General features: G+C 44.9%; 1 protein-coding gene across 2 annotated transcripts; it reads right to left on the bottom strand.

The window, feature by feature from the left end:
* Positions 1–1,402: 1,402 nt before the first annotated feature.
* On the bottom strand, positions 1,403–77,854 carry slc1a7a (solute carrier family 1 member 7a). 2 transcript variants are annotated; one of them, XM_029646210.2, is made up of 11 exons: positions 77,309–77,854; positions 60,058–60,137; positions 26,965–27,180; positions 24,225–24,267; positions 23,299–23,533; positions 22,686–22,785; positions 22,239–22,472; positions 12,508–12,702; positions 7,085–7,219; positions 6,660–6,759; positions 1,403–5,852 (listed from the first exon to the last, which is right to left on the bottom strand). In XM_029646210.2, the coding sequence occupies exons 1-11, from the start codon at positions 77,447–77,449 to the stop codon at positions 5,604–5,606; spliced, it is 1,728 nt and encodes a 575-aa protein (XP_029502070.1). In that variant the 5' UTR covers positions 77,450–77,854; the 3' UTR covers positions 1,403–5,603. The 2 variants fall into 2 exon arrangements, with proteins under 2 accessions (XP_029502070.1, XP_064869810.1); XM_065013738.1 differs by lacking the exon at positions 77,309–77,854 and adding an exon at positions 64,263–64,443.
* Positions 77,855–143,317: the final 65,463 nt, after the last annotated feature.

Here is a 143,317-nt window from a genome sequence, read left to right on the forward strand (position 1 = left end):
GCACTACACAGGGAATAGAGTGCTATTTGGGATGTTCTAGTGGCCACAGTATGGAAAGTGTGTACACATAACACGTCGCCTGAGGTAAATGTTCTATTTTGAGACTGTAGCTCGTTCCTGGCTCACTCAGGAGAGCTCAGCAAGGTGTGTGTAGGAGCTTATCTTCTCTTCACCCTGTGAGTCTGTGGGCAATGTACATCAACACTAGTGAGCTTATCTTCCCTTCACCATGTGAGTCTGTGGGCAATGTACATCAACACTAGTGAGCTTATCTTCCCTTCACCATGTGAGTCTGTGGGCAATGTACATCAACACTAGTGAGCTTATCTTCCCTTCACCATGTGAGTCTGTGGGCAATGTACATCAACACTAGTGAGCTTATCTTCCCTTCACCCTGTGAGTCTGTGGGCAATGTACATCAACACTAGTGAGCTTATCTTCCCTTCACCATGTCACAACCTGTGAGTCTTCTTTTGTGGTCTGTGGGCAATGTACATCAACACTAGTGAGCTTATCTTCCCTTCACTCTGTGAGTCTGTGGGCAATGTACATCAACACTAGTGAGCTTATCTTCCCTTCACCATGTGAGTCTGTGGGCAATGTACATCAACACTAGTGAGCTTATCTTCCCTTCACCATGTGAGTCTGTGGGCAATGTACATCAACACTAGTGAGCTTATCTTCCCTTCACCATGTGAGTCTGTGGGCAATGTACATCAACACTAGTGAGCTTATCTTCCCTTCACCCTGTGAGTCTGTGGGCAATGTACATCAACACTAGTGAGCTTATCTTCCCTTCACCCTGTGAGTCTGTGGGCAATGTACATCAACACTAGTGAGCTTATCTTCCCTTCACCATGTGAGTATGTGGGCAATGTACATCAACACTAGTGAGCTTATCTTCCCTTCACTCTGTGAGTCTGTGGGCAATGTACATCAACACTAGTGAGCTTATCTTCTCTTCACTCTGTGAGTCTGTGGGCAATGTACATCAACACTAGTGAGCTTATCTTCTCTTCACTCTGTGAGTCTGTGGGCAATGTACATCAACACTAGTGAGCTTATCTTCCCTTCACTCTGTGAGGCTGTGGGCAATGTACATCAACGCTAAGCGGTTGCTATAGATTATGGTAACTATGACTTTGATGGAACGTTGGGTTCTTTGAGAGTCTATCCGTTTGGTTTTTGAACTTTTCTAACTGCCCTTTTTGAATGTTTGCCATGTCCCTTTTGTGTTGTTGGTCTTCTTTGAACTCTTAACATTGTCTTTCTTTTGGTTCCACATGATCAGGGCAGAAAGTGTATTTGCGATAGCAAGAAAATCCAACTCAGCTAACAATTCCAAACTACTGATTTCAAATAAGAACACCAAACAATCAGTTCATCAACAGAAGCAATACACAACAGTTCAATATGTGTATTTGTTTTTCCTTAGAATATATATATATATTTTGTTTGTTTGTTTGTTTTTTTACAGAAAAGGGGGTTACATTTTGTGCAATTGGACTAGAAGAAACAATGAATAATTATGTTAATTTCATGACAGAAATATAATGGCGCCTGTTGAATCATACTGTCTGTTTATACAAACTACAAATTCCTTTTCACTTTTGAAATAAATATATTTACAGCATATATTATCATAAACATAGTCAGAGTATGACCTGTGGTTATTTAGTTGTAGCTTGCTGCTCTTGCCTTGAATGTTTAGGGGTACCCCCATACTGTAAATTACTGTATTATCTCCAATGATGATTGTGAGAGTAACCTGCTGGGTATATAAGACTAACCAATGAGCCTAAAATGACCATAACCCCGTATGGGGGTTTTGAGGCAACATTACATTTGTTTGTGTGATGATGTTGTTCAGAAAAAGAACTGAATGATAAAAACATACAAAATTCAACAAGAAAAAAAAAACAATGCAAAATATAACATTTTCAATAACATTTCAGTAATATTTTCAAAAAAGAAATGAGTTCTTCCTATTTATCCATAGTCCACAAGCGTAATGAGAGTGTAGTCACATTCACCTCTCAGCTCAGCAGACAGAGAGACAGACTGACTGACACGTCCATTGTGAGGGGGTTGTTGATTAGCTAAGATGGAAGGCTAAGGCTCAAGCTTAGCTGTGCTGTCATTATCCACAGGTCCACAGATCCTCAATCCCGACTGAAGATTCCCACAGTTCTTCTTTATCTCTTATGTCATCGTATAAAATGTATGCTTCTCATGTATAGAATGTCTCCTCATCGTATAGAATATCTGCTTTTCATATAAAATGTCTCCTCATTGAATAGAATGTCTCCTCATCATATAGAACGGCTCCATATCATATATAGAATGTCTCCATATCATATATAGAATGTCTCCATATCATATATAGAATGTCTCCATATCATATAGAATGTCTCCATATCATATAGAATGTCTCCATATCATATATAGAATGTCTCCATATCATATAGAATGTCTCCATATCATATAGAATGTCTCCATATCATATATAGAATGTCTCCATATCATATAGGATGTCTCCATATCATTTATAGAATGTCTCCATATCATATAGAATGTCTCCATATCATATAGAATGTCTCCATATCATATAGAATGTCTCCATATCATATAGAATGTCTCCATATCATATATAGAATGTCTCCATATCATATAGGATGTCTCCATATCATTTATAGAATGTCTCCATATCATATAGAATGTCTCCATATCATATATAGAACGTCTCCTCATCATATAGAACGTCTCCTCATCATATAGAATGTCTCCTCATCATATAGAATGTCTCCATATAATATATAGAATGTCTCCATATCATATATAGAATGTTTCCATATCATATAGAATGTCTCCATATCATATAGAATGTCTCCATATCATATAGAATGTCTCCATATCATATATAGAATGTCTCCATATCATATAGAATGTCTCCATATTATATAGAATGTCTCCATATCATATAGAATGTCTCCATATCATATATAGAATGTCTCCATATCATATAGAATGTCTCCATATCATATATAGAATGTCTCCATATCATATATAGAATGTCTCCATATCATATATAGAATGTCTCCTCATTGTATAGAATGGGTGCTCGTCATGTAGAATGTCTGCTCTTCATATAGAATATCTCCTTGTCATATAGAATGTCTCCTCATTGTATAGAATATCTGCTTGTCATATAGAACGTCTCCTTGTCATATAGAACAACTCCTCATTGTATAGAATGTCTGCTCTTCACATACAATGTGTCCTTGTCATATAGAACGTCTCAATGTATAGAATGTCTGCTTTTCATAAAGAATGTCTGCTCTTCATATGAAAAGACTCCTTGTCATATAGAACGTCTCAATGTATAGAATGTCTGCTTTTCATAAAGAATGTCTGCTCTTCATATGAAATGACTCCTTGTCATATAGAACGTCTCAATGTATAGAATGTCTGCTTTTCATAAAGAATGTCTGCTCTTCATATGAAAAGACTCCTTGTCATATAGAATGTCTCCTAGGCATTTAAAATGTCTCCTCATCATATATAATGTCTCCTTGTCATATGGAATGTCTCCTCATTATATAGAATGTCTGCTCTTCATATAGAATGTCTCTTCATCCTATAGAATGTCAGCTCATCATATAGAATACCTCCTTGTCATTTAGAATGTCTCATCATCGTATAGAATGTCTGCTCATCGTATAGAATGTCTGCTTGCCATATAGAATGTCTCCTTGTCATTTAGAATGTCTCCTCATCATAGACTGTCTCCTTGTCATATATAATGTCTCATTGACACATGGAATGTTTCCTCAACATATAAAATATCTCCATGTCATTTAGAATGTCTCTTCATCCTATAGACTGTCTCCTTGTCATATAGAATGTCTTCTTGTCATATATAATGTCTCATTGACACATGGAACGTCTCCTCAACATATAAAATATATCCTTGTCATATAGAATGTCCCCTTGTCATATAGAATGTGTCTTTGTCAAAAATAATTTATCCTTGTCATATAGAATGTGTCATTGTCACATGGAATGTCTCCTCATAATTTAGAAGCTCTCCTTGTCATATAGAATGTCCCCTTGTCATATGGAATGTGTCATTGTCACCTGGAATGTCTCCTCATCATTTAGAAGCTCTCCTTGTCATATAGAATGTCCCCTTGTCATATGAAATGTGTCATTGTCAAATGGAATGTCTCCTCATCATATAGAATGTCTTCTCATCATATAGAATGTCTCCTCATCATATATAATGTCTTCTCATCATATAGAATGTCTCCTCATCATATAGAATGTATTCTCATCATATAGAATATCTCCTCATCATATAGAATGTCTCCTCATCATATAGAATGTCTTCTCATCATATAGAATGTCTCCTCATCATATAGAATGTCTCCTCATCATATAGAATGTCTCCTCATCATATAGAATGCCTGCTCCTCATATAGAATGTCTCCTCATCATACAGAATGTATTCTCATCATATAGAATGTCTTCTCATCATATAGAATGTCTCCTCATCATATAGAATGTATTCTCATCATATAGAATGCCTGCTCCTCATATAGAATGTCTCCTCATCATATAGAATGTCTCCTCATCATATAGAATGCCTGCTCCTCATATAGAATGTCTCCTCATCATATAGAATGTCTCCTCATCATATAGAATGTCTCCTCATCATATAGAATGCCTGCTCCTCATATAGAATGCCTCCTCATCATATAGAATGTCTCCTCATCATATAGAATGTCTTCTCATCATATAGAATGCCTGCTCCTCATATAGAATGTCTCCTCATCATACAGAATGTATTCTCATCATATAGAATGTCTTCTCATCATATAGAATGTCTCCTCATCATATAGAATGTATTCTCATCATATAGAATGCCTGCTCCTCATATAGAATGTCTCCTCATCATATAGAATGTCTCCTCATCATATAGAATGCCTGCTCCTCATATAGAATGTCTCCTCATCATATAGAATGTCTTCTCATCATATAGAATGTCTCCTCATCATATAGAATGTCTCCTCATCATATAGAATGTCTCCTCATCATATAGAATGCCTGCTCCTCATATAGAATGTCTCCTCATCATATAGAATGTCTTCTCATCATATAGAATGCCTGCTCCTCATATAGAATGTCTCCTCATCATATAGAATGTTTCTCTAAAATCATTCTGCTGGCGTGTAACAACTCTGATAAGTACATACACACACATGCACAATCATACTGGGTCATAATATAAATCATGTAGAAAATCATATTTTCTTGTTGGATCCTCATCCTGCATCTGTTGCAGTTGGTCAGTCAGTCCCCTCCTCTCGCCTGTAGCTATAATCTTGGCTGCATTCTGATTGTCCACCTTTTTCCAAAGTATGCACTTTCCCACTCCTTGTCATGGTGTTAAAAACATTGAACTGGTGTAACCATTGGCTGGAGGGAGTTGTTAGATCCACCACTGTTAGATCCGTGACGGAGAGTATGCATGTGCACACTTCTAGAGAAATGTGGAGAATCGGGACGCAGCCGGTTGCTGTGGTGCTGATGACTGGCTCCCTCTATACGTTAGTCTCCAGGCCATTCATGTCGATGGAGCAGTGGTCCTTGTCCTTGTGCTCCCTCTTGTGTTGGGGAGCGTGGGGGTTCCTCTTCCTCTGCTCCGGCCGTAACCCCTCCTCCAGCTGCATCAAACGAGCCACGTCCGGGCCCTCTGGTCCGCAGGGAGGGTGCTGGTACCCACCGTTCTTCTGGTACGTCATCATCTGCTGGATGCTGATCATGGGCTTGGTCTCACAGATCAGAGGCACCTGCAGGAGGGTACAAGAAGGAGCTAATACCTTAATTTGTTGCCAGAGCAATGTATTCCCCATGAAAAACAAATCGATGGCCTGATTATTGGATCAAAATACATTTTTCTGCATCCATAGAAATGATCAGAGGACACATCGGCGAATAAGAAACTAAAAATGAAAAGGCAGGCATTCACACGTGAATATAAGTTGCAATTGAAGCTTTGTTTTCATGTTCTTTAATCTCATAACATTTAATAATAGACCACACACAAATGTAGAAGAAAACAATCTGGGAATTTATGCCGAAACAAATCATTCCCTATGTTATTAAACAAATAGACGGCCCACGATCTCACTACAGGATCAGAGGTTTGTATTGCCTACAGAGAAATGAGGAAAATAATCAGGATTAAGTTGAGTGAGATAAATATAATTGAGAAGCTCATAAATATTAGAGTAAGAGGGTCAAAACCTAATGATCTCTGTGTGATTGTCTTTGAATATAATGGGAATGATAAACTTTCGGGTGTCTTTAGCAGAAAGAGTAAACGATAGGACTTTTAGTCAGATTTGTAATATCTGTATTCAACAGAGAGATTGGGTGATCGGAGGCAAATAAATGTTTGTCTCTTCTCGACCTCTGTAGACGTGTTCTACTGTGGTATGTACTACAGTGTAACATTCTCCAAGGTTCTGACCACTCACCTCTTCCTTTTCCAGCAGACAGTCAGTTCACTGTACACAACGGAAATCAAACTTCCGTGAATGGAAAGTTGAGAGTGTCTGGCAGGCATTGTGATGCCAGGTTAGGGTATTTCTCACCTGCTCTCCTTCCTTGACGAAGTCTTTTCTGCAGATGTGAGCCATGATCCCCGTGGCCAGGGCATCTCCCATCACGTTGACCATGGTCCTGAAACGGTCCCTGGAACACAAAATGGAGGTTCAGCTGCCTTGATGGTGTTGGGTGGCTCTGTGGGGAACTGGCACTGGAGCTGCAGTCCACACTAGTAGTCTTGTGAGACACAACACTATACAATTACAGTAGCAGGGTTTCTGTGGCATATTGACATCACTTTGTAATATATTTGAAGATCACCTTGTTGTCATAATGTCTCAGTAAAACATTAATAACATTTTACCCTGTAAAATACAACATCCTTTGTTTTGAAAATCAACACCTGAACCTTTATTTCTATATGTAAAAGCATTGATAAAAATAAACCTTGGAGAAGATAAACTATACTTACAACGCCCAATCTACAGCAATGATGAGAGTGATGTCATCAGTGGGCAGGCCCACCGACGTTAACACGATCACCATGGTGACCAATCCGGCCTGCGGGATTCCAGCTGCACCAATACTGGCAGCCGTAGCTGTGATACTGGAAACGAAAGAGGAAATGCTATTAGTGACTGACTGGATTATCAGATCTGTACTGTGTCCAGCACCTGCAAATGATGCCTCAGTACAACCCTCTAGTTGATTATATTGTAGGCTATTGATCATGGTAGTATCCCAAACAGCACACTATTCCCTATTTAGTGCACTACTGGGCTCTGGTCAAAAGTAGCAAACTGCATATGGAATAGGGTGCCATTTGGGACACAACCCATGAGGGACAGAAAAAGAGGAAGAGATAGTGAAGGAAGACAGGAGGAGAGAGTGAAGAAAGACAGAAAGAGCGAGTGGGGAAAGACCGAAAGATAGAGTGGGGAAAGACAGGAAAGATAGAGTGAAGAAAGACAGGAAGAGAGAGTGAAGAAGGACAGGAAGAGAGAGTGAAGAGAGAGTGAAGAAAGACAGGAAGAGAGAGTGAAGACAGGAAGAGAGAGTGAAGAAAGACAGGAAGAGAGAGTGAAGAGAGTGAAGAAAGACAGGAAGAGAGAGTGAAGATAGACAGGAAGAGAGAGAAGACAGACAGAAAGAGAGAGTGAAGGAAGACAGGAGGAGAGAGTGAAGAAAGACAGGAAGAGAGAGTGAAGAAAGACAGGAAGATAGAGTGAAGGAAGACAGTGAGGCTCTTAAATCATTGGTTCCTTGTTGTGTGATGTAATGATCGAATTTGACCAATAACCCTTGACCTGTGATTCTGACATACAGTACACAGCATATACTGCACCGTATGTTCCCCCACAAGGACACCGTATGTCCCCCCACAAGGACACAGCATATACTGCACCGTATGTTCCCCCACAAGGACACCGTATGTTCCCCCCACAAGGACACCGTATGTCCCCCACACAAGGACACCGTATGTTCCCCCACAAGGACACCGTATGTCCCCCACAAGGACACCGTATGTCCCCCCACAAGGACACCGTATGTTCCCCCACAAGGACACCGTATGTTCCCCCCACAAGGTCACCGTATGTTCCCCCACAAGGACACCGTATGTCCCCCACACAAGGACACCGTATGTCCCCCACAAGGACACTGTATGTCCCCCACAAGGACACCGTATGTCCCCCACAAGGACACCGTATGTTCCCCCACAAGGACACCGTATGTCCCCCCCACAAGGACACCGTATGTTCCCCCCACAAGGACACCGTATGTCCCCCACAAGGACACCGTATGTTCCCCCCACAAGGACACCGTATGTTCCCCCACAAGGACACCGTATGTCCCCCCACAAGGACACAGTACATCCCCCACAAGGACACCGTATGTCCCCCACACAAGGACACAGTACGTCCCCCACAAGGACACCGTATGTTCCCCCACAAGGACACCGTATGTTCCCCCACAAGGACACCGTATGTCCCCCACACAAGGACACAGTACATCCCCTCACACAAGGACACAGTACATCCCCTCACAAGGACACAGTACATCCCCCCACAAGGACACAGTACATCCCCTCACACAAGGACACAGTATATCCCCCCACAAGGACACCGTATATCCCCCACACAAGGACACAGTACATCCCCTCACACAAGGACACAGTACATCCCCCCACAAGGACACAGTACATCCCCCTACAAGGACACAGTACATCCCCCCACAAGGACACCGTACATCCCCTCACAAGGACACAGTACATCCCCTCACACAAGGACACAGTACATCCCCCACAAGGACACAGTACATCCCCCCACAAGGACACAGTACATCCCCCACACAAGGACACAGTACATCCCCCACAAGGACACCGTACATCCCCCACACAAGGACACAGTACATCCCCTCACACAAGGACACAGTACATCCCCCACAAGGACACCGTACTTCCCCTCACAAGGACACAGTCGCTCCCCCACAAGGACACTGTACTTTCTCTCACAAGGACACAGTACCTCCCCCACAAGGACACTGTACTTTCTCTCACAAGGACACAGTACCTCCCCACAAGGACACTGTACTTTCTCTCACAAGGACACAGTACCTCCCCCACAAGGACACCGTACTTCCCCTCACAAGGACACAGTTCCTCCCCCCACAAGGACACAGTATGTCCCCCCACAAGGACACAGTTCTTCCCCCCACACGGACACAGTATGTCCCCCACAAAGACACAGTATGTCCCCCCACAAGGACACAGTACCTCCCCCACAAAGACACAGTATGTCCCCCCACAAGGACACCGTATCTCCCCCACAAGGACACTGTACGTCACCCACAAGGACACCGTACTTCCCCCACAAGGACACTGTACCTCCCCCCACAAGGACACCGTACTTCCCCTCACAAGGACACCGTACTTCCCCGCACACGGACACTGTACGTCACCCACAAGGACACAGAGATACACAGGCTGTTTGACATTTGACATGACATGGGCTGTTACGGTGACCATATTACCGTCACACTGGTGGTCATGAGTCATGACCGCAGTCAAATTCATGCATTAATCGAATGGCACCCTGTTCCCTAAAGAGTGCACTACTTTTGACCAGAATGCAATGATCAGAATGTTCACTCTAAAGGGAACAGAATGCCATTTGGAACACACTCTCTGACACTGTCTCTAGGGAGGGGACGTCACAGATGGACTATCGTTCCAAACAGCCAAACGCCACGGGAATAGAGCAGGACGCTACAGAAGAATATTAAAAGCCCTCCTGATAATTCTGTCGTGACCAGAGAGCTGAGTTATACAGGTCATGTGGGTGTTACTGCCAGGAGATTACTGCCTGCCTGGCCAAAGTCGGTTCGTGTCCCAAACAGTACCCTATTCTCCATAAAGTGCACTACTTTTGACCAAAGCCCTATGGGCCTTGTTCAAAAGTAGGGCACTCTATAGGGAATAGGGTGCCGTTTGGAAAGCAGGAGTCTGTGACGAGTAGAGGAGGATAGGACTGCTTAATGTTATTACAGTTTAACATGTCATTAAATCAGGGGAGAGCAAGGCCATTTTACAGGGGGAGGAGCGTGTGTGTGTGTGTGTGTGTGTGTGTGTGTGTGACTGTCTCTGCTATGTAATAGCCACTGATTTAAGGATTTAGTTTACGGGGTAGATCACTGTGAGGTAAGCCGTAGTACAGTCACATGTCACATTTACGTTTATCTACGTGCTTGATTCAGTATAATCTCATAATATTCATTCATTCATCCTCAAAACTGTAACACTAGATTAATTTCTGTGCTTCACAAACCGCAAAGCTACAGATGTGTTGGACCCTTGCGCTATTTTGGTCAAAATAATTCCACAGGGAATATACATAAACGGATGATTTAGCAATCAATAATCAATATGATAATCAATGTGTTTCAATGCAGGAAGTTCCATTTCAGTAATTAGAGCTTTCACTACAACCACTTCCAGGTTTCTGACCAGGAAGTCCCCCACTGGGCACAGACGTCAGTTCAAAGTCTAGTTTTGATTTACAGTTGATTGAGTTGTCAACTAACGTGAATTCAACGTGAAATCAACAAAACATTTCACCCTGTCATTGGATTAAGGTTAAAAGTCGATGGGAAAAAAAATGAAATACCTTGCGGTGATGACTCTTTACAAATCCAATCGGATTTCCACATTGATTCAACACACAGAGGGGTATAAAACCTTTGACTCAACCTGTTGTTGCCCAGTGGGCAGGCTGTTTGTTGATGCCACGTGTTCTGATTAGGACTTCTTTCTACAGTGTTCAATAAGTCCGTTTGTAATTGGGGTGCCCCGTGCATCCCTTTTCATACTAAAGCTGGAGTTCAATCCTGTCGCGCTTGTAGCTAACGCAGCTTTTTAAAGGCAATGTTACCCGTCAGTGGAGAGCCAATTCAAGTTAATGCTGCAGATGTCGGATTTACTGTCCGGCGCAAACACAGTTCTGGATTGAATCCAGTTATTGAAACACTATTATGACCCCCTTTTCAAGTAAGTTGTTTACCTTCTAAGACTATGTAGGCTATATACCTGTATTATAAAGGCTATGTAGGCTACATACCTGTATTATAAAGGCTATGTAGGCTATATACCTGTATTATAAAGGCTATGTAGGCTACATACCTGTATTATAAAGGCTATGTAGGCTACATACCTGTATTATAAAGGCTATGTAGGCTATATACCTGTATTATAAAGGCTATGTAGGCTACATACCTACCTATAAAGGCTATAAATACCTACATAGGCTACATACCTGTATTATAAAGGCTATGTAGGCTACATACCTGTATTATAAAGCCTACATAGGCTACATACCTGTATTATAAAGCCTATGTAGGCTACATACCTGTATTATGAAGCCTATACCTGTATTATAAAGGCTATGTAGGCTATATACCTGTATTATAAAGGCTATGTAGGCTACATACCTGTATTATAAAGGCTATGTAGGCTACATACCTGTACTATAAAGGCTATGTAGGCTATATACCTGTATTATGAAGGCTATGTAGGCTACATACCTGTATTATAAAGGCTATGTAGGCTACATACCTGTACTATAAAGGCTATGTAGGCTATATACCTGTATTATAAAGGCTATGTAGGCTATATACCTGTATTATGAAGGCTATGTAGGCTACATACCTGTATTATGAAGCCTATGTAGGCTACATACCTGTGTTATAAAGGCTATGTAGGCTATATACCTGTACTATAAAGGCTATGTAGGCTACATACCTGTATTATAAAGGCTATGTAGGCTATATACCTGTATTATGTAGGCTACATACCTGTATTATGTAGGCTACATACCTGTATAATAAAGGCTATGTAGGCTACATACCTGTGTTATAAAGGCTAGGTAGGCTACATACCTGTATTATGAAGCCTATGTAGGTTACATACCTGTATTATAAAGGCTATGTAGGCTATATACCTGTACTATAAAGACTATGTAGGCTACATACCTGTATTATAAAGGCTATGTAGGCTACATACCTGTATTATGAAGGCTATGTAGGCTACATACCTGTATTATGAAGGATATGTAGGCTACATACCTGTACTAAAAAGGCTATGTAGGCTACATACCTGTACTAAAAAGGCTATATAAGCTACATACCTGTATTATAAAGGCTATGTAAGCTACATACCTGTACTAAAAAGGCTATGTAGGCTACATACCTGTACTAAAAAGGCTATATAAGCTACATAGCTTTAATATAAAGGCTATATAGGCTACATACCTGTACTAAAAAGGCTATATAAGCTACATAGCTTTAATATAAAGGCTATGTAGGCTACATAACTTTAATATAAAGGCTAAATAGGCGTTATACCTGATGGTTATGATCTGGCCGAAGTCTAGCTCGTAGTTGTTGACCTGGGCGATGAAGATGGCTGCCACGGCCTCGTAGAGCGCTGTCCCGTCCATGTTGATGGTGGCGCCCACAGGGAGCACGAAGCGGATGATGCGTCGGTCGATGTGGTTGTTCTCCAGGAGGCACTTGAAAGTGATGGGCAGCGTGGCCGAGCTGGGGAGTAAATGAGTAGATTAAACACTCAACTCTATTATCTCAGTAAGTAGTAAACGTCAGAGCGTAAGGGTACAAACAGAAGACCACCTTGTGACGCAGATCACTTGCAATAAAAAACTGTTCATCAATTTCTATTCATGACTTTCCTTGAAGTTATAATTTCACACCTCAAAAGATGACATTTCCACCACAGGTAGTCTGTGTTTACTGACAGACTCAGGCAAGAAGAAGAACGAGAACAAATGTTTATAAAAATCTTACAGCAAGGCGTTTGTCTAGTTGAAACTCAGTCTCCAAATTTGAATGAAATTTAGTCTGTGACACTTTGAAGGTAATGTAAACAATGTTTTCACGGAGGATAGTAATGAGGATATCAATGCCTTCCCTCGAAGCTAGAATCCTTAGTTGCTACATCCATTTTCTGACTTTTAAATGAGTGATATATAATCATTGATTCTGGAAGAATATAATATAGAAAGGCCTAATGAGCTTAGTTCAACTGTCGTAACCCATCAGAACCCCAAAATACAAGCTTGTTTAGCTCCAATGTTTATACGTAAATGTAAACAAGCACTGTATAGCCTCAAAACATGGTGAACACTATAATGTTGATGTCATGGATGGTCAGTCCTGTATAGCCTCAAAACATGGTGAACACTATAATGTTGATGTCATGGATGGTCGATCCTGTATAGCCTCAAAACATGGTGAACACTATAATGTTGATGTCATGGATGGTCGGTCCTGTATAGCCTCAAAACATGGTGAACACTATAATGTTGATGTCATGGATGGTCGGTCCTGTATAGCCTCAAAACATGGTGAACACTATAATGTTGATGTCATGGATGGTCGGTCCTGTATAGCCTCAAAACATGGTGAACACTATAATGTTGATGTCATGGATGGTCGATCCTGTATAGCCTCAAAACATGGTGAACACTATAATGTTGATGTCATGGATGGTCGGTCCTGTATAGCCTCAAAACATAATGAACACTATAATGTTGATGTCATGGATGGTCAGTCCTGTATAGCCTCAAAACATGGTGAACACTATAATGTTGATGTCATGGATGGTCAGTCCTGTATAGCCTCAAAACATGGTGAACACTATAATGTTGATGTCATGGATGGTCAGTCCTGTATAGCCTCAAAACATGGTGAACACTATAATGTTGATGTCATGGATGGTCAGTCCTGTATAGCCTCAAAACATGGTGAACACTAAATGTTGATGTCATGGATGGTTGGTCCTGTATAGCCTCAAAACTGTTGATGTCATGGATGGTTGGTCCTGTATAGCCTCAAAACATGGTGAACACTATAATGTTGATGTCATGGATGGTCGGTCCTGTATAGCCTCAAAACACGGTGAACACTATAATGTTGATGTCATCCTGGCCTCAAAACATGGTGAACACTATAATGTTGATGTCATGGATGGTCCTGTATAGCCTCAAAACATGGTGAACACTATAATGTTGATGTCATGGATGGTCGGTCCTGTATAGCCTCAAAACATGGTGAACACTATAATGTTGATGTCATGGATGGTCGGTCCTGTATAGCCTCAAAACATGGTGAACACTATAATGTTGATGTCATGGATGGTCGGTCCTGTATAGCCTCAAAACATGGTGAACACTATAATGTTGATGTCATGGATGGTCGGTCCTGTATAGCCTCAAAACATGGTGAACACTATAATGTTGGATGGTCATGGATGGTTAAAACTATAATGTTGATGTCATGGATGGTAGCCTCAAAACATGGTGAACACTATAATGTTGATGTCATGGATGGTCGGTCCTGTATAGCCTCAAAACATGGTGAACACTATAATGTTGATGTCATGGATGGTCGGTCCTGTATAGCCTCAAAACATGGTGAACACTATAATGTTGATGTCATGGATGGTCGGTCCTGTATAGCCTCAAAACATGGTGAACACTATAATGTTGATGTCATGGATGGTCGGTCCTGTATAGCCTCAAAACATGGTGAACACTATAATGTTGATGTCATGGATGGTCGGTCCTGTATAGCCTCAACATGGTTAAAACTATAATGTTGATGTCATGGATGGTCGGTCCTTGCATCCATTGTGCTGTCTGAGTTTGAGAGTGGTTATATTTCTCCAGCCTGTTGCTCAGCTTTTTATCGGTAACAGGGGCGGGAAGGTGCTTTGTTATATTTTAAATTAAGGATTCAAGCTTTAATGAGTAATAATGACAAGAGAGATGCAGTCAGTCGGAGGGCTAGTGATTCAACATCATATTTGTTCCATTTGAATTCAACTCTTATTTATTATTTCAATGACAATGATTCATACAACAACAGAGAGATTCATTGAAAGATACGTCATTGTCAATATATTCACACCACTCCTGCTGTCAACGTTTCATCATGGCTAGTCGAGGAACTAAAAGACACAGAAACAGCACTTCTGTGGGAGGATCTGTAAACCACTTTGTGACAACTGCTGAAGTAAAAACGGCTTTATAAAATATATTTCACTGATTAAGGACATCCTGACTGTAGATACTCGATCATTCTCAATTATGTCCTAATACGCGAGACAGAAACCCAAGTCTACTCTGACACAGTCCCGTCTGGTGAAACTAAATCTGTCTGTGCAACAGCCGGGGAGCTGAGGAGCAGAGACTAATGAAGAGGTAATATCACTCCATTACTCCATGGACTCCCGAGTGGCGCAGCAGTCTAGCACTGCATCTCAGTGCTAGAGGCGTCACTACAGTCCCTGGTTCTGAATCCAGGCTGTATCCCTTCTGGCTGTGATTGGGAGTCCCATAGGGAGACATTGGGGATATGTCCCAATATGTGACCATCGACTAGAGATGGAAAAAGAAGGAGAGGTGGAAGAAGAAGGAGAGGTGGAAGAGGAAGGAGAGATGGAAGAGGAAGGAGAGGTGGGAGAGGTGGAAGAGGAATGAGAAGTGGAAGAGAAAGGAGAGATGGAAGAGGAAGGAGAGGTGGGAGAGGTGGAAGAGGAATGAGAGGTGGGAGAGGTGGAAGAGGAAGGAGAGGTGGAAGGAATGAGAGGTGGGAGAGGTGGAAGAGGAATGAGAGGTGGGAGAGGTGGAAGAGGAAGGAGAAGTGGGAGAGGAAGGAGAGGTGGAAGAAGAAGGAGAGGTGGAAGAGGTGGGAGAGGAACAAGAGGTGGGAGAGGAAGGAGAGGTGGAAGAAGAAGGAGAGGTGGAAGAGGTGGGAGAGGAATGAGAGGTGGGAGAGGTGGAAGAGGAAGAAGAGGTGGAAGAGGAATGAGAAGTGGAAGAGAAAGGAGAGCTGGAAGAAGAGGAAGGAGAGGTGGAAGGAATGAGAGGTGGGAGAGGTGGAAGAGGAAGGAGAAGTAGAGGAAGGAGAGGTGGAAGAAGAAGGAGAGGTGGAAGAGGTGGGAGAGGTGGGAGAGGAAGGAGAGGTGGAAGAAGAAGGAGAGGTGGAAGAGGTGGGAGAGGAATGAGAGGTGGGAGAGGTGGAAGAGGAAGAAGAGGTGGAAGAGGAATGAGAAGTGGAAGAGAAAGGAGAGCTGGAAGAAGAGGAAGGAGAGGTGGAAGAGGAACGAGAAGTGGAAGAGGAAGGAGAAGTGGAAGAGGAAGGAGAGGTGGAAGAGGTGGAAGAGGAAGGAGAGGTGGAAGAGGAACGAGAAGTGGGAGAGGAAGGAGAGGTGGAAGAGGAAGGAGAGGTGAAAGCGGAGGAAAGGTGAAAGAGGAAGGAGAAGTGGAAGAGGAAGGAGAGTTGAAAGAGGAAGGAGAGGTGGAAGAGGAATGAGAGTTGAAAGAGGAAGGAGAGGAGGAAGAAGAGGAAGGAGAGGTGGAAGAAGAAGGAGAGGTGGAAGAAGAAAGAGAGGTGGAAGAGGAAGGAGAGGTGGAAGAGGAAGGAGAGTTGAAAGAGGAAGGAGTGGTGGAAGAGGAATGAGAGGTGGGAGAGGTGGAAGAAGTGTAAGAGGAATGAGAAGTGGGAGAGGAAGGAGAGGTGGGAGAGGAATGAGAGGTGGAAGAGGAAGGAGAGGTGGAAGAGGAAGGAGAGTTGAAAGAGGAAGGAGAGGTGGAAGAGGAATGAGAGGTGGGAGAGGTGGAAGAGGTGGAAGAGGAATGAGAAGTGGAAGAGGAAGGAGAGGTGGGAGAGGAATGAGAGGTGGAAGAGGAAGGAGAGGTGGAAGAGGAAGGAGAGTTGAAAGAGGAATGAGAGGTGGGAGAGGTGGAAGAGGTGGAAGAGGAATGAGAAGTGGAAGAGGAAGGAGAGGTGGAAGAAGAGGAAGGAGAGGTGGAAGAGGAACGAGAAGTGGGAGAGGAAGGAGAGGTGGGAGAGGAATGAGAGGTGGAAGAGGAATGAGAAGTGGAAGAGGAAGGAGAGGTGGAAGAAGAGGAAGGAGAGGTGGAAGAGGAACGAGAAGTGGGAGAGGAAGGAGAGGTGGGAGAGGAATGAGAGGTGGAAGAGGAAGGAGAGTTGAAAGAGGAAGGAGAGGTGGAAGAGGAATGAGAGGTGGGAGAGGTGGAAGAGGTGGAAGGGGAATGAGAAGTGGAAGAGGAAGGAGAGGTGGGAGAGGAAGGAGAGGTGAAAGAGGAAGGAGAGGTGAAAGAGGAAGGAGAGGTGAAAGCGGAGGAAAGGTGGAAGTCACATGAGCCGAATACACGTCTAGCCGAATACACGTCTAGCCGAATACACGTCTAGCCGAATACACGTCTACTGTACACAAAAGGTGTACAGTAGACCTAACTGTGAAATGTTTACTTACTAGCCCTTAACCAATACTCCAGAATTTAAAAAAAGTAAGTAAGAAAGTATTAGCCAAAAATATATACAAAATAATAATAAACTAAAGTTTTAAAAAACATGGCCTGCTGGTCCCATTATACATGTGATTTCTTTAGCCAAATCTTCTATCATTGAAGGATAGACGATGTTGAACGATAGAGTCACAGGAGGTTGGTGGCACCTTAATTGGGGGAGAATGGGCTTGTGGAAATGGCTGGAGTGGAATAAGTAGAATGGTCTCACATACATGAAACACCTGGTTTCCATGCGGTTGATGCCATTCCATTTGCTCCGTTCTGGCCATTGTTTTGAGCCGTTCTCCGTTCAGCAGCCTCCTGTGGATAGAGCTAACAACAGCACATAGGCTAAGTTCACGCACACGACCTGGCTAGTGAAAACATTCCTCTGTAACATGGCTACGCTACAGCAGGGGTTCACAAACCTTTTCACTCGGGCCCTCCTTCCACAATTGGGGAACATCCCGAGGCACAGATCTGGGGAAGGGTATTAAAAAAATCTGCAGCATTGAAGGTCCTCAAAAACACAGTGGCCTTCATCATTCTTAAATGGAATATGTTTGGAACCACCAAGACTCTTCCTAGCTGGCCACCCGGTCAAACTGAGCAATCGGTGTAAAGGGCCTTGGTCATGGAGGTGACCAAGAACCCGATGGTCACGCTGACAGAGATCTAGAGGTTCCTCTGTGGAGATGGGAGAATCTTCCAAAAGGTCAACCATCTCTGAAGCACTCCACCAATCAGGCCTTTATGGTAGAGCCACTCCTCAGTAAAAGGCACATGACAGCCCGCCTGGAGTTTGCCAAAAGGCACCTAATGACTCTCTGACCATGAGAAACAAGATTCTCTTGTCTGATGAAACCAAGATTGAACTCTTTTGCTTGAATGCCAAGCTTCGTGTCAGGAGGAAACCTGGCACCAACCCTACGGAGAAGCATGGTGGTGGCAGCATCATGCTGTAGGGATGATTTTCTGCGGCAGGGACAGGGAGACTAGTCAGGATCGAGGCGAAGATGAACGGATCAAAGTATAGAGTAATCCTTGCTGAAAACCTGCTCCAGAGCACTCAGGACCTCAGACTGAGTTGAAGGTTCACCTTCCAACAGGACAACGACCCTAACCACACTGCCAAGACAATGCCGGAGTGGCTCCGGGACAAGTCTCTGAATGTCCTTGAGTAGCCCAGCCAGAGCCCGGACTTGAACCCGATCTAACACTTCAATTCAATAGACTTTATTGACATGGCAAGTTAAATTACTTATATTGTCAAAGTATAGATATAACATCTCTAGAGAGACCTGAAAATAGCTGTGCAGCAATGCTCCCCATCCAACCTGACAGAGCTTGAGAGGATCTGCAGAGAAGAATGGGAGAAACTCCCCAAATACAGGTGTGTCAAGCTTGTAGCGTCATACCCAAAAAGACTCAAGGCTGTAATCGCTGCCAAAGGTGCTTCAGCGAAGTACTGAGTAAAGGGTCTGAATGCTTATGTAAATGTGATATTTCCATTATAATTTTTTTACATTTATAAATTAGCCACATTTTCTAAAAACCCATTTTTGCTTTGTCACTATGGGGTGTTGTATGTAGATTGATGAGGGGGGGGCACAATGTAATACATTTTCAATAAGGCTGTAACGTAACAACATTTGGAAAGAATCAAGGGGCCTGAATACTTCCCGAAGACACTATGTTTTACCTTAGCTAGGCCTATACTGTGTTTTACCTTAGCTAGGCCTATACTGTGTTTTACCTTAGCTAGGCCTATACTGTGTTTTACCTTAGCTAGGCCGATACTGTGTTTTACCTTAGCTAGGCCTATACTGTGTTTTACCTTAGCTAGGCCGATACTGTGTTTTACCTTAGCTAGGCCTATACTGTGTTTTACCTTAGCTAGGCCTATACTGTGTTTTACCTTAGCTAGGCCTATACTGTGTTTTACCTTAGCTAGGCCTACACTGTGTTTTACCTTAGCTAGGCCTATACTGTGTTTTACCTTAGCTAGGCCTATACTGTGTTTTACCTTAGCTAGGCCTATACTGTGTTTTACCTTAGCTAGGCCTATACTGTGTTTTACCTTAGCTAGGCCTATACTGTGTTTTACCTTAGCTAGGCCGATACTGTGTTTTACCTTAGCTAGGCCTATACTGTGTTTTACCTTAGCTAGGCCGATACTGTGTTTTACCTTAGCTAGGCCTTTACTGTGTTTTACCTTAGCTAGGCCTATACTGTGTTTTACCTTAGCTAGGCCTATACTGTGTTTTACCTTAGCTAGGCCTATACTGTGTTTTACCTTAGCTAGGCCTACACTGTGTTTTACCTTAGCTAGGCCTACACTGTGTTTTACCTTAGCTAGGCCTATACTGTGTTTTACCTTAGCTAGGCCTATACTGTGTTTTACCTTAGCTAGGCCTATACTGTGTTTTACCTTAGCTAGGCCTACACTGTGTTTTACCTTAGCTAGGCCTACACTGTGTTTTACCTTAGCTAGGCCTATACTGTGTTTTACCTTAGCTAGGTCTATACTGTGTTTTACCTTAGCTAGGCCTATACTGTGTTTTACATTAGCTAGGTCTATACTGTGTTTTACCTTAGCTAGGCCTATACTGTGTTTTACCTTAGCTAGGCCTATACTGTGTTTTACCTTAGCTAGGCCTATACTGTGTTTTACCTTAGCTAGGCCTATACTGTGTTTTACCTTAGCTAGGCCTATACTGTGGTTTACCTTAGCTAGGCCTATACTGTGTTTTACCTTAGCTAGGCCTACACTGTGTTTTACCTTAGCTAGGCCTATACTGTGTTTTACCTTAGCTAGGCCTATACTGTGTTTTACCTTAGCTAGGCCTATACTGTGTTTTACCTCTAGGCCTACACTGTGTTTTACCTTAGCTAGGCCTATACTGTGTTTTACCTTAGCTAGGCCTATACTGTGTTTTACCTTAGCTAGGTCTATACTGTGTTTTACCTTAGCTAGGCCTATACTGTGTTTTACATTAGCTAGGTCTATACTGTGTTTTACCTTAGCTAGGCCTATACTGTGTTTTACCTTAGCTAGGCCTATACTGTGTTTTACCTTAGCTAGGCCTACACTGTGTTTTACCTTAGCTAGGCCTATACTGTGTTTTACCTTAGCTAGGCCTATACTGTGTTTTACCTTAGCTAGGCCTATACTGTGTTTTACCTTAGCTAGGCCTATACTGTGTTTTACCTTAGCTAGGCCTATACTGTGTTTTACCTTAGCTAGGCCTACACTGTGTTTTACCTTAGCTAGGCCTATACTGTGTTTTACCTTAGCTAGGCCTATACTGTGTTTTACCTTAGCTAGGCCTACACTGTGTTTTACCTTAGCTAGGCCTATACTGTGTTTTACCTTAGCTAGGCCTATACTGTATTTTACCTTAGCTAGGCCTATACTGTGTTTTACCTTAGCTAGGCCTATACTGTATTTTACCTTAGCTAGGCCTATACTGTGTTTTACCTTAGCTAGGCCTATACTGTGTTTTACCTTAGCTAGGCCTATACTGTATTTTACCTTAGCTAGGCCTATATGTTTTTCCTTCCATCCGATATTTGCGAGATGCTCTTAACACACAACTGAACCATAATGAGTAAGGAACAATGAAAATAGTTTAAATAAACCCTAGTTAATTCAGGAAAAATGTTTGTCACAGAAAATAGATGATTTGCACTATGGATCAGCTAAGATGGTCATTACCACTAAATAAATGAATTGGGACATTTTAGATGTGTCACAGAATGTTTGAACCCATCAAGGTGAGCCATAGTTTAAAAAAAAGGTTGGAACCACTGGGCTAGACAATGGGTTAGGGTTGTGGCTGGAGCTACGATTAGGGTTACGGTTGTGGCTGGAGCTACGATTAGGGTTAGGGTTGTGGTTGGAGCTAGGGTTAGGGTTAAGGTTAGTGTTAAGGCTAGAGTTGAGGCTAGAGTTAGGGTTAAGGTAGGGTTAGAGTTAGGGTTAAGGTTAGTGTTAGGGTTAGAGTTGAGGCTAGAGTTAGGGTTAAGGTAGGGTTAGAGTTGATACTAGGGTTAGGGTTAAGGTAGGGTTAGAGTTGATACTAGGGTTAGGGTTAAGGTAGGGTTAGAGTTGAGTTTAGGGTTAAGGTTAGTGTTAAGGTTAGAGTTGAGGCTAGAGTTAGGGCTAGGGTAGGGTTAGAGTTGATACTAGGGTTAGGTTAAAGGTAGGGTTAGAGTTGAGTTTAGGGTTAGGGTTAAGATAGGGTTAGAGTTGAGGATAGGGTTAGGGTTAAGGTAGGGTTAGGGTTGAGGATAGGGTTAGGGTTAAGGTAGGGTTAGAGTTGAGGATAGGGTTAGGGTTAAGGTAGGGTTAGGGTTGAGGATAGGGTTAGGGTTAAGGTAGGGTTAGAGTTAGGGTTAAGGTTAAGGTTAGGGTTAAGGTTAGAGTTGAGGATAGGGTTAGGGTTAAGGTAGGGTTAGGGTTAAGGTAGGGTTAGAGTTGAGGATAGGGTTAGGGTTAAGGTAGGGTTAGGGTTGAGGATAGGGGTAGGGTTAAGGTAGGGTTAGAGTTGAGGATAGGGTTAGGGTTAAGGTAGGGTTAGAGTTGAGGATAGGGTTAGGGTTAAGGTAGGGTTAGGGTTGAGGATAGGGTTAGGGTTAAGGTAGGGTTAGAGTTGAGGATAGGGTTAGGGTTAAGGTAGGGTTAGGGTTAGGGTTAAGGTAGGGTTTAGAGTTAGATGTAGGGTTGTTGTTGTTTACCTGGAGGAGGTTGCCAGGGAGATGAGCAGGGCCTGCAGGATGCCCCTGATGTAGACGATGGGGCTCTTCTTGGTGATGAAGAAGTACATGGCCGGGAGGATGAAGAGACCATGGAGGATCAGGCCCATCACCACGGTGATGGCATAGAAACCCAGCTTCTTCCCCATGGCTGACGGGTCATCCATCTCTAGGATCTTACCGGCCACCAGGAACACGATGCCGAACGGGAAGTACCTGCAGTGGACCAGGAAGGTAGCGTTTTTTTGTTCTGGTTCTGGTCATGGGAGACAGGTTAGTTCTTGGACTGGCCCAGGTGATTGGCTGCAGTAGAATATAATAATTCTGTTGACACTCCCGCACATATGACTATCTCAGCATGTTGTCTAATACGATGTTATTGAGAGGACATGTCTTTGGGTTGCTCTTCCCGTAAGCTACAACTCTTACCAGATCACTATGGCGACAATCTTCAGGACAGCCTCGTTTAAACTCTGACAGAAGTTGACCAGGGCGCTGCCATTAGGCCCCATTCTACCCAGCATGATACCTAGACAACAACAACAACAACAACACATTGTGTTAGACTGAGACACCATGGGCCAGATTGATTTGCCAAAGGTTTGTGATCAACATTGAGGAGAGAAAAAAAAGGCTAAATTAAAAGTGAACTGTCACTCAGGCTGTGGCTGGAGGAACGATGGTTATACTGTCAACCTGAATGACACTACGAGATAGTGGGCCTTTGTGTGTGTGTGTGTGTGTGTCCGTGTGTGTGTGTGTCCGTGTGTGTGTTCGTGTGTGTGTCCGTGTGTGTGTGTCCGTGTGTGTGTCCGTGTGTGTGTGTGTCCGTGTGTGTGTCCGTGTGTGTGTGTCCGTGTGTGTGTCCGTGTGTGTGTCCGTGTGTATGTCCGTGTGTGTGTCCGTGGGTGTGTGCCCGTGTGTGTGTCCGTGTGTGTCCTTGTGTGTGTGTCTGTGTGTCCGTGGAACTGTCACTCATCCATAATGACATTACACGGTGTCTGGGGGGTTAGGGTTAGAGGTCAGTGGTGACGTCACTCACCCATTGTGGCGGAGAAGATGACGATCCCCAGGACGTTCATGCCGTCGCTGGTCCCGGGCAGCGTGCGCATCTGGACGTCTGGCGGGGGCGTCAGGTCCAGGGAGAAGTTCTGGACGTCTGTTCCGTTGTCGTCCTGGACACCGTAGATATAGACCCTCCGGGTGGTGCTCTCCATCAGGGGAGCTGTCACCGTGGGCGGAGGGGTCTTCATGATGGGGATACTCCTGGTACGGTACTACACAGACCAGAGACATACACTATATACTGAGTGGACAAAACATAAAGAACATCTGCTCTTTCCGTGACATAGACTGACCAGGTGAATCAAGGTGAAAGCTATGATCCCTTATTGATGTCACTAGTTAAATCCACTTCAAATCAGTGTAGATGAAGGGGAGGAAACAGGTTCAATAAGGATTTTTAAGCCTTGAGACGATTGAGACATGGGTTGTGTATGTGTGCCATTCAGAGGGTGAACGTGCAAGACCAGAGATGCCTTAGAACAGGGTATGGTAGTAGGTACCAGGCGCACCGCTTTGTGTGAAGAACTGCAACGCTGCTAAGCTGTATGTCATGGAAAGAGCAGGTGTTCATAATGTTTTGCATACTCGGTGTATGTACAGTATATACATTAATATCACTCTAACATGTCACGTATAGATATACAAGCTATGCATGGTGATGGTGCTGGTGTGAAACAGAGAGTTGGAATTTGTTAAAGAATCTGAATTGAATTCATTCCTGTCACTAACTGTCAGCCAAATGTTTGGTGAATTGGTTTGTCAAACATCCACAGACTTCGATTAAAATGATCTCATTATCTCATTCATATCCTTCTAATAAACATGTTGTGCTTCACCACTCCTCCGTAAACTCTTCAGAAACGGAAACATTTCCATTTGACATGATAATGTCCTACTGCTCACCTGTTGGAAAGTTGCCTGGACCAAGTTGGCTGGAAACATGTTGCTGGAAGGGAAGAATATAGGAAAGTGTTAATAAACTCTAGAGCCGGCTGACAGGTTTCAGAAATTAACTAAAAAAAGCATGATTCACAGTTACTGTGTCAGACTAGACAATGTCTCTCTGATTACACCTCAGGCAATGGACAGGGTCTCATACAGGTTCTGTGCAGCCAGCCACCCAAATACTAATTTTATCTCATCAGAGCCAATGTTGTGCTATCTTGCCATTCTAGGGCCTCATTGGTTAAGCCACTCTAGCCACGCTAGGCTCTCTCTCACACACACACACACACACACACACACACACACACACACACACACACACACACACACACACACACACACACACACACACACACACACACACACACACACACAGTACACACACAGTACACACACATCAAGTGGCAGGATAGGTGAGGGAAGGAAGTCTCTAAAAGAGTCTTAGGGTTCATCCTGACAGACGTGATCCCTCAGTCTGGCCTCATATACCATATTACCCTGTCTAGGTAGATAACAGACAGACAGACAGACAGACAGACAGACAGACAGACAGACAGACAGACAGACAGACAGGATCCCTCAGTCTGGCCTCATGTACCATATTACCCTGTCTAGGTAGATAACAGACAGACAGACAGACAGACAGACAGACAGACAGACAGACAGACAGACAGACAGACAGACAGACAGACAGACAGACAGACAGACAGACAGACAGACAGATCCCTCAGTCTGGCCTCATGTACCATATTACCCTGTCTAGGTAGATGACAGACAGACAGACAGACAGACAGACAGACAGACAGACAGACAGACAGACAGACAGACAGACAGACAGACAGACAGACAGACAGACAGACAGGATCCCTCAGTCTGGCCTCATGTACCATATTACCCTGTCTAGGTAGATGACAGACAGACAGACAGACAGACAGACAGACAGACAGACAGACAGACAGACAGACAGACAGACAGACAGACAGACAGACAGACAGACAGACAGACAAGATCCCTCAGTCTTGCCTCATGTACCATATTACCCTGTCTAGGTAGAAAACAGACAGACAGACAGACAGACAGACAGACAGACAGACAGGATCCCTCAGTCTGGCCTCATGTACCATATTACCCTGTCTAGGTAGAAAACAGACAGACAGACAGACAGACAGACAGACAGACAGACAGGATCCCTCAGTCTGGCCTCATATCAAATCAAATCAAATCAAATGTATTTATATAGCCCTTCGTACATCAGCTGTACAGAAACCCAGCCTACAACCCCAAACAGCAAGCAATGCAGGTGTAGAAGCACGGTGGCTAGGAAAAACTCACTAGAAAGGCCAAAACCTGGAGCGGTTTTGTCCCTCCACCCCTCCATCCCCATCCCCTCCACCCCTCCATCCCCATCCCCTCCACCCCCATCCCTCCACCCCTCCATCCCCATCCCTCCACCCCTCCACCCCCAACCCCTACACCCTCCATCCCCTCCACCTCTCCACCCCCATCCCTCCACCCTTCCACCCTCCATTCCCAGCCCCCACCCCTCCATCCCCATCCCCTCCACCCTCCATCTCCATCCCCTCCACCCTCCACCCTCCACCCCTATCCCCTCCAGCCCTCCACCCTCCATCCCCCATCCCCTCCACCCTTCCATCCCTCCGTCCCTCCATCCCCATCCCCTCCACCCCTCCATCCCCCCATCCCCTCCACCCTTCCATCCCTCCGTCCCTCCACCCCTCCATCCCCATCCCCTCCGTCCCTCCACCCCTCCATCCCCATCCCCTCCACCCCTCCATCCCCATCCCCTCCACCCCTCCATCCCCCCCATCCCCTCCACCCTTCCATCCCTCCGTCCCTCCACCCTCCATCCCCTCCACCCTCCATCCCCTCCACCCTCCACCCTCCATCCCCTCCATCCCTCCGTCCACCCTTCCATGGCAGAGCAACCAAGAAAGACCCTTTTAATAAAGCATTAGGGTATATTGAGGGCCATGGTTATTTGCTACATAGACAACATCCCAAATGACACCCTATTCCCTTTATAGTGCACTACTCTTGACCAGGGCCCATAGTGCACTATAGAGTGCAATTTGGAAAGCACAATGGTTATTATGAGGGTTGTTGTTGTTAAGAGATGAGGTGAAGCTAAGAGCAGGAAGCCCCGTTAGCTTCCTGTTACAATCTCACATGCAGGCAGACACACACACACACACACACACACACACACACACACACACACACACACACACACACACACACACACACACACACACACACACACACACACACACACACACACACACAGTCTTGTCCCCCAAAAATATTTTTCTAAAGCCTGCCTCAAACACAAAGGTCTCTTGATGGGAGTCTTATGAATCTGCAGTAGCCAGGTTAATGTGTAAGGCACTTGTAAACAAAATGTTGCTTTCATAAAAAAAAGTGCTATGTAAAATTACTTGATTGATTGAGCGGCAAAAGCCATTCAAAGGTCAACAGTCGTGGAGTACAGAGGCTTGATGAAAAAGTGATAAAGTCATATTCCTGTTTGAATATGTACTGAGGAAACAAATGTTGTGTTTATTGTAAACGTGAATAAGAAAAACCCTTGAACCTTCAATGTAGGCTGACATTAAAACAATCCAATTACATTGGACACAACAACAAAGGTCAAAGGTAAATTTAATTATCTGTCTCTTACCGAATCAAATCAAGCAGGGCATCAGCGGAGCTCATGATTGGCTTGCCGCTGTCCTCGTTGTCCTCCTTCTGGGCGGCGCCACCTGGGTGGATGATGGTAACCATGAGGATGCCCACCACCACCGCCACGAAGGTGGTCCACAGGTAGTAGGAGACGGTCATGATGCCGAGGCGGCTGGAACACTTGGCGTCCAGGGCTGCCAGCCCCGACATCAAACTAGAGAGAAGAACAGAACGGTTAGGAGGAAGGAGCCAGACTGGTAATCCCAGAGAGAATAAGAGAAACAATAATAAACAATAAGAATAAGAATCATAATAAAACCGTAGATAGCGAGCCGAAAGAGAGAGAGATGGGTCGAAACAGATTGGGTCAGGAAAGAGAGAGAGATGGGTGGAAACAGAATGGGTCAGGAAAGAGAGAGAGATGGGTGGAAACAGAATGGGTCAGGAAAGAGAGAGAGATGGGTTGAAACAGAATGGGTCAGGAAAGAGAGAGAGATGGGTGGAAACAGAATGGGTCAGGAAAGAGAGAGAGATGGATCGAAACAGAATGGATCAGGAAAGAGAGAAAGATGGGTGGAAACAGAATGGGTCAGGAAAGAGAGAGAGATGGGTCGAAACAGAATGGGTCAGGAAAGAGAGAGACATGGGTCGAAACAGAATGGGTCAGGAAAGAGAGAGAGATGGGTGGAAACAGAATGGGTCAGAAAAGAGAGAGAGATGGGTGGAAACAGAATGGGTCAGGAAAGAGAGAGAGATGGGTGGAAACAGAATGGATCAGGAAAGAGAGAGAGATGGGTGGAAACAGAATGGGTCAGGAAAGAGAGAGAGATAGGTCGAAACAGAATGGGTCAGGAAAGAGAGAGAGATGGGTGGAAACAGAATGTGTCAGGAAAGAGAGAGAGATGGGTCGAAACAGAATGGGTCAGGAAAGAGAGAGAGATGGGTCGAAACAGAATGGATCAGGAAAGAGAGAGAGATGGGTGGAAACAGAATGGATCAGGAAAGAGAGAGAGATGGGTCGAAACAGAATGGGTCAGGAAAGAGAGAGAGATGGGTCGAAACAGAATGGGTCAGGAAAGAGAGAGAGATGGGTGGAAACAGAATGTGTCAGGAAAGAGAGAGAGATGGGTCGAAACAGAATGGGTCAGGAAAGAGAGAGAGATGGGTCGAAACAGAATGGATCAGGAAAGAGAGAGAGATGGGTGGAAACAGAATGGGTCAGGAAAGAGAGAGAGATGGGTGGAAACAGAATGGGTCAGGAAAGAGAGAGAGATGGGTGGAAACAGAATGGATCAGGAAAGAGAGAGAGATGGGTGGAAACAGAATGGATCAGGAAAGAGAGAGAGATGGGTCGAAACAGAATGGGTCAGGAAAGAGAGAGAGATGGGTGGAAACAGAATGGGTCAGGAAAGAGAGAGAGATGGGTCGAAACAGAATGGGTCAGGAAAGAGAGAGAGATGGGTCGAAACAGAATGGGTCAGGAAAGAGAGAGAGATGGGTCGAAACAGAATGGATCAGGAAAGAGAGAGAGATGGGTGGAAACAGAATGGATCAGGAAAGAAAAAGAGAGATGGGTCGAAACAGAATGGGTCAGGATGGGTGGAAACAGAATGGGTCAGGAAAGAGAGAGAGATGGGTGGAAACAGAATGGGTCAGGAAAGAGAGAGAGATGGGTGGAAACAGAATGGATCAGGAAAGAAAAAGAGAGATGGGTCGAAACAGAATGGGTCAGGATGGGTGGAAACAGAATGGGTCAGGAAAGAGAGAGAGATGGGTGGAAACAGAATGGGTCAGGAAAGAGAGAGAGATGGGTGGAAACAGAATGGGTCAGGAAAGAGAGAGAGATGGGTGGAAACAGAATGGGTCAGGAAAGAGAGAGAGATGGGTGGAAACAGAATGGGTCAGGAAAGAGAGAGAGATGGGTGGAAACAGAATGGGTCAGGAAAGAGAGAGAGATGGGTCGAAACAGAATGGGTCAGGAAAGAGAGAGACATGGGTCGAAACAGAATGGGTCAGGAAAGAGAGAGAGATGGGTGGAAACAGAATGGGTCAGAAAAGAGAGAGAGATGGGTGGAAACAGAATGGGTCAGGAAAGAGAGAGAGATGGGTGGAAACAGAATGGATCAGGAAAGAGAGAGAGATGGGTGGAAACAGAATGGGTCAGGAAAGAGAGAGAGATGGGTCGAAACACAATGGGTCAGGAAAGAGAGAGAGATGGGTGGAAACAGAATGTGTCAGGAAAGAGAGAGAGATGGGTCGAAACAGAATGGGTCAGGAAAGAGAGAGAGATGGGTCGAAACAGAATGGATCAGGAAAGAGAGAGAGATGGGTGGAAACAGAATGGATCAGGAAAGAGAGAGAGATGGGTCGAAACAGAATGGGTCAGGAAAGAGAGAGAGAGATGGTCGAAACAGAATGGATCAGGAAAGAGAGAGAGATGGGTGGAAACAGAATGGGTCAGGAAAGAGAGAGAGATGGGTCGAAACAGAATGGGTCAGGAAAGAGAGAGAGATGGGTGGAAACAGAATGGATCAGGAAAGAGAGAGAGATGGGTGGAAACAGAATGGATCAGGAAAGAGAGAGAGATGGGTCGAAACAGAATGGGTCAGGAAAGAGAGAGAGATGGGTGGAAACAGAATGGGTCAGGAAAGAGAGAGAGATGGGTCGAAACAGAATGGGTCAGGAAAGAGAGAGAGATGGGTCGAAACAGAATGGGTCAGGAAAGAGAGAGAGATGGGTGGAAACAGAATGGATCAGGAAAGAAAGAGAGAGATGGGTCGAAACAGAATGGGTCAGGATGGGTGGAAACAGAATGGGTCAGGAAAGAGAGAGAGATGGGTGGAAACAGAATGGGTCAGGAAAGAGAGAGAAATGGGTGGAAACAGAATGGGTCAGGAAAGAGAGAGAGATGGGTGGAAACAGAATGGGTCAGGAAAGAGAGAGAGATGGGTGGAAACAGAATGGGTCAGGAAAGAGAGAGAGATGGGTGGAAACAGAATGGGTCAGGAAAGAGAGAGAGATGGGTCGAAACAGAATGGGTCAGGAAAGAGAGAGACATGGGTCGAAACAGAATGGGTCAGGAAAGAGAGAGAGATGGGTGGAAACAGAATGGGTCAGAAAAGAGAGAGAGATGGGTGGAAACAGAATGGATCAGGAAAGAGAGAGAGATGGGTGGGAAACAGAATGGGTCAGGAAAGAGAGAGAGATGGGTCGAAACAGAATGGGTCAGGAAAGAGAGAGAGATGGGTGGAAACAGAATGTGTCAGGAAAGAGAGAGAGATGGGTCAAAACAGAATGGGTCAGGAAAGAGAGAGAGATGGGTGGAAACAGAATGTGTCAGGAAAGAGAGAGAGATGGGTCGAAACAGAATGGGTCAGGAAAGAGAGAGAGATGGGTCGAAACAGAATGGATCAGGAAAGAGAGAGAGATGGGTGGAAACAGAATGGATCAGGAAAGAGAGAGAGATGGGTGGAAACAGAATGGGTCAGGAAAGAGAGAGAGATGGGTGGAAACAGAATGGATCAGGAAAGAGAGAGAGATGGGTGGGAAACAGAATGGGTCAGGAAAGAGAGAGAGATGGGTCGAAACAGAATGGGTCAGGAAAGAGAGAGAGATGGGTGGAAACAGAATGTGTCAGGAAAGAGAGAGAGATGGGTCAAAACAGAATGGGTCAGGAAAGAGAGAGAGATGGGTGGAAACAGAATGGGTCAGGAAAGAGAGAGAGATGGGTCGAAACAGAATGGGTCAGGAAAGAGAGAGAGATGGGTGGAAACAGAATGGATCAGGAAAGAGAGAGAGATGGGTGGAAACAGAATGGATCAGGAAAGAGAGAGAGATGGGTCGAAACAGAATGGGTCAGGAAAGAGAGAGAGATGGGTGGAAACAGAATGGGTCAGGAAAGAGAGAGAGATGGGTCGAAACAGAATGGGTCAGGAAAGAGAGAGAGATGGGTCGAAACAGAATGGGTCAGGAAAGAGAGAGAGATGGGTGGAAACAGAATGGATCAGGAAAGAGAGAGAGATGGGTCGAAACAGAATGGATCAGGAAAGAGAGAGAGATGGGTGGAAACAGACTGGGTCAGGAAAGAGAGAGAGATGGGTGGAAACAGAATGGATCAGGAAAGAAAGAGAGATGGATGGAAACAGAATGGGTCAGGAAAGAGAGAGAGATGGGTCGAAACAGAATGGGTCAGGAAAGAGAGAGAGATGGGTCGAAACAGAATGGATCAGGAAAGAGAGAGAGATGGGTGGAAACAGAATGGGTCAGGAAAGAGAGAGAGATGGGTCGAAACAGAATGGGTCAGGAAAGAGAGAGAGATGGGTGGAAACAGAATGGATCAGGAAAGAGAGAGAGATGGGTGGAAACAGAATGGATCAGGAAAGAGAGAGAGATGGGTCGAAACAGAATGGGTCAGGAAAGAGAGAGAGATGGGTGGAAACAGAATGGGTCAGGAAAGAGAGAGAGATGGGTCGAAACAGAATGGGTCAGGAAAGAGAGAGAGATGGGTCGAAACAGAATGGGTCAGGAAAGAGAGAGAGATGGGTGGAAACAGAATGGATCAGGAAAGAGAGAGAGATGGGTCGAAACAGAATGGATCAGGAAAGAGAGAGAGATGGGTGGAAACAGACTGGGTCAGGAAAGAGAGAGAGATGGGTGGAAACAGAATGGATCAGGAAAGAAAGAGAGATGGGTGGAAACAGAATGGGTCAGGAAAGAGAGAGAGATGGGTCGAAACAGAATGGATCAGGAAAGAGAGAGAGATGGGTGGAAACAGAATATTGTAATATTGAATATTGTAGCAACTCACTGGGTATAAAGACTGGGAATAACAAGATGGAGGCAGGCTTACAGTTCTCACCCAGTAGGTACGGAGGATGGAGGACAGGATAAGGACGTAACCCTGATTAACCCTGGTTAATACTGCTTTGTCTGGGCTGTGAACCCAGCACCTGCAGGATCCCATAAGGTGGTTCCCACATCTCAGACCAACCAACCGTGAGCAAAGTCCCTCTTAGTCAGAGTTATTGGACATATATTAGAACCACTCTCATTGGCTGGTTGAAACATCATCATGAATCATCATGAATCATCATAAATCCTCATGAATCATCATGAATATCATAAATTGTCATGAATCATCATAAATCGTCATGAATCATCACAAATCATCATAAATCATCACAAATCATCATGAATCATCACAAATAATCATGAATCATCATGAATCATCATAAATCATCACAAATCATCATGAATCATCACAAATCATCATAAATCATCACAAATCATCATGAATCATCACAAATCATCATAAATCATCATGAATCATCATGAATCCAACATAATTTTGCTCAACCAGCAGCCAGTTTCTCCATCTTTGATCAAATGACAACAACCAGGGTTTCTCAGCCACAATAATTCAAACAGCAACAATCATTAAAAAACATGATGTCAGAGGTCATTGAAAGAAAATGGCAGATTCTTGAAGTCAGTCTGTCAGTATCCTCAAGCAACCTGTTACTAAACCAGAGAGATAGAGAAAGACAGGAGCCTTTTATATAAGGAAAGGCCACAGATGTTTCTGAGCTGTGCGTGACTGTCTCCAGATATTCCCCATCAGAGCAGCCGGGTGGACAGTTAGAGCAGAGCAGTGGTGAATTAAACATGGCTTCCTCCCTTCCTCCCTTCCTCCTCTCCTCTCTCCTCCTCTCCTCCTCTCCTCTCTCCTCCTCTCCTCTCTCCTCCTCTCATCCTCTCCTAACCTCCTCTCCTGTCCTCCTATCCTCTCCCCTTCTCTGCTACTTTGTCCTCTCCTCCTCTCATCTTCCCTCCTCTACTCCCCCCCTCTCCTCCCCTTCCTCTCCTCCCATCCTCCTTTCCTCTCCTCCTCTCATCCTCTCCTAACCTCCTCTCCTGTCCTCCTATCCTCTCCCCTTCTCTGCTACTTTGTCCTCTCCTCCTCTCATCTTCCCTCCCTCTACTCCCCCCTCTGCTCCTCCTCTCCTCTCCTCCTTCTCCTCCTCCTCCCCTCCTCATCTACTCCTCCTCTACTTCTCTCCTCTCCTCCTCTCATTGTCCTTTCACACATAACATTAATCTGCCCCCAAAACAACCAGAGAAAAAGGGTTGCTGTTAAATCATGTCAAGAAAGGTCAGACTAAGTTCAGGAAAACAACAGACTATTTAGATATTTCCCATCAGAGCAGCCGGGTGGACAGTTAGAGCAGAGCAGTGGTGAATTAAACATGGCTTCCTCCCTTCCTCCCTTCCTCCTCTCCTCTCTCCTCCTCTCCTCTCTCCTCCTCTACTCCCCTTTCCTCTTCTCCCCTCCTCTCCTCTCTCCTCCTCTCCTCTCTCCTCCTCTCATCCTCTCCTCTCCTCCTCTCCTGTCCTCCTATCCTCTCCCCTTCTCTGCTACTTTGTCCTCTCCTCCTCTCATCTTCCCTCCTCTACTCCCCTCCTATGCTCCTCCTCTCCTCTCCTCTCCTCTCCTCTCCTCTCCTCTCCTCTTCTCCTCCTCCCCTTCTCATCTACTCCCCTCCTCTGCTCCTCCTCTCCTCTCCTCCTTTCCTCTCCTCTCCTCTTCTCCTCCTCCCCTTCTCATCTACTCCCCTCCTCTGCTCCTCCTCTACTTCTCTCCTCTCCTCCTCTCCTTGTCCTTTCACACATAACATTAATCTCCCCCCAAAACAACCAGAGAAAAAGGGTTGCTGTTAAATCATGTCAAGAAAGGTCAGACTAAGTTCAGGAAAACAACTGAGACTATTTAGATAGGATTTTATCGCAGTAAGACGGTCATTCAGATTTCATTTGATTCATGTCACCTTCCCCAGTCTATCACAGTAAGATGGTCATTCAGATTTCATTTGATTCATGTAGCCTTCCCCAGTCTATCGCAGTAAGACGGTCATTCAGATTTAATTTGATTCATGTCACCTTCCCCAGTCTATTGCAGTAAGACGGTCATTCAGATTTCATTTGATTCATGTTGCCTTCAAATCAAATCAAATTGAACTGATCCTCTCCTTCTCTCCTCTCCTCCACATGGTTAGCAGATGTTAATGCGAGTGTAGTGAAATGCTTGTGCTTCTAGTTCCTGCAGTCCAGTAATATCTAACAAGTAATCTAACAATTCCCAACAACTACCCAATACACACAAATCTAAAGGGGTGAATGAGAATATGTACATATAAATATATGGATGAGCGATGGCTGAGCAGCATAGGCAAGGTGCAACTAGACGGTATAAAATACAGTATATACATGTGAGATGAGTAATGTAAGATATGTAAACATTATTAAAGTGGCATTAATTAAAGTGTTACTGTTTAAAGTGACTAGTGATCCATTTATTAAAGTGGCCATTGATTGAGTCTCAATGAGGCAGCAGCCTCTCTGAGTTAGCCATGGCTGTTTAGCAGTCTGATGGCCTTGAGATAGATGCTATTCTTCAATCTCTCGGTCCCTGCTTGGATGCACCTGTACTGACCTCACCTTCTGGATGATAGCGGTGTGAACAGGCAGTGGCTCGGGTGGTTGTTGTCCTTGATGATCTTTTTGGCCTTCCTGTGACATCGGGTGCTGCAAGTGTCATGGAGGGCAGGTAGTTTGTCCACGGTGATGCGTTGTGCAGACCGCACTACCCTCTAGAGAGCCTTGCGGTTGAGGGTGGTGCAGTTGCCGTACCAGGCTGTGATACAGCCCGACAGGATGCTCTCGATTGTGCATCTGTAAAAGTTTGTCAGGGTTTTGGGTGACAAGCCGAATTTCTTCAGCCTCCTGAGTGGGTCTAGGGTGGCCGGTGAGGTGCAGGTGAAATTATCCTTGACTAGTCTCTCAAAGCACTTCACGATGACAGAAGTGAGTGCTACAGGGCGGTAGTCATCTAGTTCAGCTATCTTTGCCTTCTTGGGCACAGGAACAATGGTGGCCATCTTGAAGCATGTGGGAACAGCAGACTGAGATAGGGCGCAATTGAATATGTCTGTAAACACACCAGCCAGCTGGTCTGCGCGTGCTCTGAGGACGCGGCTAGGGATGACGTCTGGGCCACCAGCCTTGCGAGGGTTAACACGCTTAAATGTTTTACCACGGAGAAGGGGGGGTGTAGTCCTTGTTAGCGGGCTGCGACGGTGGCACTGTATTATCCTCAACGCGGGCAAAGAAGGTGTTTAGTTTGTCTCAAAGCGTGACATGGAAGGTTTTATTTTTGTAGTGTGTGATTTCCTGTAGATCCTGTAGATCCTGTAGATCCTGTAGATTCCTGTAGATTCCTGTAGATCCTGTAGATTCCTGTAGATTCCTGTAGATCCTGCCATATACATCTCGTGTCTGAGCCATTGAATTGCGACTCCACTTTGTCCCTGTACTGGCATTTTGCTTGTTTGATTGCCTTGCAGGGGGAACAAATACACTGTTTATATTCAACCATATTCCCAGACCTGTTTCCATGGTTAAATGTGATGGTTCGCGCTTTCAGTTTTGCGTGAATGCCGCCATCCATCCACTGTTTCTGGTTAGGGTAGGTTTTAATAGTCACAGTGGGTACAACATCTCCAATGCACTTCCTAATAAACTCAGTCACCGAGTCAGCGTATAGATCGATGTTGTTCTCTGAGGCTACCAGGAACATATCCCAGTCCACATGATCAAAACAATCTTGAAGGATGGATTCCGATTGGTCAGACCAGCGTTGAATGGTTCTAATCACTGGAACGTCCTGTTTGAGTTTCTGCCTATTAAACGGTAGGAGCAAGATGGTGCCGGGGTCGGATTTGCCAGAGGGGGGACGGGGGAGGGCTTTGTATGCATCGTGGAAGTTAGAGTAGCAGTGTTCTAGTGTATTACCCCCGCGTGTACTACAATCAATATGCTGATAGAATTTAGGTGGCCTTGTTCTCAAACTTGTTTTGTTAAAATCCACAGCTACAATAAATGCAGCATCAGGATATATGGTTTCCATTTTACATAGTCCATTGAAGTTCCTTGAGGGCTGTCGTGGTGTCTGCTTGAGGGGGAGTGTACACCGCTGTGACGATAACTGACTAGAATTCTCTTGTGAGGTAATATGGCCGACATTTGATTGTAATGAATTCTAGGTCGGGTGAGCAGAAGGACTTGAGTTCCTGTATGTTGTTATGATTACACCATGAGTCGTTAATCATGAAGCATACACCCCCGTCCTTCCTCTTCCCAGAGAGGTGTTTATCTCTGTCGGCGCGATGTATGGAGAAGCCCGTGGCTGAACCGGTTCCGACAACATATCCCGAGAGAGCCATGTTTCCGTGAAACAGAGAATGTTACAATCTCTGATGTCTCTCTGGAAGGCAGAGAGACATCAAAACCTTGCTCCAATTTAGAGACTGGACATTGGCGAGTAGTATACTCGGGAGCTGTGGGCGATGTGTAAGTCTACAGAGCCTGAACAGGAGGCTGCTCCGTCTGCCCCTTCTGCAGTGCGGTTGTTTTGGGTCACATACTGGGATCAGATCCATTGTCCTGGGTGGTGATCCAAACAGAGGATCCGTTTTTGGGAAAGTCGTATTCCTGGTCATAATGTTGGTGAGTTGACTTTGCTCTTATATCCAATAGTTCCTCCCGGCTGTATGTAATAAGACTTAAGATTTCCTGGGGTAACAATGTAAGAAATCATACATTAAAAAAACAAAATACTGCATAGTTTCCTAAGGACTTGAAGAGAGGCGAACATCTCTGTCGACGCCATCTTGTCCCCAGTCTATCGCAGTAAGATTGTCATTCAGATTTCATTTGATTCATGCAGCCTTCCCCAGTCTTTCCAAATGTATTTTTGTACTGGTACTACAGTACTGAGGCTGAGGCTATGTGATGTCGCAAATAATCATTATCAACCTTTATGTCACGAAAAAGCATAGAAAACACACTGTATCAATGGGAACACTTGTAGCAGATTTAATAACATTTAGTACCAGAGAGCATTTATGCTGAAGTGGAAATGGAGGAGACATCAATCTGACTCTATGATGCCCCAGAGCTGGACAGACAAGGAATGCATCCCAAATGGTACCCTATTCCCTACAAAGTGCAGTTATTTTGAGCATAGCCCTATGGGCCCTAGTCATAAGTAGTGCACTATATAGGGAATAGGGTGCCATTTGGGATGAAGACAAGATGTGTCACTAACTGCCCAAAGTTGAATCCTGTGTTGTTTGGCCAGTGGGTTGGAGTGAATCACTGAATATTTTCTCTGCCATTTCGTGCTATGACTCCATCCTATCCAATCTGCGGTCCAAATTACACTCCATTCTCTAGATAGCACACAACTTTTGAACAGGGCCCATATGGGAAAAGGGAATAAGGTGCCATTTGGGACATATGTGCAGTGAACCATCCTGCCCTCCTGCTGAGGATGGAAACCGTGCCGAGGCTGAAACAGCTTTCTGGAATTATTATTGTCCTTGATCTTCACAAACACTCTTACCAGCCAGATCAAGGAGAGGAGGTGTTCCTCTTACCAGCCAGATCAAGGAGAGGAGGTGTTCCTCTTACCAGCCAGATCAAGGAGAGGAGGTGTTCCTCTTACCAGCCAGATCAAAGAGAGGAGGTGTTCCTCTTACCAGCCAGATCAAAGACAGGAGACGTTCCTCTTACCAGCCAGATCAAAGAGAGGAGGCATTCCTCTTACCAGCCAGATCAAAGACAGGAGACATTCCTCTTACCAGCCAGATCAAAGAGAGGAGGCATTCCTCTTACCAGCCAGATCAAAGAGAGGAGACATTCCTCTTACCAGCCAGATCAAAGAGAGGAGGTATTCCTCTTACCAGCCAGATCAAAGAGAGGAGGCATTCCTCTTACCAGCCAGATCAAAGAGAGGAGGCATTCCTCTTACCAGCCAGATCAAAGAGAGGAGGTGTTCCTCTTACCAGCCAGATCAAAGAGAGGAGGCATTCCTCTTACCAGCCAGATCAAAGACAGGATACATTCATCTTACCAGCCAGATCAAAGAGAGGAGACATTCCTCTTACCAGCCAGATCAAAGAGAGGAGGCATTTATCTTACCAGCCAGATCAAAGAGAGGAGGCATTCCTCTTACCAGCCAGATCAAATAGAGGAGGCATTCCTCTTACCAGCCAGATCAAAGAGAGGAAGCATTCCTCTTACCAGCCAGATCAAAGAGAGGAGGCATTCCTCTTACCAGCCAGATCAAATAGAGGAGGCATTCCTCTTACCAGCCAGATCAAAGAGAGGAGGCATTCCTCTTACCAGCCAGATCAAAGACAGGTGTTCACTGTGGCTAGGGGGATGGTGGGGATACAGCAGAAGATGGGCACAGGAGGCAGTGAATGAAATATGATATTTTAATTCAGACCCTTTACTCAGTACATTCTTGAAGCACCTTTAGCAGTGTTTACAGCCTCGAGTCTTCTTGTGTATGACGCTACAATTTTGGCACACCTGTATTTGGGGAGTTTCCCCTATTCTTCTTTGCAGATCCCCTCAATCTCCGTCAGGTTGGATGGGGAGCTTAGCTGCACAGCTATTTTCAGGTCTCTCCAGAGATGTTAAAGTCCAGGATCTGGCTGGGCTACTCAAGGACATTCAGAGACTTGTCCCAAAGCCACTCCTGCGTTGTCTTGGCAGTGTGGTTAGGGTCGTTATCCTGTTGGAAGCTGAACCTTCACCTCAGTCTGAGGTCCGGAGTGCTTTGAAGCAGGTTTTCAGCAAGGATCTCTATACTTTGCTCCGTTCATCTTTCCCTCGATCCTGACTAGTCTCCCCGCCTCATAAAAACATCCCCACATGTTTCACAATAGGGATGGTGCCAGGTTTCCTCCAGACGTGACGCTTGGCATTCAGGCCAAATAGTTCAATCCTGGCGTCATCAGACCAGAGAATCTTGTAACACACGTTACACGTGTTACTTTATAATAACACACATACATTTATAGTAACCCACATTACTAGACCATAATGACCCAGAGATGTCTCAGTGGGGGGGGTCTACTTGCAGAGTGACTAACAGGAAGTTCCGCTCAGGAGGGTAATGTTCAGGAGGCACAAAACAGAGGCTAGCATGTTGAAAAGAAAGTTGTAGTGCTTGTACTTGCCCTCTTAGAACATTCAACGTACACTTTCTTTGAGGATACTATTATTTATTTGCAATACATTTGAATGCATTCATTGTGCTTTATAAGGAATTATAAAACAGGCTATAAGCATTCTGAAGTATTTATGGCTCCTTATAAAGTATTTTGCTTACATAATGGATTATTTATCACTGAGATATATTATCTGTTATGTATGTGTATGTGACAAATAAAATTTGATTAGATTTTTGATTTGATTTAGTCTCTCGTGACACATTTTCTCCAGCAGCGCCCCAACATCAACATATATGAAAATGGAGGATTTCTGTGTTTGGTGGGTCGGAAAGATGCACAACAAATGATGTCATCGAAACACTTATCTTGCTCAATCTTCTACCTCTTTCATTATTATTACAAAACATACAGCTATACTCGGCCTTGTCTCAGGATGGTAAGTTGGTGGTTGAATATATCCCTCTAGTGGTGTGGGGGCTGTGCTTTGGCAAAGTGGGTGGGGTTATATCCTTCCTGTTTGGCCCTGTCCGGGGGTCTCATCGGATGGGGCCACAGTGTCTCCTGACCCCTCCTGTCTCAGCCTCCAGTATTTATGCTGCAGTAGTTTATGTGTCGTGGGGCTAGGGTCAGTTTGTTATATCTGGAGTACTTCTCCTGTCCTATCCGGTGTCCTGTGTGAATTTAAGTATGCTCTCTCTAATTCTCTTTTTCTCTCTTTCTTTCTCTCTCTCAGAGGACCTGAGCCCTAGGACCATGCCTCAGGACTATCTGGCATGATGACTCCTTGCTGTCCCCAGTCCACCTGGCCGTGCTGCTGCTCCAGTTTCAACTGTTGTCACTGCCTGTGATTATTATTATTTGACCATGCTGGTCATTTATGAACATTTGAACATCTTGGCCATGTTCTGTTATAATCTCCACCCGGCACAGCCAGAAGAGGACTGGCCACCCCACATAGCCTGGTTCCTCTCTAGGTTTCTTCCTAGGTTTTGGCCTTTCTAGGGAGTTTTTCCTAGCCACCATGCTTCTACACCTGCATTGCTTGCTGTTTGGGGTTTTAGGCTGGGTTTCTGTACAGCACTTTGAGATATCAGCTGATGTAAGAAGGCCTATATAAATACATTTGATTTGATACAGCAGAAACATGCCTATTTCACATGCTGATGTCCCTTTAACACAGATTTGTTTCCGGGTGCTGAAATGATGTATAATTATTATTTATAAGAACAGTTGTTGATGTTTTCTTCTCTTCTTTTCTCTGCGCCCGGGGGTACAACCAACCCTCAGATGTCATTAACATGTACACTCACGATACAGCTCCCGTTAGCTCTAATGACACTGACAAAAGCATTGGACTTCAGCCAGGCAGGCTCTCTGATTCATCCAGACTCGGGGCCCAAATAACATCCAATTCCCTATATAGTGCACTATGAGCCCTGGTCAAAAGTAGTGCACTATAAAGGGAATAGGGCTCTATTTGGAACGTAATCTTAGTCTACACAAGAGAGCCATTTGGTGATGACAGATTCACACCCCTTCCACGTGTGAACAATCTGTCCGTGTCACAAATGAAAGCAAATGCATTAATTAGAAGTCAATACATTTCCCGTCTATGGTTTATCAGAGGTGTTGGGATGCAGATTTTTTTTTAATAGAAAGATACACATTGAAGTCAATGAGAAGAATAAAAATCACCCAATGAACAATAAAGACTGCTACAGAGCTCATCAGACAACATCATTCATGGGGTGACAAAAAAAAAAAATTAGATGTTAATTATTAAACAAAGGAATGATACTCACGCCTGGAGACATCAGACTTCAGAACTGATCAGAATTCTCATCGGTTGATTTCTCAAGGTCAAATACAACAGAGTTGGTGCCAGAGAGGCCTGTGACTGATATTTCAAGAGTTTCATCTTGTGATAATTGTGACTGATAATAGTAGTACCAACCCTCTACAGTAGTAGTAGTATCAACCCTCTACAGTGGTAGTAGCATCAACCCTCTACAGTAGTAGTAGTAGTATCAACCCTCTACAGTAGTAGTAGTAGTATCAACCCTCTACAGTAGTAGTAGTAGTATCAACCCTCTACAGTAGTAGTAGTATCAACCCTCTACAGTGGTAGTAGCATCAACCCTCTACAGTAGTAGTAGTAGTATCAACCCTCTACAGTAGTAGTAGTAGTATCAACCCTCTACAGTAGTAGTAGTATCAACCCTCTACAGTAGTAGTAGTATTAACCCTCTACAGTAGTAGTAGTATCAACCCTCTACAGTAGTAGTAGTATTAACCCTCTACAGTAGTAGTAGTATCAACCCTCTACAGTAGTAGTAGTATCAACCCTCTACAGTAGTAGTAGTATCAACCCTCTACAGTGGTAGTAGCATCAACCCTCTACAGTGGTAGTAGCATCAACCCTCTACAGTAGTAGTAGTATCAACCCTCTACAGTAGTAGTAGTAGTAACAACCCTCTACAGTAGTAGTAGTATCAACCCTCTACAGTGGTAGTAGCATCAACCCTCTACAGTAGTAGTAGTATCAACCCTCTACAGTAGTAGTAGTAGTATCAACCCTCTACAGTAGTAGTAGTATCAACCCTCTACAGTAGTAGTAGTATCAACCCTCTAAGTAGTAGTAGTATTAACCCTCTACAGTAGTAGTAGTAATATAAACCCTCTACAGTAGTAGTAGTATTAACCCTCTACAGTAGTAGTAGTATCAACCCTCTACAGTAGTAGTAGTATCAACCCTCCTCAGTAGTAGTAGTAGTATCAACCCTCTACAGTAGTAGTAGTATCAACCCTCTACAGTAGTAGTAGTAGCATCAACCCTCTACAGTAGTAGTAGTAGTATCAACCCTCTACAGTAGTAGTAGTAGCATCAACCCTCTACAGTAGTAGTAGTAGTACCAACCCTCTACAGTAGTAGTAGTAGTATCAACCCTCCACAGTAGTAGTAGTAGTATCAACCCTCTACAGTAGTAGTAGTATCAACCCTCAGTAGTAGTAGTAGTATTAACCCTCTACAGTAGTAGTAGTATCAACCCTCCTCAGTAGTAGTAATATCAACCCTCTACAGTAGTAGTAGTATCAACCCTCTACAGTAGTAGTAGTATCAACCCTCTACAGTAGTAGTAGTATCAACCCTCTACAGTAGTAGTAGTATCAACCCTCTACAGTAGTAGTAGTATCAACCCTCTACAGTAGTAGTAGTAGTATTAACCCTCTACAGTAGTAGTAGTAGTATCAACCCTCTACAGTAGTAGTAGTATTAACCCTCTACAGTAGTAGTAGTAGTATCAACCCTCTACAGTAGTAGTAGTATCAACCCTCTACAGTAGTAGTAGTAGTATCAACCCTCTACAGTAGTAGTAGTAGTATCAACCCTCTACAGTAGTAGTAGTATCAACCCTCTACAGTAGTAGTAGTATCAACCCTCTACAGTAGTAGTAGTTGTATCAACCCTCCTCAGTAGTAGTAGTATCTACCCTCTACAGTAGTAGTAGTAGTATCAACCCTCTACAGTAGTAGTAGTATCAACCCTCTACAGTAGTAGTAGTATCAACCCTCTACAGTAGTAGTAGTAGTATCAACCCTCTATAGTAGTAGTAGTAGTATCAACCCTCTACAGTAGTAGTAGTATCAACCCTCTACAGTAGTAGTAGTATCAACCCTCTACAGTAGTAGTAGTATCAACCCTCTACAGTAGTAGTAGTATCAACCCTCTACAGTAGTAGTAGTAGTATCAACCCTCTACAGTAGTAGTAGTAGTATCAACCCTCTACAGTAGTAGTAGTATCAACCCTCTACAGTAGTAGTAGTATCAACCCTCTACAGTAGTAGTAGTTGTATCAACCCTCCTCAGTAGTAGTAGTAGTATCAACCCTCTACAGTAGTAGTAGTATCAACCCTCTACAGTAGTAGTAGTAGTATCAACCCTCTACAGTAGTAGTAGTAGTATCAACCCTCTACAGTAGTAGTAGTATCAACCCTCTACAGTAGTAGTAGTAGTATCAACCCTCTACAGTAGTAGTAGTATCAACCCTCTACAGTAGTAGTAGTATCAACCCTCTACAGTGGTAGTATTAGTATCCACCTTTTAGACCACACAATACAACAGAAGTCATTCACCTTTAGTCATTTACAAACCTTTGCCCCCTACCTTACCCCCTCCCTCAACTAGTCTAGTCTGCAAGGTAGAGCTCAAAAACATAACAGTTTGACTCCTGGGCTGCATTTCAAAATTCACTTCTATGGCCTCATAGGGAACTGGTCCAAAGTAGTGTATTTAATAGAGGAAAGGGTGCCATTTGGGACACATTCCTACTGTACAGAGTTGATGGAGACTGCCATACCATAATAACAGTCCCAAGGTTGATAGATCCACTCAGGGATGTATGCAGAGGTCAGAGATTAGAGGCATAAATGGAGAGGCAGTGATAATCCTCCACACACACACACACACACACACACACACACACACACACACACACACACACACACACACACACACACACACACACACACACACACACACAGTACCAACATGTTTCAAGCAGACCACCATAGTCTCTTTGCCCAAGAACACTAAGGTAACTTGCCTAAATGACTTCCGACCCGTAGCACTCACGTCTGTAGCCATGAAATGCTTTGAAAGGCTGGTCATGGCTCACATCAACACCATTAACCCAGAAACCCTAGACCTACTCCAATTAGCATACCGCACCAACAGATCCACAGACGATGCTATCTCTATTGCAAACCACACTGCCCTTTCACATCTGGACAAGAGGAACACCTATGTGAGAATGCTGTTCATTGACTAAAGCTCAGCGAACAACACCATAGTGCCCTCAAAGCTCATCACTAACGTAAGGACACTGGGACTAAACACCTCCCTCTGCAACTGGATCCTGGACTTCCTGACGGGCCACCCCCAGGTGGTAAGGGTAGGTAACACCACATCCGCCACTCTGATCCTCAACACTGGGGCCCCTCAGGGGTGCATGCTCAGTCCCCTCCTGTACTACCTGTTCACTCATGACTGCACGACCAAGCACGACTCCAACACCGTCATTGAGTTTGCTGATGACACAACCGTAGTAGGCCTGATCACCGACAACGGTGAGACAGCCTTTTGGGAGGGGGTCAGACACCTGGCCATGTGGTGCCAGGACAACAACCTCTCCCTCAACATGATCAAGACAAAGGAGATGATTGTGGACTATAGGAAAAGGAGGACCGAGCACACCCCCATTCTCATCGACGGGGCTGTCGTGGAGCAGGTTGAGAGCTTCAAGTTCCTTGGCATTCACATCCCCAACAAACTAACATGGTCCAAGCACACCAAGGCAGTCGTGAAGAGGGCACGACATAGCCTATTCCCCCTTTAGGAGACTGAAAAGAGTTGGGATGGGTCCTCAGATCCTCAAAAGGTTTTACAGCTGCACCATCGAGAACATCCTGATGGGTTGCACCAATGCCTTGTATGGCAACTGCTCGGCCTCCGACCGCAAGGCACTACAGAGTGTAATGCGTACGGCTCAGTACATCACCGGGGCCAAGCTTCCTGCCAACCAAGACCTCTATACCTGGCGGTGTCAGAGGAAGGCCCAGTACATCACCGGGGCCAAGCTTCCTGCCAACCAAGACCTCTATACCTGGGGGTGTCAGAGGAAGGCCCAGTACATCACCGGGGCCAAGCTTCCTGCCAACCAAGACCTCTATACCTGGCGGTGTCAGAGGAAGGCCCAGTACATCACCGGGGCCAAGCTTCCTGCCAACCAAGACCTCTATACCTGGCGGTGTCAGAGGAAGGCCCAGTACATCACCGATGCCAAGCTTCCTGCCAACCAAGACCTCTATACCTGGCGGTGTCAGAGGAAGGCCCAGTACATCACCGGGGCCAAGCTTCCTGCCAACCAAGACCTCTATACCTGGCGGTGTCAGAGGAAGGCCCAGTACATCACCGGGGCCAAGCTTCCTGCCAACCAAGACCTCTATACCTGGCGGTGTCAGAGGAAGGCCCAGTACATCACCGGGGCCAAGCTTCCTGCCAACCAAGACCTCTATACCTGGCGGTGTCAGAGGAAGGCCCAGTACATCACCGGGGCCAAGCTTCCTGCCAACCAAGACCTCTATACCTGGCGGTGTCAGAGGAAGGCCCAGTACATCACCGGGGCCAAGCTTCCTGCCAACCAAGACCTCTATACCTGGCGGTGTCAGAGGAAGGCCCAGTACATCACCGGGGCCAAGCTTCCTGCCAACCAAGACCTCTATACCTGGCGGTGTCAGAGGAAGGCCCAGTACATCACCGATGCCAAGCTTCCTGCCAACCAAGACCTCTATACCTGGCGGTGTCAGAGGAAGGCCCAGTACATCACCGGGGCCAAGCTTCCTGCCAACCAAGACCTCTATACCTGGCGGTGTCAGAGGAAGGCCCAGTACATCACCGGGGCCAAGCTTCCTGCCAACCAAGACCTCTATACCTGGGGGTGTCAGAGGAAGGCCCAGTACATCACCGGGGCCAAGCTTCCTGCCAACCAAGACCTCTATACCTGGCGGTGTCAGAGGAAGGCCCAGTACATCACCGGGGCCAAGCTTCCTGCCAACCAAGACCTCTATACCTGGCGGTGTCAGAGGAAGGCCCAGTACATCACCGATGCCAAGCTTCCTGCCAACCAAGACCTCTATACCTGGCGGTGTCAGAGGAAGGCCCAGTACATCACCGGGGCCAAGCTTCCTGCCAACCAAGACCTCTATACCTGGCGGTGTCAGAGGAAGGCCCAGTACATCACCGGGCCAAGCTTCCTGCCAACCAAGACCTCTATACCTGGCGGTGTCAGAGGAAGGCCCAGTACATCACCGGGGCCAAGCTTCCTGCCAACCAAGACCTCTATACCTGGCGGTGTCAGAGGAAGGCCCAGTACATCACCGGGCCAAGCTTCCTGCCAACCAAGACCTCTATACCTGGGGGTGTCAGAGGAAGGCCCAGTACATCACCGGGGCCAAGCTTCCTGCCAACCAAGACCTCTATACCTGGCGGTGTCAGAGGAAGGCCCAGTACATCACCGGGGCCAAGCTTCCTGCCAACCAAGACCTCTATACCTGGCGGTGTCAGAGGAAGGCCCAGTACATCACCGATGCCAAGCTTCCTGCCAACCAAGACCTCTATACCTGGCGGTGTCAGAGGAAGGCCCAGTACATCACCGGGGCCAAGCTTCCTGCCAACCAAGACCTCTATACCTGGCGGTGTCAGAGGAAGGCCCAGTACATCACCGGGGCCAAGCTTCCTGCCAACCAAGACCTCTATACCTGGCGGTGTCAGAGGAAGGCCCAGTACATCACCGGGGCCAAGCTTCCTGCCAACCAAGACCTCTATACCTGGCGGTGTCAGAGGAAGGCCCAGTACATCACCGGGGCCAAGCTTCCTGCCAACCAAGACCTCTATACCTGGCGGTGTCAGAGGAAGGCCCAGTACATCACCGATGCCAAGCTTCCTGCCAACCAAGACCTCTATACCTGGCGGTGTCAGAGGAAGGCCCAGTACATCACCGGGGCCAAGCTTCCTGCCAACCAAGACCTCTATACCTGGCGGTGTCAGAGGAAGGCCCAGTACATCACCGGGGCCAAGCTTCCTGCCAACCAAGACCTCTATACCTGGCGGTGTCAGAGGAAGGCCCAGTACATCACCGGGGCCAAGCTGCCTGCCAACCAAGACCTCTATACCTGGCGGTGTCAGAGGAAGGCCCAGTACATCACCGGGGCCAAGCTTCCTGCCAACCAAGACCTCTATACCTGGCGGTGTCAGAGGAAGGCCCAGTACATCACCGGGGCCAAGCTTCCTGCCAACCAAGACCTCTATACCTGGCGGTGTCAGAGGAAGGCCCTAAAAATGGTCCTGTGACACATCCATCAGACCAGACCACAGGGATGTAGTATAGTAGACAGGAGTTCAGACCACAGGGCTGTAGTATAGTAGACAGGAGTTCAGACCACAGGGCTGTAGTATAGTAGACAGGAGTTCAGACCACAGGGCTGTAGTATAGTAGACAGGAGTTCAGACCACAGGGCTGTAGTATAGTAGACAGGAGTTCAGACCACAGGGCTGTAGTATAGTAGACAGGAGTTCAGACCACAGGGCTGTAGTATAGTAGACAGGAGTTCAGACCACAGGGCTGTAGTATAGTAGACAGGAGTTCAGACCACAGGGCTGTAGTATAGTAGACAGGAGTTCAGACCACAGGGCTGTAGTATAGTAGACATAAGTTCTAGAGTGTGTGTGTGTGTGTGTGTGTGTGTGTGTGTGTGTGTGTGTGTGTGTGTGTGTGTGTGTGTGTGTGTGTGTGTGTGTGTGCGCATATGTGCATGCATCTGAGATAATCACCCTCCACATTCACAGTCTGACTGATTATATTTTTCCCTCTGCAAAAAAAAAGAAAGGACAAGCAGAGCAGAACAGAACAGAACAGAACAGAGTAGAACAGAACAGAGTAGAACAGAACAGAGTAGAACAGAACAGAGCAGAACAGAGTAGAACAGAACAGAGCAGAGTAGAACAGAGCAGAACAGAGCAGAGCAGAGTAGAACAGAGTAGAACAGAACCGAACAGAGCAGAACAGAACAGAGTAGAACAGAGCAGAACAGAGTAGAACAGAACAGAACAGAGCAGAACAGAGTAGAGCAGAACAGAACAGAGCAGAGCAGAGCAGAGCAGAGTAGAACAGAGCAGAGTAGAGCAGAGTAGAACAGAGCAGAGCAGAGTAGAACAGAACAGAGCAGAACAGAGCAGAGCAGAGTAGAACAGAACAGAGCAGAGCAGAGTAGAACAGAGTAGAACAGAACCGAACAGAGCAGAACAGAACAGAGCAGAGTAGAACAGAACAGAACAGAGCAGAGCAGAGCAGAGTAGAACAGAGTAGAATAGAACAGAACAGAGTAGAACAGAACAGAGCAGAGCAGAACAGAGCAGAGTAGAACAGAGTAGAATAGAACAGAACAGAACAGAGTAGAACAGAACAGAGCAGAGCAGAACAGGGAAGTGGTGTTATCTAGCAGATTAGATCATGTTGATGTTGGAACTGCTGGAAAGCCTTATGCTGGGGAATTGTTTCAGGGATTATATACAGACTACTTCCTATGATCGACAAACTCTGGACAAACATCATGGGGAGGACAAATGTCTCTTGACCCTCACACATGCCTGTGTAGTTATATCTCTCACAGTGTGTGTGTGCGTGTGCGTGTGCGAGTGCGTACATTCATGCATGTCTGTGTCTTGATAGTGTGTGAGTCCGTGTGTGTGGTTTTAGGGAGGTTAGTCTGTTTGTCTGTATATAACCTGTGTAGCCAGCCAGCCAGGACCTGTAACTATCTATTTGCCAGGGCTTACTGTCCTGTACTCTACCTTCATTTCGCTGGACAGTAGAATTACACTAATCCACCCTTCCTCCTCCTGGAAAGGAAAGTGGAGCAGACTGAGTGCTCCTTCAGTTAACTGTATTCATCAATATCAATAACCACGCACATAACAGAGGCTAACATTACTGTAATCATTTATATCAATAACCACACACATAACAGAGGCTAACATTACTGTAATTATTTACATCAATAACCGCACACACATAACAGAGGCTAACATTACTGTAATTATTTACATCAATAACCGCACACACATAACAGAGGCTAACATTACTGTAATTATTTATATCAATAATCACACACATAACATAGGCTAACATTACTGTAATTATTTATATCAATAACCACACACGTAACAGAGGCTAACATTACTGTAATTATTTACATCAATAACCGCACACACATAACATAGGCTAACATTACTGTAATTATTTATATCAATAACCACACACGTAACAGAGGCTAACATTACTGTAATTATTTACATCAATAACCACACACGTAACAGAGGCTAACATTACTGTAATTATTTACATCAATAACCACACACGTAACAGAGGCTAACATTACTGTAATTATTTATATGAATAACCACACACGTAACAGAGGCTAACATTACTGTAATTATTTACATCAATAACCACACACGTAACAGAGGCTAACATTACTGTAATTATTTACATCAATAACCACACACGTAACAGAGGCTAACATTACTGTAATTATTTACATCAATAACCACACACGTAACAGAGGCTAACATTACTGTAATTATTTATATCAATAACCACACACGTAACAGTGGCTAACATTACTGTAATTATTTATATGAATAACCACACACGTAACAGAGGCTAACATTACTGTAATTATTTACATCAATAACCACACACGTAACAGAGGCTAACATTACTGTAATTATTTATATCAATAACCACACACGTAACAGAGGCTAACATTACTGTAATTATTTATATCAATAACCACACACGTAACAGAGGCTAACATTACTGTAATTATTTATATCAATAACCACACACGTAACAGAGGCTAACATTACTGTAATTATTTACATCAATAACCACACACGTAACAGAGGCTAACATTACTGTAATTATTTATATCAATAACCACACACGTAACAGAGGCTAACATTACTGTAATTATTTATATCAATAACCACACACGTAACAGAGGCTAACATTACTGTAATTATTTATATCAATAACCACACACGTAACAGAGGCTAACATTACTGTAATTATTTATATCAATAACCACACACGTAACAGAGGCTAACATTACTGTAATTATTTATATCAATAACCACACACGTAACAGAGGCTAACATTACTGTAATTATTTATATCAATAACCACACACGTAACAGAGGCTAACATTACTGTAATTATTTATATCAATAACCACACACGTAACAGAGGCTAACATTACTGTAATTATTTATATCAATAACCACACACGTAACAGAGGCTAACATTACTGTAATTATTTACATCAATAACCACACACGTAACAGAGGCTAACATTACTGTAATTATTTACATCAATAACCACACACGTAACAGAGGCTAACATTACTGTAATTATTTACATCAATAACCACACACGTAACAGAGGCTAACATTACTGTAATTATTTACATCAATAACCACACACGTAACAGAGGCTAACATTACTGTAATTATTTACATCAATAACCACACACGTAACAGAGGCTAACATTACTGTAATTATTTACATCAATAACCACACACGTAACAGAGGCTAACATTACTGTAATCATCCATATTAATACATAATAATAAATACACATTAATACTATCTCCAGTGGAATTGCAGTACAAGAAAACGGCTAGGTTACATACAGTAGATGGCAACACAACGATTTACTGCCGACAACCAGCCATCCAGAGACCTATTACCAATGCCCCCAATAGTGCTATCAAAAATTACAGCCACAGATCAGATCATCATAGTCACGAGGTAAAACTACTATTATGGACAAACAAGAAAAATATAGACAATATTCTACAGTATTTTCAGTGGCTGAAATCCCAAACGAATAACCCTGGTAGCCCTTTGCTGCCCAGCCAGCGGTAGCTTCTTCTAACAAGCTGTTCCTAAAGCACTATTCTGTCCAGGAGAGGATTAAGAAACCACAACAAACACAAACACATTCTCTCTAAAAACTCATATTTAATCAGAATTCAATACAATGTTTGGCCTGCTCTGCTGAACCAACAAAAAATTGGTATTATATTCCATAGTGGTTTATACTTCAGACTGCAACAGACTGACAGACATGCCGACAGACTGACAGACAGGCAGAGAGACGGACAGACAGGCAGAGAGACTGACAGACGGGTTGAATCAGTTGGAAAATAAATCACTCTGAACATTCCTTACTGTCGGATCACTGGGTATTCAGCTCCCAAAACAGACAGACATGACGGTACCACAAACATTTATGGTATATTACATTTTAAGATACTAGGGGTAATTTCCAACTATATTGAAAGCTACGAACATTAGGTGTTAAACTGATGTGTAAGGATTGATTGAATTGGCCAATCAATCACAAATCGCTACCATGATCAGAACCAAAGCGATATAGAAAACATGCAATTCATACTGATTGGTATGGAAATATACTGTTTAACAATGACAACAGCTACTACTACTACTACTCCTACTACTACCCCCTCCATCTTCCCCATTATCCCCTGTGTATTTATACCTGTGTTCTCTGTTTGTCTGTTGATATTTGTTTTGTTTGTGAAAGCTATCTGTGGTTGTTCCCGTGCTCCTGCCTGTTTCTTGCTCCTGTTTTCTTGCCCTTCCCGGTTGTGACCTTACCCCACCTTACATGATTATTGAACCCGCGCCTTCCCTGACCCTGATCACTGGGCATTCAGCTCCTGCCGTTCTTGACCCTTTGCACCCTCTTTGGATTATTGACCCCTGCCTGCCTTTGACCTGTCATTTGCCTGCCCCTGTTTAAAAAGGAATAAATGTTTGTTTCTTCAACACTGTCTGCACCTGGGTCACACCTAAAACGTGATACTACTACTACTGCTACTACTACTACAACTACTACTACTGCTACTACTGCTACTACTACTACTACTACTGCTACTACTACTACTGCTACTACTACTACAGCTACTGCTACTACTACTACTACTATTACTACTACTACTACTACTACTAGTACTACTACTACTACTATGAATACTACTACTACTACTACTAATACTACCACTACTACTACTACTACTACTGCTACTGCTGCTACTACTACTGCTACCACTACTACTACTACCACTACTACTACTACCACTACCACTACTACTACTACTACTATCACTACTACCACTACTACTACTACTACTACTACTACTACTACTACTACTACTACCACTACTACTACTACCACTACTACCACTACTACTACTACTACTACTACTACTACTACTACTACTACTACTACTACCACTACTACTACTACCACTACCACTACTACTACTACTACTACTACTAATACTACTACTACCACTACTACTACTACTACAGCTACTGCTACTACTACTACTACTATTACTACTACTACTACTGCTACTGCTGCTACTACTACTACTACTACCACTACTACTACTACTACTACTACCACTACTACTACCACTACTACCACTACTACCACTACTACTACTACTACTACTACTACCACTACCACTTCCACCACTACTACTACTACTACTACTACTGCTACTGCTGCTACTACTACTACTACTACCACTACTACTACTACTACTACTACTACTACTACTACTACTACTACTACTACTACTACTACTGCTACCACTACTACCACTACTACCACTACTACTACTGCTACTGCTGCTACTACTACCACTACTACTACCACTACTACCACTACTACTACTACTACTACTACTGCTACTGCTGCTACTACTACTACTACCACTACTACTACTACTACTACCACTACTACTACTACTACCACTACTACTACCACTACTACCACTACTACCACTACTACTACTACTACCACCACTACTACTACTACTACTACTACTACTACTACTACTGCTACTGCTGCTACTACTACTACCACTACTACTACTACTACTACCACTACTACTACCACTACTACTACTACTACTACTACTACTACTACTACTACTACCACTACAACCACTACTACCACTACTACTACTGCTACTACTACTACTACCACTACTACTACCACTACTACTACTACTACCACTACTACCACTACTACTACTACTACTACTACTACTACTACCACTACTACCACTACTACCACCACTACTACTACTGCTACTGCTGCTACTACTACTACTACCACTACTACTACCACTACTACTACTACTACCACTACTACTACTGCTACTGCTGCTACTACTACTACTACTACTACTACTACCACTACTACTACTGCTACTGCTGCTACTACTACTACCACTACTACTACTACTACTACCACTACTACCACCACTACCACTACTACTACCACTACTACTACTACTGTTTCAGCATGGAGTTGGCTTGTTTACCCCTGTGGATACATGTTACAGGGGTACACTGTTCCAGGAGTTCTGCTGTATGGAGTTTGACAGTCTTCATCCATATGCTTATGGGGATCCACACACAACTAACCACAACTAGATAGCGTTTCCTAATAAGCCTTGCTTATAAGACCATTCCCAAGTGTACTGCACTGTAATCCTAAGGGTGAGCCCTGTGGATGAGAAAACCATGCACATGACTCAGTAGACTGTGTTACTTACTGTATGTAGTAAGTCAGAGTGATTGGCTCAGTTGCCAGGGGGAGAGTGAGATCATGTGAATTCTGGCAATTACATTAACACTGTTCCCGACCCCTTGACCTGTAACATAATGAACAAGAGTATGACCTCAGGATTTCAGTAGGGCCAGGCAACACACCTCTGTAAAGACAGGATACATAACATAGAAATAGAATGACTAGGATGAATTGGATGTCCAGTCTATAGATTACATTTCTATGCGATTCAAGGGTTCTATATCAATACCCTGAACTGAGGAGGTTGGGGGAGGTTAGACATCCAAAATAATAACAGTATCGATACACTACCGATATGTTTTTTAGCCTGCTGTTCAGCACAATGCTACAATTTAACATTTTATAACACAATGACCTCAAACATTGATTGTTTTCTCTAGTCCAATCCCAACCCTTCCTCCCTCCTTCCTCACTTCTCCCTCATTCCATCCCTTCCTCACTCATTCCTTCAGACTAAATTCCACAATTTATGGATTCAAAATCCACCAAAAAAAGGTAAATATATGAAACCGAATAGAGGATAAGGAAGCTGCCTATTCCTTTAATTGTGCTGCACGTCTCTCTAGCTCATGAGATAATCTGGTTTCCAGTTTGGTTGCTGTGCAGATGGCGCCAGTAAATGGGGACAGAGGACAGAAGACAGGCTTCGGCTCTGTGTTTGTACAGCTTGGACGCTGCTCCACCCAATAATCTCTGGTGAAACGAACACTGGCCTCACAACCAGCCTGTCTGCCTGCTTGTATCTCAATGAACACTGGCCTCACAACCAGCCTGTCTGGCTGCCTGTATCTCAATGAACACTGGCCTCACAACCAGCCTGTCTGCCTGCTTGTATCTCAATGAACACTGGCCTCACAACCAGCCTGTCTGGCTGCCTGTATCTCAATGAACACTGGCCTCACAACCAGCCTGTCTGCCTGCTTGTATCTCAATGAACACTGCCCTCACAACCAGCCTGTCTGCCTGCCTGTCTCTCAATGAACACTGGCCTCACAACCAGCCTTTCTGCCTGCTTGTATCTCAATGAACACTGGCCTCACAACCAGCCTGTCTGCCTGCTTGTATCTCAATGAACACTGGCCTCACAACCTGCCTGTCTGCCTGCTTGTATCTCAATGAACACTGGCCTCACAACCAGCCTGTCTGGCTGCCTGTATCTCAATGAACACTGGCCTCACAACCAGCCTTTCTGCCTGCTTGTATCTCAATGAACACTGGCCTCACAACCAGCCTGTCTGCCTGCTTGTATCTCAATGAACACTGGCCTCACAACCAGCCTGTCTGCCTGCTTGTATCTCAATGAACACTGGCCTCACAACCAGCCTGTCTGGCTGCCTGTATCTCAATGAACACTGGCCTCACAACCAGCCTTTCTGCCTGCTTGTATCTCAATGAACACTGGCCTCACAACCAGCCTGTCTGCCTGCTTGTATCTCAATGAACACTGGCCTCACAACCAGCCTGTCTGGCTGCCTGTATCTCAATGAACACTGGCCTCACAACCAGCCTTTCTGCCTGCTTGTATCTCAATGAACACTGGCCTCACAACCAGCCTGACTGGCTGCCTGTATCTCAATGAACACTGGCCTCACAACCAGCCTGTCTGCCTGCCTGTCTCTCAATGAACAAATATCTAATGTCCATCATAGCAGAGGGAGGGAAGGGGGGGGGGGAGGGAGGGGGGGGGGCGAGAGAGAGAGGAGAGGAGAGGAGAGGAGAGGAGAGGAGAGGAGAGAGAGAGAGAGAGAGAGAGAGAGAGAGTAAAGCAAAGCTGTCCAGCTCTTGTTCGCTGCGTGGGGTCGTGCGATGTGGTGACTTCCCAAGGGACGGCACATCAGGACGACAAGGGCTGACCCACGTACAGAAATAAATAGGTGTACAGCTCTCCGTATTTCTCCGTCTCTCTCTGTCTCTCTCTGTCTCTCTCCGTCTCTCTCCGTCTCTCTCTGTCTCTCTCTGTCTCTCTCCGTCTCTCTCCGTCTCTCTCTGTCTCTCTCTGTCTCTCTCCGTCTCTCTCCGTCTCTCTATGTATGTCCTCATTATGTCTTATTGACACCATCGAGTTGCAGTCAGGGACTGACTAGTAGATAAACTGCATGTCTGATTCCTTCTTCCTCCACTCCATTTAAACCCATTAGGATGCACACTGCCTGCTTCCCTCCTAGACATCCCTCCAACATAACAGGCCAGGGTCAGGTCAGCATCATGGTCTGTGAAAATAAATAAAGATAAATGCACTTCCTTGACTGATTAGATTTTGAAGGAATCCCTCACGTGCCTGGATAGAGCCTCCTTGGCAGGAAAATGTGCATGGACTAAAGTGAACTCCTCCTGTGTGTGAATGGAGGACTAGAACATTGAGGGACCCTGGCCCTTCTGCTCAGAGGGGAGGAGGAGGGAGGGATGGAGAGGGGGGAGACAGAAAGGGGGAGAGAGAGAGAGAGAGAGAGAGAGAGAGAGAGAGAGAGAGAGAGAGAAAGAAAGAAAGAAAGAAAGAAAGAAAGAATGAAAGGATAAATTTCTCATCCAGTCTTTGCCGTAGCAGGGACTGTTATAGTAGCTTATTCTGCAAAGTGTCCTGCATGTCAAATCAAATGAGAGTTTATTGGTTGCGTACCCCAATTTGCAGATGTTATTGCAGGTGTAGCGAAATGCTTGTGTTTCTAGCTCTAACAGTACAGTAATAAATATATATATATATATACTGTATATAAATATATATACTGTATATACATATGATGGTGTGTAAAGACAGTATGGACAGTATATGAATAGAAAAGGTGTGTACAGTAGTAGTTACATAGGAAGAGCCATGACTAGAATACAGTATATATAGTGCATTCGGAGTATGCAGTATTCAGACCTCTTGACTTTGTCCACATTTTGTTACGTTACATCCTTATTTTAAAATTGATTAAATAAATAGTTTTTCCTCATCAATCTACACACATTGCCACATAATGACAAAGCGAAAACAAGTTTTTTGAAATGTTTGTAAATGTATCATTTTTTAAAACTGAAATACCTTATTTACATAAGTTCTCAGACCTTTTGCTATGAGACACGAAATTGAGCTCAGGTCCATCCTGTTTCTATTGATCATCCTTGATCCAATCTACAACTTGATTGGAGTCCACCTGTGATAAATTCATTTGACTGGACATGATTTGGAAAGGCACACACCTGTCTATATAAGGTCCCACAGTTGACAGTGCATGTCAGAGCAAAAACCAACCATGAGGTTGAAGGAATTATCCGTAGAGTTCCAAGACAGGGTTGTGTCGAGGCACAGATTTAGGGAAGGGTACCAAAACATTTCTGCAGCATTGAAGGTCCCCAAGAACACAGTGGCCTCAATCATTCTTAAATGATCACTCTCCTCGTGTAGTCGACTCACAGAGGGCACGGAGGAAGTTCTCCGATCGTCATCACTCTCCTCGTGTAGCCGACTCACAGAGGGCACGGAGGACGTTCTCCGGTCGTCATCACTCTCCTCGTGTAGTCGACTCACAGAGGGCACGGAGGAAGTTCTCCGATCGTCATCACTCTCCTCGTGTAGCCGACTCACAGAGGGCACGGAGGAAGTTCTCCGATCGTCATCACTCTCCTCGTGTAGTCGACTCACAGAGGGCACGGAGGACTTTCTCCGGTCGACATCACTCTCCTCGTGTAGTCGACTCACAGAGGGCACGGAGGACGTTCTCCGGTCGACATCACTCTCCTCGTGTAGTCGACTCACAGAGGGCACGGAGGACGTTCTCCGGTCGACTCACAGAGGGCACGGAGGACTTTCTCCGGTCGTCATCACTCTCCTCGTGTAGCCGACTCACAGAGGGCACGGAGGACTTTCTCCGGTCGTCATCACTCTCCTCGTGTAGTCGACTCACAGAGGGCACGGAAGATTTGGGTCCAAAATAGAGCAGAGGTGGAGAGAAACTAGCCAGTTCACCATAATTAAACCCCATAAAAGGAATACAGATTTACAGCACAGCTCTGCAACAGAAGTATAATTCCCGGTTTCTTCTCTGTGAGTAGAATGCAGATGAAAATCATTTCCATGTAGCATTTATATAATAATTGCTTGTCCCAGGTCTGCATCTTTACCTTTCCCTAGCATAAAAGCCTTGCATAAACACCAATAGATATGAATTTCTTAGTCAGATTATTATTTTTATATACTGTATATATAAACCCCAACAATGCAACAATGAAGAAAGGCAACTCACAGGAGTTAATTAGTCCAGGGGGTTTCAAACCTCTCCTTGGGGACCCCCAGCGAACCTGATTTCACTTTTTAACTAAACCATCAAGCCCTTGAATCAGGTGAATAAGGTGAATCAGGTGAATCAGGTGAATAAGGTGAATCAGGTGAATCAGGTGAATAAGGTGAATCAGGTGAATCAGGTGAATAAGGTGAATCAGGTGAATAAGGTGAATCAGGTGAATAAGGTGAATCGGGTGAATCAGGTGAATCAGGTGAATCAGGTGAATAAGGTGAATCAGGTGAGCTAGTTCAGGGCTATTATGAAACGTCTGAGGGTCTCCGAGGAGAGGTTTAATAACCATTGAGTTAGGCAATACAGCAGCACCAAGAGACCAGGGTAGTGAGGACAGCCTTAGGCTATGACATGTTGTGCTTCACCACAGCAACTCTTTTGATCTACAGGGTCCTCAACCTGTGACACGGTTGGTTGTGTGAAAATCCTGTTTATTAATAATGTTTCGTCCCAGTGGCAGGCACACCACATTATGTGTTTTTGTGTTCTACCATACTGTACATTGCAGGCACATCACAAAGGTTCCTATGACTACACAGGGCTGCCACACAGGGCTGCCACACAGGGCTGCCACACAGGGCTTCCACACAGGGCTGCCACACAGGGCTGCCACACAGGGCTTCCACACAGGGCTTCCACACAGGGCTTCCACACAGGGCTGCCACACAGGGCTTCCACACAGGGCTGCCACACAGGGCTGCCACACAGGGCTGCCACACAGGGCTTCCACACAGGGCTTCCACAGTACTATATGGGACATGGATGATTCCCACTGGACTGAATGCATTATAACTTCACAAAGTATATAGCAACGTTCACGTCACACATATTTCTCCACAGCCATATATGACGTACGAACCGTGGACCCTCACCGTTCGTCAACAGCTGCACAACCACATGACCTGAAAGTGGAAACTTCTAAATACAAAAGAAGACGTTTTTGAGGACATACTGCAGCTAGTTCCCAAGTCTGAGGGAGAGAACACAAAGGTAGATGAAAACACACACACACACACACACACACACACACACACACACACACACACACACACACACACACACACACACACACACACACACACACACACACACACACACACACACACACACACACACACACACACACACACACACACACACACACACACACACACACACACACACACACACACACACACACACACACACACACACACACACAACACACACACACACACACACACACACACACACACACACACACACACACACACACACACACACACACACACACACACACACACACACACACACACACACACACACACACACACACACACACACACACACACACACACACACACACACACACACACACACACACACACACACACACACACACACACACACACACACACACACACACACACACACACACACACACACACACACACACACACACACACACACACACACACACACACACACACACACACACACACACACACACACACACACACACACACACACACACACACACACACACACACACACACACACACACACACACACACACACACACACACACACACACACACACACACACACACACACACACACACACACACACACACACACACACACACACACACACACACACACACACACACACACACACACACACACACACACACACACACACACACACACACACACACACACACACACACACACACACACACACACACACACACACACACACACACACACACACACACACACACACACACACACACACACACACACACACACACACACACACACACACACACACACACACACACACACACACACACACACACACACACACACACACACACACACACACACACACACACACACACACACACACACACACACACACACACACACACACACACACACACACACACACACACACACACACACACACACACACACACACACACACACACACACACACACACACACACACACACACACACACACACACACACACACACACACACACACACACACACACACACACACACACACACACACACACACACACACACACACACACACACACACACACACACACACACACACACACACACACCAGAATATTATATTATGTTATTTTCCTCAGCACTACAGAAATAAATACTTTTCAATTTCCACGAATACTACTCTCCACACATAACCCCTACATCACAGTACACTGTGTTTGAAGGGGAGAACCAGTATAATAAGATGACTCTCTGCTTGAATAAGGACAGTATGCCAAGGAGGAGCTTTTGTACTGTACAAGTGGACAGAATTGCGTATGTCTGTGTCCGTGCGTACATGCGTGTGTTGTGGTTGCGGGGGGGGGGGGGGGGGGTCCTGTGTGAACTACCCAGCATGCCTTCTGTTCCTACCTGGAGACGACGAGGGGAAGAATGAGCATCTTTAACATCCTCATCAGGAGCTCTCCAGGAAACTGGAAATATTTCACCTCCTACGGAAACACAGAGGGGACACACAGAGCAGAGCAGGACGCTAGTTAAGGTAGATAGATACAGTAAGTATACAGTAGGTTGGGTATCCATTTACCTGAGAAACATCTGGAGCATCCCAAAAACATATTGTTACCTAAAACAATGAAGGTGTTTAAATGTTGCTTTCTCATATGTCAAGTGAAGGTTGATTGGTTGACGTCAACTATTTCGCTACTAATGTGAATATTTCAACACCATAGTGCCCTCAAAGCTCATCACTAAGCTAAGGACTCTGGAACTAAACACCTCCATCTGTGTCTGGATCCTGGACTTTCTGACGGGCCGCCCCAGGTGGTGAGGGTAGGTGGCAACACATCTGCCAAGCTGATCCTCAACAATGGAGCCCCTCACGGGTGCGTGCTCAGTCCCCTCCTGTACTCCCTGTTCACCCACGACTGTGTGGCCAGGCATGACTCCAACAACATCATTAAGTTTGCAGACGACACAACAGTGGTAGGCCTGATCACCGACAATGAAGAGACAGCCTATAGGTAGGAGGTCAGAGACCTGGCCGGGTGGTGCCAGAATAACAACCTCTCCCTCAATGTAACCAAGACTACAGAGATGATGGTGGACTACAGGAAAAGGAGGACCGAGCACACCCCCATTCTCATCGACAGGGCTGTAGTGGAACAGGTTGAGAGCTTCAAGTTCCTTGTTGTCCACATCACCAACAAACTAGAATGGTCCAAACACACCAAAACATTCGTGAAGAGGGCACGACAAAACCTATTCCCCCTCAGGAGACTGAAAAGATTTGGCATGGATCCTCAGATCCTCAAAAGGATCTACAGCTGCACCATCGAGAGCATCCTGACCGGTTGCATCACTTCCTGGTACGGCAACTGCTCGGCCTCCAACCGCAAGGCACTACAAAGGGTAGTGCATACGGCCCAGTATATCGCCGGGGCTAAACTGCCTACCATCCAGGACCCTACACCAGGCGGTGTCAGAGGAAGGCCCTAAAAATTGTTCTCAAGAGGGTTTCAGTAAATATATTGGTTGGGGTCAATTACCTACATCCACTACACAGGTCACGACCACTAGACGTGTTATTTACCAAGTGGTAATACAAGAGTACCGGGTAATTGCCATTGCAAAAGAGCCTGTATGGCACCATTCCTGATGAACAGATTGTGGTTTATAATCACATACTATAAGTTACAGCTACGGCTGCAGCTATAGCCTTCAGGTTGATGTCCATTGCAGTAATACACGACTGCAGTACATGTATTAATGGAGCCAAGTCGAACGTTCTTGATACAATGCATGATACATGTTGTCATATAGGTTTCAGCTTCTCGATGTCTCAACATGAGCAACGGAATATGCCCTTGGTGAAAAGAAACTGACATGAATAGTAACCATCACAACCACCATCACCATCATCATCATCAATATTGTCTTGTTTCGTCAGGAAAGAGTAACAAATTGTATTATCTGCATCCCAAATGACACACTATTTCCTATTTATGTGCACTACTTTTGACCACTATCCTATGGGTCTGGGCAAAAGTAGTCCACTATGTAGGGAATAGGGTGCCATTTGGGACGGGCCGTGTGTCCAGAGGGTTGTTTCCCTATAGCTCTTCATAGGTTCTCTATAGATCTTCATAGGTTCTCTATAGATCTTCATAAGTTCTCTATAGCTCTTCATAGGTTCTCTATAGATCTTCATAGGTTCTCTATAGATCTTCATAAGTTCTCTATAGCTCTTCATAGGTTCTCTATAGATCTTCATAGGTTCTCTATAGATCTTCATTTGTGTACATTGGTACAATAATTATACCCTTGCCATGCAAGTATAGTTGAGTAACCTGAAGAAAATAAAACAGCACTCCTGTGAGAAAAGCTTGGTGGAGAATAAGAGAGGTCTGTTAAGAGCAAAATGTCTGCCTGAGGAGAGAAGAGGTCTCTTAACAGAAGGATGACCCGCTGGGGATTAAACATGTTACGCCATGTGTCTGACTGTTACAGAATAACAATTGTTAATCTCTTTACTTTTAATGTTGATCTGTACTTCTATAGTTCACCATTTGCAACTCACAGGCAATACAGGCAGTCTTGTGTTTTTGTGTTGGTAAAATGTATCACCTAGGATAGAGAGATAGAGGTATAGTTAGGAAGAGGGAGAGCAGAGGGAGAAGGATAGAAGAGAGAGATAGAGAAAGGGAGGGAGGAAGAGGGTGGGAGGAAGAGGGAGGAAGGGAGAGAGAGAGAGAGAGAGCGAGCGAGAGAGAGAGGGAGAGAGGGAGAGCGAGAGCGCAAGGGAGAGTGGGGAGGGAGAGAGAGAGAGGGATGGAGAGGTAGAGCTAGAGAGAGAGAGAGAGACAGAGAGAGAGAGAGAGAGAGAGAGAGAGAGAGAGAAGGGGAGGTAGAGCGAGAGAGAGAGAACGAGAGAGAGAGAACGCGGGAGGGTGAGTGGGAGAAAGAGAGACAAAGCGAGAGGGGAGAGAGAGAGGGGGAGAGAGAGAGGGGGGTGAGGAAGGGAGGGAGAGAGAGAGAGGGGGGAGAGAGAAAGGGAAGGGAAGGGAGAGTGAGAGAGAGAACGAGAGAGAGAGAACGAGAGAGAGAGAAACGAGGGAGGGTGAGTGGGAGAAAGAGACAAAGCGAGAGGGGAGAGAGAGAGGGGGGGAGAGAGAGAGGGGGGAGGAAGGGAGGGAGAGAGAGAGGGGGAGAGAGAAAGGGAAGGGAAGAGAGAGAGAGAGAGAGAGAGAGAGAGGGATGAGAGAGAGAGGGATGAGAGGGAGAGAGCAAGGGAGAGGGGGGAGAGAGAGAGAGAGAGAGAGAGAGAGAGAGGGACTGGAGAGTGAGAGAGAGAGAGAGAGAGAGAGAGAGAGAGAATTTCCATAATTTGATTTTATATTTATTACATTTCTACTATTGACTGTTACCATTTTATTGTTATTATTTCTGTATTTAAATTTGTATTATTATTTACTACCATTTTATATTATTATTTGCTATCATTTATAATTTTGTTACAATGTATATTGTATACATTGTTGCTTTGGCAATATTGACACAATGTTTTTCATGCCAATAAAGCAGCTTGAATTTGAGAGAGAGACAGAGAGAGAGAGAGAGAGAGAGAGAGAGAGAGAGAGAGGATGAGAGAGAGGGATGAGAGAGAGAGAGAGAGAGATGGAGAGGGAGAGAGCAAGAGAGAGGGGAGGGGAGAGAGAGAGAATAGAGAGAGAGAGAGAGAGAGGGACTGGAGAGTGAGAGAGAGAGAGAGAGAGAGAGACAGAGAGAGAGAGAGAGAGAGAGAGAGGGATGAGAGAGAGAGGGATGAGAGAGAGAGAGAGAGAGAGAGAGAGAGAGAGAGACGGAGAGGGAGAGAGCAAGAGAGAGGGGAGGGGAGAGAGAGAGAGAATATAAATTTGAACACAATAAAACAATAAAACTGCTGAAGAGCTTTAGCTACGGTTTAGTATTAGGAAGGGGGGGTCAGAAAGAGAGGGAGGGGGAGAAAGGCAGGAGGAGAGGGAGAGCTTAGTTTGCCTTTTTTAGATCAGGATCACTGCAGTCAAATGTCAGGCTGATTAGTGTGTGTGTGTGTGTGTGTGTGTGTGTGTGTGTGTGTGTGTGTGTGTGTGTGTGTGTGTGTGTGTGTGTGTGTGTGTGTGTGTGCACAAACAGCTGGCATCGGGCCCTGGCATCTGCCGCCACAGGACAAACAGGCTGGCATGTGGCAAACACACACACAGTTATAGCTCCTTAATACAAATGTTAATGAATGAAAAACCCAGTGACATTCTAGGACGTTGATCCTTAATTCTTGATTATTCTTGATTACTAACACCTGCACCTGATGGTTCCTGTTGTCAAGGGCAATTCCACAATAACGGATGCCAAACAAAAAAACTTTGATTTCAAAATTTAACGAACCATTCAACTCTATTCACAAGCAGAATTTCCCAAAACTCTGTTAAATATCTGCTCCTAGTTAAGATTCAAAGATGTCTGCAAAAAAGAATTGGGTGTCAAAAATATATTTTGGTTATTGAAACACAGTAAGGGGCTCCCGAGTGGTGCAGCGGTCTAAAGCACTGGATATCAGCCCTGAGGCGTCACTATAGTACCTGGTTCGAATCCAGGCTGTATCACATCCGGCCATGATTGGGAGTCCCATCGGGCGACGCACAATTGGCGCCAGCGTCGTACGGGGTTAGGGTTTTTTCATCAACGGAATTTCATCATGGCTCCCTAATCTGCACTGCACAGAAATGCAATGATATGAATGTCGTTCTCTCTACATGCTGGTTCTCATGGGTCCTTTAACATAGAAATGACCTCATGCATCTGTTAGGGGAGTCAAGGGGCGGAGAAGTACTTAGAGCAGCTCAGAGGCTTTTAAAGTATTTTAAGTGGATATCTAGATTTGGGGAGATCAGGACTGAGTACCAAATGGCACCCTATTTCCTATATAGTGCACTACTTTTGACTAGAGCCCTATCGGCCCTGGTCAAAAAAAGTGCACTCTATAGTGGATAGGGTGCCATTTGGTACTCAGAGTTCAGTTTGAGCCCGTTGCTGTTAAAGGCATGACATGTCTTTCCAGTCTCTCAAATGAAGCAAATTAATCGGGTTAATCTGGCCAATAAAGGAATCCACAGATTATATTAGATTATCCTGCTGCCATAGACTAGACCAGAGCATTCTGAGTTTGAATTACACAGTGGGTAACATCGGTAAGCAAAGGAAAGAGCTGCAATAAGAGTCAAGCTGGGGAAGAACTACCCTTGTTATGGTGCATAGAAACCATTGCTATCGCTCTGTGTGAGAAACAAATACGAGAAATACGGAGCAAACAAACATTCAACTTTTCCTCCCTCGATATGTGTCTGATCCTGTAGACGTTGTACTGTACATTGTTTTACGTCAGGTCGTGTCACTCCTATGCAACGGACATGAGAGTGGGGGTGGGAGAGGGGATACGAAGAGTGGGATACGAAGAGTGGGGGTGGGAGAGGGGATACGAAGAGTGGGGGTGGGAGAGGGGGATACGAAGAGTGGGGGAGGGAGAGGGGATACGAAGAGTGGGATACGAAGAGTGGGGGTGGGAGAGGGGGATACGAAGAGTGGGATACGAAGAGTGGGGGTGGGAGAGGGGGATACGAAGAGTGGGAGGCGAAGAGTGGGGGTGGGAGAGGGGATACGAAGAGTGGGATACGAAGAGTGGGGGTGGGAGAGGGGATACGAAGAGTGGGATACGAAGAGTGGGGGTGGGAGAGGGGGATACGAAGAGTGGGATACGAAGAGTGGGGGTGGGAGAGGGGGGTGTAGGAGCGGGGGGTGGGAGAGGGGGATACGAAGAGTGGTGGTGGAAGAGTGGGGGTGGGGAGGGGGATACGAAGAGTGGTGGTGGAAGAGTGGGGGTGGGAGAGGGGATACGAAGAGTGGTGGTGGAAGAGTGGGGGTGGGGAGGGGGATACGAAGAGTGGTGGTGGAAGAGTGGGGGTGGGAGAGGGGGATACGAAGAGTGGTGGTGGAAGAGTGGGGGTGGGAGAAGGGGGTGGGAGAGGGGGATACGAAGAGTGGGATACGAAGAGTGGTGGTGGAAGAGTGGGGGTGGGAGAAGGGGGTGGGAGAGGGGGATACGAAGAGTGGTGGTGGAAGAGTGGGGGTGGGAGAAGGGGTGGGAGAGGGGATACGAAGAGCGGGATACGAAGAGTGGGGGTGGGAGAGGGGGTGGGAGAAGGGGATACGAAGAGTGGTGGTGGAAGAGTGGGGGTGGGAGAGGGGGATACGAAGAGTGGTGGTGGAAGAGTGGGGGTGGGAGAGGGGGGTGTAGGAGCGGGGGTGGGAGAGTGGGATACGAAGAGTGGGGGTGAAAGAGTGGGGGTGGGAGAGGGGATACAAAGAGTGGGGGTGGGAGAGTGGAGGTGGGAGAGGGGGGGTGTAGGCAGTGCACTGTGTACCTATCCACTCTTGAAAGGAGTCACTCCTCAACTCCTATTTGCTATACAATTCTGGCTATCCGTCCTGCCCTCATGACCATCCCATGTCCTAATCAGCCATTTTCTAACCACTATACCTCACAAGAGGTATAGTGAGAGAGAGAGAGAGCCATGCATTGGCTGAAATAACAGTATGATCTTGCTTACCACTCAAACATTTGCTTTGCTTTTCCTCCATAGTCCAGCCTAATCTATGTCAAATAATGCTACTGGATTCCCTACTACGACTGAGATTGTCTGTGTTTGAAGAGGATTTGGAACTGTAGAACTGTAGAACTGTAGAACTGTAGAACTGACCTAGGGGCCTTTGTCAAGGAGACCACAGCCATAACTGAAAGTGGGAAGGAAGCGCATGGCACAGTAACAACTACCAACCACATCCAACTTGGTCAGCCATGGAAACTAAGAAAGGACTGGATATTTCTGAGAGGCCATCTAGAGGAGGCTTGTGGTACTGTGGATCTATCTCCATCAGGTCGAGCAGAAAAACAGCACATTTGAAAAGGTATGTTTTTAACAAAAATTAATAGACAGAAGAGTAGCTATTGAGGAACTACAGAAAAACACAAACCTTCCCAAAGCACCAGAGAGCCCTCTTACACCATGTTGATTTTTCTCCTCCCCCACTATAATGTACTCTCCAGAGTCTCCTCCCCCACTATAATGTACTCTCCAGAGTCTCCTCCTCCACTATAATGTACTCTCCAGAGTCTCCTCCCCCACTATAATGTACTCTCCAGAGTCTCCTCCCCCACTATAATGTACTCTCCAGAGTCTCCTCCTCCACTATAATGTACTCTCCAGAGTCTCTCCCCCACTATAATGTACTCTCCAGAGTCTCCTCCCCACTATAATGTACTCTCCAGAGTCTCCTCCTCCCCACTATAATGTACTCTCCAGAGTCTCCTCCCCCACTATAATGTACTCTCCAGAGTCTCCTCCTCCACTATAATGTACTCTCCAGAGTCTCCTCCTCCACTATAATGTACTCTCCAGAGTCTCCTCCTCCACTATAATGTACTCTCCAGAGTCTCCTCCCCCACTATACTGTACTCTCCAGAGTCTCCTCCCCCACTATAATGTACTCTCCAGAGTCTCCTCCTCCACTATAATGTACTCTCCAGAGTCTCCTCCTCCACTATAATGTACTCTCCAGAGTCTCCTCCTCCACTATAATGTACTCTCCAGAGTCTCCTCCTCCACTATAATGTACTCTCCAGAGTCTCCTCCTCCACTATAATGTACTCTCCAGAGTCTCCTCCTCCACTATAATGTACTCTCCAGAGTCTCCTCCTCCACTATAATGTACTCTCCAGAGTCTCCTCCTCCACTATAATGTACTCTCCAGAGTCTCCTCCTCCACTATAATGTACTCTCCAGAGTCTCCTCCTCCACTATACTGTACTCTCCAGAGTCTCCTCCCCCACTATAATGTACTCTCCAGAGTCTCCTCCCCCACTATAATGTACTCTCCAGAGTCTCCTCCTCCACTATAATGTACTCTCCAGAGTCTCCTCCCCCACTATAATGTACTCTCCAGAGTCTCCTCCCCCACTATAATGTACTCTCCAGAGTCTCCTCCCCCACTATAATGTACTCTCCAGAGTCTCCTCCCCCACTATAATGTACTCTCCAGAGTCTCCTCCTCCACTATAATGTACTCTCCAGAGTCTCCTCCCCCACTATAATGTACTCTCCAGAGTCTCCTCCCCCACTATAATGTACTCTCCAGAGTCTCCTCCTCCACTATAATGTACTCTCCAGAGTCTCCTCCCCCACTATAATGTACTCTCCAGAGTCTCCTCCCCCACTATAATGTACTCTCCAGAGTCTCCTCCCCACTATAATGTACTCTCCAGAGTCTCCTCCTCCACTATAATGTACTCTCCAGAGTCTCCTCCCCCACTATAATGTACTCTCCAGAGTCTCCTCCCCCACTATAATGTACTCTCCAGAGTCTCCTCCTCCACTATAATGTATGTATGGAATGCATTTTAATTAACAGATGTGCCTTGTTAAAAGTTAATTTGTGGACATTCTTTCCTTCTCTATGCGTTTGAGCAAGTCAGTTGTGTTCTGACAATGTAGGGGTGGTACACAGAAGATTTGGTAAAATACCAAGTCCATATTATGGCAAGAACAGCTCAAATAAGCAAAGAGACACTACAGTCCATCATTACTTTAAGACATGAAGGTCAGTCAATACGGAAAATGTCAAGAACTTTGAAAGTTTCTTCAACTGCAGTAGCAAAAACCATCAAGCGCTATGATGAAACTGTCTCTCATGAGGACCGCCACAGGAAAGGAAAACCCAGAGTTACCTCAGCTGCAGAGGATAAGTTCATTAGAGTTACCAGCCTCAGAAATTGCAGCCTAAATAAATGATTCACCGAGTTCAAGTAACAGACACATCTCAACTGTTCAGAAGACACTGTGTGATGGTGTGGGGGTGCTTTGCTGGTGACACTGTCTGTGATTTATTTAGAATTCAAGGCACACTTAACCAGCATGGCTACAACAGCATTCTGCAGCGATACGCCATCCCGTCTGGTTTGTGCTTAGTGGGACTGTCATTTCTTTTTCAACAAGACAATGAACCAACACCACTCCAGGCTGTATAAGGGCTATTTGACCAAGAAGGAGAGTGATGGAGTGCTGCATCAGATGACTTGGCCTCCACAATCACCCGACCTCAACCCAATTGAGACGGTTTGGGATGAGTTGGGACCGCAGAGTGAAATAAAAGCAGCCATCAAGTGCTCAGCATATGTGGAAACTACTTCAACACTGTTGGAAAAGCATTCCAGGTGAAGCTGGTTGAGAGAATTCCAATAATGTGCAAAGCTGTCACTCAAGGCAAAGGTTGGCTACTTTGAAGAGCCAACCTTTGAGAGATATCCATGTTGTTTTGTAACTTCACAGTATTTTGTCCCTAAGAAACCTTGCTTTTCTAATATGATCCATTACTCTCTGCAGAGAGCCGGTCATCTTCGGATGTATACATGTATTTATATATAATGTATAGCGTCACATATGTAGGGTCTTAATTTGATCATCCTGTTGCAGGATAACTTTTTAACAAGGCTTCTGAAGTTTGTAACTTCGACTTTGAAATTTCTGACTTGATTTTCCTTTACGAAAATTGTATCAACCCTTTCAAAAAGATCCATAAATTATAATTAGCATAATAATTTGCATGTCTTGTTGCTGTAGGATTATTTTCCTGCTGTAGCAAACTGGCTCAAATTAAGATCCTACATCTAATCAAAATATTATTTTATTAGTCACATGCGCCGAATACAACAGGAATTCACCTTACAGTGAAATGCTTACTTACGAGCCCCTAACCAACAATGCAGTTAAAAAAATATGGATAAGAAGAAGAAATAAAAGTAACAAGTAATTAAAGAGCAGCAGTAAAAATAACAACAGAGAGTACAGAGTCAATGTCCGTGGCACTGGTTAGTTGAGGTAATATGTACATGTAGATATAGTTATTAAAGTGACTGTGCATAGATGACAACAGAGAGTACAGAGTCAATGTGTGGGGGCACCGGTTAGTTGAGGTAATATGTACATGTAGATATAGTTATTAAAGTGACTATGCATAGATGATAACAGAGAGTACAGAGTCAATGTCCGTGGCACCGGTTAGTTGAGGTAATATGTACATGTAGATATAGTTATTAAAGTGACTGTGTATAGATGACAACAGAGAGTACAGAGTCAATGTCCGTGGCACTGGTTAGTTGAGGTAATATGTACATGTAGGTAGAGTTATTAAAGTGACTATGCATAGATGATAACAGAGAGTACAGAGTCAATGTCCGTGGCACCGGTTAGTTGAGGTAATATGTACATGTAGGTAGAGTTATTAAAGTGACTGTGCATAGATGACAACAGAGAGTACAGAGTCAATGTCCGTGGCACTGGTTAGTTGAGGTAATATGTACATGTAGGTAGAGTTATTAAAGTGACTATGCATAGATGATAACAGAGAGTACAGAGTCAATGTCCGTGGCACCGGTTAGTTGAGGTAATATGTACATGTAGGTAGAGTTATTAAAGTGACTGTGCATAGATGATAACAGAGAGTACAGAGTCAATGTCCGTGGCACTGGTTAGTTGAGGTAATATGTACATGTAGGTAGAGTTATTAAAGTGACTGTGCATAGATGATAACAGAGAGTACAGAGTCAATGTCCGTGGCACTGGTTAGTTGAGGTAATATGTACATGTAGATATAGTTATTAAAGTGACTATGTATAGACGACAACAGAGAGTACAGAGTCAATGTCCGTGGCACTGGTTAGTTGAGGTAATATGTACATGTAGGTAGAGTTATTAAAGTGACTGTGCATAGATGACAACAGAGAGTACAGAGTCAATGTCCGTGGCACTGGTTAGTTGAGGTAATATGTACATGTAGGTAGAGTTATTAAAGTGACTGTGCATAGATGACAACAGAGAGTACAGAGTCAATGTGCGGGGTCACTGGTTAGTTGAGGTAATATGTACATGTAGGTAGAGTTATTAAAGTGACTATGTATAGATGACAACAACAGAGAGTACAGAGTCAATGTCTGTGGCACTGGTTAGTTGAGGTAATATGTACATGTAGGTAGAGTTATTAAAGTGACTGTGCATAGATGACAACAGAGAGTACAGAGTCAATGTGCGGGGTCACTGGTTAGTTGAGGTAATATGTACATGTAGGTAGAGTTATTAAAGTGACTACGCATAGATGACAACAGAGAGTAGCAGCGGTGTAAAAGAGGGGGGGGGGGGGTCAACGCTTGCCGAGCGGTAGCAGAGAGAACAGTCTATGACAATTATTTGGGCCTTCCTCTGACACCGCCTGGTATAGAGGTCCTTGATGGCAGGAAGCCCCGGTGATGTACTGGGCCGTTCGCACTTCCCTCTGTAGTTCCTTGCGGTTGGAGGCCGAGCAGTTGCCATACCAGGCAGTGATGCAACCAGTCGGGATGCTCTCAATGGTGCAGCTGTAGAACCTTCTGAAGATCTGAGGACCCATGCCAAATCTTTTCAGTCTCCTGAGGGGGAATAGGTTTTGTCGTGCCCACTTCACGACTGTCTTGGTGTGCTTGGACCATGTTAGTTTGTTGGTGATGTGGAACTTGAAGGAATTTGAAGTTCTCAACCTGCTCCATTGCAGCCCCGTCGATGAGAATGGGGGAGTGCTCTGTCCTCTGTATCAAATTATACATTCTTCTTGTTTAATTGCATCAATTATTATAATGACACACCGGTATACAACATAATGAGCCAATTTCTTGTTTCATTGCAGCAATTATTATGATGACACACTGGTACACAATTTCAAAGTTTATTTTCATAACACACAGGACTGATTGAATGTCGCACACTACATGTGTAACATTAGCACAGCTGATTGTGTACATTGTGTGCAGTAATTATCTTTGTAAAGGTAACTTGAACAGGATGCCCTCAAACTAATTACAGTAATTACAGTATATTCTGTCATGTATCTGATAAACATTGAATGTGTAGCGGGAAATGCTGCCGGCTGCAGCACGTCACCTACAGCGTGGGTACTGGTTAGGTATCCCGACCCGACCCGACCCGACCCAAACCCACCACTATCACCTGCAGCACGTCACCTACAGCGTGGGTACTGGTTAGGTATCCCGACCCGACCCAAACCCACCACTATCACCTGCAGCACGTCACCTACAGCGTGGGTACTGGTTAGGTATCCCGACCCGACCCGACCCAAACATCTGCCTTCCTCTCTGTGTCCCCATCAGCACTATACAAATACATTAAAAAAAGAACAAGCAAACAGCCAATAACACCAGTGTGCTGCGTTTTAGCCCATCTATGTGACTGACAGCAAAGCCTCAACAGCCACTAGCAATCCTAAATCTCATCAATTATCAGACCGATGAGAAGTCTGAGACAGAGGTGAAGTCTGAGACAGAGGTGAAGTCTGAGACCGATGAGAAGTCGCCTATTTTGTTCACAGACAGGACAAGTGAAGCCAAACAAATCCACAGGGACGGGATCCGGGATCCGGGATCCGTTGGCATTACCCAACAGCATGAATCACCACATGAGTTGAAGTGTCTGGAAGTGCTAGAATTTGTATATAATTTTTTGGGCTGAGCTATTTTGTAAACAGAAACAGTGTCTCTTTCCGTAAGTCAGTCTGAGCAGTGTCATCCTAGAGACAAGAGCCGTGAAGCACTGTAGCATCAGGTCTATAGCCGCTAAACTACAGCAGCCATTGGTAGTGCAACATTACTGAGCTCGTCTGTACAGCAACAGCTTATAGAGCTTATAGGTCCCCCTCTTTCTCTACCCACCTCAGTTCTCAAACACGTACTGTAACACTCACAGACCCAGCTGCAACACAAAACGTTCAAAAGACGTACTGTAACACTCACAGACCTAGCTGCAACACAAAACGTTCAAAAGATGATCTGTAACACTCACAGACCCAGCTGCAACACAAAACGTTCAAAAGACGTTCAAAAGGAGTTCTGTAACACTCACAGACCTAGCTGCAACACAAAACGTTCAAAAGACGTACTGTAACACTCACAGACCCAGCTGCAACACAAAACGTTCAAAAGACGTACTGTAACACTCACAGACCTAGCTGCAACACAAAACGTTCAAAAGACGTTCTGTAACACTCACAGACCCAGCTGCAACACAAAACGTTCAAAAGACGTTCAAAAGACGTTCTGTAACACTCACAGACCTAGCTGCAACACAAAACGTTCAAAACACGTACTGTAACACTCACAGACCCAGCTGCAACACAAAACGTTCAAAACACGTACTGTAACACTCACAGACCTAGCTGCAACACAAAACGTTCAAAAGACGTTCAAAAGGTGTCATTCAAACAATTCTGCTCACCCTTCAACCACACAGGGGAAATAAGGTTGGTATTGTCACTTGCTAGGACAACAATGTGGGTTATAGGTAGGTGGTGTGTTTTGGGGTATTTTTTTGGAGGACACTGAGGGGTGTTTTTCAGGGCTAGGGGACAGAGGGACCAGTGGACAGGGAGAACCAACAGGGGACAGAGGGACCAGTGGACAGGGAGGACCAACAGGGGACAGAGGGACCAGTGGACAGGAAGGACCAGCAGGGGACAGAGGGACCAGTGGACAGGGAGGATCAACAGGGGACAGAGGGACCAGTTGACAGGGAGGACCAGCAGGGGACAGAGGGACCAGTGGACAGGGAGAACCAACAGGGGACAGAGGGACCAGTGGACAGGGAGGACCAACAGGGGACAGAGGGACCAGTGGACAGGAAGGACCAGCAGGGGACAGAGGGACCAGTGGACAGGGAGGACCAACAGGGGACAGAGGGACCAGTTGACAGGGAGGACCAGCAGGGGACAGAGGGACCAGTGGACAGGGAGGACCAACAGAGGACAGAGGGACCAGTGGACAGGGAGGACCAACAGAGGACAGAGGGACCAGTGGACAGGTAGGACCAACAGGGGACAGAGGGACCAGTGGACAGGGAGAACCAACAGGGGACAGAGGGACCAGTGGACAGGGAGGACCAGCAGGGGACAGAGGGACCAGTGGACAGGGAGGACCAACAGAGGACAGAGGGACCAGTGGACAGGGAGGACCAACAGAGGACAGAGGGACCAGTGGACAGTGAGAACCAACAGGGGACAGAGGGACAAGTGGACAGGGAGGACCAACAGGGGACAGAGGGACCAGTGGACAGGGAGGACCAACAGGGGACAGAGGGACCAGTGGACAGGTAGGACCAACAGGGGACAGAGGGACCAGTGGACAGGGAGAACCAACAGGGGACAGAGGGACCAGTGGACAGGGAGGACCAACAGGGGACAGAGGGACCAGTGGACAGGGAGAACCAATAGGGGACAGAGGGACCAGTGGACAGGAAGGACCAGCAGGGGACAGATGGACCAGTGGACAGGGAGGACCAACAGGGGACAGAGGGACCAGTGGACAGGGAGGACCAGCAGGGGACAGAGGGACCAGTGGACAGGGAGGACCAACACGGGACAGAGGGACCAGTGGACAGGGAGGACCAGCAGGGGACAGAGGGACCAGTGGACAGGGAGAACCAACAGAGGACAGAGGGACCAGTGGACAGGGAGAACCAACAGGGGACAGAGGGACCAGTGGACAGGGAGGACCAACAGGGGACAGAGGGACCAGTGGACAGGTAGGACCAACAGGGGACAGAGGGACCAGTGGACAGGGAGGACCAACAGGGGACAGAGGGACCAGTGGACAGGGAGGACCAGCAGGGGACAGAGGGACCAGTGGACAGGGAGGACCAGCAGGGGACAGAGGGACCAGTGGACAGGGAGGACCAGCAGGGGACAGAGGGACCAGTGGACAGGGAGGACCAACAGAGGACAGAGGACCAGTTGACAGGGAGGACCAACAGAGGGTTTTAGGGATAGTGGAGGGGTGGGGGGTTGAGAGGGTATGGGAACAGGAGACCCAGGTGTTTCTGGAACAGAGTACTTCTAACTGTAGGTGTGAGGGAACAGGGTCCTTTAGGGACGGTGGGGGAGGGAACAGGTCCTTTAGGGAGGGTGGGGCGAGGGAACAGGGTCCTTTAGGGACGGTGGGGCGAGGGAACAGGTCCTTTAGGGAGGGTGGGGCGAGGGAACAGGTCCTTTAGGGAGGGTGGGGCGAGGGAACAGGCCCTTTAGGGACGGTGGGGCAAGGGAACAGGTCCTTTAGGGAGAGTGGGGCGAGGGAACAGGTCCTTTAGGGACGGTGGGGCGAGGGAACAGGTCCTTTAGGGAGGGTGGGGCGAGGGAACAGGTCCTTTAGGGATGGTGGGGCGAAGGAACAGGTCCTTTAGGGACGGTGGGCGAGGGAACAGGTCCTTTAGGGAGGGTGGGGCGAGGGAACAGGTCCTTTAGGGAGGGTGGGGCGAGGGAACAGGTCCTTTAGGGAGGGTGGGGCGAGGAACAGGGTCCTTTATGGAGAGTGGGGCGAGGGAACAGGTCCTTTAGGGAGAGTGGAGCGAGGAACAGGTCCTTTAGGGACGGTGGGGCGAGGAAACAGGTCCTTTAGGGAGGGTGGGGCGAGGGAACAGGTCCTTTAGGGAGGGTGGGGCGAGGAACAGGTCCTTTAGGGAGAGTGGGGCGAGGGAACAGGTCCTTTAGGGAGGGTGGGGTGAGGGAACAGGTCCTTTAGGGAGAGTGGGGCGAGGGAACAGGTCCTTTAGGGACGGTGGGGCGAGGGAACAGGTGCTTTAGGGAGGGTGGGGCGAGGGAACAGGTCCTTTAGGGAGGGTGGGGCGAGGAACAGGTCCTTTAGGGAGAGTGGGGCGAGGGAACAGGCCCTTTAGGGACGGTGGGGTGAGGGAACAGGTCCTTTAGGGAGAGTGGGGCGAGGAACAGGTCCTTTAGGGAAGGTAGGGATAACTATTGAAGGGAGGGTTTTGGTTGGGGGAGGGAACAGGTCCTTTAGGGAGGGTGGGGCGAGGGAACAGGTCCTTTAGGGAGGGTGGGGCGAGGGAACAGGGTCCTTTATGGAGAGTGGGGCGAGGGAACAGGTCCTTTAGGGAGAGTGGGGCGAGGGAACAGGTCCTTTAGGGACGGTGGGGCGAGGAAACAGGTCCTTTAGGGAGGGTGGGGCGAGGGAACAGGTCCTTTAGGGAGGGTGGGGCGAGGGAACAGGTCCTTTAGGGAGAGTGGGGCGAGGGAACAGGTCCTTTAGGGAGGGTGGGGTGAGGAAACAGGTCCTTTAGGGAGAGTGGGGCGAGGGAACAGGCCCTTTAGGGACGGTGGGGTGAGGGAACAGGTCCTTTAGGGAGAGTGGGGCGAGGGAACAGGTCCTTTAGGGAAGGTAGGGATAACTATTGAAGGGAGGGTTTTGGTTGGGGGAGGGAACAGGTCCTTTAAGGACGGTGGGGCGAGGGAACAGGTCCTTTAGGGAAGGTAGGGATAACTATTGAAGGGAGGGTTTTGGTTGGGGGAGGGAACAGGTCCTTTAGGGACGGTGGGGCGAGGAAACAGGTCCTTTAGGGAAGGTAGGGATAACTATTGAAGGGAGGGTTTTGGTTGGGGGAGGGAACAGGTCCTTTAGGGACGGTGGGGCGAGGGAACAGGCCCTTTAGGGACGGTGGGGCGAAGGAACAGGTCCTTTAGGGACAGTGGGGCGAGGGAACAGGTCCTTTAGGGACGGTGGGGCGAGGGAACAGGTCCTTTAGGGACAGTGGGGGAGGGAACAGGTCCTTTAGGGACGGTGGGGCGAGGGAACAGGTCCTTTAGGGACGGTGGGGTGAGGGAACAGGTCCTTTAGGGACGGTGGGGCGAGGGAACAGGTCCTTTAGGGAAGGTAGGGATAACTATTGAAGGGACAGTTTTGGTTGGGGGAGGGAACAGGTCCTTTAGGGGCAGTGGGGCGAGGGAACAGGTCCTTTAGGGACGGTGGTGCGAGGGAACAGGTCCTTTAGGGACGGTGGGGATAACTATTGAAGGGACGGTTTTGGTTGGGGGAGGGAACAGGTCCTTTAGGGACAGTGGGGGAGGGAACAGGTCCTTTAGGGACGGTGGGGATAACTATTGAAGGGACGGTTTTGGTTGGGGGAGGGAGGGAACAGGTCCTTTAGGGACGGTGGGGCGAGGGAACAGGTCCTTTAGGGATGGTGGGGATAACTATTGAAGGGACGGTTTTGTTTGGGGGAGGGAACAGGTCCTTTAGGGACAGTGGGGGAGGGAACAGGTCCTTTAGGGACAGTGGGGCGAGGGAACAGGGTTCTTTAGGGACGGTGGGGCGAGGGAACAGGTCCTTTAGGGACGGTGGGGCGAGGGAACAGGTCCTTTAGGGAAGGTAGGGATAAATATTGAAGGGAGGGTTTTGGTTGGGGGAGGGAACAGGTCCTTTAGGGACGGTGGGGCGAGGGAACATGTCCTTTAGGGAAGGTAGGGATAACTATTGAAGGGAGGGTTTTGGTTGGGGGAGGGAACAGGTCCTTTAGGGACGGTGGGGCGAGGGAACAGGTCCTTTAGGGAAGGTAGGGATAACTATTGAAGGGAGGGTTTTGGTTGGGGGAGGCAACAGGTCCTTTAGGGACGGTGGGGATAACTATTGAAGGGAGTTGTTTTGGTTGGGGGAGGGAACAGGACACCCTGCAGGTGCTAGTTTGACACTGACCTGGTCTGAGAGCTGCTTTCCCCGCAGGTGGAACCCCATCATGCAGCCAATGACAACGGCCAACACAGACAGGATGAGGAGCCCGTTCTGCGCACACACATTCTTTACCCGACCCCAAACCTCCGAAAAGTTCACCGCCATCCTTACTCCCACGTAAAGTCCTCCACAGTCCCTGGCCGGTCACTCACTCCACCAGAGTCCCTGGCCGGTCACTCACTCCACCAGAGTCCCTGGCCGGTCACTTCACTCAGCCATAAAGAGCAAGGTCTATATGGGACACGCGACAGACCGGACGGCAGGAGACGGAAAGATAGAAGACGGGGGAGGAGATATGGAAACAGAGAGCCTTGGAGAGAAGGGAGGGACTGAAGAATGAAAGTGAGAAAAAATACTGAATTGGGGAAGAGATGGATTGAGAGAAAAGGGAGTAGGTGGAGGAAGTAGAGGTTGGCCAAAACAAAGGGAAGAAGGTAGTAGTTGTCCTCCTCGGATAAAGCACTTTAGGGGGTTTCTGCGATGAAGCTCTCTCTATCATTCCACACGGGACTAAGAGCATCACACTTTCCAGGCACACACACGGTATTTCTCTCTCTCTCTGCTCTCTCTCTCCCTCTTCTCTCTATTCTCTCTATCCTCTCTCTATCCTCTCTCTCTCTCTCTCTCTCTCTCTCTCCAGTAGGGGGCTCTGGTGACAGCTGGCAGTACTGTCCTCAGGGTTAATACATTAGATCCTATTAGGAGCGGCCATGACGAGCTATGCACACACACACACACACACACACACACACACACACACACGCATACACACATGCAAACACACACTTCGCTGTGCTGCATTACTGGGATATCAGCAGGATGGATTAAAGACCTACCAACAATTGGACAGAGGATTGTTCCAACAACAACGAGTGTAAAACAACTGGCCTGGGTAGGGGAAGAGGGGAAAGAGGAGAGGAGGGCGAGGGAATGAGGGGGAAGAGGAGAGGAGGAGGAAGAGGAGGAGGGGGAAGTGGAGAGGAGGAGGAAGAGGAAGAGGAAAGGAGGGGGAAGAGGAGGAGGGGGAAGTGGAGAGGAGGAGGAAGAGGAAAGGAGGGGGAAGAGGAGGAGGGAAGAGGAGAAGTGGATGAGGGGAAAGTGGAAGCAGGAGAAGATGAGGAGGGGGAAGAGGAGGTGGAAGAGGAGGAGGTGGAAGAGGAGGAGAAGGAAAAAGAAGAGGGGGAAGTGAAAGAGGGAGAAGAAGAGGAGGGGGAGGGGGAGGAGGAGGAGGAAGAGGAGGAGGGGGATCAGAAGTCTGATGGCACTATGGTGTGATAAGAGCTACTGCTAAATTAACTTAATATAAATGTGTATGTTAAAATGGACAATTATTCCAATGAGGTGTTGTCTAAGAGGATACAGCTTGTGTCCAAATGGACTTTTAGTAGCAGGTGTAGGAGAACGTACGCAGCAGGTTAGGAGAATTAACGTAGCAGGTTAGGAGAATTAACATAGCAGGTTAGGAGAATTAGGTTAAGCTGTATCCCATCTATAGCCTCGTGAGTTCATGAGATCAGGACTGTTCGTACGAGGCTATCCCATCTAGACATGACCCCGAAACAAGGTCAATCACAATACCCAGTGTGCTTTGCAGTTCATTTTTGCATGTTCATTTTCACATATACATTTACATGTTGGTAATTTAGTAGACAGTCTTATCCAGAGTGACAGTGCATTTAACTACGGTAGAAAACAACAACATATCAGTCATAGTAAGTAAAACGTTTCTGTAATTGTTACTTAGAATGTTGCTGCTGTTTGGGCCAGACACTTACAAATGCATTTCAAAACACAAAATACATGTTTTTTAATTTCAAAAAAAGTATTTTGTAGTTTATTTTGAACTTTATGGTATTCACAGTCTAATGTGTGAGGGAGAGACTTACTGCTGAATGACAGGTGTGAGGGAGAGACTTACTGCTGAATGCCAGGTGTGAGGGAGAGACTTACTGCTGAATGCCAGGTGTGAGGGAGAGACTTACTGCTGAATTCCAGGTGTGAGGGAGAGACTTCCAGGAGAATGCCAGGTGTGAGGGAGAGACTTCCTGGAGAATGCCAGGTGTGAGGGAGAGACTTACTGCTGAATGCCAGGTGTGAGGGAGAGACTTACTGCTGAATGCCAGGTGTGAGGGAGAGACTTACTGCTGAATGACAGGTGTGAGGGAGAGACTTACTGCTGAATGCCAGGTGTGAGGGAGAGACTTACTGCTGAATGCCAGGTGTGAGGGAGAGACTTACTGCTGAATGCCAGGTGTGAGGGAGAGACTTACTGCTGAATGCCAGGTGTGAGGGAGAGACTTACTGCTGAATGCCAGGTGTGAGGAGAGACTTACTGCTGAATGCCAGGTGTGAGGGAGAGACTTACTGCTGAATGCCAGGTGTGAGGGAGAGACTTACTGCTGAATGCCAGGTGTGAGGGAGAGACTTACTGCTGAATGCCAGGTGTGAGGGAGAGACTTACTGCTGAATGCCAGGTGTGAGGGAGAGACTTACTGCTGAATGCCAGGTGTGAGGGAGAGACTTACTGCTGAATGACAGGTGTGAGGGAGAGACTTACTGCTGAATGCCAGGTGTGAGGGAGAGACTTACTGCTGAATGCCAGGTGTGAGGGAGAGACTTACTGCTGAATGCCAGGTGTGAGGGAGAGACTTCTTGCTGAATGCCAGGTGTGAGGGAGAGACTTACTGCTGCATGCCAGGTGTGAGTGAGAGACTTCCTGGAGAATGCCAGGTGTGAGGGAGAGACTTCCAGGAGAATGCCAGGTGTGAGGGAGAGACTTCCAGGAGAATGCCAGGTGTGAGGGAGAGACTTCCTGGAGAATGCCAAGTGTGAGGGAGAGACTTCCAGGAGAATGCCAGGTGTGAGGGAGAGACTTCCTGGAGAATGCCAGGTGTGAGGGGGAGACTTACTGCTGAATGCCAGGTGTGAGGGAGAGACTTACTGCTGCATGCCAGGTGTGAGTGAGAGACTTCCTGGAGAATGACAGGTGTGAGGGAGAGACTTACTGCTGAATGCCAGGTGTGAGGGAGAGACTTACTGCTGCATGCCAGGTGTGAGTGAGAGACTTCCTGGAGAATGCCAGGTGTGAGGGAGAGACTTCCTGGAGAATGCCAGGTGTGAGGGAGAGACTTCCTGGAGAATGCCAGGTGTGAGGGAGAGACTTCCAGGAGAATGCCAGGTGTGAGGGAGAGACTTACTGCTGAATGACAGGTGTGAGGGAGAGACTTACTGCTGCATGCCAGGTGTGAGGGAACCAGACATAATCCTGTGCTGATCTTAGCTAACCTGACGATGTGTGTATTTGACTAAAACCAAGCCTCCCGGCTCCTCCCTGACCCTGCATTTGACCATAGGGGGACACAGACTCATTCACCCAGACCCTTGATCACTGTTTGTATTGAATGTCGGCATATTGGCAGTTCATTCAAAAAAATGATGGAATCATTCCACTAAAACTGGCTGGCTATCTAGCTAACAAACATATTCATTGTTTTTCACAATATTTGATGAGATATTTGATTAAAGTTTTCCCGTTACCAAAATGGATGATTTTCTGTCATGTTGCTAGTATTCCAATGCATGTTCTAAAGCTCTAATATGTCATTAATTCTATGCCCATGACCCACAGCTGCCACCCTGTCACCCACCAGACTGTGGGAGGGATAGAGAGAGGGCTAGAGAGAGAGAGAGAGAGAGGGATAGTGTGGGAGAGGGCTAGAGAGAGAGAGAGGGGGATAGGGCTAGATAGAGAGAGAGGGGGTTAGTGTGGGAGAGGGCTAGATAGAGAGAGAGGGGGATAGTGTGGGAGAGGGCTAGATAGAGAGAGAAAGTAAGTACATTGTTCCATCATTCCAATAAAGCAAACTGAATTGAATTGAACTTAGACTGTCACGACTTCCTCCGAAGTCGGCTCCTCTCCTCAGCGTTCGGCGGTCGACGTCAATGGCTTTCTAGCCATCGCCGCTCCATTTTTCCTTGATCCATTTGTTTTGTCTTGTTCCCTGCACAACTGGTTTTCATTCCCCAATTACTGCATGGATTTATTTCCTCTGTTCCCCCTCATGTCTTTGTGGGTAATTGTTTGTGTTTGTGTTGTGTTAAATTGTTGACGCGCCAGACCGGTTTGCTTATACCGTGTTGTTCACAAAGATGTTTATTGTTAAACATATATTATTGTGACTGTTTTACGCGTTTTTCACTTTTGCCTATGGGCTGGAGGTTTTGACGCAGTGGCATCCGTCTGTTGGTTTCTCCTGCCTCAATAAAGTGTGCGCCTGTTCACAACTCTCTTCTCTCCTGCACCTGACTTCGCTACCAGCACGCACACACCTGACAGAGACAGAGAGAGACAGAGAGAGAGAGAGATAGTACACAGTGGCAGAATACCTGACCAATGTTCCTTTGGGACTCTAACTATTTGCACATCGTTACACCACTGTATATAGACATAATATACTTTTCATTTTTATTGTTTATTTCACTTTTGTTTATTATCTACTTCAGTTGCTTTGGAAAGTTAACATATGTTTCCCATGCCAATAAAGCCCTTAAATTTTATTTCATTGAAATTACATTGAGAGCGAGAGAGAGAGCAAGAGAGAAAGAGTGAGAGAGAGAGAGAGAGCGAGAGAGAGAGAGAGCGAGAGAGAGGGAGAGAGCGAGAGAGAGAGCGAGAGAGCGAGAGAGAGAGCGAGAGAGAGAGAGCAAGAGAGAGAGCGAGAGAGAGAGCGAGAGAGAGAGAGAGCTTCCAGAGTTCCAAATTGAGTAGCAGTTTCTGAAAAATACGAGCTCCTACAAATATTGAGATTTACATTTTTAGAGTGAAGTACAAAGCAAAAGATAACTGCAAGACTGAATAGGAGACAAAACAAGCAACAAAGAAGAAGATTTTTGAAGAAGTTGACCAGAGTAACACGTATCAAACAGTAAACTTCTACAATAATGGAACTGTATTGATACAAGACAATGATTCAAGCCTCCAGGCTTTAGAGAATATGTTTGCTACCCTAAAAGTAGAAGCTTAACTCATCTCAGAAACTGAGGAAAAAGGAAAGGAGAGAGATGATGGAGAAAAGCATGCCCCAACAGCCTCTGTGACCCAGCAAGATGCCCTCAGTGTCCCTCTACCTACCTCACCTGCAGCAGACATGCAAGGACATGCTTACAACACCAAGAACACCTGCTATGCAATGATTCCACAACACCCTCTCTCTAATCGAAGCAGAGGTCATAGAGCTCAGAGAGAACAAGCTTCAAGAGGAGGACACTGTCCAGAAACTAAAAGAAGAGATGACGCAGTTCAGGGAGGAGAGCATAGCATCTATTGCTAAATTAGAAAGCAGAATGGACAAGCTGAGTCAGACAAATGATGACCTCAGAGACCATCTGAGCACAACAAGAAAGGAGCAAGAACAAAGAGAGAGGTACATTGACACCCTCAAACAGCAGCAAGTCATTATGTCCTCTGCATCAAGAGAACATGTCCACCAGCTTGGTACAACACAGGCAGAGCCTGAGACCAGCATGGCTTCCACCACACAGCCTGATTACACTGCATCAGCCTACCAGTCTGCTCCAGCCCAGATCAGCCAACCAGCCTCCCATTCTGCTCCAACACAGTCTGCTCCACCCCAGGTCAACCTACCAGCCTCTCAGTGTGCTCCAGTCCAGTTCAACCTACCAGCCTACCAGTCTGCTCCAGCCCAGTTCAACCTACCAGCCTACCAGTCTGCTCCAGCCCAGATCAGCCAACCAGCCTCCCAGTCTGCTCCAACACAGTCTACTCCAGCCCAGTTCAACCTACCAGCCTCCCAGTCTGCTCCAGTCCAGGTCAGAATCCCAGCCTCCCAGTCTGCTCCAGCCCAGGTCAACCTACCAGCCTCCCAGTCTGCTCCAGTCCAGGTCAGAATCCCAGCCTCCCAGTCTGCTCCAGCCCAGGTCAACCTACCAGCCTTCCAGTCTGCTCCAGTCCAGGTCAGAATACCAGCCTCCCAGTCTGCTCCAGCCCAGACAATCACCCAACAACTGCAATCCTTATTGATTCAAATGGGAAGTTCTTAGTCCAGGAAAGATGATTCCCTAGACACCAGATGTATAAATGATGGTGTCCTACAACTGACAGTGCAATGCAGACCAGGATTGACACCCCTGAAAACATCATCATCCACGCTGGCACAAACAACCTTCATTCCAAAGGTGGAAATGTATCTGAGGCAGTGAGAAGAGTGGCAGAACGGGCACAGGCTATGTTCCCAACAACCAACATAGTCGTGTCCAGCCTCTTACCAAGAAAAGACTTCCATTTACATTTACATTTAAGTCATTTAGCAGACGCTCTTATCCAGAGCGACTTACAAATTGGTGCATTCACCTTATGACATCCAGTGGAACAGCCACTTTACAGTAGTGCATCTAAATATTTTAAGGGGGGGTGAGAAGGATTACTTTATCCTATCCTAGGTATTCCTTAAAGAGGTGGGGTTTCAGGTGTCTCCGGAAGGTGGTGATTGACTCCGCTGTCCTGGCGTCGTGAGGGAGTTTGTTCCACCATTGGGGGGCCAGAGCAGCGAACAGTTTTGACTGGGCTGAGCGGGAACTGTACTTCCTCAGTGGTAGGGAGGCGAGCAGGCCAGAGGTGGATGAACGCAGTGCCCTTGTTTGGGTGTAGGGCCTGATCAGAGCCTGGAGGTACTGAGGTGCCGTTCCCCTCACAGCTCCGTAGGCAAGCACCATGGTCTTGTAGCGGATGCGAGCTTCAACTGGAAGCCAGTGGAGAGAGCGGAGGAGCGGGGTGACGTGAGAGAACTTGGGAAGGTTGAACACCAGACGGGCTGCGGCGTTCTGGATGAGTTGTAGGGGTTTAATGGCACAGGCAGGGAGCCCAGCCAACAGCGAGTTGCAGTAATCCAGACGGGAGATGACGAGTGCCTGGATTAGGACCTGCGCCGCTTCCTGTGTGAGGCAGGGTCGTACTCTGCGGATGTTGTAGAGCATGAACCTACAGGAACGGGCCACCGCCTTGATGTTATTTGAGAACGACAGGGTGTTGTCCAGGATCACGCCAAGGTTCTTAGCGCTCTGGGAGGAGGACACAATGGAGTTGTCAACCGTGATGGCGAGATCATGGAACGGGCAGTCCTTCCCCGGGAGGAAGAGCAGCTCCGTCTTGCCGAGGTTCAGCTTGAGGTGGTGATCCGTCATCCACACTGATATGTCTGCCAGACATGCAGAGATGCAATTCGCCACCTGGTCATCAGGAGGGGGAAAGGAGAAGATTAATTGTGTGTCGTCTGCATAGCAATGATAGGAGAGACCATGTGAGGTTATGACAGAGCCAAGTGACTTGGTGTATAGCGAGAATAGGAGAGGGCCTAGAACAGAGCCCTGGGGGACACCAGTGGTGAGAGCACGTGGTGAGGAGACAGATTCTCGCCACGCCACCTGGTAGGAGCGACCTGTCAGGTAGGACGCAATCCAAGCGTGGGCCGCGCCGGAGATGCCCAACTCGGAGAGGGTGGAGAGGAGGATCTGATGGTTCACAGTATCGAAGGCAGCCGATAGGTCTAGAAGGATGAGAGCAGAGGAGAGAGAGTTAGCTTTAGCAGTGCGGAGCGCCTCCGTGATACAGAGAAGAGCAGTCTCAGTCCCAGGACAGTTGATCAACAAAATAAATCAACAGATCACTGTGGATTGTGCCTCACTGCTCAACGTCAGAACGGCTCACCACCCCACTCTGACATGTGAACACTTATACAATAATGTACATCTTGATCAGGACAGTATCAGAACCTTTGTCAAGGACCTAAAAGATGTGTCACGCCCTGACCTTGGAGATCCTTTTTATGTCTCTATTTTGGTTTGGTCAGGGCGTGAGTTGGGGTGGGCATTGTATGTTTTGTGTTTCTATTATTTTCTATCTCTATGTTTTGGCCGGGTATGGTTCTCAATCAGGGACAGCTGTCTATCGTTGTCTCTGATCGGGAACCATACTTAGGTACCCTTTTTCCCACCTGTGTTTGTGGGAAGTTGACTTTGTTTAGGGCACATAGCCTTTGAGCGTCACGGTTTGGTTTTGTAGTGTTTATTGTTTTGTTTGGCGTCATTTTGGATTAATAAAGAAAATGTACGCTCACCACGCTGCACCTTGGTCCTCTCCTTTCGTCAGCCGTGACAGGATGCAACACTTGGCAGGGACTCACACACCCATCACCAGAGCAGCAGAGGCCCCCCGCTTCACTTTCTGAAACAACAGTACCCCCACCATCCCCAGGAGAGAAGAGCCAGACACAGCTTATTACAGCACAGCTCTACAAGACCAGGCCCATCACAACACAGCTCTACTAGACCAGGTCCATCACAACACAGCTCTACTAGACCAGGCCCATCACAACACAGCTCTCCTAGACCCGGCCCATCATAACACAGCTCTACTAGACCCGGCCCATCACAACACAGAACTTCTAGATCCAGCCCATCACAACACAGCTCTCCTAGATCCAGCCCATCACAACACACCACTGACCACTACTCTAGGGTCGGGCAGAGAAGTGCGCCACATGATGCAGTCCACACCATGTATCATTCAGATCATCAACCTACATATGCTGATGTAACCTCTGGCAAAAGAAACCTAGAACAATTGGAGAGATGTGTCAACTACTGTTTCTAATATGCAGACTACTGGACTAGACAGACCTTTTAATTCACACACACACACACACACACACACACACACACACACACACACACACACACACACACACACACACACACACGCACACACGCACACACGCACGCACGCACGCACGTGGGTTTGCAGATTTGCATTGTACTGTACTTTTTTTGTGCAATCTTATTCCATTCTTATTAATTTGTTTACAGCTATTCTTTATTTTATTGGCACTGGTATTATAATAATAATATGTAATTGTGTGTGTGTGTGTGTGTGTGTGTGTGTGTGTGTGTGTGTGTGTGTGTGTGTGTGTGTGTGTGTGTGTGTGTGTGAATTAGCGCGGCAGCACTGGACGGACGGGAGATTCCGGCAGCTCCAGAGTGAAGAGCGATTCTGGCAGCTCCTGGCTGATGGACGGCTCTGGCAGCTCCTGGCTGACTGGCGGCTCTGGCAGCTCCTGGCTGACTGGTGGCTCTGGCAGTTCCTGGCTGACCGGCGGCTCTGACAGCTCCTGACTGGCCGGCGACTCTGGCAGCTCCTGACTGACCGGCGACTCTGGCAGCTCAGGACAGACGGGCGACTCTGGCAGCTCAGGACAGACGGCGACTCTGGCAGCTCAGGACAGACGGCGACTCTGGCAAATCAGGACAGACGGGCGACTCTGGCAGCTCAGGGCAGACGGGCGACTCTGGCAGATCCGGACTAGAGGGAGACTCTGGCAGATCCGGACTGGAGGGAGACTCTGGTAGATCCGGACTGGATGGAGACTCTGGCAGATCCGGACTGGAGGGAGACTCTGGCAGATCCGGACTGGAGGGAGACTCTGGCAGATCCGGACTGGAGGGAGACTCTGGCAGATCCGGACTGGAGGGAGACTCTGGCAGATCCGGACTGGAGGGAGACTCTGGCAGATCCGGTCTGGAGGGAGACTCTGGCAGATCCGGTCTGGGGGGAGACTCTGGCAGATCCGGACTGGGGGGAGACTCTGGCAGATCCGGACTGGAGGGAGACTCTGGCAGATCCGGACTGGGGGGAGACTCTGGCAGATCCGGACTGGGGGGAGACTCTGGCAGATCCGGACTGGGGGGAGACTCTGGCAGATCCGGACTGGAGGGAGACTCTGGCAGATCTGGACTGGAGGGAGCGTCTTGCAGATCCGGACTGGGGGGAGCGTCTTGCAGATCCGGACTGGAGGGAGACTCTGGCAGATCCGGACTGGAGGGAGCGTCTTGCAGATCCGGACTGGAGGGAGACTCTGGCAGTGTTGGACAAGCGGGAGCACCTGTAGGGAGGAGATGGAGAGACAGCCTGGTGCGGGGGGCTTCCACCGGAGGACTGGTGCGTGGAGGTGGCACCGGATAGACCGGACCGTGAAGGCGCACTGGAGCTCTTGAGCACCGAGCCTGCCCAACCTTACCTGGTTGAATGCTACCCGTAGCCAGGCCAGTGCGGCGAGGTGGAATAGCCCGCACTGGGCTGTGCTGGCGAACCGGGGACACCATGCGTAAGGCTGGTGCCATGTACCCTGGCCCGAGGAGACGCACTGGAGACCAGATGTGCTGAGCCGGCTTCATGGCACCTGGCACGATGCCCACTCTAGCCCGGCTGATACAAGGCGCTGCTATGTATCGCACCGGGCTATGCCTGCGCACCGGGGACACCGTGCGGCTCACGGCATAACACGGTGCCTGCCCGGTCCCTCTCTCTCCACGGTAAGCACGGGGAGTTGGCGCAGGTCTCCTACCTGACTTCGCCACACTACCCATGTGCATCGAGAGTGGGCATCGAGAGTGGGGACCCAATACATTTTTGGGTCTGCCTCTCGGGCTTCCAGCCGCGCTGCCGTGCTGCCTCCTCATACCGCCGCCTCTCAGCTTTCGCTGCCTCCAGCTCTGCTGCTGCTGCCTGTTACCACGCTGCTTGGTCCTTTGGTGGTGGGGGATTCTGTAACGTTCGTCGTCTTCCTCTGATGAGGAGTAAGAGAGGTCGGACCAATGTGCAGAGTGGTAAGTGTCCATTTTAATAAGACAAACTGAACACTACAAAAATACAAAATAACAAAGTGAAACAAACTATACAGTCCCGTGTGGTAACAAACACTAACACGGAAAATAATCACCCACAACTCAAACGTGAAACCAGGCTACCTAAATATGGTTCTCAATCAGGGACAACCAGGCTACCTAAATATGGTTCTCAATCAGGGACAACGATAAACAGCTGCCTCTGATTGAGAACCATACCAGGCCAAACACAGAAATCCCAAAACATAGAAAAAGGAACATAGACAACCCACCCAACTCACGCCCTGACCATACTTAAACAAAGACATAATAAAATAATTAAGGTCAGAACGTGACACCAATCAACTCTACAACATAAACCAATCGTACAGATGGGCTCAAAACAGTGCAGAGAGATTCATTGAAACATTGAACTGAAATGAAATTATGAACTCTATACAGTTCTTACAGTTTTTTACAATCACTTTTGCACTAATTTCAGAACCTTGATGTCATTTTTCAAAACTCTATAGACACAAAACTCACAACCAATGATCAAAATGCAAATTTTTCAAAGCTCTTAACACTTTTTCCAATTGCTTGGATACAATACACATAAAGGTAGATAATTTGTTCATTGAACTAAAATCACCTGTTCAAAATGACACAACTTTACATCAAAGTATTACCATTTCAAAATGCAATCCACACATTACATCTGAGATGACTGTCTATTCATTTCATTACAATGATCTAACTATCAATTGATACAACTGCTCAAAATGATAAGTAACTGTTGCGTTACTCTTAATGCATAATTTTATGGAAACTCCCAAACAATATTCCATGTTTAGATCATGAAAGTTTCAGGATAACGAGATCCATTGACACCAATTACCATGGAACATGAACCAATTGGACTACATTATTCATGGAGGTAATATTTAATCATCATTCTTTATCAGACACAGTTTCTATGGTCCCATGTACCACTTTTCCAGACCATGTTTTCAGATTTGACATTACTGTACACTCACCGGCCACTTTATTAGGTACACCTATCTAGTACTGGGTAGGACCCCCTTTTGCCTCCACAACAGCCTGAATGATTCCTGGTGTTGTATGTTAAGAGATGCCCTTCTGCACACCACTGTTTTAAACAGCTGTTATTTGACCATTTGTGGCCTTTCTGTTAGCTTGAATGAGTCTGGACATTCTCCTCTGACATCTCTCATTAACAAGGTGTTTTTGCCCACAGAACTGCGGCTCACTGAATGTGTTTTGTTTATCGCACCATTCCCTATAAACTCTAGAGACTGTAGTGCGTAAAAACCCCAGGAAGGCAGCTGTTTCTGAGATGCTGGAATCACCATGTGTGGCATCAACAATCATACCAGGATCAAAGTTGCTTAGATTACGCATCTTGCCCGTTCTAATGTCTGGTCGAACAACATCTAAAGCTCCCTACTCTATATACTCTATATATTAAGTTGCAGGCAGCCACATGATTCGCTGTTCGAATGTAACCTTCCTTGATGAGCTAAATCAGGTCTGTAGAGCTGATGGCACGACCTATTTCATGGTTCATGGTTTCAGGCACATCCACAATTTACCACCCTGTGCTTACCCCCATACTCTCCTTTCCTTAACCCGATTGAGGAATTTTTCTCCACGTGGAGGTGGAAGGTATATGATAGGCGCCCTCACGAACAAGCCGCCCTTCTCCAGGCCATGGATGTCGCATGCAATGACATCACGGCAGACCAGTGTCAGGCCTGGATTCGCCCGAAGATTCTTCCCAAGATGTTTGGCTAATGAAAACATCCATTGTGATGTGGATGAGAACCTGGGGCCAAATCCACAAGACAGGGTTGATGGAAATATAGAAGTACAGTAATCAATCTTTTGTTTTGCTTTTTACAGTAAGCCAGGTGAGGAACACTGCAGTGATGTTTTACAGTAAGCCAGGTGAGGAACACTGCAGTGATGTTTTACAGTAAGCCAGGTGAGGAACACTGCAGTGATGTTTTACAGTAAGCCAGGTGAGGAAGACTGCAGTGATGTTTTACAGTAAGCCAGGTGAGGAACACTGCAGTGATGTTTTACAGTAAGCCAGGTGAGGAACACTGCAGTGATGTTTTACAGTAAGCCAGGTGAGGAACACTGCAGTTGACATTTTTTCTTTTTTTGTAGCTAATTATTTTTGCTTTGATTCAAAGAAACCAATGTTGTGATTATATTGTATTTCAACAATAAATGTCATATTTTGTCCAATGATTCCACTGTGTCTGTAGTATCCTCTCTACTAGTCCTTTTACAGTGATGTATTTACGTGTAGTAGCATCATGAAACATATTTTGTACTACAATATTTAATGATTGTACGAACAACGACACAGTCTTGTTTGTGGGTGATCTAAATGAATGTTCCTATGGTATTTCATGATAAATTAGTTATTTGAACCAATGATTCTGCAAGTGTAAGGTTTCTTTAACGATATGAATGCACAATGTTTTGAACCTGTATTGGAGAACCTGTGTTGCAAGTGATGACCGTTTTGAGTTTTGTGTCTAGAGTTTTGAAAAATGACCACAGGGTTCTGAAATTAGTGCCAAAGTGATTGTTAAAAACTGTAAATATCTCACAATACCAAAACAGTAAAGAAGGTGTCAATTTGGCTACTCAAAACATCAACTGCATTTTCCAAAAAGAAGCATCAAAAGAAAATTTGAGATACAACATCAGAAACATCAGAAACAAAAAACGAAATGTTTATTAAAAATGGTTTGACAACGAATGTAAAACAATTAGAAAACATCTAAGACAAATGTCAAATGAAAAACACAAGCAGCAAAACAACCCAGAAGTAACTTATGAATACTTATGAAACTCTGAAACAGTATAAACCTACACTGAAATGCAAGAAATGTAATTATACCAATAAGACACTGATGAAATTGAAAACGCAATTGACCAAAATCAGTTCTGGGACATGTGGAACAGTTTAAGCACGACAAAGCCACAAGAATTAGCCATACAAGATGTAGGAATATGGAAAACTTATTTTGATAATCTATGCAAAAACATCCCACAAAAAGACTTACAACAAAACCAATTAGAAATTCAATAAAAAAATGTAACATCCTTGATTCAGTCATTAAAAATAACCAAAATCAATTAGATTACCAATAAACCAACAAGAACTAAATGAAAAGCTCAAATCTATCAAATTAAATAAAGCTTGTGGTTTAGATAACATCAGAAATGAAAGTTGCAAAATGCTGTGTTTAAGTTGTTCAACATGGTACGAACTTCTGTCTGCTTTCCTGACGTCTGGAACCAGGGGAATCATCTCCCTGATCCACAGAAGTGGAGACAAATCAGACCCCAATATTTACAGGGGAATTTGCGTAAACAGCAACTTGGGAAAGGTTTTCTGTAGCATTTTGAATTCAAGAATTAAAATCTTTCTACAAGAAAAAAAATGTAATAAGTAAATGTCAAATTGGCTTTCTCCCAAACCATCGCCCTACTGACCATATACGCACCTTACACTAATTACACCTTACACTAATTACACCTTACACTAATTACACCGTACACTAATTACACCTTACACTAATTACACCTTACACTAACTTACACTAATTACACCTTACACTAATTACACCTTACACTAATTACACCGTACACTAATTACACCTTACACACACTAATTACACCTTACACTAATTACACCTTACACTAATTACACCTTAACACTAATTACACCTCACACTAATTACACCTTACACTAATTACACCTTACACCTTACACTAATTACACCTTACACTAATTACACCTTAACACTAATTAACAAACACGTCCCCCGAAAAAGAGAGGGAAAAATCTTTGCTTTATTTACTTTAAAAAAGCATTTGATTCTAAAGTCCCCCCTTATCTCAGCTCGCTGGTCACCATAGCATCTCCCACCTGTAGCACACGCTCCAGCAGGTATATCTCTCTAGTCACCCCCAAAACCAATTCTTTCTTTGGCCGCCTCTCCTTCCAGTTCTCTGCTGCCAATGACTGGAACGAACTACAAAAATCTCTTAAATTGGAAACACTTATCTCCCTCACTAGCTTTAAGCACCAACTGTCAGAGCATCTTACAGATTACTGCACCTGTACATAGCCCACCTATAATTTAGCCCAAACAACTACCTCTTTCCCAACTGTATTTAATTTATTTATTTATTTTGCTCCTTTGCACCCCATTATTTTTATTTCTACTTTGCACATTCTTCCATTGCAAAACTACCATTCCAGTGTTTTACTTGCTATATTGTATTTACTTTGCCACCATGGCCTTTTTTGCCTTTACCTCCCTTCCCACCTAATTTGCTCACATTGTATATAGACTTGTTTTTTTTACTGTATTATTGACTGTATGTTTGTTTTACTCCATGTGTAACTCTGTGTCGTTGTATGTGTCGAACTGCTTTGCTTTATCTTGGCCAGGTCGCAATTGTAAATGAGAACTTGTTCTCAACTTGCCTACCTGGTTAAATAAAGGTGAAATAAAAAAAATATAAAAAATATTTGGCACGAAGGGCTATTTTACAAAAATCTCCAAGGTAAGGTGTTTGAATTAGTCAAATGTATGTACACGGAAAACAAGTGTGCAATGAAAAAAAAAAAAAACGAAAAAAAAAAAACAAAGAACAGAATTATTTTCACAACCTCGAATTGTGAGACAAGGCTGCAGTTTGAGTCCAAATATTTTCAACATTTATGTCAATGAATTAGCAGACATGTTGGACCATTCTCCAGCCCCAGGACTCACACTATTTGACACAGAGGTAAAATACCTGCTATATGCTGATGATTTGGTACTTCTATCACCAACAAAAGAAGGTCTTCAACAGAACCTTAACATTCTAGAGCGATATTGCCATAATTGGGCCCTGGCAATAAATTATTTTTTCAAATTAAATCATGATTTTCCCCCCAAAAAACAGATGTCAGTGTCACGACTTCCTCCGAAGTTGGTTCCTCTCCTTGTTCGGGCAGCGTTCGGCGTCGCCGGTCTTCTAGCCATCATTGATCCATTTTTCATTTTCCATTTGTTTTGTCTTGTCTTCCCACACACCTGGTTTCAATTCCTTCATTACATGTTGTGTATTTAACCCTCTGTTCCCCCCTTGTCCTTATCCGGAATTGTTTATTGTAAGTGCTTGTGTACGTTATTCTGGCGTGCGATGGGTTCTGTACCCATTGCATTGATTGTTCTGTTTACGAGGATAAATTATTATTAAACTGCGCCGTTGTAACACTGCTTTTGCTCTCCTGCGCCTGACTTCTCTGCCACCAGTACGCTCCCCTTACAGAGATATATATATATATATATAGCGAGAGAGAGAGAGAGAGAGAGAGAGAGAGAGAGAGAGAGAGAGAGAGAGAGAGAGAGAGAGTTAGAGGTCTTAAAAGTTAGAACTACAGGTACAGTGGCTTGCGAAAGTATCCACCCCCATTTTTCCTATTTTGTTGCCTTACAACCTGGAATTGAAATAGATTGTTGGGGGGTTTGTCTCATTTGATTTACAAAACATGCCCACCACTTTGAAGATACAAAATATTTTTTATTGTGAATCAATAAACAGAAAACTTGAGCATGCATAACTATTCACCCCCCCAAAGTCAATACTTTGTAGAACCACCTTTTGCAGCAATTACAGCATTTAAAACTGCTCCAGCTCCTTCAAGTTGGATGGGTTCCGCTGGTGTACAGCAATCTATAAGTCATACCACAGATTCTCATTTGGATTTAGGTCTGGACTTTGAGTCGGCCATTCCAAGACATTTAAATGTTTCCCCTTAAACCACTCGAGTGTTGATTTAGCAGTATGCATAGAGTCATTGTCCTGCTGGAAGATGAACCTAGTCCCAGTCTCAAATCACTGGAAGACTGAAACAGGTTTCCTTTAATAATTTCCCTGTATTTAGCGCCATCCATCATTCCTTCATTTCTGACCAGTTTCCCAGTCCCTGCCGATGAAAACGTCCCTCCAGCATGATGCTGCCACCACCGTGCTTCATTGTGTCGATGGTGTTCTCGGGGTGATGAGAGGTGTTGGGTTTGCGCCAGACATAGCGTTGTTCTTGATGGACAAAAAGCAACATTTTTGTCTCATCTGACCAGAGTACCTTCTTCCATATGTTTGGGGAGTCTCCAACATGAGTTTTGGCAAACACCAAATGTTTTTGCCTATTTTCTTCTTTAAGCAACGGCTTTTTTCTGGCCACTCTTCTGTAAAGCCCAGCTCTGAGGAGTGTACTGCTTAAAGTGGTCCTATGGACAGCTTTGCAGCTCCTTCATGGTTATCTTTGGTCTCTTTTGGTGGGTGGCCCTCTCTTGGCAAATTTGTTGTGGTGCTATATTCTTTCTATTTTTTAACAATGGATTTAATGGTGTTCCGTGGATTGTTCAAAGTTTCTGACGTTTTTTATAACCCAACCCTGATCTGTACTTCTCCACAACTTTGTCCCTGACCTGTTTGGAGAGCTCCTTGGTCTTCATGGTGCCGCTTGCTTGGTGGTGCCCCTTGTTTAGTGGTGTTGCAGACTCTGTGGCCTTTCAGAACAGGTGTATATATACTGAGATCATGTGACAGATCATGTGACACTTAGATTGAACACAGGTGGACATTATTTAACCAATTACGTGACTTCTGAAGGTAATTGGTTGCACCAGATCTTATTTAGGGGCTTTATGGCAAAGGGGAGGTGAATACATATGCACACACCACTTTAAACATTTTTAGTTATTTTTATCATTTCACATCACCAATTTGGACTGTATGTCCATTACATGAACTCCAAATAAAAATATATTTAATTTCCAGGTTGTAATGTAACAAAATAGGAAAACGCCAAGGGGGTGAAGGCACTGTATCTGACACACACTCTCACTCTCTCTCTTTCACTCTCGCACACACACACACACCCATCCGCACACACACACACACACACACACACACACACACACACACACACACACACACACACACACACACACACACACACACAGAGAGAGAGAGAGAAACACAGACAGAGAGACACAGACACACACACAGCCCTCCATTCCCAGTTCTCTGCTGCAGCATGTGTGTGAGTTCAGAGAGGGTGAGATTCCTGTGAGATACTTTCTAATCCTAGTCCCACATGACCTTATTAACAGGCACACACATGCTGCTGTTACCACGACGACCGCACACACCTGTTACCATGCAGACTGATAGCAGAGCAGACTAGGGCTGCGTCACAAATGACGTGCATCCATTTTGAATTCAGGCTGTAACAGAGACATCCATTTGAATTGCACTGTAATGGGTGGGACACATTATTCCAGTCACAGCTCTCTGTCATGTCAAACATTATTCTGATTCTGTTTGGTCCTGCCATAAGTCTATCTCCTCGTCACATTACTCTTCAGTGAGAGACATCTTTCTTTACATCATGTTTCTGAGACTTTAAAAAAAATCCATCTGTCGTAATTACATTCTCATCGAAGGCAACCTCCTTTCTCAGACACTCAGCTGTCTTCCATCTCCTGACTCGTTATACTGATTCATTGTAATTCAGCAAACCAACAGCAAACCTGGAATTCATTTCCGTCCCATCCAGCTGAGATGAAAGAAGAAGAGGTAGTAACACGACAAGGGAACCACATTGTGTGATGAGTCAAAATGTCCTTATATTACAGTGGATTGGCCAACTGCACGTGAAAGCCTTCTACTGGAAAACGGGTAATCGAAAACCATGTCCTGTGGATTCAAATGTAAAATGTACAGGGAGGATGATGAGGACTGAACATTTAGGGTTTCTTTCCTTTCTCTCTCTGTCCCTCTAGCTCTCCCTCTTTCCATCTCTCTCTCTCTATCTGTCTCTGTCTGTCTCTGTCTGTCTGTCTGTCTATCTCTCCATCCATCTCTGATTCTATGTCTGTCTCTCTCTGTCTATTTCTCTCTGTCAATTCAATTTCAATTCAATTCAATTTAAGGACTTTATTGGCATGGGAAACATATGTTACCATTGCCAAAGCAAGTTAAGTAGATAATAAACAAAAGTGAAATAAACAATACAAATTAACAGTAAACATTACACTCACAGAAGTTCCAAAATAATGAAGACATTTCAAATGTCATATTATGTATATATACAGTTTTGTAACAATGTACAAATGGTTAAAGTACACAAGGGAAAATAAATAAGCATAAATATGGGTTGTATTTACAATGGCGTTTGTTCTTCACTGGTTTCCCTTTTCTTGTGGCAAATCTTGCTGCTGTCACAAATCTTGCTGCTGTCACAAATCTTGCTGCTGTCATGGCACACTGGGGAATTTCACCCAGTAGATATGGGAGTTTATCAAAACTGGGTTTGTTTTCTAATTCTTTGTGGATCTGTGTAATCTGAGGGAAATATGTGTCTCTAATATGGTCATACATTGGTTGTATTTATGTAACGGATGTGAAACGGCTAGCTTAGTTAGCGGTGCGCGCTAAATAGCTTTTCAATCGGTGACGTCACTTGCTCTGAGACCTTGAAGTAGTAGTTCCCCTTGCTCTGCAAGGGCCGTGGCTTTTGTGGAGCGATGGGTAATGATGCTTCGAGGGTGACTGTTGTTGATGTGTGCAGAGGGTCCCTGGTTCGCGCCCGGGTATGGGCGAGGGGATGGTCTAAAATTATACTGTTACATTTACAATGGTGTTTGTTCTTCACTTGTCCATTTCTTGTGGCAACAGGTCACAAATGCAGTTCAGTTTCCATCTCATTTTGTGGGCAGTGTGCACATAACCTGTCTTCTCTTGAGAGCCAGGTCTGCCTACGGCGGCCTTTCTCAATAGCAAGGCAATGCTCACTGAGTCTGTACATAGTCAAAGCTTTCCTTAAGTTTGGGTCAGTCACATTGGTCAGGTATTCTGGCACTGTGTACTCTCTGTTTAGGGCCAAATAGCATGCTAGTTTGCTCTGTTTTTTGTTCAATATTTCAAATGTGTTAAGTAATTATCTTTTTGTTTTCTCATGATTTGTTTGGGTCTAATTGTGTTGCTGTTCTGGGGCTCTGTGGGGTCTGTTTGTGTTTGTGAACAGAGCCCCAGGACCAGCTTGCTTAGGGGACTATTCTCCAGGTTCATCTCTCTGTAGGTGATGACTTAGTTTTGGGAGGTTTGGGAATCGCATCCTTTTAGGTGGTTGAAGAATTGAATTTCTGGATTTTGATCATTAGCGGGTATCGACCTACTTCTGCTCTGCATTCATTATTTGGTGTTTTACGTTGTACACAGAGGATATTTCTGTGTTTGTCCCATTTTGTGAATTCTTGGTTGGTGAGCGGACCTCAGACCTCACAACCATAAAGGGCAATGGGTTCTATAACTGATTCTATAACTGATTCATTTTTAGCCCGATCATAATTGGTATGTTGAATTTTAAATTCCTTTTGATTGCATAGAAGGCCCTTCATGCCTTGTCTCTCAGCTCATTCACAGCTTTCTGGAAGTTACCTGTGGTGCTGAAGTTTAGGCCAAGGTATGTATAGTTTTTTGTGTGCTCTAAGGCAATGGTGTCTAGATGGAATTTGTATTTGTGGTGTTGGCAACTTGACCTTTTTTGGAACACCATTATTTTTGTCTTACTGAGATTTGTCTTACTGACATTGCCCGAGATGGCATAGCAGTTCAGACGTCTTTTGTCCTCGTCTTGTCGTGTCGTGTATATATATATATATATTTTACAACTTTTTTCACATACATTTTATTTTTATTTTCCATCAACTCATCTTCAATACACTCTCCTGCAACCTGCCTCACCAATTGATATGTATAAATACGTATTATTTACCTCAAATCTGCAATCCTCCAAGAAGCTAGCCAGAAACTCCAAGAAGCTAGCCAGGAGCTAGCCAGAAGCTAATCAGAAGCTAGTTAGCTTCTTTACTGGCAACTCGTTAGTATTCAGCTAACCACGGTTTGTGGTCATCAGCTATCCTTTAACTCGAAAATCTATCGCCAGTTTTGTACGGCGCAGCGCGGCTCGGAACGGAACATACCGGACCGATTTTTCTCTCCATGTCCCTGGATTTCAACTGCTCTCTGGACATTCACTCCCGGATCTCACAGCTAGCTGGCTGCTATCCGTGTGTCTATCTGCTTTCGTCGATTCCGGAGCAAACATCAATTACTCCGGAGCTAGCCAGCTCCGTCAATCACTCCTGAGCTCCGTCAATCACTCCTGGGCTGCAGTCACCTATCCGGACCCGTTTTACTGCCTACGCGGAGCCCCACCGGGCCTTCACAACTGGACTGCCGACGTTATCTACCCGAAGGAGATCCGGCTGGCTCCTCCGTCGCGACGTTACCTGAACGCCCATCTGCGGCCTGCTAACCGTTAGCTGTCTTACCGGCTGCTCTCAGAATAGACAATCGGACAATTTATTTATTTTTATTATTATTATGTTTCTTCTTGGGCCTCTATAACTATATCTATTGTTTTTATTTTTTTGTTGTTGTGTGATTTGGACTAATCCCCTCTACAACACGGAACTCCACTAATCTACTGACGGAACGCAAGAGGTGGCTAACAACAGACCTCCATCCTATGCTAGCTTGCTACCGATGTCCTGGCTAGCTGTCTAAATCGCCGTGACCCCAAACCAACCTCTCCACTCCCTGGACCCTTTTGATCACTCGACTAAGGATGCCTCTCCTTAATGTCAATATGTCTTGTCCATTGCTGTTCTGGTTAGTGTTTATTGGCTTATTTCACTGTAGAGCCTCTAGTCCTGCTCACTATACCTTATCCAACTTATTAGTTCCACCACCCACACATGCAATGACATCTCCTGGTTTCAATTATGTTTCTAGAGACAATATCTCTCTCTTCATCACTCAATACCTAGGTTTACCTCCACTGTATTCACATCCTACCATACCTTTGTCTGTACATTATACCTTGATGCTATTTTATCGCCCCCAGAAACCTCCTTTTACTCTCTGTTCCAGACGTTCTAGACGACCAATTCTTATTGCTTTTAGCCGTACCCTTATTCTTCTCCTCCTATGTTCCTCTGGCGATGTAGAGGTGAATCCAGGCCCTGCAGTGCCTAGCTCCACTCCTATTCCCCAGGCGCTCTCTTTTGATGACTTCTGTAACCGTAATAGCCTTGGTTTCATGCATGTTAACATTAGAAGCCTCCTCCCTAAGTTTGTTCTTTTCACTGCTTTAGCACACTCTGCCAACCCGGATGTTCTAGCTGTGTCTGAATCCTGGCTTAGGAAGACCACCAAAAATTCAGAAATTTTAATTCCAAACTACAACATTTTCAGACAAGATAGAACTGCCAAAGGGGGCGGTGTTGCAATCTACTGCAAAGATAGCCTGCAGAGTTCTGTCCTACTATCCAGGTCTGTACCCAAACAATTTGAACTTCTACTTTTAAAAATCCACCTCTCTAAAAACAAGTCTCTCACCGTTGCCGCCTGCTATAGACCACCCTCTGCCCCCAGCTGTGCTCTGGACACCATATGTGAACTGATTGCCCCCATCTATCTTCAGAGCTCGTGCTGCTAGGCGACCTAAACTGGAACATGCTTAACACCCCAGCCATCCTACAATCTAAACTTGATGCCCTCAATCTCACACAAATTATCAATGAACCTACCAGGTACCCCCCAAAGCCTTAATCACGGGCACCCTCATAGATATCATCCTAACCAACTTCCCCTCTAAATACACCTCTGCTGTCTTCAACCAAGATCTCAGCGATCACTGCCTCATTGCCTGCATCCGTAATGGGTCAGCGGTCAAACGACCTCCACTCATCACTGTAAAACGCTCCCTGAAACACTTCAGCGAGCAGGCCTTTCTAATCGACCTGGCCGGGGTGTCCTGGAAGGATATTGATCTCATCCCGTCAGTAGAGGATGCCTGGATATTTTTTTAAAATGCCTTCCTAACAATCTTAAATAAACATGCCCCATTCAAGAAAATTAGAACCAAGAACAGATATAGCCCTTGGTTCTCCCCAGACCTGACTGCCCTTAACCAACACAAAAACATCCTATGGCGTTCTGCATTAGCATCGAACAGCCCCCGTGATATGCAGCTGTTCAGGGAAGCTAGAAACCGTTATACACAGGCAGTTAGAAAAGCCAAGGCTAGCTTTTTCAAGCAGAAATTTGCTTCCTGCAACACTAACTCTAAAAAGTTCTGGGACACTGTAAAGTCCATGGAGAATAAGAACACCTCCTCCCAGCTGCCCACTGCACTGAAGATAGGAAACACTGTCACCACTGATAAATCCACCATAATTGAGAATTTCAATAAGCATTTTTCTATGGCTGGCCATGCTTTCCACCTGGCAACTCCTACCCCGGTCAACAGCACTGCACCCCCAACAGCAACTCGCCCAAGCCTTCCCCATTTCTCCTTCTCCCAAATCCATTCAGCTGAAGTTCTGAAAGAGCTGAAAAATCTGGACCCCTACAAATCAGCCGGGCTAGACAATCTGGACCCTTTCTTTCTAAAATTATCTGCCGAAATTGTTGCCACCCCTATTACTAGCCTGTTCAACCTCTCTTTCGTGTCATCTGAGATTCCCAAAGATTGGAAAGCAGCTGCGGTCATCCCCCTCTTCAAAGGGGGGGACACTCTTGACCCAAACTGCTACAGACCTATATCTATCCTACCATGCCTTTCTAAGGTCTTCGAAAGCCAAGTCAACAAACAGATTACCGACCATTTCGAATCTCACCATACCTTCTCTGCTATGCAATCTGGTTTCAGAGCTGGTCATGGGTGCACCTCAGCCACGCTCAAGGTCCTAAACGATATCTTAACCGCCATCGATAAGAAACATTACTGTGCAGCCGTATCCATTGATCTGGCCAAGGCTTTCGACTCTGTCAACCACCACATCCTCATCGGCAGACTCGACAGACTTGGTTTCTCAAATGATTGCCTCGCCTGGTTCACCAACTACTTCTCTGATAGAGTTCAGTGTGTCAAATCGGAGGGTCTGCTGTCCGGACCTCTGGCAGTCTCTATGGGGGTGCCACAGGGTTCAATTCTTGGACCGACTCTCTTCTCTGTATACATCAATGAGGTCGCTCTTGCTGCTGGTGAGTCTCTGATCCACCTCTACGCAGACGACACCATTCTGTATACTTCCGGCCCTTCTTTGGACACTGTGTTAACAACCCTCCAGGCAAGCTTCAATGCCATACAACTCTCCTTCCGTGGCCTCCAATTGCTCTTAAATACAAGTAAAACTAAATGCATGCTCTTCAACCGATCGCTATCTGCACCTACCCGCCTGTCCAACATCACTACTCTGGACGGCTCTGACTTAGAATACGTGGACAACTACAAATACTTAGGTGTCTGGTTAGACTGTAAACTCTCCTTCCAGACCCATATCAAACATCTCCAATCCAAAGTTAAATCTAGAATTGGCTTCCTATTTCGCAACAAAGCATCCTTCACTCATACTGCCAAACATACCCTTGTAAAATTGACCATCCTACCAATCCTCGACTTTGGCGATGTCATTTACAAAATAGCCTCCAATACCCTACTCAACAAATTGGATGCAGTCTATCACAGTGCAATCCGTTTTGTCACCAAAGCCCCATATACTACCCACCATTGCGACCTGTACGCTCTCGTTGGCTGGCCCTCGCTTCATACTCGTCGCCAAACCCACTGGCTCCATGTCATCTACAAGACCCTGCTAGGTAAAGTCCCCCTTATCTCAGCTCGCTGGTCACCATAGCATCTCCCACCTGTAGCACACGCTCCAGCAGGTATATCTCTCTAGTCACCCCCAAAACCAATTATTTCTTTGGCCGCCTCTCCTTCCAGTTCTCTGCTGCCAATGACTGGAACGAACTACAAAAATCTCTTAAATTGGAAACACTTATCTCCCTCACTAGCTTTAAGCACCAACTGTCAGAGCATCTTACAGATTACTGCACCTGTACATAGCCCACCTATAATTTAGCCCAAACAACTACCTCTTTCCCAACTGTATTTAATTTATTTATTTATTTTGCTCCTTTGCACCCCATTATTTTTATTTCTACTTTGCACATTCTTCCATTGCAAAACTACCATTCCAGTGTTTTACTTGCTATATTGTATTTACTTTGCCACCATGGCCTTTTTTGCCTTTACCTCCCTTCTCACCTAATTTGCTCACATTGTATATAGACTTGTTTTTTTTACTGTATTATTGACTGTATGTTTGTTTTACTCCATGTGTAACTCTGTGTCGTTGTATGTGTCGAACTGCTTTGCTTTATCTTGGCCAGGTCGCAATTGTAAATGAGAACTTGTTCTCAACTTGCTTACCTGGTTAAATAAAGGTGAAATAAATAAATAAAAAAAAAAAATTACTGTCAGGGCCCAGGTCTGACAGAATCTGTGCAGAAGATCTAGGTTCTGCTCTAAGCATTCCTTGGTTGGTGACAGAAGCACCTGATCATCAGCAAACAGTAGACATTTGACTTCAGATTCTGGTAGGGTGAGGCCAGGTGCTGCAGACTGTTCTAGTGCCCTCGTCAATTCATTGATATATATGTTGAAGAGGGAGGGGCTTAAGCTGCATCCCTGTCTCACCCCATGGCTCTGTGGAAATAAATGTGTGTGTTTATTGCCTATTTTAAACGCACACTTGTTGTTTGTGTACATGGATTTTATAATGTTGTATTTTTTCCCCCAACCCCAATTTCCATCAATTTGTACAGCAGACCCTCATGCCAAATCGAGTCAAAAGCTTTTTTGAAATCAACAAAGCATGAGAAGACTTTGACTTTGTTTGGGTTTGTTTGTTTGTCAATTAGGGTGTGCAGGGTGAATACATGGTCTGTCATATGGTAATTTGGTAAAAAGCCAATTTGACATTTGCTCAATACATTGTTTTCACTGAGGAAATGAACTAGTCTGCTGTTAATGATAATGCAGAAGATTTCCCCAAGGTTGCTGTTGACTTATATCCCACAGTAGCTATTGGGGTCAAATTTGTCTCCACTTTTGTGGATTGGGGTGATCAGTCCTTGGTTCCAAATATTGGGGGAAATGCCAGAGCTAAGGATGATGTTAAATTGGAATTCATGGTCTGTTTTTTTATAATTTCATTGAGGATACCATCAATCCCACAGGCTTTTTTGGGGATTGGAGGGTTTGTATTTTGTCCTGTAGTTCATTCAATGTAATTGGATAATCCAGTGGGTTCTGGTAGTCTTTAATAGTTGATTCTAAGATTTGTATTTGATCATGTATATGTTTTTGCTGTTTGTACTTTGTTGTAGGGCCAAAAAGATTGGAGAAGTGGTTTATCCACACATCTCCGTTTTAGATCGATAACTTTCCGTTTTGGATAGATAACGTGTTGTTTGTTTAGTGTTTTTCCATTTTCCCAAAAGTGTTTAGAGTCTCTGGATTCTTCAATTACATTGAGCTGATTTCTGATGTGCTGTTCCTTCTTTTCCCTTGTGTATTTCTGTATTGGTTTAGTCATTCACCATAGTGAAGGCATAGGCTCAGGTTTTCTGGGTCTCAATGTTTTGGTTGGATAGGTTTCTCAATTGAATTCTTAGGATTTTGCATTCTCCATCAAACCATTTGTCATTGTTGTTCATTTTCTTCGGTTTTCTGTTTGCAATTTTAGATTTGATATGGAAGATGAGAGGTTAGGTTTAGGTTTCTACTGCTAAGTTTACACCTTCACTATTACAGTGAAACATTTTGTCCAGGAAGTTGTCTACATTTTTTAATGCCTAATAGTTTTTTGGGTAGGTTTCTACACTACTTTTCCTTATATCTATAGCATTTGTTAATATTTTTCAGTTCCTCTGGCTTTGATGCCTCATGATTGAGTATTTCTCTGTTCAAGTAGACTGTGAGTTTGTGTGATCTGATAGGGATGTCAGTGGGCTGACTGTGAATGCTCTGAGAGACTCTGGGTTGAGGTTAGTGATAAAGTAGTCTACAGTACTACTGCCAAGAGATGAGCTATAGGTGTACCTACCATAGGAGTCCCCTCGAAGCCTACCATTGACTATGAACATAGCCAGCGTGTGACAGAGCTGCAGAAGTTGTGACCTGTTTTTGTTGGTTCTGTTGTCATAGTTGTGCCTAGGGGGGCATATGGGGGAGGGAATGCTGTCACCTCCAGGTAGGTGTTTGTCCCCCTGTGAGCTGAGGGTGTCAGGTTCTTGTCCGGTTCTGACATTTAAGTCGCCACAGACTAGTACATGTCCCTGGGCCTGGAAATGATGGATTTCCCCCTCCAGGATGTCTTCATCAAAGTATGGGGATTCTAGTGAGGGGGATATAGGTAGCACACAGGAGGACATTTCTCTCACAGTATGGGGATTCTAGTGAGGGGGGATATAGGTAGCACACAGGAGGACATTTCTCTCAAAGTATGGGGAGTCTAGTGAGGGGGGATATAGGTAACACACAGGAGGACATTTTTCTCAAAGTATGGGGAGTCTAGTGAGGGGGGATATAGGTAGCACACAGGAGGACATTTCTCTCAAAGTATGGGGAGTCTAGTGAGGGGGGATATAGGTAGCACACAGGAGGACATTTCTCTCACAGTATGGGGATTCTAGTGAGGGGGATATAGGTAGCACACAGGAGGACATTTCTCTCACAGTATGGGGATTCTAGTGAGGGGGGATATAGGTAGCACACAGGAGGACATTTCTCTCAAAGTATGGGGAGTCTAGTGAGGGGGGATATAGGTAGCACACAGGAGGACATTTCTCTCAAAGTATGGGGAGTCTAGTGAGGGGGATATAGGTAGCACACAGGAGGACATTTTTCTCTCATTTCAGTTCTATGGGTTTTGAGTCTAATGAGGGGGTTATATATCAAATTAGCACACAGGAGGACATTTCTCTCACAGTATGGGGATTCTAGTGAGGGGGGGATATAGGTAACACACAGGAGGACATTTCTCTCAAAGTATGGGGAGTCTAGTGAGGGGGATATAGGTAGCACACAGGAGGACATTTCTCTCAAAGTATGGGGGAGTCTAGTGAGGGGGATATAGGTACCACACACAGGAGGACATTTTGTTCTCTGTTGAGATCATTTTTGGCCTTTACCAAATTCAGAGCCTGAATGTAAAATGTTCCTGTTTTGAATAATTTAATAGTTGAGTGAGTTAGGGCTGCTCTATATCAAATTAGCTTGCAGGGTGTGGATTGGTTAGGGTGGGGATGTGGATTGGCTGGGGTGGGGGTGGGGGTGGGGTGTGGCTGCCTGAGTCCTTGGCGTTCCCTGTTTCAATCAGGTCTGGTAGTTTGGTTAATCGGACTGCAGTTGACAATGTCATTTAAGCTCTCTGTAACCTAGAGGGCAAACAGTGGGTCCATCTAACATTTGGTTTTGAGGCACAGTGTTTCTTGTAGGATGACAATGTCTGTATTTCTGATTTCTTTGATGCCCAGGTTCCTGCTCTTTAGGCCAAAGGCAGATGACCACAGGGCTTGGATATTCCAGGATGATATAGTGAAGGCTTTGTGTTCCATAAAGTGTCCAATGTTGTTTGTCGTGTGGTTTGGCCTCAGACCAGTAAGTGTGAGCAGAGCCTGCTGAGCATCTGGTACATTCCATTGGCTTGGGCTAGTGTAAATGTGGGGGTTGGGCCTGTTTGCTTACTCATGGCCTGGGCATATGTGTGACTTTCATGTTGAGGCCCTCTTTGTGGTAGTGGGGGGCACAATCGAGAGCATTCTGTCGGGCTGTATCACCGCCTGGTACGGCAACTGCTCCGCCCACAACCGTAAGGCTCTCCAGAGGGTAGTGAGGTCTGCACAACGCATCACCGGGGGCAAACTACCTGCCCTCCAGGACACCTACACCACCCGATGTCACAGGAAGGCCATAAAGATCATCAAGGACAACAACCACCCGAGCCACTGCCTGTTCACCCCACTATCATCCAGAAGGCGAGGTCAGTACAGGTGCATCAAAGCTGGGACCGAGAGACTGAAAAACAGCTTCTATCTCAAGGCCATCAGACTGTTAAACAGCCACCACTAACATTGAGTGGCTGCTGCCAACACACTGACTCAACTCCAGCCACTTTAATAATGGGAATTGCTGGGAATTTATGTAAAATATATCACTAGCCACTTTAAACAATGCTACTTAATATAATGTTTACATACCCTACATTATTTATCTCATATGTATACGTATATACTGTACTCTATATCATCTACTGCATCTTTATGTAATACATGTATCACTAGCCACTTTAAACTATGCCACTTTGTTTACATACTCATCTCATATGTATATATTGTACTCGATACCATCTACTGCATCTTGCCTATGCCGCTCTGTACCATCACGCATTCATATATCTTTATGTACATATTCTTTATACCTTTACACTTGTGTGTATAAGGTCGTAGTTTTGGAATTGTTAGCTAGATTACTCGTTGGTTATTACTGCATTGTCGGAACTAGAAGCACAAGCATTTCGCTACACTCGCATTAACCTGTTGCTTCTACCCTCTACTTTTTTGAACATTCTGTTAAAAATCGCGCAACATTTCAGCGCCCTGCTACTCATGCCAGGAATATAGTATATGCATTTGCTTAGTCTGTGTGGATAGAAAACACTCATAAAACTTTATAAAACTGGTTAAATCACTGCTGTGGCTTTACCAGAACGGCATTTACATCGAAAAGCACAGGAAAAACTGATCACTGAAAATGGGAAAATATATCCATGCGCTACTTGAACCCATTGATAAAGGTGAACCACAATTAATTGACTGAGGTTGCAGTACCTACAGCTTCCACACGGTGTCTAGAGTCTTGTCATTTCCCTTCGAGTTTTTTCTTGGTCAAACACATGCAAGTCACCGTATTTCTTCAGGTCTAGGACCGGATATTTTCGTTGAGTTTCTAGCCGGACATTTTTCCAGACGGACAGCTAATGATCTTTACATCGCCTCCTGATGAATTGTATCGCTTATTAACGTTTACTAATACCTAAAGTTGCATTACAAACGTATTTCGAAGTATTTTGTGAAAGTTTATCGTCGACTTTTTGAATTAAAAAAAAATGACGTTACGTTTTGAAAACGCTGTTTTTTTTCGTTTATCACACAGTCTACATATAACGATATCTTGGCTTTATATGGACCGATTTAATCGAAATAAAGACCCAATAGTGTTTATGGGACATCTAGGAGTGCCAACAAAGAAGATGGTGAAAGGTAATGACTGTTTTCTATTTTATTGTGCGGTTTGTGTAACGCCGAAATGCTAATTATTTTGTTTACGTCCCCTGCGTGGCTTTTGTGTTGTAGTGTATTGGTGCATGCTATCAGATAATAGCTTCTCATGCTTTCGCCGAAAAGCATTTTAAAAATCGGACTTGTTGCCTGGATTCACAACGAGTGTAGCTTTAATTCGATACCCTGCATGTGTATTTTAACCTGATGGGGACACTAGTTCCACTTTGGGAACACCCCCCACACCTCCTGAGCTGTAATGTGGCGCAGGGAACGCAAGAAATAATCCTAAAAATATTTAACCTCCACAGATTAGCAAGAAAAATGGCTCAAATGAAAGATAAACAAGTTGTTTATCTACCCAGCAAGTCAGATTTCTAAAATGTTTTACGGCGAAAACATAGCACATATTTATGTCCAACCACCACTGCAGACATACCTCATTAGCATAGCCAAGTAGGAAAAAATATGCAATCAACAAACGCAGGATTAAAAGAAAAATCATTTCACTAACCTTTTGAAATCTTCATCAGATGACAGTAAATATAACATGTTACACAGTACATTCATTTTTTTTTTCAATAATCTGCAATATATATCCATAAATCTCTGTTTACAATTATGCATCGTTCAAAAAATGCTACTGCAATGTCAGGAGAAATAAAATAGCTCCGGCAGATAACGTCAGCTAACAAGGAATACACATCATAAACTTTGACTAAATATGCATGTTTTACATATGTATAGCAAGATAAACTTCTTCTAAATGCAATCGCTGTGTTACATTTATTTTTAACGTTCCATTTTGCGTTCACTAGGCTATAATAGGGAGTCGGCGCTCCCATTTAGCATAATGACTCCTCTATCTTGGAGTCGACAGAAACCCAAAATTAACACATAAATATTCCCTTACCGTTGCTGTTCTTCCATCAGAAGACCTGGAAGGGTTAATACTCACCAAGTTAGCGTTCAGTTTTCAAGTCTGTGTCTTTCGGTTCTCAAACTAGCCACATTTCGGTATACATTATATGTCGAGTAAACTTGTCAAACTATGTTTATAATTAAGCCTTAACATGTTATAAAGGTCTACAGCAATCGTGAGGGCGAACAGACACACACACGTTGTTCAATCCATCCTGAGGAAAAGAGAGAAAAACTTCACAGCGCGCATTGGGTAAACTTTTTTTTTGCGTGACCGAGACCTTTCGTCACGCTGAACGTCTCGTGAGCACGCGATTCTCACAGTTACACGCCTTATCGAAAGCAGGCTTCGCGCTGAAGACGTAGAAACTGTTTCCATGGTTATAACTGCTTGGTAAGTGTGTATACGATGACGTCAAAGTGGTGGCAACTTTTTCCATTACAAGAGAGACTTTGGGAGAATGCATGCCCTGACACTTCTGCTTTACATAGAGACAAAATTTAAACGGTTTTAGAAGCTTTAGAGTGTTTCCTATTCGATAATATTTTTTATATGCATATATTAGCAACTTTTGACAAAAATTTATCATGTTTTATATGGGTACCGAATTCCTCCAGAAGGGGCAGTATTCAGGGCTAGCCCCAACTTTCGCCGAAAAGCATTTTAAAAATCTGACTTGTTGCCTGGATTCACAACGAGTGTAGCTTTAATTCGATACCCTGCATGTGTATTTTAATGAACGTTTGAGTTTTAACTAATACTATTAGCATTTAGCGTAGCGCATTTGCATTTCCAGAGCTCTAGTTGGGACGCAAGCGTCTCAGGTAGAAGCAAGAGGTTAACATCTGCTAACCATGTGTATGTGACAAATAAAATTTTATTTGATTTTGATTTGATTTGTGGGTGTGAGGGGGTAGTCAGGAGGGCTATCAGGGTGGCTGTCGGGGGGTGCTCAGAGGGGTTAGGATCCCCTGGGATTGGGGTTCTTCATTTGTCTGTCCTGCTGTGATGTCGAGGCCATGGTCAGGGTCTGGGGTGAACTGTTCCACTGTGGTGTCAAGACTTTGGTTGGGGGCTGAGGTGGGCTGTTCTGCTGGCTTCTCTATGGGTGTGGCCAACTCTCTAAATAGTTGTTCTCTGTAACACACACACCCTTACCCTCTTCCAGCACTCTGATCCTGTCCTCTAGTGCTCTGTTCTTCTGTTCCTGCTCTTTCTCCTGTTGATGTTGTCTCACCACAGTCCAGAATACAGATATGTCTCTCTCTACCTCCAGCTATCCGGGTCTGGTAGAGGGGGTGTTGTTGAGCTGGACTATTTTTTTGTGCTGACTGGAGTGTGTTCACCTGTTGTTCCAGCTCCACCTGCCTTACCTCCAGCTGGGTGATTTTATGCATCATATCAATGAGGGATTAGTACTCTGTGCTGGGAAGTCGACTTTCCGCTTGGGGTTTCTCGTCTGTGGGGGTATCTTTTTCAAGAGAGAGCTTGTCCTGCTGAGCTATCTCTTTGATAATGTGAAAGTCCAGCTGAAACTGTTTGGGGTTGCCCTATACGATTACTGTTCCAGATTTGTACATTTTCATATTGGCTGACTCCTCGTTGTCTGGTATCCTGAGTTTCCACCCACTGGTAATATAGCACTGCACCATGCAAGTGGATGGTCTGTGTGGAAGATTAAGTTGCTTATGTTCCCATTTTTATAATAGTCAACAAAAAGTGTCTCTGGATTTTCCATAAGAACCTTATTCTTGTACTCTTTTCATCCCTTATTGTAATTAGAATTAGTGTTGAAATTACCACTGAACAGCGGGAGGAGGCATCAAAGGCCTCTGCATTTGGGTTGGGTAGGCTTTGAGATTCTCCTGCCATTTGTTGGGCTCAAGGGCTTTGACAACTCTCACTTCAGACCTCAGTGCTAATTGAAGTTGTATCTGTATCTGTCCTAGCAAGCTTGGTAGCCTTGACTTATTCAGTCCTTATAGAGTCAAAAATATTATTGTAATGTTTTTTTCTTTTTGGATTTAAAATAGTTTCAGACTAAACATTATTCACTCAGTTCCAGGTTGAATGGTGTTTTCAGGTTTCTGTTGTTTGTTTGACATTTGCTGTATATCTTGGAAATAATCATCTTTGGTAGAAGGAATCCTTCCAGGTAATTCCGTCCAAAATCAGGTTGTAGGTTTGGAGTTTTGATTTGGAGTGAAGCTTATGTTTTGGAAGGTAATATCCTGTATATGTGCTTGCTGAAAAATACAAGTTTATTTAACTCTAAAGCTCATCTGCTCATCAATCAAATCAATCATTATAAAGGCCTTCTTACATCAGCTGATGTCACAAGGTGCTGTGCAGAAACCCAGCCTAAAATCCCAAACAGCAAGTAGAGCTGGTGTAGAAGCACGATGGCTAGGAAAAACTCCCTAGAAAGGCCAGAACCTAGGAACAAATCTAGAGAGGAACCAGGCTATAAGGGGTGGCCAGTCCTCTTCTGGCTGTGCAGGGTGTAAATTATAATTGAACATGGCCAAGATGTTCAAATGTTAATAGATGACCAGCAGGGTCAAATAATAATAATCACAGTGGTTGTAGAGGGTGCAACAGGTCAGCACCTCAGGAGTAAATGTCAGTTGGCTTTTCATAGCCAATCATTCAGAGTATCTCTACTGCTCCTGCTGTTTCTAGAGAGTTGAAATCAGCAGGTCTGGGACAAGGTAGCACGTCCGGTGAACAGGTCAGGGTTCCATAGCCGCAGGCAGAACAGTTGAAACTGGAGCAGCAGCACGACCAGATGAACTGGGGACAGCAAGGAGTCATCAGGCCATGTAGTGAGGCATGGTCCTAGGGCTCAGGTCTTCCAAGAGAAAGAGAGAGAGAGAATTAGAGAGAGCATACTTAAATTCACACAGGACACCGGATAAGACAGGAGAAGTACTCCAGATATAACAGACTGACCCTAGCCCCCCGACATATAAGCTATTGCAGCATAAATACTGGAGGCTGAGACCTCTCTCAGGGTGTAATCTCTCACTCTCTCTCTTTCTCTGTCAATCTCTCTCTGTCTGTCTCTCTCTATCTCTCCCTATTTCCATCTCTCGCCCTCTCTCTTTCTGTCTCTCTCTCACTCTGTCTCTCTCTCAGCAGCTTTCCATCTAGTAAGGCTGCATCCTCATTCTTCTCTCAAAGTGCTAAGACTTCCTGTCATGTATTCAAAAGACCTTCCTTTAGCCAATGATTACACCAATGCAATGCTTTTAAATCTATGAAAGGAAGTGTGCAAGTCCACACTTTGGAAGAAGGGTGGATAATAGGGATGAACTGGATTCAGTGGTCTGGGCGGGTCCATCCAGAGTAGAGATCTAGGATCAGTTCTTTCCATGTCTGTTACGAATCCCTTTTGGCCCGACAGTCTAGGGGGGATGGTAATGAGACCCGTAACATAACTCATGCAAATTATTATTGTGACAAAGTAAAAGTGTGCACGAAATAACCACGACAACAGAAATCTACCGTCAAACTCTAGGTTTATTTATAAACACACGGTAATGGGGGGAGCAGGAAAAGGGGCTGAGCTGGACCCAAGAAAAGAAACAATAAGTATTCAAAAACACCCCTAAGCTAGACTAGCCTACTTTAACAACAGCTAACTAACTAACCAAAAATACAGTGGGTGGTCCGCCCAGTTCTAACTAGTGTATTTAACAAAGTTCACCTACGGGTAGTGTATGCCCATGGGCGACTTGTCTTGGTTTCCCCCTTTTCCCACCAGAAACAAACAAACACCATAACCAAAAACAATACTCACAGGTGATGACAAAGTGCTATGAGGTGCTTTAACAAAAGAGAGGTTAAGACACAAAGCGAGAGTGAAACACAGAGACCTACAGACATGGCATTTACAGAGAGATTGAGCTAGAGATTGAGCTAGAGATTGAGCTAGAGATTGAGCGAGAGATTGAGCGAGAGATTGAGCGAGAGATTGCTAGAGATTGAGCTAAAGATTGCTAGAGATTGAGCTCTAGAACAAACAAATGATGGGGTTTTTAAACCATGGGGAAGGAACTGTGATAGGGTAGGAAATAGGAGGAGGTGTGTCTTCTGATTAATGATTGATTGTTGATTGATTGGGGAGTGATGATTTTCACCTGTGAGGGGAGAAGGAGAGAAAAGAAACACACACACAGGATACACACACACACAGGATAACTGTATCCGTAACACTCCCACCCTTAAAAGAGCAACCCTGGGGGTTGCGACTACAGTATTTCAATGAAAACTCACAAAGCAACAACCTTGCAAAACATACAGAAATCATTTTCACACACGAGACAAAGCATCTGCCAACACATTATCAGAACCCTTTTTGTGGCGGATCTCCAAATTATAATTTTGTACAATCAGCGCCCAACGCATAAGGCGCTGGTTCTGGTTGTACATTCGGTGGAGAAAAACTAAGGGGTTATGGTCAGTATATACAATCACGGGTAGGGCACTGGAACCAATATATACTTCAAAGTATTGTAGAGCCAACAACAAAGCAAGAGCTTCTTGTTCTATTGTCGCATAGTTTATTTGACATTTATTAAATTTACGTGAAAAATAACAAACGGGATGATCCACTCCACTCTTGTTCTGCTGCAGTAGAACAGCACCAGCACCTCTGGCACTAGCATCTACTTCAAGTTTGAACGGTTGTTCAAAATCTGGAGCAGCAAGTACAGGTGTACTACATAAGAGTGCTTTCGCTGATTCAAAAGCTCTCTTACAATCAGGGGACCACACAAATGATCTAGCCGGACTAAGCACTCTCGTCTGGTGGTAGGTGCAGGGAATGCAGTTATAGCCAAGACCTTGGCATCAACAGGGCGCACCTGTCCATGGCCAACCTCTTTACCGAGATAGGTAACAGTAGCCTTCCCAAACTCGCACTTTGCCAAGTTCTTTGATTCTTTGCTGGGCTGTTTGTCAGAGGTGATCAGTTTCCCAGAGGTATCACACAATCCATCTTCTTGATCAACCTCTTTGAACAGAACAGTGTTCAACAAATCTATCACGTCACCCTCTTGTAGTGCCTGAGCACGAGTGACAGCACAAGCGGGGAACACATGTGGATAACTCTGTGCCAGCTCATTAGAGAGAGAGTGGTCACTTTTATCCAATACTTCCAATACGGGTACTACCTTTCCTCCGGCAATATCGTTACCCATTATAAAGGTCACACCTTTCACTGGCAACATAGGACGTACCCCCACTCTGAATATTCCACTGATTAACTCAGAGTGTACTTTCACAAAGTGCAATGGCACTGGGACAAAACCCATTTCAATACCCTGCACTAACACACTGGAACCATAGTATGTATCGTCAGATAAGGGCAACACATCAGACAATATAAACGACTGCGCCGCACCAGTATCTCTAAGGATTTTAACCGGTCGTTGAGACGCTTCGTCATTCTTTAGGGACACAAACCCCTCGAAAATGAATGGTTCATAACTGCGGTCGGGGACTGAGACTTTCAAACTACAGTTACCCTGAGGCACCTGTTTTGTTGCAGACCTCACAACCGTAGGAATTAGAGCAACACCTGTTGGTGGCTTGGCACGAAGAGGCATCCCTTGTTTGCGTTTAAGCAGGAAGCAATCATTAATCATATGTCCTACTTTATGACAATAGAAACAGGGACGCTCATTCTTCTGGCGTGCTTGATATACTACTGCTGGCCGACTAGGGCTAAAGGTAGGAAACTCAGTGGCTCTACTCTCAGTTTGAGCCGAAAACACACTCTTGTGCGTCAACACAAACTCGTCTGCCAACACAGACGCTTCTGCCAGGGAGGATACTTTCTGTTCGTTTAGATAAACTACAATGCGTTCGGGTAAGCAATTTTTAAACTCTTCCAACAAGATTAACTCCCGGAGAGAGTTGAAATCAGTTACCTTACTAGCAGCATGCCATTTATCAAACAGATTTCCCTTGTCTCTAGCAAATTCCACATAAGTCTTACTAGAAGACTTTCTATGAGACCTAAATCTCTGTCGGTATGCCTCAGGCACAAGCTCATAGGCACGAAGAACAGTAGCTTTGACCACTTCGTAATTCAAACTGTCCTCCAGAGGTAACGCTGACAAAACCTCTTGGGCTTTACCAGTTAATTTACACTGAAGTAATAGGCACCATACCTCTTCAGGCCATTTCAATGCTACGGTTATACGCTCAAATACACAAAAATAGGAGTCAACCTCTGACTCTCTGAACAAAGGTACTAAGGCAATCTGCCTACTAATGTCAAACGTGTTTGAGGACACAGTAGGTGAGGACGGCTCACAAACAGGCACAGTAGGACCGGAGGCTAGCCTCGCTGTCTCTGCCTCCAGTTCCATCTGGCGCATTTTGAACTCCAACTGCCTTTGTTCTCTGTCTGCCTCAATTTTACACATCTCCAAATGCCGTTGTTCTCGTTCTTTTTCTGCCTCTATTTTACACATCTCCAACTGGAGAGTCTCTCGCCTAATTTGGGCTCTCTCTTCCACCTCCAGTTGGAACTGTGCTAAACGGACATCCCTCCTGGCATCACCATTTGACAGTGGGGAGAGTGGATCAAAACGGGACAATGTGGCTGGTGTTTTAGCCTCGCCCTCATTATCAGACACCAATGGGCTTACAGGAGCAGCAACATCCCCTACAGGGGTAGTAGGCTCAGGCAGCGGTAACACAAGCACCTGCTCTTCCAACAATACATTTAATACTAGCCGTTTAACCTCCTCCTTAACTAAACTCTGCGGAATCGATACTGAATAATGGTCAGCCAAGGTCATTAAATCAACTCTACGACATTTGTCAAAAACCTCCCACGAAGGGTTATCCAAAAGGATCTCAACTCAAAAGTAGTCATTTTACACTACTTCACAAGTGCCAAAGAAAATAGCAAACACTAATGCTATTTCAGCTATGACGCTCAACACTGAACTATACCACTACAACAATCTACATGAGCAGCATGGGTGTCAGTTATGACAGATCCCGGATGAGGCTCCCACTTATGTTACGAATCCCTTTTGGCCCGACAGTCTAGGGGGGATGGTAATGAGACCCGTAACATAACTCATGCAAATTATTATTGTGACAAAGTAAAAGTGTGCACGAAATAACCACGACAACAGAAATCTACCGTCAAACTCTAGGTTTATTTATAAACACACGGTAATGGGGGGAGCAGGAAAAGGGGCTGAGCTGGACCCAAGAAAATAAACAATAAGTATTCAAAAACACCCCTAAGCTAGACTAGCCTACTTTAACAACAGCTAACTAACTAACCAAAAATACAGTGGGTGGTCCACCCAGTTCTAACTAGTGTATTTAACAAAGTTCACCTACGGGTAGTGTATGCCCATGGGCGACTTGTCTTGGTTTCCCCCTTTTCCCACCAGAAACAAACAAACACCATAACCAAAAACAATACTCACAGGTGATGACAAAGTGCTATGAGGTGCTTTAACAAAAGAGAGGTTAAGACACAAAGCGAGAGTGAAACACAGAGACCTACAGACATGGCATTTACAGAGAGATTGAGCTAGAGATTGAGCTAGAGATTGCGCTAGAGATTGAGCGAGAGATTGCTAGAGATTGAGCTAAAGATTGCTAGAGATTGAGCTCTAGAACAAACAAATGATGGGGTTTTTAAACCATGGGGAAGGAACTGTGATAGGGTAGGAAATAGGAGGAGGTGTGTCTTCTGATTGATGATTGATTGTTGATTGATTGGGGAGTGATGATTTTCACCTGTGAGGGGAGAAGGAGAGAAAAGAAACACACACAGGATACACACACACACAGGATAACTGTATCCGTAACAATGTCCATGTAACCTTTTCCCTTGTGATCTATAAACTACAAAACTGGTCCCAAATTAGCACTTGATACATCCAGTATGCACGTAGGTTGGGAAACCAGTGGCCTGGGCCGTCAAGAGTAGAGAGAGAGTTAGAGGGCGATGAAAAAGCCTCATATTAATGTCACAGTCACTAGCCAGTAATTCAACAAAATAACTAGGGCCTCAGGCTTCTTGTTCTCCAGTTGTTAATGAGTCAATACTGCTTATCAGTCATCATTGCTGACAGGATAGGTAGAGCCTCCCTGCCCGCCTGGCTCCCTGCCCGCCTGCCCGCCTACACTATTGTGGAGGTAGAGAAAACAACTGAATGCATTCAACTGAAATGTGTCTCCTGCATTTTACCCAACCACTCTGAATCAGAGTGGTGAGGCAGGCTGCCTTTATCAAAATCCACAACACCCAGGGAACAGTGGGTTGTCTGCCTTGATCAGGGGGCACAACTACAGATTTGTACCTTGACAGCTCAAGGATTTGATCCAACAACCTTTCAGTTACTGGCCCAACACTCTAACCACTAGGCTACCTGCGCCAATGATGGTCAAACTGTTGAGATATTTGGGGGTTAAGTGGGTTAAAATCTTCCAAGAAGTCAGAGATGGTGCAGAGGGACATTTCAAGATGCTGGATTTTGGGGCTTTGGCAGGTCTTATTGGATGGTCCATGTGGTTTACATTAAATGGCACTTCATTTAATATAACTACCAACCTTTTGCAATTCAATATTGGTGGACAATTAGTGCAAAAAATATCAAAGGAACTCATTTCGGGGGAAAGTCCAAGGGAGATGAGCTTTGATTGAACAGTTAAACAATAGACAGTGGTATGGGACCTGTGAAATAAACTCCTGTAGTTCCCAGAGCTATCACACTGTTTTCAGAACCAGCACAATAAATTAATTGCTTTGAGATGATTCCATTGAGGTGGAAAATATTAAATAAGCCTTTGTGTGTGTGTGTGTGTGTGTGTGTGTGTGTGTGTGTGTGTGTGTGTGTGTGTGTGTGTGTGTGTGTGTGTGTGTGTGTGTGTGTGTGTGTGTGTGTGTGTGTGTGCGTGTGGGTGCGTGTGTGTGCGTGTGCGTGCGTGTGCGTGTGTGTGTGTGTGTGTGTGTGTATCAGTAACTCGGACAAAGGTGCTGATTGTGGACTACAGGAAGCGGAAGGCCGAGCACACCCCCATTCACGTTTACAGGGCTGTAGTGGAGAGGGTCGAGAGCTTCAAGTTCCTCGGTGTCCACATCACTAAGGACCTATCATGGTCCACACACACCTACACAGTCGTGAAGAGGGCATTACAATTACTTTTCCCACTCAGGAGGCTTGAAAAGACTCTGCATGGGTCCTGAGGTTGTACAGCTGCACCATCGAGAGCATCTTGACTGGCTGCATCGCTGCTTGGTATGGCAACTGGAGGGTAGTGCTTCCGAACTCCCTGCCATCCAGGACCAGGCGGTGTCAGAGGAAGGCCCTAAAAATGGACCCTGAACAGCTTCTAACCCCAAGCCATAACTCTTCTAAATAGTAAGTTAAATAGTTAACTAAATAGCTACCTGGACTATCTGCATTGTCCCTCTTTGCACCAACTTTTTTTGACTCATCATATTTGATGTTGCTACTGTTTATTATCCATCCTGTTGCCTAGTTACTTAATTCCTAGTTGTATGCACATATCTACCTCAGTTACCTCGTAGCCTTTCACATTGAATCGGTACAGTTTACCCCGTCTCTACAGCCAAGTTACAGTTACTCATTATGTATTTATTATTACTTTTATTATTATGTGCTATTACATTTTATATTATTTCTCAAATAAAATTCTGTGCATTGTTGGGTAGAGACGGTACACATTTTCTGTCAGTCTTGTTTACGAAGCATGTGACAGATAACATTTCTTTTGATTTGATATCTCCTGCTCAAATCCAGGGCTATAATATCTCAGCACCCATCACAGTGATTGTCTATACCATTTCATTTTCATTAAAGGGGTACTATGTGATTGGACCATTCATATTTTGACTTTTAAATTAATAATATATACACATTGATTCTTGAAGAAAATAACTCATACTGTAAGTATCTCATGAGCTTAGTTTAACTCTTATACATCATCAAATATAAACTTTTTTCACACCATTGTTTGTAACAATGTAATCGTAAAGGAAAAACTGTATATAATCAAATCATGGTTTAAATGTAATGCTGATCTCATGGATGAACTGTCGTTGTATCCATATCTCTGTCTATGATTTGAGAGTGGTAACATTTTATCCAGCCCCATCCCTCAGCTGTTTACCAAAACATTGGCCGGGTGTGCGTTTTGTTGTTGTTTGAACTGCAGATTGCCCCTTAAATACATTCTAAGAATAAAATAACTTAGGAGCATTTAGCCCCATGAGGGGAAAACGGCATGTCCTATTATCTTAACATCTTAACAAGCTTTCGGCAGATGCATGATATTACAATAATGGTAATCCTGCATACAGCTGTGTGCTCAGTATTCCCTGATTGCAGAAATGGATGACACACACACACACACACACTATACTGTACTGCACTCTGCTCAGTGTAAGGCCTCACTCACGCTAACTAAACAAAACAGAGACGATATTAGAACACACCAACAGCATTCATATCCCGCAGTTGTCTCCCAAAGCTCTGTTCAATCATTCTCATTTTGTCTGAGACATACTGAGGTCATCTAGTTGCAATGGTATGCTGTGAGGGGAGAAAAGGAGGAAGGCACAAGGAGAGGAGGCGTCGTCACTAGTTGCCACAAAGACATAAACTCCACTAATTTTTACAGTTTATCTTCTTTCAATTTTAAACCTAACCCTAACTACTCGTGTGTGTGTGTGTGTGTGTGTGTGTGTGTGTGTGTGTGTGTGTGTGTGTGTGTGTGTGTGTGTGTGTGTGTGTGTGTGTGTGTGTGTGTGTGTGTGTGTGTGTGTGTGTGAGAGACTATCCTTTTGGGTACCAGCAGTCCTCACTAGGAAAATTCGGGACATTTTGCCGGTCCTCACGAGGAAAAATGCTATTTTAGTTTTTTTTTTTTTTTTACCTTTATTTAACTTGGCAAGTCAGTTAAGAACAAGTTCTTATTTACAACGACGGCCTAGGAACAGTGGGTTAACTGGTCTAGGAACAGTGGGTTAACTGGTCTAGGAACAGTGGGTTAACTGTCTTGTTCAGGGGCAGAACAACTTATTTTTACCTTGTCAACTCAGGGATTCAATCTTGCTGTTCAACAGTCTGACTGTCTGTAGATTGAAGCTGTTCAACAGTCTGATGGTAATAGAAGCTGTTCAACAGTCTGATGATCTGGTGATAGAAGCTGTTCAACAGTCTGATGGTCTGGTGATAGAAGCTGTTCAACAGTCTGATGGTAATAGAAGCTGTTCAACAGTCTGATGGTAATAGAAGCTGTTCAACAGTCTGATGGTAATAGAAGCTGTTCAACAGTCTGATGGTCTGGTAATAGAAGCTGTTCAACAGTCTGATGGTCTGGTGATAGAAGCTGTTCAACAGTCTGATGGTAATAGAAGCTGTTCAACAGTCTGATGGTCTGGTAATAGAAGCTGATCAACAGTCTGATGGTAATAGAAGCTGTTCAACAGTCTGATGGTAATAGAAGCTGTTCAACAGTCTGATGGTAATAGAAGCTGTTCAACAGTCTGATGGTAATAGAAGCTGTTAAACAGTCTGATGGTAATAGAAGCTGTTCAACAGTCTGATGGTGATAGAAGCTGTTCAACAGTCTGATGGTCTGGTAATAGAAGCTGTTCAACAGTCTGATGGCCTGGTGATAGAAGCTGTTCAACAGTCTGATGGTCTGGTTATAGAAGCTGTTCAACAGTCTGATGGTAATAGAAGCTGTTCAACAGTCTGATGGTAATAGAAGCTGTTCAACAGTCTGATGGTAATAGAAGCTGTTCAACAGTCTGATGGTAATAGAAGCTGTTCAACAGTCTGATGGTCTGATAATGGAAGCTGTTCAACAGTCTGATGGTAATAGAAGCTGATCACCAGTCTGATGGTCTGATAATGGAAGCTGTTCAACAGTCTGATGGTAATAGAAGCTGTTCAACAGTCTGATGGTCTGATAATGGAAGCTGTTCAACAGTCTGATGGTAATAGAAGCTGTTCAACAGTCTGATGGTCTGGTAATGGTAGCTGTTCAACAGTCTGATGGTCTGGTAATAGAAGCTGTTCAACAGTCTGATGGTCTGGTAATAGAAGCTGTTCAACAGTCTGATGGTGATAGAAGCTGTTCAACAGTCTGATGGTAATAGAAGCTGTTCAACAGTCTGATGGTGATAGAAGCTGTTCAACAGTCTGATGGTGATAGAAGCTGTTCAACAGTCTGATGGTGATAGAAGCTGTTCAACAGTCTGATGGTAATAGAAGCTGTTCAACAGTCTGATGGTAATAGAAGCTGTTCAACAGTCTGATGGTAATAGAAGCTGTTCAACAGTCTGATGGTGATAGAAGCTGTTCAACAGTCTGATGGTAATAGAAGCTGTTCAACAGTCTGATGGTAATAGAAGCTGTTCAACAGTCTGATGGTGATAGAAGCTGTTCAACAGTCTGATGGTAATAGAAGCTGTTCAACAGTCTGATGGTAATATAAGCTGTTCAACAGTCTGATGGTCTGGTGATAGAAGCTGTTCAACAGTCTGATGGTAATATAAGCTGTTCAACAGTCTGATGGTAATAGAAGCTGTTCAACAGTCTGCTGGTCTGGTAATAGAAGCTGTTCAACAGTCTGATGGTCTGGTGATAGAAGTTGTTAAACAGTCTGATGGTCTGGTAATAGAAGTTGTGTTTCAGTCTTTCGGTTCTGTCTATGAAGCTTGTGTATTGTCTCTGTCTGCTATATGGCAGCAGAGTGAACCCTGTGCTTGCGAGAGCAAAATTGCGAAAGAGTGTTTGTTTTTGTGGTGTTGAAGCAGTGATTGTGATTGGTTCTGCAACCCGAGAAAGGGAAACCACTATGGAGATCTTTATGGTGATGTACTGCAGGTGGCATTTAGCAGAGCCCATTGTGGTGACACTCTTGTGCTGACAGGAAACAGAACATTGATGGACATATGGAGAAGTTATACAGAGGATAGTCAGCACTGTCGTTGAGTTTGGGCCGACTGATTATTGGCCCCCGGGAATAAGTGAGAAAGATAGTCAGACAGAGAGACAGAAATACCATCTACTATGGAAATACTGAGAAGTGATGCAGTACTGGTCGTTGAGTTCACTACGTATTACCCAGCTAGCGCATAACGTTCTGAGAACCGTATGTTTCTAAGAGCTTGGTGAGAGCGTGGTTGTTCTATGGTTGTTTTGCATACAACCATCCCACAACTTTCTGGGAATGGTGCAGGATAGTTGCTTGGCTTTGGAAGATTCTCAGCACATTTAAGGAAAATATTTTCTTGGTATTTCATTACTTTAACATAATATTTCCTAAAAGTTCAAACATGGTTACGTTTAATTTCAATTCTGGTAATGTTCCTGGAACGTTCTCCCACTGTTTGGACATTGGGAATGCTCTCAAATTATTCAGACTCTAAGAAAACAATGTTCTTCTGTGGAAATTTCAGTACTTCAGCATAACATTTCCTACCGGTTTCCTCATGGTTCTACTTAAAGTAATGTTCTCAAAATGTTCCAAGACCGTTAAGAAACATAGTTCTTCTGTGGAAATTTCAGTACTTCATCGTAACGTTTACTACAGGTTTCCTCGTGGTTCTGTTTAAAGTCATGTTCTCAAATTGTTCAGCTCACGTTGAGAAAACTTTCCATAAAAACCACAAGAAAAATTGTTCTATGTTCTAAGAATGTTATTTTAAAACATATACATTCTGTTCTCAGCATCAACAAAACTCTCTCTATCCTCCATCTTGTTAAGCGTATTTAGGTGTGTTGGCTGCGCCCACTAATTGGTCACACCTGATCTTATTAAGGAGTGCTTGTTTCCTTTGAAATGGGGTCTGTTTTAGTAGACTAAAATGAACAGCTTTGTATGCGTAAAAAACACGGTATGCTAGCTGTATCCTGGTGGTGCAGTGGCCTAATGCTATGGATATAGAACAGAAGATTATAGGTTTGAGTCTCACTGATGCTGTGTCACAATAAACAAAAATGTGTTTGTATGAATAATGCCTAATGAAATTAATTTACATTGTCCTATCTTTGTGTGTTCTTCAAATAAGCTAGAGGTCTTATTGAAAGATTCAGAGGAAGTATCAAATCAAATCAAAGTTTATTTGTCACGTGCGCCAAATACAACAGGTGAAATGTGTGCGCTCAACCTCCTGTGTGAGCTCAACCTGAAGCGCTCAACCTGTTCCTCTACAGCCCCGTCGATGAGAATGGGGACGTGCTCGGTCCTCCTTTTCCTGTAGTCCACAATCATCTCCTTTGTCTTGGTTACGTTGAGGGATAGGTTGTTATTCTGGCACCACACGGCCAGGTCTCTGACCTCCTACCTATAGGCTGTCTCGTCGTTGTCGGTGATCAGGCCTACTACCACTGTTGTGTCGTCTGCAAATTTAATGATGGTGTTGGAGTCGTGCCTGGCTATGCAGTCGTGGGTAAACAGGGAGTACAGGAGGGGACTGAGCACGCACCCCTGGGGAGCTCCAGTGTTGAGGATCAGCATGGCAGATGTGTTGCTACCTACCCTCACCACCTGGGGGCAGCTCGTCAGGAAATCCAGGATCCAGTTGCAGAGGGAGGTGTTTAGTCCCAGGGTCCTTAGCTTAGTGATGAGCTTTGAGGGTACTATGGTGTTGAACACAGAGCTGTAGTCAATGAATATCATTCTCACATAGGTGTTCCTTTTGTCCAGGTGGGAAAGGGCAGTGTGGAGTGCAATAGAGATTGCATCATCTGTGGATCTGTTTGGGCAGTATGCAAATTGGAGTGGGTCTAGGGTTTCTGGGATAATGGTGTTGATGTGAGCCATGACCAGCATTTCAAAACACTTCATGGCTACGGATATGAGTGCTACGGGTCTGCCTTTGTGGTCTTGGGCACAGGGACTATGGTGGTCTGCTTGAAGCATATTGGTTATTACAGACCCAATCAGGGACATGTTGAAAATGTCAGTGAAGACAACTGGTAGTTGGTCAGCACATGCACACGTCCTGGTAATCCATCTGGCCCTGCAGCCTTGTGTATGTTGACCTTTTTAAAGGTCTTACTCACGTCGGCCGGAACAGCTGATGCTCTCATGCATGCCTCAGTGTTGCTTGCCTCGACGCGAGCATAGAAGTAATTTAGCTCGTCTGGTAAGCTTGTGTCACTGGGCAGCTCGTGGCTGTGCTTCCCTTTGTAGTCTGTAATAGTTTACAAGCCCTGCCACATCCCACGAGCATCGGAGCCTGTGTAGTATGATTCAATCTTAGCCCTGTATTGACGCTTTGCCTGTTTGATGGTTTGTCGTAAGTCGCTCTGGATAAGAGCGTCTGCTAAATGACTTAAATGTAAATGTAAATGTTTGTCGCAGGGCATAGCGGGATTTATTGTAAGCTTCCGGGTTAGAGTCCCAAACCTTGAAAGCGGCACCTCTACCCTTTAGCTCAGTGCGAATGTTGCCTGTAATCCATGGATTCTGGTTGGGGTATGTATGTACAGTCACTGTGGGAACGACGTCCTCGATGCACTTATTGATAAAGCCAGTGACTGATGTGGTGTACTCCTCAATGTCATCGGAAGAATCCCGGAACATGTTTCAGTCTGTGATAGCAAAACAGTCCTGTAGTTTAGCATCTGCTTCATCTGACCATTTTTTTATAGACCGAGTCACTGATGTTTCCTGCTTTCATTTGTGCTTGTAAGCAGGAATCAGGAGGATAGAGTTTTGGTCGGATTTACCAAATGGAGGGCGAGGGAGAGCTTTGTACGCATCTCTGTGTGTAGAGTAAAGGTGATCTAGAATTGTTTTCCCTCTGGTTGCACATTTAACATGTTGATAGAGATTTGGTAGAACTGATTTAAGTTTCCCTGCATTAAAGTCTGCGGCCACTAGGACCTCCGCCTCTGTGTGAGTGGTTTCCTGTTTGCTTATTTCCTTATACAGCTGACTGAGTGCGGTCTTAGTGCCAGCATCTGTCTGTGGTGGTAAATAAACAGCCACGAAAAGTATAGCTGAGAACTCTCTAGGCAAGTAGTGTGGCCTGCAGTTTATCAGACTATACTCTACTTCAGGCGAGCAAAATCTAGAGACTTCCTTAGATTTCGTGCACCAACTCTTGTTTACAAATATGCACAGACCGCCCCCCCTCGTCTTACCGGATTGTGCTGTTCTATCCTGCCGGTGCAGCATACATCCAGCTAGCTGAATATCCAAGTTTTAAGGAAGTTATAGAAAAACTCTAAATTAAAAACTCTAAACTACCTATAAATCCCGTTCTCTGTGTGTTAATAAAACCTCACAGGAAGACTTTCAAGGAACCAGAGTAAAACGTTCTCATAACCTCCCTGGAACCAGAGTAAAACGTTCTCATAACCTCACGGGAACCAGAGTAAAACGTTCTCATAACCTCACGGGAACCAGAGTAAAACGTTCTCATAACCTCACGGGAACCAGAGTAAAACGTTCTCATAACCTCACGGGAACCAGAGTAAAACGTTCTCATAACCTCCCTGCAATCTAAAAATAAACGTTCCCAGAGCACAAAAAATGTTCACTTCTGTTCCCAGAATGTTAAAAAAAAATATATATATGTTGTACCAGTCAGGAAATGTATGTCTTAATTCCCACAGTCAATGAAAATAACATATGTTCCCACAACTTCCAAGGAACCAATGTGCTAGCTGGTTTATTGTCCCCTGGAATAAGTCAGGCAGAGATACAGAAAGACCATCTACTATGGAAATAGTATTTATGGTGTTCAGTAGAATCAATATACTCTAGCTGGTTGTGCTCTTGTGCTGACCGTGAATTTACTGGCCCCTGGAATAAGTCTGAAGTGTAGTCAGTCAGAAAGATTATCTAACGCTGAACTTGATAGCTGAAGGCCAAAGCTGTGATTGAATGGCTGGTCGGTGGTGATTCATTCAACTCTTACTGACAGAGAAGACTGATGCTTGCGGGGAGCACAGGGTTCAGAAGATTTCATTTTGATTTATTTAGCCAGGGTAGTACACTCTGTAACATTAGCCAAAGGAGAAGAGCAGAGAGCTCAGAAGAGTAGGGGGTTCAGAAGAGTAGGGGTTCAGAAGAGTAGGGGTTCAGAAGAGTAGGGGTTCAGAAGAGTAGGGGATTCAGAAGAGTAGGGGTTCAGAAGAGGGGATTCAGAAGAGTGGGGTTCAGAAGAGTAGGGGTTCAGAAGAGTAGGGGTTCAGAAGAGTAGGGGTTCAGAAGAGTAGGGGATTCAGAAGAGTAGGGGGTTCAGAAGAGTAGGGGGTTCAGAAGAGTAGGGGATTCAGAAGAGTAGGGGATTCAGAAGAGTAGGGGGTTCAGAAGAGTAGGGGGTTCAGAAGAGTAGGGGGTTCAGAAGAGTAGGGGATTCAGAAGAGTAGGGGATTCAGAAGAGTAGGGGGTTCAGAAGAGTAGGGGGTTCAGAAGAGTAGGGGAATCAGAAGAGTAGGGGATTCAGAAGACAGGGCACTAAAGAGCACTAAATAAACTTCAGCCTGCTGGTCATCTATGAACGTTTAATCATCTCGAAGAACGATCTGGCCTTAATGGCCATTTACTCTTGTCATCTCCACCCGGCACAGCCAGAAGAGGACTCGCCAACCCTCAGTGCCTGGATCCTCTCTAGGTTTCTTTGTAGGTTCCTGGGAGTTTTTTCCTAGCTACCGTGCTTCTACATCTGCATTGCTTGCTCTCTGGGGTTTTAGGCAAACAATGTAGATGTATAAGCACAGGTTTCAGAACAGTAGGGGGTTCAGAACAGTTGGGGGTTCAGAAGAGAAGAGGGTTCAGAACAGTACGGGGTTCAGAAGAGAAGAGGGTTCAGAACAGTACATGGTTCAGAAGAGAAGAGAAGAGGGTTCAGAACAGTACAGGGTTCAGAAGAGAAGAGAAAGGGTTCAGAACAGTTGGGGGTTCAGATGTAATGTTAAAATTGTACATACAGTGCAATCGGAAAGTATTCAGACCCCTTCCCTTTTTCCACATTACGTTACGTTACAGCCTTATTCTAAAATGGATTAAATACATTTTTCCCTCATAAATATACACACAATACCCCATAATGACAAAGCAAAAACAGGTTTTTAGAAAATGTTGCCAATTTATGTTAACAGAAATACCTTATTTACATAAGTGATCAGACCCTTTGCTATGAGACTCTAAATTGAGCTCAAGTGCATCCTGTTTCCATTGATCATCCTTGAGATGTTTCTACAACTTAATTGGAGTCCACCTGTGGTCAATTTAATTGATTGGAGATGATTTGGAAAGGCACATACCTGGCTATATAAGGACCCACAGTTGACCGTCCACGTCAGAGCAAAAACCAAGCCATGAGATCGAAGGAATTGTCCTCTGTAACGTAACAACAACAAAAAATGGAAAAAGGGGAGGGGTCTGAATTCTTTCTGAATAAACTGTATAATTATTATGTCAAATCTATGTAAATGTAATAGAAAAGCTGCAAAATCAAAAAATGATGGATGGGTGGGTGGTGGATGGGTTAATAAAAAATAAATAATAATAATAGATAGATAGATAATTCACATGTGTGTGTCCAGAGGCATGTGTGTGAGAGTCCCTCCCTCCCCCATTCTCTCCATCGTTGGACAAATAATGCCTTTCGTTTGCCATTTGTTTCCTGTTTCAGCATTGGACTCAGAGAGATAATCTGGGATTAAAGCGTCCAGTGAGAGCTGGTTTGTCCCTCATTCATTTATAATATCTGACCGACATGTCCAACATCCACCTGTCATGTCCTGTGAGTCCAAACACATTCCAGTACACAGCCTCACATATTTGGAATGTATTTAAACTAATTCACTATTTACTGGAGCTATCGTGCTAAACGTTGTGTCATGAATGACTGCCGAGATTGTAGCCTATACACAAATTCAGAGAGTGGAAGGGGGGGCAACAGAGAAAGAGAGAGTGGGAGGGGTACGTAGAGAAATAGAACGAGAGATGAGATAACATGACGAATGAATGCTGGCCTTGGGGATCTCACCCACCACTCAAACACCTCCCAGTCCTCCTTTCTCCCCCACCTCCTCCTCTTCCTCCTCCACAAAGCAATGCGCCACACTGCCTCCAGTGTATACTGAGTAAACAGCTCTTCAGTATTTACTGTCACACTGTGTCTGTGTGTAACTTCAATGCATTTTACATTTACATCGCAGTAATTTCGCTTCTCTCTTATCCAGAACAATTTACAGTTACATTTACATCGCAGTAATTTCTCTTATCCAGAACAATTTACAGTTACATTTACATCGCAGTAATTTATCTTATCCAGAACAATTTACAGTTACATTTACATCGCAGTAATTTCTCTTATCCAGAACAATTTACAGTTACATTTACATCGCAGTAATTTCTCTTATCCAGAACAATTTACAGTTACATTTACAGTTACATTTAGTAATTTCTCTTATCCAGAACAATTTACAGTTACATTTACATCGCAGTAATTTCTCTTATCCAGAACAATTTACAGTTACATTTACATCGCAGTAATTTCTCTTATCCAGAACAATTTACAGTTACATTTACATCGCAGTAATTTCTCTTATCCAGAACAATTTACAGTTACATTTACATCGCAGTAATTTATCTTATCCAGAACAATTTACAGTTACATTTACATCTCTTATCCAGAACAATTTACAGTAATTTCTCTTATCCAGAACAATTTACAGTTACATTTACATCGCAGTAATTTCTCTTATCCAGAACAATTTACAGTTACATTTACATCGCAGTAATTTCTCTTATCCAGAACAATTTACAGTTACATTTACATCGCAGTAATTTATCTTATCCAGAACAATTTACAGTTACATTTACATCGCAGTAATTTCTCTTATCCAGAACCATTTACAGTTACATTTACATCGCAGTAATTTCTCTTATCCAGAACAATTTACAGTTAGTGTAATAATCTTACAGTGGTACTTCAACGGTTTTGTATCATTTCAGACAGAAAGTAACACTTACAGGCCAAAACTGGGCCCCAAAAAATGGTGTACAATTGTTTTCAACATCCCATAATGTTATCACATTATTGTTCTCGAGCCCTACAGCGTGTGCACAAAGAGGGTACAACATTAAAACGTATTTAACAGCCATAATAACAAAAATATATTTGATTTTTTTAATTTAACCTTTATTTAACTAGGCGAGACAGTTAAGAAAAAAATATGTATTTTCAATGACGGCCTACCTCGGACGATGCTGGGCCAATTGTGCGCCGTCATATGGGATTCCCAATCACGGCTGGATGTGATGCAGCCTGGATTCGAACCAGGTACTGCAGTGATGCCTCTTGCACTGAGATGCTGTGTCTTAGACCACTGATGATCTGAGATCTTATCAAACATGGCGTGTTGGGCGTAAGTTCTGTATACAACTTGGCCTGTCATAATTTTGTTTATCCATCATAATTCAATGTGTCTTCTTCAAAAAAAAGATCAATCATGATTAAAAAAAGGAATCAATGTGAACTCAGTCCCAAAAAATGTTTTGAGTTAGGGGTTTGTTCTAGTCTCCAATGTAATATATGTCTTTAATGGGTGTGGCTTGAAGAAATATTGCAGAACGTTTACTCAGTTGAGTCTTGTCTGTTTCCGTCAACATGATGTGTTTGTGTTCCAATGCTTCTCATTCTCCAAGTCTCCAAATGAATAGTGTTTTGTTTTTCGGAGGACACGTCTGTCTAACCTTTCAGTACCTCTTTGAACGCAACACCATCGTGCATCTCTCTATGCTTTTTCCTTGTGTGTGACATTCGTCTGCATCAGCTTACTTATGGATTCACTCACTGCAGTCCTCTTCCTGTGTCAGACCATCCACACCTCTTCAAGATAGTCCAAACTGGTTCAAGCAGGGAGAGACGAAAACGTCAAGGTTAAAGACATTTCCCACTCTGCCTCAAGTTTTACATCTTCAGCTGTGGGGCTGTTGATTACTGTGACGAAATGGTCTTTTAGAAGCAATCTGTTTCGCAGAGTTAGCTGCAGTTGTTTCTCTGCTAGGAGCTAGCAGACAGCCTGTCTGCCTTCCAAATGACACCCTATTCTGTATAGTGCCTATGGGCCCTGTTCAAGAGTAGTGCACTATATTGGGAATAGGATGCCATTGGGACACACACACACCTATCTTTTTTGATTGATACAATGTTGTGTGCGACCAGAGAGTGACAGAAAACATATGAGGGGACAGAATGAGGACAATGAAATTAATGAATGTAATTACTCTGCTGGAATTGTTATATTACTGATGAATAGTCTTCAGAACAACTGTTCTGTAACTTTCCAATCAAATGCCTCACTCTGGTTTTCATTTGGGCCTATATACAGTGGGGCAAAAACGTATTTAGTCAGCCACCAATTGTGCGTATTTAGTCAGCCACCAAAAGAAGAGAGAGGCCTGTAATTTTCATCATAGGTACACTTCAACTATAACAGAAAAAATGAGAAAAAAAATCCAGAAAATCACATTGTAGGATTTTTAATGAATTTATTTGCAAATTATGGTGGAAAATAAGTATTTGGTCAATAACAAAAGTTTATCTCAATACTTGTTATATACCCTTTGTTAGCAATGACAGAGGTCAAACGTTTTCTGTAAGTATTCACAAGGTTTTCACACACTGTTGCTGGTATTTTGGCCCATTCCTCCATGCAGATCTCCTCTAGAGCAGTGATGTTTTGGGGCTGTTGCTGGGCAACACAGACTTTCAACTCCCTCCAAAGATTTTCTATGGGGTTGAGATCTGGAGACTGGCTAGGCCACTCCAGGACCTTGAAATGATTCTTACGAAGCCACTCCTTCGTTGCCCGGGCGGTGTGTTTGGGATCATTGTCATGCTGAAAGACCCAGCCACGTTTCATCTTCAATGCCCTTGCTGATGGAAGGAGGTTTTCACTCAAAATCTCACGATACATGGCCCCATTCATTCTTTCCTTTACACGGATCAGTCGTCCTGGTCCCTTTGCAGAAAAACAGCCCCAAAACATGATGTTTCTACCTCCATGCTTCACAGTAGGTATGGTGTTCTTTGGATGCAACTCAGCATTCTTTGTCCTCCAAACACGACAAGTTGAGTTTATACCAAAAAGTTATATTTTGGTTTCATCTGACCATATGACATTCTCCCTGTCTTCTTCTGGATCATCCAAATGCTCTCTAGCAAACTTCAGACGGGTCTGGACATGTACTGGCTTAAGCAGGGGGACACGTCTGGCACTGCAGGATTTGAGTCCCTCGCGGCGTAGTGTGTTACTGATGGTAGGCTTTGTTACTTTGGTCCCAGCTCTCTGCAGGTCATAAACTAGTTCCCCCCGTGTGGTTCTGGGATTTTTGCTCACCGTTCTTGTGATCATTTTGACCCCACTGGGTGAGATCTTGCGTGGAGCCCCGGTTCTGGGATTTTTGCTCACCGTTCTTGTGATCATTTTGACCCCACTGGGTGAGATCTTGCGTGGAGCACCGGTTCTGGGATTTTTGCTCACCGTTCTTGTGATCATTTTGACCCCACTGGGTGAGATCTTGCGTGGAGTCCCAGATCGAGGGAGATTATCAGTGGTCTTGTATGTCTTCCATTTCCTAATAATTGCTCCTACAGTTGATTTCTTCAAACCAAATTGCTTACCTATTGCAGATTCAGTCTTCCCAGCCTTGTTTCTGGTGTCCTTTGACAGCTCTTTGGTCTTGGCCATAGTGGAGTTTGGAGTGTGACTGTTTGAGGTTGTGGACAGGTGTCTTTTATACTGATAACAAGTTCAAACAGGTGCCATTAATACAGGTAACGAGTGGAGGACAGAGGAGCCTCTTAAAGAAGAAGTTACAGGACTGTGAGAGCCAGAAATCGTGCTTGTTTGTAGGTGACCAAATACTTATTTTCCACCATAATTTGCAAATAAATTCATTAAAAATCCTACAATGTGATTTTCTGGGAAAAAAAAATTCATTTTGTCTGTCATAGTTGAAGTGTACCTATGATGAAAATTACAGGCATCTCTCGTCTTTTTAAGTGGGAGAACTTGCACAATTGGTGGCTGACTAAATACTTTTTTTGCGCCACTGTATATATATGCTGTGGGAAGGAATGCTGAGATTGTGACAAAGGGCTGGATTCAATGTGTATGCTGAAGTAAAATCCACTTAAAAATGGAAAGGTAAATTCCGACATAGGCCGCTTTAACCGTGAATGCATTCTCTGCTACTGCGGGAACATTGACTTTAATAGTCAATCATGCTATAAAGCAGATCTTCGGATTGCTACGGATTGAAGAGAGCTCAAATTCTTTCTGACATTGTAGTTTGATGCAGGAAAGTGGACAATGAAGTTCTATTCTTTTGTGTTTTAGGTGGTCCTAATACCATAACTTTTTTTTAAATTATCAGTGTACCTTTAAAGCCATTCGAAGGAGGAAATGGAGTGCTGGCCTCTAAAATTAGACATTCCTGTTAATGTTCCTTTCTGCTCCAATAGAAAGACTTGTTTTCTGCCTCTTAAGGATCAGCCCCTATTTTTTAAATTTTTGGCCTAAAATGACATACCCAAATCTAATCGCCTGTAGCTCAGGCCCTGAAGCAAGATTATGTATTTTCTTGGTACCATTTGAAAAGAAACACTTTGAAGTTTGTTGAAACGTGAAAGGAATGTAGGAGAATATAACACATTAGATCTGGTAAAGATAATACAAAGACATTTTTTTTTTTTGTATTTTTTGCCCAGCATCTCTATTTTTTTATTTTTAATTGTACCTTTATTTAACTAGGCAAGTCAGTTAAGAACAAATTCTTATTTTCAATGACGACCTAGGAACAGTGGCTTAACTGCCTGTTCAGGGGCAGAACGACAGATTTGTACCTTGTCAGCTCGGGGATTTGAACTTGCAACGAACTTGCAACCTTTCGGTTACTAGTCCAATGCTCTAACCACTAGGCTACCCTGCCGCCCCTCTAAAATGCAAGAGAAAGGATGCAATTCTATTATTCCAGCTCAGGTGCAAAGTTTTAGACTGATCCAATGAACCATTGCATTTCTGTTCAAAATGTTGTATCAAGACTGCCCAAATGTGTCTCATTTGTTTATTAATAACTTTTCATGTTCAAAATTGTGCACTCTCCTCAAACAATAGTATGGTATTCTTTCACTGTAATAGCTACTGTAAATTGAACAGTGCAGTTAGATTAACAAGAATTTAAGCTTTCTGCCAATATCAGATATGTCTATGTCCTGGGAAATGTTCTTGTTACTTACAACCTCATGCTAATCGAAATAGCCTTCGGTAGCTCAACCGTCACGCAGGGGACCCACCAATCCTGAAGAAGTTTTAATGTTCCTTTCTGCTCCAATAGAAAGGTTGTTTTCTGTTAATGTTCCTTTCTGCGCCAATAAAAATGTATTTTGTAAGACACACAGTGTAACGCTTTTCGTTGGTGGAAGAAGGAGTAGACCAAAGCGCAGCGTGGTAAGTGTTCATGTTGTAAATTTAATCAGAACTGAACACTAAGGAAAATAACAACGAGGAATAACGAGAACAAAACAGTTCTGTCAGGTTATACACACAAAACAGAAAACAACTACCCACAACTCAAGGGCGAAACCAGGCTGCCCAAGTATGGTTCTCAATCAGAGACAACGATTGACAGCTGCCTTTGATTGGGAGCCATACCAGACCAAACACATAGAAATACAAACATAGAACAAAACATAGAATACCCACCCACATCACTCCCTGACCAAACTAAAAATAGAAACATACAAAGCAATCTACGGTCAGGGCGTGACAGTACCCCCCCCCCCCCCCAAAGGTGCGGACTCCGGCCGCAAAACCTAAACCCATAGGGGAGGGCCTGGGTGGGCATCTGTCCGCGGTGGCGGCTCTGGCACGGGACGTGGACCCCATTCCACCATAGTCTAGGCCCACTTAAGTGGCGCCTTGGAGCGGCGACCCTCGCCGCCGACCTCGGACTGGGGACCCTTGCAGCGGGCTATGCCTGCCCACTGGGGACACCGTGCGCCTCACGGCATAACACGGTGCCTGCCCGGTCAACCTCTCGCCACGGTAAGCACGGGGAGTTGGCTCAGGTCTCCTACCTGACTTAGCCACACTCCCCGTGTGCCCCCGCCAATACATTTTTGGGGCTGCCTCTCGTCCCTGTTGCACTGCCGTGCTAACTCTTCATGTCGCCGCCGCTTGGCTTTAGCTGCATCCAGCTCCAGCACTGAACACTAAAGAAAATAACAACGAGGAATAACGAGAACGAAACAGTTCTGTCAGGTGATACACACAAAACAGAAAACAACTACCCACAACTCAAGGGTCGAAACCAGGCTGCCTAAGTATGGTTCTCAATCAGAGACAATGATTGACAGCTGCCTCTGATTGGGAACCATACCAGGCCAAACACATAGAAATACAAACATAGAACAAAACATAGAATACCCACCCACATCACACCCTGACCAAACTGAAAATAGAAACATATGTAGTGGAAATTTCCTGTATTACCAAATCATGATAGAGCAAACCACACACCAGACAGAGTTATCATAAAGTCCATCTTTAATTTTATATGAGCTCCATCACAACCCTGTGACTCTCAGATCAATTCAGTGTCTATAAATGAATTCTCTGAGAGTGCTTACACATTGCAACTGAGATCCTTTATAGCAAAGACACACATAGCCAGACAGCATTGGCTATAAATTATCATTCAGCTTTGGTCTCCAAAACTATGTTTTTATCTCGCTCTTGGTACCACTCAGGACCAACAGCATTACCTCACCCAATGGCATATATCAAATTCACCCCCTCCTGGACAAGATCACAGAGAGACAGTGACTGGCACACAGACATTGTGGAGCCAAGAGATAATTGGTTCCCCCTCAATCATCCCTTCACATGGTTTAAAAGATAGTTTACATATGAAGACAAGCTTGACAGAGAACAGATAACTGCAAACGGCCAACACTATAGTACAACAAAATACATTCTAAGTGACAAGTATCTCACAAGCATATTATGAAAATAAAACATATTATCTATGTTACCCAACTAATTCTGATTCTGCCATGACACATACAAAGCAATCTACGGTCAGGGCATGACACACAGAAAATACTTAAATAGATCAACAGGACAAGGGGGTAATAATAGTAATATTCGGGCCTCCCGAGTGGCGCAGGGGTCTAAGGAGAGGCGTCACTACAGACCCGGGTTTGATGCAAGGCTGTGTCACAACCGGCCGTGACCGGGGTCCCATAGGGCAGCGCACAACTGGCCCAGCGTTGGCCGGGGGGGGGGCTTTACTAGTGTGGGGCTTTACATGTGGGGGGCTTTACCTGTGGGTGGCTTAACTTGGCTCATCGCGCTGTGGCGCAAGCTGATTTCAGACGTCACTTGGAAGTGTTTCCTCCGACACATTAGTGCAGCTGGCTTCCGGGTTAAGCGGGCTGGTGTTAAGGAGCTTTGGGTTTGGCGGAACGTTTCAGAGGATGTATGCATGATACACTAGCACAGGATGCCGCGCGGTGAAACACTGCTTCCCATTCATTTCAATGGAAGGAAAACGGCGAGAAGCGGAGAGGGCTGACAAAAACACTAGGATGGAAGCAAATGTAAGTGATTATAACATCATAACGAATCATGCAAAAAAAATGTACAGTTGACAGGAACATGTTAGTTAATGTAGAGACAAACAATTATGCATATTCATTTATAAAGTTAATTTACAAAAATTGCGGTTTAGCAGCTAGCTGACTAGCTAACATTAGCCAGCTATCTGTATGTGTGTTGTGACATGAGAAGGAAATTGTAATTCTGTTTGTTTGTTTTTAGGGACTCTTGAAACAACCAGCAAACCAGGCTGTCGTCTTGTGAAACAGTGGATGTAAAGAATCTAGCTAGCTAAAGTATTTACTGCCAATTGAATGTATAATTTGTGTAAGCTTGCCTTGCTGATATTTGCCATGCAATGCATCTAGATGAAATAACGTAGCTAGCTGTGTTCTTGCTTATTGTGCAGTGGAGGATATCAATCCCTGTATGCCTTTGAATGTGTAGCTAGCTATCTAGCCGATCTGTGTGGGGACCCAAACATTTGGTATACATATTAGTTCAGAACCTAGCTATGAACCTCAGCTATCATAGCCAGTTGTATCAACTTCACGACAGTCTGAATGACATTGATGAAGCCTATATATTGAGTAGAATATAATATAACTTTGTGCTAAGGATGCAAGTCGTATATACATGTAGTTATTACCATGCCTGAGATCCCCACATTGTAGCCTGTACATCTGATATATTCACTGATCATGTACTCTACCTTGGCAAATAAAGGTGCACTTCAGGTATGAATGTCTTTGAGATTATTTTTCAGTCATATCAAATTCCAGTCTTGAATGATGCTGTGTCTGCATGTATGTATTACAATTATACATTTCCACAGTGTTTACCAATCTTGGTCCTGGGACATTAATGGGTACACATTGTAACTAACAGACTAGAAACAGCATTTAACTAGTTAAAGGCTGATTTGTAATTAATATATACAGAAATATCATTTTAAAAACAGTACACTACATTTCCTATATATCATGTAAAAACTCTAAGACTGGTTCATCTCAATATCTAATGCCCTTCATCTGCATTGATCTGATAAACACAGGACAGGTGTAGTATTTCATCAAATGAGACTTCATTTCAACCAGAGGAGATTGTGAAACGCTTTATTGAAAGAAGTTCACTATCCAAGTGAATTCTAAATATTATACTTGTAATATTATAAATACAAGTTCAATCTGTACTTCAATGCACATCTGTTGTGCATTATAAAAACAGAGGGAAAAGGGAGGTGGTGAGAGAGGTGTAAAAGACAAAGGAAAAGAGGTAAGAACAGAGGAGCAGGGAAGGCAGCATATGATTAATGCAACCCAAATATTCTCTCAGTTCATCACAATTACATAATAGTGTCTCTAGCCAGCCCAAAGGTTATTTTTTATTTAACCTTTATTTAACTAGGCAAGTCAGTTAAGAACTCATTCTTATTTACAATGGTGGCCTAGAAACAGTGGGTTAACTGCCTTGTTAAGGGGCAGAACAGCAGCTTTTTACCTTGTCAGTTCGGGGATTTGATCTAGCAACCTTTCGGTTACTGGCCCAATGCTCTAACCACCAGGCTACATGCCGCCCCGGGTCTTAAGAGCGGGTGAGATGGTGATGATGGAACTGGGGGTTGGCATCCTCTCTCTCATCAAAACATGTCTGCAGACGAGAGACAGATGGAGAGAGAGCATGTTTAAGCCTTGTGTTTTTAGTTTTTATTCTAACAATGTTAGTCATAATAATCATCAGGAGGTGAAATGCAAAACTGACCTTGGATCATTAACTCTGGGACTTCTGCATCTCTATCTGCATTTCAATGTAAAGCACCTCTAATAATACTTCCTGTTGACCTGACCAAGTGACCTCTCACCTCTGATCATGCTGTGCCCTCTATGTAGCCAGTTCAGATGAGGGAGGGGTTCACCGATACAGCTGATATAACCTAGAGGATTTAGGGAGAAGAGGAGAGAGGGATTAAGTGAAGGAGAGCTACTGTTATTGAGAGAATAAGGAAGCTAAATTGACATTATTCAACAGGTATCAACAGGTGTGTGTGTGGCCTCACCTGGTGTCCACACCACACTAAGGCTGCAGAGTACTTTATGCTGAAAAACATGAATGGACACACAAGGACAAACAATATAGCATAGTTATAGAAATACTTAAGTGTCTTGCTATTCTCCATGGTTGGCCCTTGTGCCTATTCTTTGAAGGTGGAAGGATTCACAGTAATACACCTGAGCCTGCTTACTGCACAACACAATCCATCAATCAGATTGATATATGAGTATGTAGGTGTGGGTTATAGGGTGTCAAATTGTCCTATATTTTTTCAATATGGTTGATTTAAAATAGCCTGTTTTTTTGTACAGACATCACACCCTTACCAAAACAGCACCCTCACCTGAGAAGTAGAAATCAAAGGGAGAGAAACTGGGATTTGAATAACTGCAGTTGAAATAGCTAAGTAAATGGAATAATACTCTTATTGATATGTGAATGGCTCTTAAAATAGCCCTTGGTTGTATATAGTGTAGTCTATGGTGTTGCCAGGGAACAACACCCTCTTCCAAGAAGTAGGAGGTGAAGATCTCCTGCACACGGATTTCCTGTCTTACTGTGTTGTTGGACCCCATCCTTGAAACATCCTGCAGAGCAGCAGACTCCTCCTCTGGCACACGGCGGCGAGCTGCAGATCCCCTCCTGCAGAGCAGCAGACTCCTCCTCTGGCACACGGCGGCGAGCTGCAGATCCCCTCCTGCAGAGCAGTAGACTCCTCCTCTGGCACACGGCGGCGAGCTGCAGATCCCCTCCTGCAGAGCAGCAGACTCCTCCTCTGGCACACGGCGGCGAGCTGCAGATCCCCTCCTGCAGAGCAGTAGACTCCTCCTCTGGCACACGGCGGCGAGCTGCAGATCCCCTCCTGCAGAGCAGTAGACTCCTCCTCTGGCACACGGCGGCGAGCTGCAGATCCCCTCCTGCAGAGCAGTAGACTCCTCCTCTGGCACACGGCGGCGAGCTGCAGATCCCCTCCTGCAGAGCAGTAGACTCCTCCTCTGGCACACGGCGGCGAGCTGCAGATCCCCTCCTGCAGAGCAGTAGACTCCTCCTCTGGCACACGGCGGCGAGCTGCAGATCCCCTCCTGGCCCTCGTGTCCATCCTCATAACGTTACGCAGGACACAGGTAGCCTTCAAACACCTGAATTCCTCCAGGAGGCAGTCCCAGATGGGCCTGGACACCCAACCTTGCAGTGCTCTACACGTTAACTGTAGGCAATCGTTTTGAAGGAATCTCCAGTTGCAAGGTATCTGTAGGAATATGAAGACAATGTCATTATTAGACTTTTACATCACCAGGTCATTGTGGATTACTAAAGTATAATATCCCTGATAACAAATCATGATAACATTGGATAGATAGATGCATGGGCACACACATGTGCATGTGACAATAACAGGATCATATCAAGGATAGCATCACAAATGAATACAGAAATACCACTTGAAGCTTGATGATGAGTCAGCAGTGCTGAGGCAAAAACAAAAATGTGCACCTCTTTGAGTCCCCAGGAGCAGAACCACCGCTCTTCATTGCGACCTCTTCAAATGCATTTGGAGTTGGATTTTTACAGTGTTAAATACATCAAGATAGCGAGCTAATATGAAGTTAGGTAGCTGGTGATATTTAATTCACTTGGCTAGCTATGTATACAGTATGTGAAATTGCCTAGATAGCTAGCTAGCTCATTTAGCAGCTCATTTGTGTTAGCCTGCACTGTAACGTTAGCTAATAATATATATTTTTTTAATTACATTTTCTAAATGTATTAACTTACTTGAATAGGTTGTCCCAGCCATGTGGACGATTGGAAACAGGGCAGAAAAGTTTGTTTGTCACCAGAGTGTTTTAGAGGATATTACTATTGAACTATGTACCCAATTAATAACCAGACCTTCATACAAACGTGCTATGCTGAATTCTTGACGCACGACGCCCACAAGCGAGTCACAATGGGCGGCCTAAGCGGCATGCCACAATTTACCGCTATCTAGTGTACATGCACCGTATGCCTCTCCCGAGCCCGTTGGGGAGTTGCAGCGATGAGACAAGATCGTAATTGGATCGCAATTGGATATCACGAAATTGGGGAGAAAAAGTGGGAGAAAAAGTGGGTAAAATAATAATAATAATAATAATAATAATAATGGGCTCTATTAATTCTGAAAAGATAGAATTTGTAGATAATTGGCCCTCTTTCTGGGACTCACCCACAAACTGAGGAGTGACGGACTCCATCCTAGCTGGAGGGGTGCTCTCATCTTATCTACCAATATAGACAGGGCTCTAACTCCTCTAGCTCCACAATGAAATAGGGTGCAGGCCAGGCAGCAGGCTGTTAGCCAGCCTGCCAGCATAGTGGAGTCTGCCACTAGCACAGTCAGTGTAGTCAGCTCAGCTATCACCATTGAGACCGTGTCTGTTCCTCGACCTAGGTTGGGCAAAACTAAACATGGCGGTGTTCGCCTTAGCAATCTCACTAGGATAAAGACCACCTCCATTCCTGTCATTACTGAAAGAGATCATGATAACTCACATCTCAAAATAGGGCTACTTAATGTTAGATCCCTTACTTCAAAGGCAATTATAGTCAATGAACTAATCACTGATTCTAATCTTGATGTGATTGGCCTGACTGAAACATGGCTTAAGCCTGATGAATTTACTGTTTTAAATGAGGCCTCACCTCCTGGCTACACTAGTGACCATATCCCCCGTGCATCCCGCAAAGGCGGAGGTGTTGCTAACATTTACGATAGCAAATTTCAATTTACATTTAAAAAAATGACGTTTTCGTCTTTTGAGCTTCTAGTCATGAAATCTATGCAGCCTACTCAATCACTTTTTATAGCTACTGTTTACAGGCCTCCTGGGCCATATACAGCGTTTCTCACTGAGTTCCCTGAATTCCTATCGGACCTTGTAGTTAAAGCAGATAATATTCTAATCTTTGGTGACTTTAATATTCACATGGAAAAGTCCACAGACCACTCCAAAAGGCTTTCGGAGCCATCATCGACTCAGTGGGTTTTGTCCAACATGTCTCTGGACCCACTCACTGTCACAGTCATACGCTGGACCTAGTTTTGTCCCATGGAATAAATGTTGTGGATCTTAATGTTTTTCCTCATAATCCTGGACCACCATTTTATTATGTTTGCAATTGCAACAAATAATCTGCTCAGACCCCAACCAAGGAACATCAAAAGTCGTGCTATAAATTCACAGACAACACAAAGATTCCTTGATGTCCTTCCAGATTCCCTCTGTCTACCCAAGGACGCCATAGGACAAAAATCAGTTAACCACCTAACTGAGGATCTCAATTTAACCTTGCGCAATACCCTAGATGCAGTTGCACCCCTAAAAACTAAAAACATTTCTCATAAGAAACTAGCTCCCTGGTACACAGAAAATACCAGAGCTCTGAAGCAAGCTTCCAGAAAATTGGAACGGAAATGGCGCCACACCAAACTGGAAGTCTTCCGACTAGCTTGGAAAGACGGTACCGTGCAGTACCGAAGAGCCCTTACTGCTGCTCGATCATCCTATTTTTCTAACTTAATTGAGGAAAATAAGAACAATCCGAAATTCCTTTTTGATACTGTCGCAAAGCTAACTAAAAAGAGGCATTCCCCAAGAGAGGATGACTTTCACTTTTTGCAGTGATAAATTCATGAACTTCTTTGAGGAAAAGATTATGATCATTAGAAAGCAAATTACGGACTCCTCTTTAAACCTGCGTATTCCTCCAAACCTCAGTTGTCCTGAGTCTGCACAACTCTGCCAGGACCTAGGATCAAGAGAGACGCTCAAGTGTTTTAGTACTATATCTCTTGACACAATGATGAAAATAATCATGGCCTCTAAACCTTCAAGCTGCATACTGGACCCTATTCCAACTAAACTACTGAAAGAGCTGCTTCCTGTGCTTGGCCCTCCTATGTTGAACATAATAAATGGCTCTCTATCCACCGGATGTGTACCAAACTCACTAAAAGTGGCAGTAATAAAGCCTCTCTTGAAAAAGCCAAACCTTGACCCAGAAAATATAAAAAACTATCGGCCTATATCGAATCTTCCATTCCTCTCAAAAATTTTAGAGAAGGCTGTTGCGCAGCAACTCACTGCCTTCCTGAAGACAAACAATGTATACGAAATGCTTCAGTCTGGTTTTAGACCCCATCATAGCACTGAGACTGCACTTGTGAAGGTGGTAAATGACATTTTAATGGCATCGGACCGAGGCTCTGCATCTGTCCTCGTGCTCCTAGACCTTAGTGCTGCTTTTCAAAATCAAATCAAATTTATTTATATAGCCCTTCGTACATCAGCTGATATCTCAAAGTGCTGTACAGAAACCCAGCCTAAAACCCCAAACAGCAAACAATGCAGGTGTAAAAGCACGGTGGCTAGGAAAAACTCCCTAGAAAGGCCAAAACCTAGGAAGAAACCTAGAGAGGAACCAGGCTATGTGGGGTGGCCAGTCCTCTTCTGGCTGTGCCGGGTAGAGATTATAACAGAACATGACCAAGATGTTCAAATGTTCATAAATGACCAGCATGGTCGAATAATAATAAGGCAGAACAGTTGAAACTGGAGCAGCAGCACAGTCAGGTGGACTGGGGACAGCAAGGAGTCATCATGTCAGGTAGTCCTGGGGCACGGTCCTAGGGCTCAGGTCCTCAGAGAGAGAGAAAGAAAGAGAATTTTAGAATTAGAGAGAACTGCATATGTGGGGTGGCCAGTCCTCTTCTGGCTGTGCCGGGTGGAGATTATAACAGAACGTGGCCAAGATGTTCAAATGTTCATAAATGACCAGCATGGTTGAATAATAGTAAGGCAGAACAGTTGAAACTGGAGCAGCAGCATGGCCAGGTGGACTGGGGACAGCAAGGAGTCATCATGTCAGGTAGTCCTGGGACATGGTCCTAGGGCCCAGGCCAGTTGAAACTGGAGCAGCAGCATGGCCAGGTGGACTGGGGACAGCAAGGAGTCATCATGTCAGGTAGTCCTGGGGCATGGTCCTAGGGCTCAGGTCCTCCGAGAGAGAGAAAGAAAGAGAGAAGGAGAGAATTAGAGAACGCACACTTAGATTCACACAGGACACCGAATAGGACAGGAGAAGTACTCAGATATAACAAACTGACCCTAGCCCCCATAGACACATAAACTAATGCAGCATAAATACTGGAGGCTGAGACAGGAGGGGTCAGGAGACACTGTGGCCCCATCCGAGGACACCCCGGACAGGGCCAAACAGGAAGGATATAACCCCACCCACTTTGCCAAAGCACAGCCCCCACACCACTAGAGGGATATCTTCAACCACCAACTTACCATCCTGAGACAAGGCCGAGTATAGCCCACAAAGATCTCCGCCACGGCACAACCCAAGGGGGGCGCCAACCCAGACAGGCCGACCACAACAGTGAATCAACCCACCCAGGTGACGCACCCCCCCCAGGGACGGCATGAGAGAGCCCCAGTAAGCCAGTGACTCAGCCCCGTAACAGGGTAGAGGCAGAGAATCCCAGTGGAAAGAGGGGAATCGGCCAGGCAGAGACAGCAAGGGCGGTTCGTTGCTCCAGAGCCTTTCCGTTCACCTTCCCACTCCTGGGCCAGACTACACTCAATCATATGACCCACTGAAGAGATGAGTCTTCAGTAAAGACTTAAAGGTTGAGACCGAGTTTGCGTCTCTGACATGGGTAGGCAGACCGTTCCATAAAAATGGAGCTCTATAGGAGAAAGCCCTGCCTCCAGCTGTTTGCTTAGAAATTCTAGGGACAATTAGGAGGCCTGCGTCTTGTGACCGTAGCGTACGTGTAGGTATGTACGGCAGGACCAAATCAGAGAGATAGGTAGGAGCAAGCCCATGTAATGCTTTGTAGGTTAGCAGTAAAACCTTGAAATCAGCCCTTGCTTTGACAGGAAGCCAGTGTAGAGAGGCTAGCACTGGAGTAATATGATCAAATTTTTGGTTCTAGTCAGGATTCTAGCAGCCGTATTCAGCACTAACTGAAGTTTATTTAGTGCTTTATCCGGGTAGCCGGAAAATAGAGCATTGCAGTAGTCTAACCTAGAAGTGACAAAAGCATGGATTAATTTTTCTGCATCATTTTTGGACAGAAAGTTTCTGATTTTTGCAATGTTACGTAGATGGAAAAAAGCTGTCCTCGAAATGGTCTTGATATGTTCTTCAAAAGAGAGATCAGGGTCCAGAGTAACGCCGAGGTCCTTCACAGTTTTATTTGAGACGACTGTACAACCATTAAGATTAATTGTCAGATTCAACAGAAGATCTCTTTGTTTCTTGGGACCTAGAACAAGCATCTCTGTTTTGTCCGAGTTTAATAGT

Source organism: Oncorhynchus nerka, linkage group LG9b (assembly GCF_034236695.1).
Source record: "Oncorhynchus nerka isolate Pitt River linkage group LG9b, Oner_Uvic_2.0, whole genome shotgun sequence".
Classification (NCBI taxonomy): domain Eukaryota; kingdom Metazoa; phylum Chordata; class Actinopteri; order Salmoniformes; family Salmonidae; genus Oncorhynchus; species Oncorhynchus nerka.

Bases quoted from the DNA above. Each gene is read 5' to 3' on its own strand.
- slc1a7a (XM_029646210.2), bottom strand. From the start codon at position 77,449: ATGGCGGTGAACTTTTCGGAGGTTTGGGGTCGGGTAAAGAATGTGTGT. The intron at 12,703-22,238 runs GTAAACAACAAC...TTTACTCCCCAG, and splicing joins TCCCTGGCAACCTCCTCCAG to CTCGGCCACGCTGCCCATCA. The intron at 5,853-6,659 runs GTGAGAAATACC...ACCCTCCTGCAG, and splicing joins TCGTCAAGGAAGGAGAGCAG to GTGCCTCTGATCTGTGAGAC.